We start from the raw sequence: 127,367 nt of genomic DNA, 5'->3' as shown, positions 1-127,367 counted from the left end.
GCGTGAGGCAGCTTGATGGACAGGATGCTTCTACTATCTCCTGTTTCTGTAGCGTGAGGCAGCTTGACGTACATGGACAGGATGCTACTACCGTCTCCTGTTTCTGTAGCGTGAGGCAGCTTGATGGACAGGATGCTACCTACCGTCTCCTGTTTCTGTAGCGTGAGGCAGCTTGATGGACAGGATGCGACCTACTATCTCCTGTTTCTGTAGCGTGAGGCAGCTTGATGGACAGGATGCGACCTACTATCTCCTGTTTCTGTAGCGTGAGGCAGCTTGACGTACATGGACAGGATGCTACTACCGTCTCCTGTTTCTGTAGCGTGAGGCAGCTTGATGGACAGGATGCTACCTACCGTCTCCTGTTTCTGTAGCGTGAGGCAGCTTGATGGACAGGATGCTACCTACCGTCTCCTGTTTCTGTAGCGTGAGGCAGCTTGACGTACATGGACAGGGTGCTACCTACCGTCTCCTGTTTCTGTAGCGTGAGGCAGCTTGACGTACATGGACAGGATGCTACCTACCGTCTCCTGTTTCTGTAGCGTGAGGCAGCTTGACGTACATGGACAGGATGCTACTACCGTCTCCTGTTTCTGTAGCGTGATGCAGCTTGATGGACAGGATGCTACTACCGTCTCCTGTTTCTGTAGCGTGAGGCGGCTTGATGGACAGGATGCTTATACTATCTCCTGTTTCTGTAGCGTGAGGCGGCTTGACGTACATGGACAGGATGCTACCTACCGTCTCCTGTTTCTGTAGCGTGAGGCAGCTTGACGTACATGGACAGGGTGCTACCTACCGTCTCCTGTTTCTGTAGCGTGAGGCAGCTTGACGTACATGGACAGGATGCTACCTACCGTCTCCTGTTTCTGTAGCGTGAGGCAGCTTGACGTACATGGACAGGATGCTACTACCGTCTCCTGTTTCTGTAGCGTGATGCAGCTTGATGGACAGGATGCTACTACCGTCTCCTGTTTCTGTAGCGTGAGGCGGCTTGATGGACAGGATGCTTATACTATCTCCTGTTTCTGTAGCGTGAGGCGGCTTGACGTACATGGACAGGATGCTACCTACTATCTCCTGTCTCTGTAGCGTGAGGCAGCTTGACCTACATGGACAGGATGCTACTCTATTGCAGGGCCTTATCCCCAATCTATCGCCTTAATGCTGAGTGTTACTATTTCTACTACTAGACTACTGAAGAGCTGCTATTACAAACACACACAACAATAGTGCACTATTTAATACTATTTATTTAAACTGCTGACACTATTCACTATATTTCTTGGGAATGACATTAATCCTTGACATAGCACATTTCATAATTTATACTGTTTATACTGCTTTTTATACTGTTATATATTTGATTTTGCTTTGACTGTGACGAATAGGAATAAACATTGATTTGATTTACTATTACGACTACTCTAGGTTGACTCTAAAATCCACATGTCCTGTGTATGTGTGAGTGTTCTGTGTGTGTGAGTGTTCTGTGTGTGTGAGTGTTCTGTGTATGTGTGAGGGTTCTGTGTATGTGTGAGTGTTCTGTGTGTGTGAGTGTTCTGTGTGTGTGAGTGTTCTGTGTATGTGTGAGGGTTCTGTGTATGTGTGAGTGTTTTATGTATGTGTGAGTGTTCTGTGTGTGTGAGTGTTTTATGTATGTGTGAGTGTTTTATGTATGTGTGAGTGTTCTGTGTATGCGTGAGTGTTCTGTGTATCTAAACTCAATCACTGTGTTTATGTAAACAACCTAATGTTGTTGTTGTTTTTACAGAAAAGCAGAAGCTTAAAAAGGCAATATCCGTTCTGAAACAATAATAGCACTGCGATGTTAACCTCATAACAACACTTATAAATCTGTTTAAATGAAGTAAAGGTTGCATGTTGAATCACTTTTCCCTCTTGGTCCCTTGCTTTTGCTGTTTGGGTTTACTACAGTTGGATATATTAGAACTGCATGGCTAAACATTACATAAGAAAGCCATTGAAGGCCCCTGCTTACTGTATGACATGCTGAGTGGTGTCCTCTGTTAACCCAAAGGCCTTTTATCTGACCACTATTCTTACTGATACCGGGGACATCGTTTGATGGTCAAGTCCTAAAAAGATGTACAAAACCTCTCTGTTTACGTTTGATATCCTGTCTCATTATGAGAAAACGCACACACACACATACACACACACACACACACACACACACACACACACACACACACACACACACACACACACACACACACACACACACACACACACACACACACACACACACACACACACACACACACACACACACACACACACACACACACACACACAAATTTTTCTAGCCTCGGGTTACCTAAATGTGTGCGTGTGAGACAGAGACAGTTCAAGTTACTGCAACGACACAGGTGGGGCACGAATCTGGTCCATTCAAATTGAAGTTAGTTAAAATACATTTATTTTCAATAATTTCTCAATAAACTGAAAAGGAGAAGTGATTTTATTTCAAACGTTTTTTTCCATTTTGGAATTTAAAAAATTAAAATCACTTCATGAATTGACTGACTTCACAATTGGAATCGACCCCCAACCGTAATATGAAAATGTCAGTGTTTGCAGCTGTTACACAGAAGCAGTTGGCCCATCGGAAGTTGTGGCTTGCTGCCCACATCTTTACATGGGGGAAGAGAGGTCGTTGATTACGGAAACTCCCTGCATTGCTTCCTGTTGCGTGATAGATCTTACACAGACAGGACTGCCCCCTCTTTATCCCGAACCCTCCTCCACTCCATTAACCCCCTCAATTCAAATCGACTGGCATTCCAACGCTGTGACTCACTCCTCGCTAGAATACAAAGGATTCAAGGCGGTCCAATGGATAGAAACTGGAGAGGAAGAGAGGAGTTACACCCTCCTTCCTGGGGGGGGGGGGGGTGAGAGGCAGCAGGGAGAGGAAGCCGATTAACAGAAAAGTTCCCCAGGAAGGAGGGTGTAAAGTATCTGAGAAGAAGTGTCTCAACTTGCATAAAGGAAGGGTGTGTGCAGTGAGATTAGTGGAGAGATTCCTATGTAATTTTGCACAACATGGGAGGAAATGCAGAGTTCAATGAAAGACTGATAATGACCATATATTCTCATACTGTCATGTATTGTTGAGTGCGAGAGTCATAATCCTAGTGTAAAATGAGTATATATATATATATATATATATATATACTAATTCTCAGAATATTCATTATATGATTTTTCAGATCATTCAAATAGGAAATTAATCATCTTAAAGTTTCAATCAAATTGCCAGATTTTCGGTGGCATAGCTGGATAAGACTCTGTCAAGCGGGGGTGGGGGGGGGCACGTGAGTTTGCAAAACAGAGGTTTGGAGATCCAGTCTTGGTTAAATCTGGTCAGGGAGGAAGTGATACTGGTAAGAAAGCAGTGTGATGTCTGTTACACTATCAGACACAGTAGGGTCTCTCACACAAATGTTGTTTTGTCACCTTTTAAAACATTCAACATTAATGATGCATTTGACCACCATGGGGAGACATGCAGTAACCGTGGCTACTGCAGACAGTAACAGTGGCCCTAGGTAACACGGTATCCTACTGCAGACAGTAACAGTGGCCCTTAGGTAACACGGTATCCTACTGCAGACAGTAACAGTATACTACTGCAGACAGTAACAGTATCCTACTGCAGACAGTAACAGTGGCCCTAGGTAACACGGTATCCTACTGCAGACAGTAACAGTATCCTACTGCAGACAGTAACAGTGGCCCTAGGTAACACGGTATCCTACTGCAGACAGTAACAGTATACTACTGCAGACAGTAACAGTATCCTACTGCAGACAGTAACAGTGGCCCTAGGTAACACGGTATCCTACTGCAGACAGTAACAGTATACTACTGCAGACAGTAACAGTATCCTACTGCAGACAGTAACAGTATCCTACTACAGACAGTAACCGTGGCCCTAGGTAACACGGTATCCTACTGCAGACAGTAACAGTGGCCCTAGGTAACACGGTATCCTACTGCAGACAGTAACCGTGGCCCTAGGTAACACGGTATCCTACTGCAGACAGTAACAGTGGCCCTAGGTAACACGGTATCCTACTGCAGACAGTAACAGTATCCTACTGCAGACAGTAACAGTGGCCCTAGGTAACACGGTATCCTACTACAGACAGTAATCGTGGCCCTAGGTAACACGGTATCCTACTGCAGACAGTAACAGTATACTACTGCAGACAGTAACAGTATCCTACTGCAGACAGTAACAGTGGCCCTAGGTAACACGGTATCCTACTACAGACAGTAACCGTGGCCCTAGGTAACACAGTATCCTACTGCAGACAGTAACAGTATACTACTGCAGACAGTAACAGTATCCTACTGCAGACAGTAACAGTGGCCCTAGGTAACACGGTATCCTACTGCAGACAGTAACAGTATACTACTGCAGACAGTAACAGTATCCTACTGCAGACAGTAACAGTGGCCCTAGGTAACACGGTATCCTACTGCAGACAGTAACAGTATCCTACTGCAGACAGTAACAGTGGCCCTAGGTAACACGGTATCCTACTGCAGACAGTAACAGTATCCTACTGCAGACAGTAACAGTGGCCCTAGGTAACACGGTATCCTACTGCAGACAGTAACAGTATCCTACTGCAGACAGTAACAGTATCCTACTGCAGACAGTAACCGTGGCCCTAGGTAACACGGTATCCTACTGCAGACAGTAACAGTGGCCCTAGGTAACACGGTATCCTGCTGCAGACAGTAACAGTGGCCCTAGGTAACACGGTATCCTACTGCAGACAGTAACAGTATACTACTGCAGACAGTAACAGTATCCTACTGCAGACAGTAACAGTGGCCCTAGGTAACACGGTATCCTGCTGCAGACAGTAACAGTGGCCCTAGGTAACACGGTATCCTACTGCAGACAGTAACAGTGGCCCTAGGTAACACGGTATCCTACTGCAGACAGTAACAGTGGCCCTAGGTAACACGGTATCCTACTGCAGACAGTAACAGTATACTACTGCAGACAGCAACAGTATCCTACTGCAGACAGTAACAGTGGCCCTAGGTAACACGGTATCCTACTACAGACAGTAACCGTGGCCCTAGGTAACACGGTATCCTACTGCAGACAGTAACAGTATCCTACTGCAGACAGTAACAGTGGCCCTTAGGTAACACGGTATCCTACTGCAGACAGTAACAGTATCCTACTGCAGACAGTAACAGTGGCCCTAGGTAACACGGTATCCTACTGCAGACAGTAACAGTGGCCCTTAGGTAACAGGGTATCCTACTGCAGACAGTAACAGTATCCTACTGCAGACAGTAACAGTATACTACTGCAGACAGTAACAGTATCCTACTGCAGACAGTAACAGTGGCCCTAGGTAACACGGTATCCTGCTGCAGACAGTAACAGTATCCTACTGCAGACAGTAACAGTATACTACTGCAGACAGTAACAGTATCCTACTGCAGACAGTAACAGTGGCCCTAGGTAACACGGTATCCTACTGCAGACAGTAACAGTATCCTACTGCAGACAGTAACAGTGGCCCTAGGTAACACGGTATCCTACTGCAGACAGTAACAGTGGCCCTAGGTAACACGGTATCCTACTGCAGACAGTAACAGTATCCTACTGCAGACAGTAACAGTGGCCCTTAGGTAACACGGTATCCTACTGCAGACAGTAACAGTATCCTACTGCAGACAGTAACAGTGGCCCTAGGTAACACGGTATCCTACTGCAGACAGTAACAGTATCCTACTGCAGACAGTAACAGTGGCCCTAGGTAACACGGTATCCTACTGCAGACAGTAACAGTATACTACTGCAGACAGTAACAGTATCCTACTGCAGACAGTAACAGTGGCCCTAGGTAACACGGTATCCTACTGCAGACAGTAACAGTATCCTACTGCAGACAGTAACAGTGGCCCTTAGGTAACACGGTATCCTACTGCAGACAGTAACAGTATCCTACTGCAGACAGTAACAGTGGCCCTAGGTAACACGGTATCCTACTGCAGACAGTAACAGTGGCCCTAGGTAACACGGTATTCTGCTGCATCAAGTTTAGTTCAGCGTGTATGTTTGATTATAGTATCTAACAGAACACCATCCCTGATGTTGGATGTGGACTGTTGTTCATATTGGACAGCAGGGACAGACAGGCCAGATGGTCTGGTCCATCTTTAGTCAATAGGACTTATGTAAAGTTGTGCAAAGTGACTTTAAAAAATATATATATAATAATAATAGGAGTGACAAGGAAAAAGAAATTGTTGAGAAAAAAATGGTCTGGTAAACAATGGGCAATGGGTAAACAATGGGTAAACAATGGGTAAACAATGGGTAAACAATGGGCAATGGGTAAACAATGGGCTTGTATGCTAGAAAATCCCTGTTGGGCTGCTTCCTGCATAGTTCATTATGGTATGAACAAAATGGTTTGTATAATGGTAGTGTGAGAATATTTTTTTCAAGGCAATAAGAATAGTTCATGTTGTGCCAAAGGTGTGTCACTTAATCAGATAATAAAATACAAAAATTGTCAATAATTGCTTCTTGACATTTCTGATGTTCATTCTTGAAATTGTTTGAGACGTGACTAAACCTTTTAGTTTGTAAGTCAGTCAAAGAAATTTGGCCTCCAGTGAGAAGTTCAGTATCGATGCAATACATTCTCATCGCTCTCTATCACTCATGCCATTGTATTATTCTTTCTGAAAACACTCCCTCATGAACACACCCAGCCCAGCCTAATGGGAAAGCTGTGCAGGGGACTATAGTCTGCCTGTGACCAACAGCAACTTTAGAAGTCAGAACACTTCCTCTTTCTTACATTCCATCACATTCCATTATGAAAGGATGTGGTCAACAATGATTGGCATGTGTGTCACGCTCACAAAGTCTTCTCAGTAAAAAGATCTCCAAAAGTTATGGGAACTTAGAATGGCACAGGTTATGGGAACTTAGAATGGCACAGGTTATGTTAACTTAGAATGGCACAGGTTATGTTAATGTAGAATGGCACAGGTTATGTTAACTTAGAATGGCACAGGTTATGTTAACTTAGAATGGCACAGGTTATGGGAACTTAGAATGGCACAGGTTATGTTAACTTAGAATGGCACAGGTTATGTTAACTTAGAATGGCACAGGTTATGTTAACTTAGAATGGCACAGGTTATGTTAACTTAGAATGGCACAGGTTATGGGAACTTAGAATGGCACAGGTTATGGGAACTTAGAATGGCACAGGTTATGTTAATGTAGAATGGCACAGGTTATGGGAACTTAGAATGGCACAGGTTATGTTAATTTAGAATGGCACAGGTTTTGGGAACTTAGAATGGCACAGGTTATGTTAACTTAGAATGGCACAGGTTTTGGGAACTTAGAATGGCACAGGTTATGGGAACTTAGAATGGCACAGGTTATGGGAACTTAGAATGGCACAGGTTATGTTAATGTAGAATGGCACAGGTTATGGGAACTTAGAATGGCACAGGTTACGTTAACTTAGAATGGCACAGGTTATGGGAACTTAGAATGGCACAGGTTATGTTAACTTAGAATGGCACAGGTTACGTTAACTTAGAATGGCACAGGTTATGGGAACTTAGAATGGCACAGGTTATGTTAACTTAGAATGGCACAGGTTATGTTAACTTAGAATGGCACAGGTTTTGGGAACTTAGAATGGCACAGGTTATGGGAACTTAGAATGGCACAGGTTATGGGAACTTAGAATGGCACAGGTTATGGGAATGTATAATGTATCGTGTCTGGTAGTGGCCTAACTCTAACCTAGACTGACTAAACGGTCTAAATGGTGAACTCACAACAATTCAATCATCTGAAACGATCAAATAAATTAAATCAAATAAAATGTATTTATAAAGCCCTTCGTACATCAGCTGATGTCACAAAGTGCTGTACAGAAACCCAGCCTAAAACCCCAAACAGCAAGCAATGCAGGTGTAGAAGCACGGTGGCTAGGAAAAACTCCCTAGAAAGGCCAAAACCTAGGAGGAAACCTAGAGAGGAACCAGGCTATGTGGGGTGGCCAGTCCTCTTCTGGCTGTGCCGGGTGGAGATTATAACAAAACATGGCCAAGATGTTCAAATGTTCATAAATGACCAGCATGGTCAAATAATAGTAATCACAGTGAACAGGTCAGGGTTCCATAGCCGCAGGCAGAACAGTTGAAACTGGAGCAGCAGCACGGCCAGGTGTACTGGGGACAACAAGGAGTCATCATGCCAGGTAATAAATAACATAACACCTCTACATCACGAGAGGTTGTGCTGAAAACCATGTGGTCAACAGTGGCCCGTAGTAGGCCTGTGTTCAACTAGAAGGGCTACAGCTGACGAGGCATTAGACACCACCTTTATCCACCGGTATCCACCATTATCCACCGTTATCCTCCATTATCCACCGTTATCCACCATTATCCACCGTTATACACCATTATCCACCATTATCCACAATTAACCACCATTAATCCACCATCATCCACCGTTATCCGCCATTAACCACCATTATCCACCAGTATCCACCATTAACCACCATTATCCACCATTATCCACCGTTATCCACCATTAACCACCATTAACCACCATTATCCACCATTATCCACCATTATCCACCATTAACCACCATTAACCACCATTATCCACCATTATCCACCATTAACCACCATTAACCACCATTATCCACCATTAACCACCATTAACCACCATTATCCACCGTTATCCACCATTATCCACCATTATCCATCATTATCCAGAAAGTAAATACGACAGCTGAAGGCATCACATTGAGAGAGCTGGGACGCCCAAAAACTGCAAGTGATCAGAAGGGTGCAGGATTTCCCATGATGCTAGATTTCAGCTCTAGATCTATGATCTACTACCACAAATGTGCTGATCATAATGTGATAGGCAGAACGTCTTTCCTTCCCGGACTGTGTTCTGATTTGTCAGTAGATATGATGCAGATGCATACCTCAGATATTGCCCTTTGAATAATTAAGAATGGACTGTAATACTGTATCACGATTAACTAACCTGAAAATACCTATGAAATAAGACTCAACTATATAAGTTCACCGAGTGACTTCTGACCGCTGCTGTGTAGGCCTAATCTGATCTACATTTTACACTGTGACAACAGAAGCCAGTCGGTGATGTAATACTGTGATGTAACTCATAGGAAGTTCCATGTAAATGACTCTAAATCTGACTAGGTTTCTTGCTACAATACAGTAGCACTGAACTTCTGTCCTCATGCAATCTGCATAACGTCAATGTTGTCGTCCTGGAAACGTCATACTTTCTGCGTACCCGATGAAAGGATCATGAGTAATGCTGTTTTGAATTTGGCATGATTAATTATAAACTGTTTATTTTACAGTCTGTTTTAAGATTGTACTTATCTGTCATTTACATATTAGCAGGTTTCACATTTCATGCCCAAATCATCTTTAAGTAGCCATATTGAGCTACACTACAATCAATTTAGGACACTTTTGGATGATTTGGACATGAAAAACAACATATTATTATCGGGGTATTGACTTGCATTGTTTTTTGGCACACAGATGAACATTTTGGAGACAGTGGCCAGGTAAACAACACCTAATCAATTATACTGTCTATCTTAGCCTGCTTACAGGGTACGGAAACCAACATTCTGTCATTTAGGTGAACTACCCATTTAATAACCTGTTACCACCTTGTTACCACCCTGTTACCAGTTTGTTACCACCTTGTTACCACCCTGTTACCACCCTGTTATCACCCTGTTACCACCCTGCTACCACCCTGTTACCACCCTGCTACCACCCTGTTACCACCTTGTTACCACCCTGTTATCACCCTGTTACCACCCTGTTACCACCCTGTTACCACCTTGTTACCACCCTGCTACCACCCTGTTACCACCCTGTTACCACCTTGTTACCACCCTGCTACCACCCTGTTACCACCTTGTTACCACCCTGTTACCACCTTGTTACCACCCTGCTACCACCCTGTTACCGCCTTGTTACCACCCTGTTACCACCCTGCTACCACCCGGTTACCACCTTGTTACCACCCTGTTACCACCCTGTTACCACATTGTTACCACATTGTTACCACCCTGCTACCACCCTGTTACCACCTTGTTACCACCTTGTTACCACCCTGCTACCACCTTGTTACCACCCTGTTAACACCTTGTTACCACCCTGTTACCACTCTGTTACCACCTTATTACCACCCTATTACCACCTTGTTACCACCCTGTTACCACTCTGTTACCACCTTGTTACCACCCTGTTACCACCTTATTACCACCCTATTACCACCTTGTTACCACCCTGTTACCACTCTGTTACCACCTTGTTACCAGTTTGGAGTCCAATCTGTTTGGTACAGGCCAATAAAGATACAGCCAATAATTTCTTTCAATATTGCAATCCTTATTCGTCCTAGAGGCAACATTTATTCAATGTAGGATTCAGATCATAATACATAACTGAAACAGGACATCAAATAGGCATATTCATTCCCCTGAACGGGTCAGTGTGTTCCCCCACCAAGACGACGGACGAAATGTCTATCTTTTGCTCTTGTGGCCTCAATGAATAGAAATAAATACCACTGTTTACTAGAGTGATGTTGTGTACTGTATTCTTCCACTCAGTGCTGGGTGTTTCCATCTTCTAGGCCCTGTGCGTTTTTAGGGGAACCAATCAACAACAAAAAACATGTGGAGATGGTTATTACATCATCCCTGAGGGGAAACCTCATGACACGGCATGTGGAGATGTGGGAGTGGTTGGAGAAAAACACTTCATGGGTTACAGAGTTTGAATCTCCTCTGCTGTTAGGTTATACTGTCCTCTGCTGTTAGGTTATACTGTCCTCTGCTGTTAGGTTATACTGTCCTCTGCTGTTAGGTTATACTGTCCTCTGCTATTAGGTTATACTGTCCTCTGCTGTTAGGTTATACTGTCCTCTGCTGTTAGGTTATACTGTCCTCTGCTGTTAGGTTATACTGTCCTCTGCTGTTAGGTTATACTGTCCTCTGCTGTTAGGTTATACTGTCCTCTGCTGTTAGGTTATACTGTCCTCTGCTGTTAGGTTATACTGTCCTCTGCTGTTAGGTTATACTGTCCTCTGCTGTTAGGTTATACTGTCCTCTGCTGTTAGGTTATACTGTCCTCTGCTGTTAGGTTATACTGTCCTCTGCTGTTAGGTTATACTGTCCTCTGCTGTTAGGTTATACTGTCCTCTGCTGTTAGGTTATACTGTCCTCTGCTGTTAGGTTATACTGTCCTCTGCTGTTAGGTTATACTGTCCTCTGCTGTTAGGTTATACTGTCCTCTGCTGTTAGGTTATACTGTCCTCTACTGTTAGGTTATACTGTCCTCTACTGTTAGGTTATACTGTCCTCTGCTGTTCAAAGTGGACGCAACACTTCTAAATGTCACGTTTCTTCAAAATCGAACCCAGAAGCAGACCAGGACAAGGAGAGTAGGAAGAAGGTGAGTATTTATTTACAAGTGAATGTGAGTGGGTAGATACATCCAGGTGGCGTAGCGGGCAGCGGTGGTGAGTTGATGGGAGTAAATAGGTGGATCCAATGGGGAAGCGGAATCCTCCGATGACCAGGCGGGAATGGGGTAAATGATCCGGGTGAGTAACTGAAGACAGAACAAACGGAGGTAAGTTGAAGGCAAGCAAGACGTACAAAACAACAAAACTAATTCTATCCAACTTGAGGCTGATACTATGGCACAACATACTGTTCATGGCTAACGATCCGGCAGGGAATGGATGTCAGGTCAGAGCTTTTGAAGGGGAGAGGTGATGATCAGGACAGGTGTGCAGATTACTGATGGGATACAGGTGCGGGTGAACATCGATCTCCCAACAAGCTAATCTGCCCGGCAACCAGACAGGGTGCGTTCCAGGACACCGGAAACACACTCCAGGACAGAAACACAGGCAAACACAGACTCAGGAAGCGGGGTTCGTGACACTAAAACGTTTTTTTTTGTTTTGTTTACCAGGGCCTATATACAGTACATAAAGCATCTCAGAGTATGAGTGCTGATCTAGGATCAGTTTCACCTTTTTAGGTCATAATGAATATGATTTACATGAACAGGGGAAACCTGATCATAGATCAGCACTAACCTAAGCAGATTTAAGGGACAACCTCACATCAAAATAATAGCATTTAGTAATGATTTTTTTATCTATTTTTTATTGTGTTCCAGATAACTCATGTTGTCTACTCTAGTCGTATGATTGCATTCTGGTAGGGTGACAATCCAGGAAGGAAGTTTTTTTTAAATGGGGCTGCAAAAACATCTCCCTCACCTATAGGCTCCATCACTAAAGTTCTTGAGACTGTGTTCAACAACCTTCACTCACAATGTAATGTGTATTGTTGGTTGGGGCTATTCATTGTGAAAAGCTATTCAAAATTTCCAGCACTGCTATCTTTGGCTAAACTCTGAATTTAATTTATATGCAATGTTAGAGAGCAATTCCAAATAAACACTGACAAGGTGCACTCTGATGATGACAGGTAGGATTTTATTGGACAGCTGGCCTAGACTGGAAGTGGGGTTTCTGGACACTCAGAGCGGGTCTATATAGTACAGGTGTAGGATCTTAATATGAGCCAGTTTGCTACAGCAGGAAAATAATCCTCCAGCCACAGGAAATTTGAATTATTATGTAGATTATAATTAACAGAAATGTTTGAATGGGGTTCATACAAATGTAACATTTTAAAGTGGAAATTGCAAACTTCAGAAGCTTTTTAAAAACTTAGATACATCACACGTTTGCATTTCCTGCTTAAAATAAATTATTAAATTAAGGTCCTACGTCTGTAGGTTGGTTGCCTTGACAGAGTCATTTTGAAAAAGGCTCTCTGTGTCGTTAATGGAAGATTGGGGATTATGATTGAGGCTATTCTAGATTAGAAGGTTAGTTAGAAACGCTTGAGCCCCCATCCCATAATATGGGATGACATCAGAGGCATCACTGATTTTAGGGAATTTAGGGAAACTGGCCTCAAACTTGATTAGTATAGGTTTAGGTTAGGCCTACATTTATCACGTGAATTTGCCTTAAAATGCGTGCTCCAGTGCCTAACGGAACAGGAGTCATATAGCCTAGACAAATGTCCCAAATCGCGACCGTGCGCATGAGCCCATGTTGCGCCCATGGTCGCACCTCCTTCTCCCTCTATGGGCCGGAAGCGGGATGTGATGTAAAAATTACATTGGAACTTTTTTCCTTGTGTGCTGATCCTCAGATCCATTGTAATACACCGAGAATCATCCACTTTTTTGCGATAATGATCCGGAAATTTTAATCAACAAGCGTGTCCGAAGGCCAGTCGAGTTGGGAAAGTCTATTGTCGGGATCCCGTCAATAACTCAAATCAGGTAAATTGATAATGTTATCGGTACAAAGAAACAAGCTGAATTTGCCTGGAACAGATAAAAGTTATCCCATGGCTGTTTATGTTGGAGTCTTTGTTGCGATTAACAAACGAACTCGGAGAGAGAAATGTTTACGCTCGTCCTAGGACCTCTCAAACGTTAAAACTCACTGTTGTAGACTAACTGTTGATTAAGTTATTGATATTGACAACAGAGTTACAAGGATATCGAACATATATTGTTTTCGTTTAGGCCTATAATGCTTTTTGTCTTTATTTTTATTTTCTTTTGGGGGGGGGGTTAACCGCCCAAACATAATCATTTCAAACCTTGCTTACATATGTATACGATCACATCTATCGCTCTATTATGCAGGGAATACCTTGGGAACACATTTCCAAAATTAAAATCACGTGGAGCTGATTTGCTGGTGTTTCTACTGTGTTTAATGTCAACAACAAAAACACTTGGGGGGAGGCAAACAAAAATCCCCCGTGGGCCAGTTGGTGTACCCTGCTGTAGTTTTATCCGACGTGTTCTTATCCAAATGCAGTTAACTTGTTTAAGTAGGCTGTTTCTTTTGGTTATTTCAAAATTTCACAGACTGCTTCTGAAGAGTAGACTGGTATGTAATTACGGGACCGCAGAGATAAGGCCACTGACAATAAACTAGTTGAAATCATACAAGTCATTTTCTTCTAACCGCGGCGCGTGCGTTATGCTTGGTTATAGCCAACATGTCTCCAAACTGAAGGCCTTGAGATTGCCAAACAAATCATTTTTTTGCCTAGTGGGACTGTCTAACTTGTTTTAGCTTTTTTTGGGCCAATATGTTTTTCCTCAGTTAGTTGTGTTACAACCTGCATTTAACATTAATTAATGGATTAAAATGTTTGTCACTGGACTAGACACAACAACCCATAATGTCAAAGTGGAGTTATGTTTTTAGAAATTTGTACAAATGAATTAAAAATGAAAAGCTGAAATGTCTTGAGTCAATAAGTATGGCAAGCCTAAATAAGTTCAGGAGATTGCATAACAACATAATAAGTTGCATGGATTCACTCTGTGTGCAGTAATAGTGTTTAACATGATTTTTGAATGAATTTCAAACACAAACACAGCATTTTGTAATGCCCGCAGAGAAGGGCACCTATTGGTAGATGAGTAGAAATTATGTACATACAGTTGAAGTCGGAAGTTCACATACACTTAGGTTGGAGTCATTGAAACTAGTTTTTCAACCACTCCACAAATTTCTTGTTAATAAACTATAGTTTTGGCAAGTCGGTTAGGACATCTACTTTGTGCATGACACAAGTAATTTTTCCAACAATTGTTTACAGACATATGATTTCACTTATAATTCACTGTATCACAATTCCAGTGGTTCAGAAGTTTCTGATAGGCTAATTGACATCATTTGAGTCAATTGGAGGTGTACCTGTGGATGTATTTCAAGGCCTACCTTCAAACTCAATGCCTCTATGCTTGACATCATGGGAAAATCAAAAGAAATCAGCAAAGACATCAGAATTTCTTTGTAGACCTCCACAAGTCTGGTTCATCCTTGGGAGCAATTTCCAAATGCCTGAAGGTACCACGTTCATCTGTATAAACAATAGTACGCAACTATAAACACCATGGGACCACGCAGCCGTCATACCACTCAGGAAGGAGACGTGTTCTGTCTCCTAGAGATGAACGTACTTTGGTGTGCAAAAAGTACAAATAAATCCCAGAACAACAGCAAAAGACCTTGTGAAGTAGCTGGAGGAAACAGGTACAAAAGTATCTACATCCAGTGAAATGAGTCGTATATCGACATAACCTGAAAGGCCACTCAGAAAGAAGAAGGCACTGCTCCAAAACCACCATAGAAAAGCCAGACTATGGTTTGGAACTGCACATGGGGACAAAGATTGAACTTCATGGAGAAATGTCCTCTCATCTGATGAAACAAAATTAGAACTGTTTGGCCAAAATGACCATCGTTATGTTTGGAGGAGAAAGGGGGAGGCTTGCAAGCCGAAGAACACCATCCCAACCATGAAGCACCGGGGTGGCAGCATCATTTTGTGGGGGTGCTTTGCTGCAGGAGGGACTGGTGCACTTCACAAAATAGATGACATCATGAGGTAGGAAAATTATGTGGATATATTGAAGCAACATCTCAAGACATCAGTCAGGAATTTAAAGCTTGGTCGCAAATGGGTCTTCCAAATGGACAATGACCCCAAGCATAGTTCCAACATTGTGGCAAAATGGCTTAAGGACAACAAAGTCAAGGTGTTGGAGTGGCCATCACAAAGCCCTGACCTCAATCCTATGTGGGCAGAACTGAAAAAGCGTGTGCGAGCAAGAAGGCCTATAAACCTGACTCAGTTACACCAGGTGTGTCAGGAGGAATGGGCCAAAATTCACCCAACTTATTGTGGGAAGCTTTTGGAAGTCTACCGAAAACGTTTGACCCAAGTTAAACCAATTAAAGGCAATGCTACCAAATACTAATTGAGTGTATGTAAACTTCTGACCAACTGGGAATGTGATGAAAAAAAAAACTGAAATAAATCATTCTCTCTGCTATTCTGACATTTCAAAATTCTTAAAATAAAGTGGTGATCCTAACTGACCTAAGACAGGGAATTTTTACTCTGATTAAATGTCAGGAATTGTGAAAAACTGAGTTTAAATGTACGGTATTTGGCTAAGGCGTATGTAAACTGTATTCAGTACCAGTCAAAGTTTGGACACACCCACTCATCCAACGGTTTATCTTTATTTAGACTATGTTCTATATTGTACAATAATAGTGAAGACATCAACACGATTAAATAACATATGGAATCATGTAGTAACCACAAAAATGTTAAAAAATTCGATATATATTTTAGATTCTTCAAAGTAGCTACCCTTTGCCTTGATGACAGCTTTGCAAGCTCTTGGATTTCTCTCAATGCCAAGAGGGAGACTTGCACTACAGGTGCTGGCACAAGCGCAGATGAAATACACCGCTGGGATACCGATTAAGATATTTTCATGTCCTAATTAGAAAGATTGCTCAGAAAACTATTCATTTTAATCGGCATATGCTTACTTTGATTTTCACCGTACACCTGTTAAAATAAGCAGACTAATGTGTTTATGTGACTAATGCATAATCGGCCTTCTGCCATATTCAGTTTAATTTAGAATTATTTGTGTGCATGTAAACATACTCATTGTTGTTAGGGCTATTATAAAAGTCAAGGATGGCATTCTGTCTTGTTGGAATGTTAACAAGGGGTTCTAATCCTTTCCCATTAAGTCCAGACACATGAACATTGTTTAAATCACCCATGATAATAATCCTAGCATTAACCTATTTTGCTCTGATAGTATCAAGGCTGTCCATTGGATGTTGGATATGTTGATATTCTCAATTGGATTGAGGGAGGGAATAATTGATATAATCGATCCAACTTGTCTTGGTAGATGTAAGCCATCGCCCCAAACACTGCAATTCAGGTGGTACCTCTACGAATGGGAAGTTGTGTGTTTTTCAGCTGGTACCTCTATGAATGGGAGGTTGTGTGCAGGAATTGCCTCTTTTTTATAAAGTGTCACACCCCTTACCCTTTGACCTTGTCTTGGTTTAGGTGTTGAAAACATTAATATCCCAGAGTTCAGGTTTGTACATCTGGATCAAACCATGTCTCTTACACAGCAGCAATTTCACCTCTCTCTGACAGCAGGATTGACAGACCAGTGACTGTGCATTGCACACTATGACCCTAGGAGAACTATTCATTTATTTCCTGTCCAACTTTGGTGAGCGAGTTTGTTTCCTCCTGGCGTTGTGGGAAATAGGGTTTAACTAGCACCACCCTCTCTGTCTGGTTTTTCTGATGTATTCTGTGTTGAATCAAGTGGGGTTTTTTTCAGGCTCTTTACTCAGGGTTGTTATGATCTACTGGAGACTTTGTAGGAATCCTATTGGATACTGGATTAGAATCTTAAACATGAAATTAATCAGACTGATTTATCCTCGTAATGCCACCCGGCCACCCTACAGTGTGCAGGACTCATTGACTTGTACCATTTGTAACACTTCTCTCCCATCTGAATGCTTGAAAAAAAAAATTGCAGAGTAACAATATGATGTCATTTCACATACAAGTTTATGCTTTAGGAAATGCACTTCAACTACAGAGACAGATCAAATCAAATCATATTTTTATTGGTCACATACACGTGATTAGCAGATGTTATTGCGGGTGTAGGGAAACGCTTGTACCTCTAGCTCCGACAGTGCAGTAATATGTATATGATGGCTTGAGATATAAGCTGTTTTTCAGTCTCTCGGTCCCATCTTTGATGTACCTATACTGACCTCGCCTTCTGGATGATAGTGGGATGGACAGGCAGTGGCTCGAGTGGTTGAAGTCCTTGATGATTTTTGGCCTTCCTATGTCATCGGGTGCTGTAGGTGTCCTGGAGGGCAGGTAGTTTGCCCCCGGTGATGCATTTGGCAGACCGCACCACCCCCTGGAGAGCCTTGTGGTTGAGGGTGGTGCAGTTGCTGTACCAGGTGGTGATACAGCCCAACAGGATGCTTTCAATTGTACATCTGTAAATGTTTGTGAGGGTTTTAAGTAACAAGCCAAATGTCTTTAGCCTCCTGAGGTTGAAGAGGCTCTGTTGATGGAAAGGGTCCCATGTACCCCACTTCAATCAAGCAGGGTCTTCAGACAGCCACTTGGCGACAGTCACCCCCAAGACAAATCCAGCTATGGCCTCCTCCTTGTCAGGCCTCTCAAACTGGGCAGACAGGGGTCCTGGGATGGACAACTCAGGTCTCTCTCACTGGGCAGACAGGGATCCTGGGATGGACAGCTCAGGTCTCTCTCACTGGGCAGACAGGGATCCTGGGATGGACAACTCAGGTCTCTCTCACTGGGCAGACAGGGGTCCTGGGATGGACAGCTCAGGTCTCTCTCACTGGGCAGACAGGGATCCTGGGATGGACAACTCAGGTCTCTCTCACTGGGCAGACAGGGGTCCTGGGATGGACAGCTCAGGTCTCTCTCACTGGGAAGACAGGGGTCCTGGGATGGACAACTCAGGTCTCTCTCTCTGGGCAGACAGGGGTCCTGCGATGGACAACTCAGGTCTCTCTCACTGGGAAGACAGGGGTCCTGGGATGGACAACTCAGGTCTCTCTCACTGGGCAGACAGGGATCCTGGGATGGACAACTCAGGTCTCTCTCACTGGGCAGACAGGGGTCCTGGGATGGACAGCTCAGGTCTCTCTCACTGGGAAGACAGGGGTCCTGGGATGGACAGCTCTGGTCTCTCTCACTGGGCAGATAGGGGTCCTGGGATGGACAGCTCAGGTCTCTCTCACTGGGCAGACAGGGGTCCTGGGATGGACAGCTCAGGTCTCTCACTGGGCAGACAGGGGTCCTGGGATGGACAGCTTCCCCACATACAGTGCTGGATCACGGCCCTGGTGAACTCGTTAAAGAGGAGATCCAGGAGCCTGTCTGCGTTGCCTTGAGAACCAGCCTTGCCTTGTACCCGGAGGAGACGCACTGGAGACCAGAACGCTTATTTTGTATCACAGCATTCCTGCTGTGGCGGTTCCCTGGAAGTAGATGCAGCATCTCAGACTTAATGTCAGGGTCTTAGGGATTTTTTAAAATGTATAATTGTTTAACCGTTATTTAACTAGGCAAGTCAGTAAAGAACAAATTCTTATTTTACAATGACGGCGTAGCCCAGCCAAACCACCACAGATGGTGGTTACCAGAATCTTTGGTCGTACGTTCTGCTTAAGCTAGTAGCTAGCTTACAGTTGGTAAACAAAGCCAAAGGAAGGTGTAAGCGCACATGACGGTTTTAAAGCGGTACATATTTAAATGACTAAATATGATGAGACGCTACTATTGGTGTATTACATTTCCCGGCTTTATGTGATGTTGCATAAAGCCCGGAAGTAAATCTTGGTAATGTCTGCCTCCTGAATCCAAGTGTTTGACACGGGGGGCAGGGGACCAGCAACTTTATTTTCAAACTTTATCAATGTACCAGCTACAGTTATTTTTCATACTTGAGTCACCCTACTTTGAACTGGTTTCATCCAAATATCATCCAATTGAATGAAAAACACTGTTCGAGACCTGATGTTTGGGCCTAATGCATTTCCTTTATGCAAATTCACAGTAGTTACACATGCCCTACAATATACCACTAGGGCCTTCAGAGATGTTTTAACTAATTATCTTTCTTGAGTTTCTTGAGTTTGTCAAAATGTTATAGATCAGAATAACACAGAATAAAAATAACATAGAATAGCATAGAATAGAATAACATAGAATAGAATAACATAGAATGGAGTAACATATAATAGCATAACATAGAATAGAATAACATATAATAGATTAGCATAGAAAACAATAACATAGAATAGAATTACATAGAATATAATAACAATAATTTTCCCAGAGGGAACATCAGTGTTTCAAAAGGAGGTGATGAGGCTGTTATCTCAATCCTAATTAGCTTTGTCTCTTTTTCATATACTCCTCTCACCCACAATGCTTTATGGTTATAAACAAATGTTTATAGTTAAAATGATCTGTCATTTGGACATAAATGCAAAAAATACACAGAGACCTGGCCGGGTGGTGCCAGAATAACAACCTATCCCTCCACGTAACCAAGACTAAGGAGTGCTGCGTGCCAATATCAGACCACTGTGCCAATATTAGACCGCTGTGCCAATATCAGACCGCTGTGTGCCAATATCAGACCGCTGCCTGCCAATATCAGACCACTGTGCCAATATCAGACCGCTGTGTGCCAATATCAGACCGCTGCCTGCCAATATCAGACCACTGTGCCAATATCAGACCGCTGTGCCAATATCAGACCACTGTGTGCCAATATCAGACCACTGTGTGCCAATATCAGACCACTGTGCCAATATCAGACCGCTGCCTGCCAATATCAGACCACTGTGCCAATATCAGACCGCTGTGCCAATATCAGACTGCTGTGCCAATATCAGACCACTGTGCCAATATCAGACCACTAGGCCAATATCAGACCACTGTGTGCCAATATCAGACCGCTGCCTGCCAATATCAGACTGCTGTGCCAATATCAGACCACTGTGCCAATATCAGACCGCTGTGCCAATATCAGACCACTGTGCCAATATCAGACCACTGTGTGCCAATATCAGACCGCTGCCTGCCAATATCAGACTGCTGTGCCAATATCAGACCACTGTGCCAATATCAGACCGCTGCGTGCCAATATCAGACCACTGTGCCAATATCAGACCACTGTGTGCCAATATCAGACCGCTGCCTGCCAATATCAGACTGCTGTGCCAATATCAGACCACTGTGCCAATATCAGACCGCTGCGTGCCAATATCAGACCGCTGTGCCAATATCAGACCGATTATGACTGATAATCGACCGATTATGATTTTTCAAGCCGATACCAATTATTGGAGGATCAAAAAAAAGCCGACACCGATTAATCGGACAATTTTTTAAATGTATTTGTAATAATGACAATTACAACAATACTGGATGAACACTTATTTTAACTTAATATAATCCACAAATAAATAATGAAACATGTTCAATTTGGTTTAAATAATGCAAAAACAAAGTGCAATATGTGCCATGTAAGAAAGCTAACGTTTAAGTTCCTTGCTCAGAACATGAGAACATATGAAAGCTGGTGGTTCCTTTTAACATGAGTCTTCAATATTCCCAGTTTTAGGTTGTAGTTATTATAGGAATTATAGGACTATTTCTCTCTATACCATTTGTATTTCATTAACCTTTGACTATTGGATGTTCTTATAGGCACTTTAGTATTGCCGGTGTAACAGTATAGCTTCCATCCCTCTCCTCGCTCCTACCTGGGCTCGAACCAGGAACACAACGACAACAGCCACCCTCGAAGCAGCGTTAACCATCGCTCCACAAAAGCCACGGCCCCTGCAGAGCAAGGGGAACAACCACTCCAAGTCTCAGAGCGAGTGACATTTGAAACGCTATTAGCGCGCACCCCGCTAACTAGCTAGCCATTTCACATCGGTTACACCAGCCTAATCTCGGGAGTTGATAGGCTTGAAGTCATAAACAGCTGCTGGCAAACGCACTAAAGTGCTGTTTGAATGAATGCTTATGAGCCTGCTGCTGCCTACCACCGCTCAGTCAGACTGCTCTATCAAATCCTAGACTTAGTTATAACATGATAACACACAGAAATACGATCCTTAGATCATTCTTATGGTCGAATCCGGAAACTATCAGCTCGAAAACAAGACGTTTATTCTTTCAGTGAAATACAGAACTGTTCCGTATTTCATCTAACAGGTGGCATCCATAAGTATAAATATTTCTGTTACATTGCACAACCTTCAATGTTATGTTATAATTATGTAAAATTCTGGCAAATTAGGAAGCCCAAAACTGTTGCATATACACTGACTCTGCGTGCAATGAAAAGTGACACAACTTCACCTGGTTAATATTGCCTGCTAACCTGGATTTCTTTTAGCAAAATATACAGGTTTAAAAATATATACTTCTGTGTATTGATTGAAAGGCATTGATGTTTATGGTTAGGTACACATTGGAGCAACGATACGCACCGCATTGATTATATGCAACGCAGGACACGCTAGATAAACTAGTAATATCATCAACCATGTGTAGTTAACTGGTGATTATGATTGATTGATTGATTGATTGTTTGTTTTTTTGTAACATAAGTTTAATGCTAGCTAGCAACTTACCTTGGCTTACTGCATTCGCGTAACAGGCAGGCTCCTCGTGGAGTGCAATGTAATCAGGTGGTTAGAGCGTTAGACTAGTTAACTGTAAGGTTGCAAGATTGAATCCCCCGAGCTGAGAAGGTAAAAATCTGTCATTCTGCCGCTGAACAAGGCAGTTAACCCACCGTTCCTAGGCCGTCATTGAAAATAGGAATGTGTTAACTGACTTGCCTAGTTAAATAAATATGAAATAAAGGTGTAAAAAAATATGTTAAAAAATCGTCCAAATCAGTGTCCAAAAGTACAGATTTCCGATTTTTGTGAAAACTTGAAATCGGCCCTAATTAATCGGCCATTCCGATGAATCGGTCGACCTCTACTGTATTTACAGTTGAAGTTGGAAGTTTACATACATCGTAGCCAAATATATTAAAACTCAGTTTTTCACTATTCCTGACATTTAATCCTAGTAAAACCTCCCTGTCTTAGGTCAGTTAGGATCACCACTTTATTTTAAGAATGTGAAATGTCTGAATAATAGTACAGAGAATGATTTTATTTCTTTCATCACATTCCCAGTGGGTCAGAAGTTTGCATATACTTAATTAGTATTTGGTAGCATTGCCTTTAAATTGTTTCACTTGGGTTAAACGTTTCGGGTAGCCTTCCACAAGCTTCCCACATAAGTTGGTTGAATTTTGGCCCATTCCTCTTGAAAGATCTGGTGTAACTGAGTCAGGTTTGTAGGCCTCCTTGCTCACAGTCTTTTTCAGTTCTGCCCACAGAACTATTGAGGTCAGGGCTTTGTGATGACCACTCAAATACCTTGACCTTGTTGTCCTTAAGCCATTTTGACACAACTTTGGAAGTATGCTTGGGGTCATTTTCCATTTGGAAGACCTATTTGCGACCAAGCTTTAACTTCCTGACTGATGTCTTGAGATGTTGCTTCAATATATCCACATAATTTTCCATCCACATAATTTTCCTACCTCATAATGCCATCTATTTTTTGAAGTGCACAAGTCCCTCCTGCAACAAAGCACCCCCACAACATGATGCTGCCACCCCCGTTCTTCATGGTTGGGATGGTGGTCTTCGGATTGCAAGCCTCCCCCTTTTTCCTACAAACATAACGATGGTCATTATCGCCAAACAGTTTTTGAGGACAGAGGTCAGAGGACATTTCTCCAAAAAGTACTATAAGAGAATTATAAGTGAAATCATATGTCTGTAAACAATTGTTGGAAAAATTACTTGTGTCATGCACAAGTCTGTAAACAATTGTCTGTAAACAATTGTTGGGAAAATTACTTGTGTCATGCACAAGTAGATGTCCTAACCGACTTGCCAAAACTATAGTTTATTAACAAGAAATTTGTGGAGTGGTTGAAAAACTAGTTTCAATGACTCCAACCTAAGTGTATGTAAATTTCATGAATATCATGAATAAGTCCAAAAATGGATGTAGCAACAACAAATTGTCCCATGAAGTCTATCAGAAGTTTGAGCCCTATGTGTCTATTAGGCCTATGGATTTAAATAAAAAATCAGGATGAATTAGATGTAGCAATAAAAGCCCCACTTTTATTCCATAGGTGTCACGTTCTGACCTTTATTTCCTTTGTTTTGTCTTTATTTAGTATGGTCACGGCGTGAGTTGGGTGGGCAGTCTATGTTTGTGTTTCTATGTTTTTTAAATTTCTGTGTTTGGCCTGATATGGTTCTCAATCATAGGCAGCTGTTTATCGTTGTCCCTGATTGAGAACCATATTTAGGTAGCCTGGGTTTCACTGTTGGTTTGTGGCTGTTTGTTTCCGTGTGTGTGTTTGTCGCCACACGGTACTGTTTCGGTTATTTCACATATTAGTTTATTGTTTTTGTATTTCATAGTGTTCAGTGCTTTTCTTATTAAAATCGTCATGAACACTTACCACACCGCATCTTGGTCCGATCCTTACTTCTCTTCAGACGAAGAGGCCGTTACAATAGGCTGCCGTTACAATAGGCTGGGATCTGCACTATGCAGCTGTTGTTCCATAGGCTGGGATCTGCACTGTGCAGCTGTTGTTCCATAGGCTGGGATCTGCACTGTGCAGCTGTTGTTCCATAGACTGGGATCCACACTATGCAGCTGTTGTTCCATAGGCTGGGATCTGCACTGTGCAGCTGTTGTTCCATAGGCTGGGATCTGCACTATGCAGCTGTTGCAAGAGTGCATTTTTCATTGGCTGTCCACTGGTTTCAAAAACAACGATTGATAGGCAGCTTAAACTCCTTAAATTCAACCATTATTGGGTTCAAATACACATTTAGATTTGTGAACAGCCATCCACAACAACCACAATCCGTAAGGCGCAAATAGCTGTCAATGTGATGGTGTTTCATGGTAACTCTGTGTCAATGTGATGGTGTTTAATGGTAACTCTGTGTCAATGTGATGGTGTTTAATGGTAACTCTGTGTCAATGTGATGGTGTTTCATGGTAACTCTGTGTCAATGTGATGGTGTTTCATGGTAACTCTGTGTCAATGTGACGGTGTTGCAAATCAAATCAAATCAAATGTATTTATATAGCCCTTCGTACATCAGCTGATATCTCAAAGTGTTGTACAGAAACCCAGCCTAAAACCCCAAACAGCAAGCAATGCAGGTGTAGAAGCACGGTGGCTAGGAAAAACTCCCTAGAAAGGCCAAAACCTAGGAAGAAACCTAGAGAGGAACCAGGCTATGTGGGGTGGCCAGTCCTCTTCTGGCTGTGCCGGGTGGAGATTATAACAGAACATGGCCAAGATGTTCAAATGTTCATAAATGACCAGCATGGTCGAATAATAAGGCAGAACAGTTGAAACTGGAGCAGCAGCATGGCCAGGTGGACTGGGGACAGCAAGGAGTCATCATGTCAGGTAGTCCTGGGGCATGGTCCTAGGGCTCAGGTCCTCCAAGAGAGAGAAAGAAAGAGAGAAGGAGAGAATTAGAGAACGCACACTTAGATTCACACAGGACACCGAATAGGACAGGAGAAGTACTCCAGATATAACAAACTGACCCTAGCCCCCCGACACATCAACTACTGCAGCATAAATACTGGAGGCTGAGACAGGAGGGGTCAGGAGACACTGTGGCCCCATCCGAGGACACCCCCGGACAGGGCCAAACAGGAAGGATATAACCCCACCCACTTTGCCAAAGCACAGCCCCCACACCACTAGAGGGATATCTTCAACCACCAACTTACCATCCTGAGACAAGGCTGAGTATAGCCCACAAAGATCTTCGCCATGGCACAACCCAAGGGGGGGCGTCAACCCAGACAGGATGACCACATCAGTGAATCAACCCACTCAGGTGACGCACCCCTTCCAGGGACGGCATGAGAGAGCCCCAGTAAGCCAGTGACTCAGCCCCTGTAATAGGGTTAGAGGCAGAGAATCCCAGTGGAAAGAGGGGAACCAGCCAGGCAGAGACAGCAAGGGCGGTTCGTTGCTCCAGAGCCTTTCCGTTCACCTTCCCACTCCTGGGCCAGACTACACTCAATCATATGACCCACTGAAGAGATGAGTCTTCAGTAAAGACTTAAAGGTTGAGACCGAGTTTGCGTCTCTGACATGGGTAGGCAGACCGTTCCATAAAAATTGAGCTCTATAGGAGAAAGCCCTGCCTCCAGCTGTTTGCTTAGAAATTTTAGGGACAATTAGGAGGCCTGCGTCTTGTGACCGTAGCGTACGTGTAGGTATGTACGGCAGGACCAAATCAGAGAGATAGGTAGGAGCAAGCCCATGTAATGCTTTGTAGGTTAGCAGTAAAACCTTGAAATCAGCCCTTGCTTTGACAGGAAGCCAGTGTAGAGAGGCTAGCACTGGAGTAATATGATCACATTTTTTGGTTCTAGTCAGGATTCTAGCAGCCGTATTTAGCACCAACTGAAGTTTATTTAGTGCTTTATCCGGGTAGCCGGAAAGTAGAGCATTGCAGTAGTCTAACCTAGAGTGACAAAAGCATGGATTAATTTTTCTGCATCATTTTTGGACAGAAAGTTTCTGATTTTTGCAATGTTACGTAGATGGAAAAAAGCCGTCCTTGAAATGGTCTTGATATGTTCTTCAAAAGAGAGATCAGGGTCCAGAGTAACGCCGAGGTCCTTCACAGTTTTATTTGAGACGACTATACAACCATTAACCTCTTACGTCGACCCGAGACGCAATCGTCTCATCTAGCCATCAGCAAATGCGCTACGCCAAATGCTAATAGCACTCGTTAAAACTCAAACGTTCATTAAAACACACATGCAGGGTAGTGAATTAAAGCTACAACGAAAGCATCTGATAAACAAAAGATTTCGCGTAGCCGGAGCTACACAAATAGCAGAAATCAAATATAAAACTTTCATTGCCTTTGGCGAGCTTCTTTGTTGGCACTCCTATATGTCCCATAAACATCACTATTGGGTCTTTTTTTCGATTAAATCGGTCCATATATACCCAAAATAGCCATCTATGGAAACTGTGTGATTCAGAAAAAAACACTTTGAAAACGCTACGTCATTTTTTTTAATTAAAAAAGTCGACGATAAACTTTCACAAAACACTTTGAAATACTTTTGTAATCCAACTTTAGGTATCAGTAAACGTTAATAATCTATCAAATTGATCACGGGGCGATGTGTATTCAATAGCTCCACGATTTCAAATCATCTTCCAAAATCTCTCTTCCAAAACTTCCTGTCGGAGACCGGATGGAAAGTGATCTCTCTAGTAGGTTTGACCAAGAAACAAAGGCACCGCAAATGACGAGACTGGCGACATCGTGTGGAAGCTGTAGGAATTGCAATCTCAGCCCCATTTAATTTCGTGCCCCTTAAACAATACATGCAAGTGGCGCATGGATATTTTTTCCAGTTTTCAGTGATCAGTTTTTCTTGCGCTTTTCGATGAAACAGACGTTCTGTTATAGTCACAGCTGTGATTTAATCAGTTTTAGAAACGTGAGAGTGTTTTCTATCCACACATACTAATCATATGCATATACTATATTCCTGGCATGAGTAGCAGGACGCCGAAATGTTGTGCGATTTTTAACAGAATGTTCGAAAAAGTAGGGGGTCGACTTAAGAGGTTTTAATTAACCTGTTGCGTCGAGCAATCCCGTATCTGGGAGCGTAATTATAGCCTCAAGCTCATTACCATAACGCAACGTTAACTATTCATGAAAATCGCAAATGAAATGAAATAAATATATTGGCTCTCAAGCTTAGCCTTTTGTTAACAACACTGTCATCTCAGATTTTCAAAATATGCTTTTCAACCATAGCTACACAAGCATTTGTGTAAGAGTATTGATAGCTAGCATAGCATTAAGCCTAGCATTCAGCAGGCAACATTTTCACAAAAACAAGAAAAGCATTCAAATAAAATAATTTACCTTTGAAGAACTTCGGATGTTTTCAATGAGGAGACTCTCAGTTAGATAGCAAATGTTCAGTTTTTCCAAAAAGATTATTTGTGTAGGAGAAATCGCTCCATTTTGTTCATCACGTTTGGCTAAGAAAACCCCCCGAAAATTCAGTCATTACAACGCCAAACTTTTTTCCAAATTAACTCCATAATTTCGACAGAAACATGGCAAACGTTGTTTAGAATCAATCCTTAAGGTGTTTTTCACATATCTATTCGATGATAAGTCATTCGTGGCAGTTGGGTTTCTCCTCTGAAGCAAATGGAAAAATGCACGCAGCTGGAGATTACGCAATAATTGCAACGGAGGACACCAAGCGAGCACCTGGTAAATGTAGTCTCTTATGGTCAATCTTCCAATGATATGCCTACAAATACGTCACAATGCTGCAGACACCTTGGGGAAACGACAGAAAGTGTAGGCTCATTCCTTGCGCATTCACAGCCATATAAGGAGACATTGGAACACAGCGCCTTCAAAATCTGGGGCATTTCCTGTTTGAAATTTCATCTTGGTTTCGCCTGTAGCATCAGTTCTGTGGCACTCACAGATAATATCTTTGCAGTTTTGGAAACGTCAGAGTGTTTTCTTTCCAAATCCGTCAATTATATGCAGAGTCAAGCATCTTTTCGTGACAAAATATCTTGTTTAAAACGGGAACGTTTTTTATCCAAAAATTAAAAGAGCGCCCCCTATATCGAAGAAGTTGAGATGGTGAGGAAGGCACTTTTAAAGAATAGCCAGGCATCATCTACTGACGGGATGAGTTCAATGTCATTCCAGGATACCCCGGCCAGGTCGCAGAGGTGTTTTAGGGAGCGTGTGACAGTGATGAGGGGTGGTCGTTTGGTCGCAGACTCATTACGGATGCAGGCAATGAGGCAGTGATCGCTGAGATCTTGATTGAAAACAGCAGAGGTGTATTTGGAGGGTGAGTTAGTTAGGATGACATCTATGAGGGTGCCCGTGTTTACTGATTTGGGGTTGTACCTGGTAGATTCATTGATAATAGCCGTTGTTCACTGTTTATCATGGGGGTGTTGGTTTCTATCCTGCCCTCCCCAGAGCACATAGCCGTTGTACACTGTTTATCATCGTGGTGTAGCATAATTTGAATCCCAGAGCCAACAAAGCGAAAAATCTGTTGCTGTGCCCTTAAGCAAGGCACTTAACCCCAATTGCTCCAGGGGCCGTGACCCCAGTCCCTGCGGGTATCTTAGGGGGAGTTTGGATATGGTGACCCTGGCTGTGACCCAAGTCCCTGCGGGTATCTTAGGGGGAGTTTAGATATGGTGACCCTGGCTGTGACCCCAGTCCCTGCGGGTATCTCAGGGGGAGTTTTGATATGGTGACCCTGGCTGTGACCCCAATCCCTGCGGGTATCTCAGGGGGTGTTTGGATATGGTGACCCTGGCTGTGACCCCAGTCCCTGCGGGTATCTCAGGGGGAGTTTGGATATGGTGACCCTGGCTGTGACCCCAGTCCCTACGGGTATCTTAGGGGGAGTTTGGATATGGTGACCCTGGTTGTGACCCCAGTCCCTGCGGGTATCTCAGGGGGAGTTTAGATATGGTGACCCTGGTTGTGACCCCAGTCCCTGCGGGTATCTCAGGGGGAGTTTAGCTATGGTGACCCTGGCTGTGACCCCTGTCCCTGCGGGTATCTCAGGGGGAGTTTGGATATGGTGACCCTGGTTGTGACCCCAGTCCCTGCGGGTATCTCAGGGGGAGTTTGGATATGGTGACCCTGGCTGTGACCCCAATCCCTGCGGGTATCTCAGGGGGTGTTTGGATATGGTGACCCTGGCTGTGACCCCAGTCCCTGCGGGTATCTCAGGGGGAGTTTGGATATGGTGACCCTGGTTCTGACCCCAGTCCCTGCGGGTATCTCAGGGGGAGTTTAGATATGGTGACCCTGGTTGTGACCCCAGTCCCTGCGGGTATCTCAGGGGGAGTTTAGCTATGGTGACCCTGGTTGTGACCCCAGTCCCTACGGGTATCTCAGGGGGAGTTTAGATATGGTGACCCTGGTTGTGACCCCAGTCCCTGCGGGTATCTCAGGGGGAGTTTGGATATGGTGACCCTGGCTGTGACCCCAGTCCCTGCGGGTATCTCAGGGTGAGTTTGGATATGGTGACCCTGGCTGTGACCCCAGTCCCTACGGGTATCTCAGGGGGAGTTTAGATATGGTGGAAACACATTGCCATTACTCATACTCATACAACAAACATCTACAAGTGTGTATCAGGACAAATATAATCACTAATTAATGTTGGGCCAACATTTGGAAAAGTGTTCTAATATTAGACAGTCGGTGTTACATAGCATTGTTTAAATATTTCCCACGTCACGTCAATGGGGTTCTAACATGGCTGCCGTAGAATGTTGACGTGTCATTTGAATGCATCATAATGCAGAAACCTCACTGAGCCAACTCTTCAGACATATGACTCTGGAGTAGACACTGTTCTGTTCTGTGCTTTGTTCTCAGTCAACTCCGGTTTCATTCACCTCTGGGAAAAAAAGAGGACATGCTCGGTCCTGTATGGGAGAATGTGATCTCTGGATTGCGTCGTATGTTTGGAATTTGGGGGGGGGGTTTATGACTGTTTGCTGTGCTGATGTAGGGTTAGGGAAGATGAGATGGGAGGCTTGGAAAGGGAGGGGTTGCTGTCTGGCTGTGAAACCCACTCACACTCTCTCACTCTCTCTCACTCTCACTCTCACTCTCTCTCTCTCTGGTGCTCTGCAGCAAGGTCCAGGGTCTGTAACCCTGCTGCTCAGCTCGGCTCCGGGCCTGGTCACGTGAGACCCTTAGAAAGATGAGCAAGGACAGAGGAATCTCTTTGTTGAACAGGCCTCGGCTTGATTCAAGGATTAGATAAACCAGCTGTGACTATCTGCCTCACCCAATCCCCCTCCTCCTTTTCTCTCTATCTCTCTCTCTTTCTTTCCATACATTTCCTGACTTTCCATCCCTCCCCTCACCGTTCATCTGTTTATCTGTCCCCCCCCTCTCTCTCTCTGTCTCTCTCTCTCTCTCTCTCACTCTCTCTCTCTTTCACTCTCTCTCTTTCTTTCTTTCTCTCTCTCTCTCTCTCTCTCTCTCTCTCTCTCTCTCTCTCTCTCTCTCTCTCTCTCTCTCTCTCTCTCTCTCTCTCTCTCTCTCTCACACTCTCTTTCTTTCTTTCTCTCTCTCTCTCTCTGCTAGTCTTTCTCAACAATATGAGTTAGACTGCCCTCAGTGCAGCTGAGGTTTTCCCAGCGTAATGTTGAAAGAGAGCGACCATCTTTACACTTTCACAGCATGGTGACATGGCAGGATGCAAGGATCCTGAACAAAGTGAAAAAAGCAGAAGTTGCTATGTGCTGCAAAGACATGAAGGGGGTGGGAGGGGTCTGAATTCATTTAAAGACATGAAGGGGTGGGAGGGGTCTGAATTCATTTAAAGACATGAAGGGGTGGGAGGGGTCTGAATTCATTTAAAGACATGAAGGGGGTGGGAGGGGTCTGAATTCATTTAAAGACATGAAGGGGGTGGGAGGGGTCTGAATTCATTTAAAGACATGAAGGGGGGTGGGAGGGGTCTGAATTCATTTAAAGACATGAGGGGGGTGGGAGGGGTCTGAATTCATTTAAAGACATGAAGGGGTGGGAGGGGTCTGAATTCATTTAAAGACATGAAGGGGGTGGGGGGGTCTGAAATCATTTAAAGACATGAAGGGGGTGGGAGGGGTCTGAATTCATTTAAAGACATGAAGGGGGTAGGAGGGGTCAGAATTCATTTAAAGACATGAAGGGGGTGGGAGGGGTCTGAATTCATTTTAAGACATGAAGGGGGTGGAGGGGTCTGAATTAATTTAAAGACTTGAAGGGGGTTGGAGGGATCTGAATTCATTTAAAGACATGAAGGGGGTGGGAGGGGTATGAATTCATTTAAAGACATGAAGGGGGTGGGAGGGGTCTGAATTCATTTAAAGACATGAAGGGGGTGGGAGGGGTCTGAATTCATTTAAAGACATGAAGGGGGTGGGAGGGGTCTGAATTCATATAAAGACATGAAGGGGGTGGGAGGGGTCTGAATTCATTTTGGAGCATTGCGTAAGAACTCTTCGTGGGCCTGGGGTTTATGTCCAGGGTTTGTAAACTTGTCAACCCCAAATAACAACATGGATGGATCACACACACACACGCACCATACATTTTACTATCCTTGCGGGGACCTAAAATGGATTTCCATTTCAAATCCCATTTTCCCTCACCCCTAATCCTAAACTTAACCCAAACCCTAACCTTAACCCCTAACCCAAACCCTAACCCAAACCCTAACCTTAACCCCTAACCTTAACCCCTAACCCAAACCCTAACCTTAACCCCTAACCCCTAACCCTAACCTTAACCCCTAACCTTAACCCCTAACCCAAACCCTAACCTTAACCCCTAACCCAAACCCTAACCCCTAACCCTAACCTTAACCCCTAACCCAAACCCTAACCTTAACCCCTAACCCAAACCTTAACCCCTAACCCAAACCCTAACCTTAACCCCTAACCCTAACCTTAACCCCTAACCCAAATTGTAACCCTAATTGTAACCCTAACCCTAAATTTAGAATAGCCTTTGTCCTCGTGGGGATGTGGGACATTTCCCCGTTATAGAGAATTGTCCTTGTTTTACTATCCTTGTGGGGACTGGTGAGGATTTCCAGTTCCCACGGGGATAGTTTTACAAGCTTCTAGTCAACAAGTCAACATGTGGGATTGCCATTGCTGAGTGTTTGCAAGTTTTTGATTATTGTTGACGGTGAGCATGTATCACACTATTCACTCCATGAGGGATTTTACCCTGAAACCATTATTTTTCTTTCAATCTAAGTGGGCAATAAAAGAAGGCCTGTGCCAGTGGCTCAGCCCAGAAAACTGTGGTGTTTCCCAGGCACAGTACTCTGGCAAGGCTCCAGGCTCTACTTGGGCCTATATCCAGAGATCCAGACTCCTGGGAACAGTAAGCAACAAGAGCTTTGAAAACAACCAGAGAGAAAGAGAGAGAGAGAGAGGAAGAGAGAGGAAGAAACGTGTGGGGGAAGGGGTCAACACATTGGGAAAGATTTAGAGAAGACAGGGTTAGTAGACGATAGATAGGAGCCAGGGCAGGAAAACTTAACGGGGAAGTTTATACCACTTTTCAACCTCATATTCATCATCTTCAGCGCCACACCAATGTCTATGTGAAAATGGTGCGTTTCTATTTTCTGAAGTTAAAAAGATAAGAAGAAGAAAGGTCCTATAAAAAGTGCAATCTGATTACATCAGCCAGGGGGGGATGGCATTTTCCTGCTTCCTGTGTGACTGCAGATCTCATGGTCCGCTCTTCTTCCTGTTTTTACTTTCGATGACATCATTAAAGTGCACCTTTTTTTGTGTGCATCTTTTTATCTGCAGATCATAGAAATGCAGATCATAGAAATGCAGATCATAGAAATACAGATCATAGAAATGCAGAGCACAGAAATGCAGATCATAGAAATACAGATCATAGAAATGCAGATCATAGAAATGCAGAGCACAGAAATGCAGATCATAGAAATACAGATCATAGAAATGCAGATCATAGAAATGCAGAGCACAGAAATGCGCTGTTTTCACATACAGTATGTAGACACTGGTATGGGGCTGAGATGGTGAATACGAGGGAGAGAATGTTTCAATGTTGCATTTCTGAAGAAACATGAGGATGTGCAGTATACAGTAAGTAGGGTTTGAGCGACACTTCTAAAACGTTCTCGGGAACTTGACGATGTACGTTATCTTTGTCAATGCGAAGTGACTAGGCTCAGTAGAGGAGGTTGATGCAGTACAGTGACTAGGCTCAGTAGAGGAGGTTGATACAGTACAGTGACTAGGCTCAGTAGAGGAGTTTGATACAGTACAGTGACTAGGCTCAGTGGAGGAGTTTGATACAGTACAGTGACTAGGCTCAGTAGCAGAGGTTGATACAGTACAGTGACTAGGCTCAGTGGAGGAGGTTGATACAGTACAGTGACTAGGCTCAGTAGCAGAGGTTGATACAGTACAGTGACTAGGCTCAGTAGAGGAGGTTGATACAGTACAGTGACTAGGCTCAGTAGAGGAAGTTGATACAGTACAGTGACTAGGCTCAGTAGAGGAGGTTGATACAGTACAGTGACTAGGCTCAGTGGAGGAGGTTGATACAGTACAGTGACTAGGCTCAGTAGAGGAGGTTGATACAGTACAGTGACTAGGCTCAGTGGAGGAGGTTGATACAGTACAGTGACTAGGCTCAGTAGAGGAGGTGGGTACAGTACAGTGACTAGGCTCAGTGGAGGAGGTTGATACAGTACAGTGACTAGGCTCAGTAGCAGAGGTTGATACAGTACAGTGACTAGGCTCAGTAGAGGAGGTTGATACAGTACAGTGACTAGGCTCAGTGGAGGAGGTTGATACAGTACAGTGACTAGGCTCAGTAGAGGAAGTTGATACAGTACAGTGACTAGGCTCAGTGGAGGAGGTTGATACAGTGGGACAGTGAGGTTATTGAATCATTTAGGAACCAAAACGTAAGAAAACAGGACGAAACAGTGCGGTACCTAACTGAATTTGTCCAATAGAATCTCTTGTTTTCGTTGGTAAAAAAAACGTGTTCAGTGACAGTACACTAACGAATACACCCGAGGAGTTGTCTGTGGTTAGTTGTTGTCATTGGTGCACTCTGCCTAACAGTAGCTTCATGGGTGAACATCCTCAGTTAACAGTATGCTCAGTGTCTCATTCTCAAGGCCCGAGGCGATTCACACAGTCCTTCAAAGAAACTGTTAGATGATACAAAATATTAATCATGGCCTACCACAGAATGATACGGTGGCATTTACAGCAGTGTAAATGTTATAACCAGGTCTGTGTTTACTACAATCATCATGGCATAATAGTTACTTGTATTTCTGGTACTGTATGTAAAATAGAATTGAGTAGAATAGAATCAGACTTCATTTGTCTTGTGACGGAAATTCATATTTTGCCCTGCAAACACGTACAAAGAGCAGCCCAGGATCATGTAGGGGTTAAGTGCCCTGTTCAAGGGCACAATGGTAATATGTAATAATATGGTAGCTATGAACCAACGACCTTCCAGAAATTGTGATGGGTCATTTGACTAAAACTCTCTCTCTCTGCATCTCTCTCTCTCTATCTGCCTCTCTCTCTCTCTCTCTCTCTCTCTCTCTCTCTCTCTCTCTCTCTCTCTCTCTCTCTCTCTCTCTCTCTCTGCCTCTCTCTCTCTCGCTCTCTGTCTCTCTCTCTCTCTCTCTCTCCCTCTCTCTCTCTCTCTCTCTGCCTCTCTCTCTCTCGCTCTCTGTCTCTCTCTCTCTCTCTCTCTCTCCCTCTCTCTCTCTCTCTCTCTCTCTCTCTCTCTCTCTCTCTCTCTCTCTGCATCTCTCTCTCTCTATCTGCCTCTCTCTCTCCCTCTCTCTCTCTCTCTCTCTCTCTCTCTCTGCATCTCTCTCTCTCTCCCTCTCTCTCTCTCTCTCTCTCTCTCCCTCTCTCTCTCTCTCTCTCTCTCTCTCTCTCTCTCTCTCTCTGCATCTCTCTCTCTCTATCTGCCTCTCTCTCTCTCTCTCTCTCTCTCTCTCTCTGCATCTCTCTCTCTCTATCTGCCCGTACTCTCTCTGCATCTCTCTCTCTCTCTCTCTCTCTCTCTCTCTCTCTCTCTCTCTCTCTCTCTCTCTCTCTCTCTCTCTCTGCATCTCTCTCTCTCTATCTGCCTCTCTGCATCTCTCTCTCTCTATCTGCCTCTCTCTCTCTGCATCTCTCTCTCTCTCTCTCTCTCTCTCTCTCTCTGCATCTCTCTCTCTCTATCTGCCTCTCTCTCTCTCTGCATCTCTCTCTCTCTCTCTCTCTCTCTCTCTCTGCATCTCTCTCTCTATCTGCCTCTCTCTCTCTCTCTCTCTCTCTCTCTCTCTCTCTCTCTATCTGCCTCTCTCTCTCTCTATCTGCCTCTCTCTCTCTCTCTCTCTCTCTCTCTCTCTCTCTCTCTCTCTCTCTCTCTCTCTGCATCTCTCTCTCTCTCTCTCTCTCTCTCTCTCTCTCTCTCTCTCAGAGATGTAGCCTCTGTCTATATCTGTCCTCAGACATTTAAGGCCCACCATGCTGCTCTATCTGCTACTGGTCTTTCAAGCCAATGCCAATGCCCAGATCGACCCAGGTGAGTCAGCTGCTGTTACTCCACACGCTCTCCCATCCCATTGTTGCCAGTCATACTACACACCTGGTGAACATGCACAATTGCTAACCAATCAGGATTTGTCACCTATTAGACCCTGGACTGGTCCCAATTCTCTCTCCTTCCTCCTGAAATGTGCATTTGTTTACTTCCCTTCACTGATTTGAAAGGTGGTGTAAAAAAAAATTTATGTTGGAAATTCCCACGAGCACATGCCACCGATTATCAAATGCTTTTACATTTGTGGGCAGTATTGAACAAGTGGACACTTCAGGAAAAGGAGATATTAATTGGGACGCACCATATTTAAGTCTCCCCTCTTTAAAACCCAACTGTAATGTCCTTCCATGGGATTTCAGAGGGCTTATTTTTGTTAACCTAACTAACCCTGCCTACGTCAATACCGTCAAACTGTCTGGCACTTCTCCCTCCACGTACACACACGTGTACACACACTGACCATTCAGTCCCTGCAGACTGCATATAGATGCTACATTTCACAGGCCCATTTTAAAAAGTACTAACTAAGTAAGGCAGTGTAGGCTGAAGTTGCCTCTTGACGTTGATCTTGGGTCAGTAGCGTTTTACTCACTAATGGTTGAGGTTATGATTGTACATTTTTGTACATTTTTTGTCATATAGCACACACTCTTCTCCAGAGCAACTTGCAGTTAGTGCATTCATCTTAAGATAGCTAGGTGAGACCACCACATTATCAGCCGGTGTAAGTCCGTTTGTCCTCGATGCCGGAGACGGTATGACTAGTAATGACCTCCAGTTCACTTTCTGCCGGCTCTGACTCCTCTATGGCAGCACACTGCCGCTACCCTCTTGGCATGGAGGATGGCAGGATCAAAGACCATGACATCACCGCCTCCAGCCAATGGTACGAGACCACTGGGCCACAATATGCCAGGTGAGTGTTCATTGATTACATCACAATGCAAAATGTTCTCTCTTCGTTCCAGGAATTATCTCTCTTTTTTCTTCCTCTCCGTTCGCTCTCTTCTATTTATCAGTTTAGTGGTATTTTTATTTATTTTACCTTTATTTCACCTTTATTTAACCAGGTAGGCTAGTTGAGAACACCTTTATTTAACCAGGTAGGCTAGTTGAGAACAAGTTCTCATTTACAATTGCGACCTGGCCAAGATAAAGCAAAGCAGTTCGACACATACAACGACACAGAGTTACACATGGAGTAAAACAAACATACAGTCAATAATGCAGTATAAACAAGTCTATATACAATGTGAGCAAATGAGGTGAGAAGGGAGGTAAAGGCAAAAAAAGGCCATGGTGGCAAAGTAAATACAATATAGCAAGTAAAACACTGGAATGGTAGATTTGCAATGGAAAAATGTGCAAAGTAGAAATAAAAATAATGGGGTGCAAAGGAGCAAAATAAATAAATAAATTAAATACAGTAGGGAAAGAGGTAGTTGTTTGGGCTAAATTATAGGTGGGCTATGTACAGGTGCAGTAATCTGTGAGCTGCTCTGACAGTTGGTGCTTAAAGCTAGTGAGGGAGATAAGTGTTTCCAGTTTCAGAGATTTTTGTAGTTCGTTCCAGTCATTGGCAGCAGAGAACTGGAAGGAGAGGCGGCCAAAGAAAGAATTGGTTTTGGGGGTGACTAGAGAGATATACCTGCTGGAGCGTGTGCTACAGGTGGGAGATGCTATGGTGACCAGCGAGCTGAGATAAGGGGGGACTTTACCTAGCAGGGTCTTGTAGATGACATGGAGCCAGTGGGTTTGGCGACGAGTATGAAGCGAGGGCCAGCCAACGAGAGCGTACAGGTCGCAATGGTGGGTAGTATATGGGGCTTTGGTGACAAAACGGATGGCACTGTGATAGACTGCATCCAATTTGTTGAGTAGGGTATTGGAGTCTATTTTGTAAATGACATCGCCAAAGTCGAGGATTGGTAGGATGGTCAGTTTTACAAGGGTATGTTTGGCAGCATGAGTGAAGGATGCTTTGTTGCGAAATAGGAAGCCAATTCTAGATTTAACTTTGGATTGGAGATGTTTGATATGGGTCTGGAAGGAGAGTTTACAGTCTAACCAGACACCTAAGTATTTGTAGTTGTCCACGTATTCTAAGTCAGAGCCTTCCAGAGTAGTGATGCTGGACTGGCGAGCAGGTGCATGGGTTGTATGGCATTGAAGCTTGCCTGGAGGGTAGTTAACACAGTGTCCAAAGAAGGGCCAGAAGTATACAGAATGGTGTCGTCTGCGTAGAGGTGGATCAGAGACTCACCAGCAGCAAGAGCGACCTCATTGATGTATACATAGAAGAGAGTCGGTCCAAGAATTGAACCCGGTGGCACCCCCATAGAGACTGCCAGAGGTCCGGACAGCAGACCCTCCGATTTGACACACTGAACTCTATCAGAGAAGTAGTTGGTGAACCAGGCGAGGCAATCATTTGAGAAACCAAGGCTGTCGAGTCTGCCGATGAGGATGTGGTGATTGACAGAGTCGAAAGCCTTGGCCAGATCAATGAATACGGCTGCACAGTAATGTTTCTTATCGATGGCGGTTAAGATATCGTTTATGACAGATTGCATAGCAGAGAAGGTATGGTGAGATTCGAAATGGTCGGTAATCTGTTTGTTGACTTGGCATACATTTATTCATCGTTTAGTCATAATTTAGTCATAATTTAGTCATCTATATAGTGTGTAAAAACATAAAAAATTGTATGATATCATATTTTATGTATGTTTATGCATATGTACCGAGATGTTCAAATAAACCTAACCCTATCAGGTTGAACCGGGAGGAGGGTGACGGGGCGTGGTGCCCAGCGGGGCTCCTACAGCCCTCTGACACCCAGTACCTGCAGATCGACCTGGGCCAGCTCACCTTCCTGACAGTGGTGGGAACACAGGGCCGCTATGCCCGGAACTCGGGTAAAGAATTCGCCCGCATGTACCGCCTGAACTACAGCCACGACGGCCAGCTCTGGAGATCCTGGAAGAATCGCCTTGGCAATAAGGTGAGGAAGTGAGGGAAGTGAGGAGTGCAGGAAAAGGGAAGTGGTGTGAAGAATGGGGGGAAGTGAGGTGAAGAATGGGGGAAGGGAGGTGAAGAATGGGGGGGAGGGAGGTGAAGAATGGGGAGAGTGAGGTGAAGAATGGGGGGAAGGGAGGTGAAGAATGGGGAGAGTGAGGTGAAGAATGGGGGGAAGGGAGGTGAAGAATGGGGGGAAGGGAGGTGAAGAATGGGGAGAGTGAGGTGAAGAATGGGGGAGGGAGGTGAAGAATGGGTGGAAGGGAGGTGAAGAATGGGGGGGAAAGGGAGGTGAAGAATGAGGGGGAGGGAAGTGAAGAATGGGGGAAGGGAGTTGAAGAATGGGGGGGAAGGGAGGTGAATAATGGGGGGAAGGGAGGTGAAGAATGGAGGGGAAGGGAGGTGAATAATGGGGGGAGGGAGGTGAAGAATGGGGGAAGGGAGTTGAAGAATGGGGGGAAGGGAGGTGAATAATGGGGGGAAGGGAGGTGAAGAATGGGGGGGAAGGGAGGTGAATAATGGGGGGAGGGAGGTGAAGAATGGGGGAAGGAGTTGAAGAATGGGGGGAAGGGAGGTGAAGAATGGGGGGAAAGGGAGGTGAAGAATGGGGGGAGTGAGGTGAAGAATGGGGGAAGGGAGTTGAAGAATGGGGGGAAGGGAGGTGAAGAATGGGGGGAAGGGAGTTGAAGAATGGGGGGGGAGGAAGGTGAAGAATGGGGGGAAGGGAGGTGAAGAATGGGGGGAAGGGAGGTGAAGAATGGGGGGAAGGAAGGTGAAGAATGGGGGGAAGGGAGCATAAAAATGTTGTGTTAGGTTTCTAACTATTATGAGCCATTCTTGAGGACATCTTTTTATACTGAAATGACCAGAGCACAAAACATTATGAATTTGACTGAGCATACAGAGTATGTTTTGTTTAGTGGTCAAATGCAGTTGTAGAGGAGCAGAGAAAGGGATTTTGTCCAGGCTAGGCCAAAGAAATGTCCTGTAGGTTTTGGAATGATTATAAAACCAGTATGTTTTACATTGTTGTGTTGAACCACGAGATCATGTGTAAGAAGGGATTATTTAGGGTGTCATTTATTATATAATGTATACGGTTTAGCAGACGGTTTCCATCCAGCAGTACATGCGTATATTTTCATAATGGTGACCCCAACAGCAATCAAACCCATAACCTTGACAGCACCAAGCTTTACCCTACGGAACCACATAGGACCGTTCTGTAATTGAACTGGTTCTAATCTCTTGTCAGACGATGGAGGCGAATGACAACGCCTATGTCTCTGTGATCAAAGACCTTCACCCGCCCATCATCAGCCGCTACATCCGTCTCATCCCTGTCACCAAGATGCCCACCACTGTGTGTATGAGACTGGAGCTATACGGCTGCCCCTGGCACGGTGAGAGCAGGCACACACAGACACGTACACACAACCACAGAATGCATTATGCTACACAACATTTCTCACTATTTCTCACAGCATTTCACAACATTTTGTGTGTGTGTGTGTATGTATGTATGTGTGTGTGTGTGTGTGTGTGTGTGTGTGTGTGTGTGTGTGTGTGTGTGTATGTTTGTGTGTGTGTGTTTGTGTGTTTGTGTGTTTGTGTGTGTGTGTGTGTGTGTGTGTGTGTGTGTGTGTGTGTGTGTGTGCCAGAGGAGGCTGGTGGGAGGAGCTATAGGAGGACGGGCTCATTGTAATGGCTGGAATGGATTCAATGGAACGGTATCCAACACATTAAACATATGGAACATTCATTCCATTCCAGCCTATGCAATGAGCCTGTCCTCATAGCTCCTCCCACTAGCCTCCTCTGACTGCATTACACACAGTAACACTGTTAGTGATCATACCCTGAGTGACTACCAACAGCATATAGCCTGGGGGCCAGTCTGTCGTCCTATAGCCTGGGGGCCAGTCTGTCGTCCTATAGCCTGGGGGCTACATGTATCAACCTGGAGCACTGCATTCAGAGGCGGGTGGGAGGAGCTATAGGAGGACGGGCTCATTGTAATGGCTGGAATGGATTAAATGGAACTGAGTCAAACATGTGGTTTCCATATGTATGATGTGTTTGATAACGTTCCATTGATTCCATTCCGGCCATTAGATTGAGACTGTCCTCCTATAGCTCCTCCCACTAGCCTCCTCTGACACACACACATAATGTTGCATAGCATAATGCGTTCTGTCGTTGTCTCTCTGTTCAAGTAAAAGGAAGATATATCAAATCAAATCCAATCGTATTGGTCACATGCACATGGTTAGCAGATGTTATTGTGAGTGTAGCGAAATGCTTGTTTGTGTTATTGGGACACGATTCATCTAGGTGGTATTGGGTCTGTAAACACACCACAGGGGGATTAGGGATTGCTGTGTTTTTGTGTGTGTGTGTGTATGTATGTGTGTGTGTGTGTGTGTGTGCTCGCGCGTGTCCGCGTGTGCGTGCGTGTGTTTGTGAAACTGTTCCGATCAGTTAAAATGATGACTCAGAACGGAGCCTCTGTCTCCACTCCTCCTCCTCCTCTCTACCACTATCCCCCTCCTTCTCCTCTCTACCACTGTCCCCGTCTCCTCCGTACCACTATCCCCCTCCTTCTCCTCTCTACCACTATCCCCCGTCTCCTCCTCCTCTCTACCACTATCCCCCGTCTCCTTCTCCTCTCTACCACTATCTCCCGTCTCCTCCTCCTCTCTACCACTATCCCCCGTCTCCTTCTCCTCTCTACCACTATCCCCCTCCTTCTCCTCTCTACCACTATCCCCCGTCTCCTCCTCTCTACCACTATCCCCCGTCTCCTCCTCCTCTCTACCACTATCCCCCGTCTCCTCCTCCTCTCTACCACTATCCCCCTCCTCCTCCTCTCTACCACTATCCCCCCCTCCTTCTCCTCTCTACCACTATCCCCCTCCTCCTCCTCTCTACCACTATCCCCCGTCTCCTTCTCCTCTCTACCACTATCCCCCGTCTCCTCCTCCTCTCTACCACTGTCCCCCGTCTCCTTCTCCTCTCAACCACTGTCCCCCGTCTCCTCCTCCTCTCTACCACTATCCCCGTCTCCTCCTCCTCTCTACCACTGTCCCCCGTCTCCTTCTCCTCTCTACCACCGTCCCCCGTCTCCTCCTTCTCCTCTCAACCACTGTCCCCCGTCTCCTTCTCCTCTCTACCACTGTCCCCGTCTCCTCCGTACCACTATCCCCCTCCTTCTCCTCTCTACCACTATCCCCCGTCTCCTTCTCCTCTCTACCACTATCCCCCGTCTCCTCCTCCTCTCTACCACTATCCCCCGTCTCCTTCTCTCTACCACTATCCCCCTCCTTCTCCTCTCTACCACTATCCCCCGTCTCCTCCTCCTCTCTACCACTATCCCCCGTCTCCTCCTCCTCTCTACCACTATCCCCCGTCTCCTCCTCCTCTCTACCACTATCCCCCGTCTCCTTCTCCTCTCTACCACTATCCCCCTCCTTCTCCTCTCTACCACTATCCCCGTCTCCTCCTCCTCTCTACCACTATCCCCCTCCTCCTCCTCTCTACCACTATCCCCCCCTCCTTCTCCTCTCTACCACTATCCCCCATCTCCTCCTCCTCTCTACCACTATCCCCCGTTTCCTCCTCCTCTCTACCACTATCCCCCGTCTCCTCCTCCTCTCTACCACTATCCCCCGTCTCCTTCTCCTCTCTACCACTGTCCCCCTCCTCCTTCTCCTCTCTACCACTATCCCCCGTCTCCTCCTCCTCTCTACCACTATCCCCCGTCTCCTCCTCCTCTCTACCACTATCCCCCGTCTCCTCCTCCTCTCTACCACTATCCCCCTCCTCCTCCTCTCTACCACTATCCCCCATCTCCTTCTCCTCTCTACCACTATCCCCCGTCTCCTCCTCCTCTCTACCACTGTCCCCCGTCTCCTTCTCCTCTCAACCACTGTCCCCCGTCTCCTCCTCCTCTCTACCACTATCCCCCGTCTCCTCCTCCTCTCTACCACTGTCCCCCGTCTCCTTCTCCTCTCTACCACCGTCCCCCGTCTCTTCCTTCTCCTCTCTACCACTGTCCCCCGTCTCCTTCTCCTCTCTACCACTGTCCCCCGTCTCCTCCGTACCACTATCCCCCTCCTCCTCTCTACCACTGTCCCCCGTCTCCTTCTCCTCTCTACCACTATCCCCCGTCTCCTCCTCCTCTCTACCACTATCCCCCTCCTCCTCCTCTCTACCACTGTCCCCCGTCTCCTTCTCCTCTCTACCACTATCCCCGTCTCCTCCTCCTCTCTACCACTGTCCCCCGTCTCCTCCTCCTCTCTACCACTGTCCCCCGTCTCCTTCTCCTCTCTACCACTATCCCCGTCTCCTCCTCCTCTCTACCACTGTCCCCCGTCTCCTTCTCCTCTCTACCACTATCCCCCGTCTCCTCCTCCTCTCTACCACTATCCCCCGTCTCCTCCTCCTCTCTACCACTGTCCCCCGTCTCCTCCTCCTCTCTACCACTATCCCCCGTCTCCTCCTCCTCTCTACCACTGTCCCCCGTCTCCTCCTCCTCTCTACCACTATCCCCCTCCTCCTCTCTACCACTATCCCCCGTCTCCTCCTCCTCTCTACCACTATCCCCCGTCTCCTCCTCCTCTCTACCACTGTCCCCCGTCTCCTTCTCCTCTCTACCACTGTCCCCCGTCTCCTTCTCCTCTCTACCACTATCCCCCGTCTCCTCCGTACCACTATCCCCCTCCTCCTCCTCTCTACCACTATCCCCCGTCTCCTTCTCCTCTCTACCACTATCCCCCGTCTCCTTCTCCTCTCTACCACTATCCCCCGTCTCCTCCTCCTCTCTACCACTGTCCCCCGTCTCCTTCTCCTCTCTACCACTGTTCCTCTCCTCCTTCTCCTCTCTACCACTGTCCCCTGTCTCCTCCTCCTCTCTACCACTATCCCCCTCCTCCTCCTCTCTACCACTATCCCCCGTCTCCTTCTCCTCTCTACCACTATCCCCCGTCTCCTCCTCCTCTCTACCACTATCCCCCGTCTCCTCCTCCTCTCTACCACTATCCCCCGTCTCCTTCTCCTCTCTACCACTATCCCCCTCCTTCTCCTCTCTACCACTATCCCCCGTCTCCTCCTCCTCTCTACCACTATCCCCCGTCTCCTTCTCCTCTCTACCACTATCCCCCTCCTCCTTCTCCTCTCAACCACTGTCCCCCGTCTCCTCCGTACTGTAGACGGCCCTGACGTCATACAGCTCTCCTGAAGGTCAGCTGATGATGCCTCCTGGGTATCCCATTGCCAGCCTCAACGACTCCACATACGACGGCGCCCACGAACGAAGGTAGGCCGGGTGCCTGCATACACACCGTCACACACACACACACACACACACACACACACACACACACACACACACACACACACCGTCACACACACACACACATAATGAACCAGGCAACGTCAGATTTCAGAGACTTACATCTCCAGATGAAAGAACAAGCCAACAAATGTTACTAGAATTCGACCTGAAATGCACTAGAACTCTCTATCCTTTACCCTGTTTTGATTTAGTTTCCCCTCCTTAATATATAAAGCGCTTTGAGCACTGGAAAAACACTGTAAATCCAGTCAATTATTGTGCCTTCCTTCTCCCAAGGAAACTGTCTGGGGGGTTGGGTCAGCTGACGGACGGTGTGACTGGTCAAGATGACTTCCTGGTGACGCGGCAGTACCATGTATGGCCTGGATATGACTATGTGGGCTGGAGGAACGGGAGTCTGGGCTCTGGCTATGTGGAGATGGAGTTTGTCTTTGACAAGCAAAGGAACTTCACCTCCATGAAGGTACCAAAGTGCATCCTACGGAGAAGGAATGGGACAGACAAGGTTAAGGACAGAGAAGGAATGGGACAGACAAGGTTAAGGACAGAGAAGGAATGGGACAGACAAGGTTAAGGACAGAGAAGGAATGGGACAGACAAGGTTAAGGACAGAGAAGGAATGGGACAGACAAGGTTAAGGACAGAGAAGGAATGGGACAGACGAGGTTAAGGACAGAGAAGGAATGGGACAGACGAGGTTAAGGACAGAGAAGGAATGGGTCAGACGAGGTTAAGGACAGAGAAGGAATGGGACAGACGAGGTTAAGGACAGAGAAGGAATGGGACAGACAAGGTTAAGGACAGAGAAGGAATGGGACAGACGAGGTTAAGGACAGAGAAGGAATGGGACAGACAAGGTTAAGGACAGAGAAGGAATGGGACAGGCGAGGTTAAGGACAGAGAAGGAATGGGACAGGCGAGGTTAAGGACAGAGAAGGAATGGGACAGGCGAGGTTAAGAAAAGAGACAGAATGGGACAGACGAGGTTAAGGACAGAGAAGGAATGGGACAGACGAGGTTAAGGACAGAGAAGGAATGGGACAGGCGAGGTTAAGGACAGAGAAGGAATGGGACAGACGAGGTTAAGGACAGAAAAGGAATGGGACAGGCGAGGTTAAGGACAGAGAAGGCATGGGACAGGTGTGTGTTTCAGTATGTGTAATCTACTGGCCTGTTCATATGAGGTGGTGTTTCTGTCTGTGTAATCTACTGGCCTGTTCATATGAGGTGGTGTTTCTGTCTGTGTAATCTACTGGCCTGTTCATATGAGGTGGTGTTTCTGTCTGTGTAACCTACTGGCCTGTTTATATGAGGTGGTGTTTCAGTCTGTGTAATCTACTGGCCTGTTTATATGAGGTGTTGTATCTGTCTGTGTAACCTACTGGCCTGTTTATATGAGGTGGTGTTTCAGTCTGTGTAATCTACTGGCCTGTTCATATGAGGTGGTGTTTCTGTCTGTGTAATCTACTGGCCTGTTACATTAGATGCAGAACTTTTTCCAAGTGTGACGATTGCATGTATTTCAATGAAAGCTTGAGGTTTGAGCTGCTCAGTGTAAATGATATTCTGGTTTCATTTTCAACATTTTGACGTGCAGCTCACACCCTGCAACAATAGGATGAAGAGGCTCACGTTCTTCTCATGTTGGTCAAAAGTTACTCTGTGTAAAAAATACTACTAGTAACTGTGGTCTTCCCTGGACAGGTGCACAGTAACAATATGTTCTACCGCGGGGTGAAGATCTTCTCCTCCGTGTCCTGCTCTTTCAAGCCTCGTCTCATTGCTAACTGGGAGACCGAGCCGGTGGAGTTCCGTACGGTGCTGGACGACCGCAACCCCAGCGCTCGCTATGTGACCGTGCCTCTGGGACGCCGTAATGCCAAGGCCCTGCGCTGCCGCTTCCACTTCGCTGATGTGTGGATGATGTTCAGTGAAATCTCCTTCCAGTCAGGTAGGAGGGGAAGCAGAGAAATATCTACCGCTATGGCACGGTTCACTTCCTTCCTTCCTTCCTTCCTTCCTTCCTTACTGACTTACTGACTTACGGACTTACTGACTTACTCCTCTTCATCCCCTAAAGCACGGTTCACTTCCTTCCTTCTTTCCTTCCTTCCTTACTGACTTACTGACTTACTCCTCTTCATCCCCTAAGGCATGGTTCACTTCCTTCCTTCCTTCCTTACTGACTTACTCCTCTTCATCCCCTAAGGCATGGTTCACTTCCTTCCTTCCTTCCTTCCTTCCTTCCTTCCTTACTGACACTCCTCTTCATCCCCTAAGGCATGGTTCACTTCCTTCCTTCCTTCCTTACTTACTGACTTACTCCTCTTATTTTTTATTTTATTTTTTATTTTACCTTTATTTAACCAGGTAGGCAAGTTGAGAACAAGTTCTCATTTACAATTGCGACCTGGCCAAGATAAAGCAAAGCAGTTCGACAGATAAAACGACACAGAGTTACACATGGAGTAAAAACAAACATACAGTCAATAATGCAGTATAAACAAGTCTATATACAATGTGAGCAAATGAGGTGAGAAGGGAGGTAAAGGCAAAAAAGGCCATGATGGCAAAGTAAATACAATATAGCAAGTAAAATACTGGAATGGTAGTTTTGCAATGGAAGAATGTGCAAAGTAGAAATAAAAAATAATGGGGTGCAAAGGAGCAAAATAAATAAATAAATTAAAATTAAATACAGTTGGGAAAGAGGTAGTTGTTTGGGCTAAATTATAGGTGGGCTATGTACAGGTGCAGTAATCTGTGAGCTGCTCTGACAGTTGGTGCTTAAAGCTAGTGAGGGAGATAAGTGTTTCCAGTTTCAGAGATTTTTGTAGTTCGTTCCAGTCATTGGCAGCAGAGAACTGGAAGGAGAGGCGGCCAAAGAAAGAATTGGTTTTGGGGGTGACTAGAGAGATATACCTGCTGGAGCGTGTGCTACAGGTGGGAGATGCTATGGTGACCAGCGAGCTGAGATAAGGGGGGACTTTACCTAGCAGGGTCTTGTAGATGACATGGAGCCAGTGGGTTTGGCGACGAGTATGAAGCGAGGGCCAGCCAACGAGAGCGTACAGGTCGCAATGGTGGGTAGTATATGGGGCTTTGGTGATAAAACGGATTGCACTGTGATAGACTGCATCCAATTTGTTGAGTAGGGTATTGGAGGCTATTTTGTAAATGACATCGCCAAAGTCGAGGATTGGTAGGATGGTCAGTTTTACAAGGGTATGTTTGGCAGCATGAGTGAAGGATGCTTTGTTGCGAAATAGGAAGCCAATTCTAGATTTAACTTTGGATTGGAGATGTTTGATATGGGTCTGGAAGGAGAGTTTACAGTCTAACCAGACACCTAAGTATTTGTAGTTGTCCACGTATTCTAAGTCAGAGCCGTCCAGAGTAGTGATGTTGGACAGGCGGGTAGGTGCAGGTAGCGATCGGTTGAAGAGCATGCATTTAGTTTTACTTGTATTTAAGAGCAATTGGAGGCCACGGAAGGAGAGTTGTATGGCATTGAAGCTTGCCTGGAGGGTTGTTAACACAGTGTCCAAAGAAGGGCCGGAAGTATACAGAATGGTGTCGTCTGCGTAGAGGTGGATCAGGGACTCACCAGCAGCAAGAGCGACCTCATTGATGTATACAGAGAAGAGAGTCGGTCCAAGAATTGAACCCTGTGGCACCCCCATAGAGACTGCCAGAGGTCCGGACAGCAGACCCTCCGATTTGACACACTGAACTCTATCAGAGAAGTAGTTGGTGAACCAGGCGAGGCAATCATTTGAGAAACCAAGGCTGTCGAGTCTGCCGATGAGGATATGGTGATTGACAGAGTCGAAAGCCTTGGCCAGATCAATGAATACGGCTGCACAGTAATGTTTCTTATCGATGGCGGTTAAGATATCGTTTAGGACCTTGAGCGTGGCTGAGGTGCACCCATGACCAGCTCTGAAACCGGATTGCATAGCAGAGAAGGTATGGTGAGATTCGAAATGGTCGGTAATCTGTTTGTTGACTTGGCTTTCGAAGACCTTAGAAAGGCACGGTAGGATAGATATAGGTCTGTAGCAGTTTGGGTCAAGAGTGTCCCCCCCTTTGAAGAGGGGGATGACCGCAGCTGCTTTCCAATCTTTGGGAATCTCAGACGACACGAAAGAGAGGTTGAACAGGCCAGTAATAGGGGTGGCAACAATTTCGGCAGATAATTTTAGAAAGAAAGGGTCCAGATTGTCTAGCCCGGCTGATTTGTAGGGGTCCAGATTTTGCAGCTCTTTCAGAACATCAGCTGAATGGATTTGGGAGAAGGAGAAATGGGGAAGGCTTGGGCGAGTTGCTGTTGGGGGTGCAGTGCTGTTGTCCGGGGTAGGAGTAGCCAGGTGGAAAGCATGGCCAGCCGTAGAAAAATGCTTATTGAAATTCTCAATTATGGTGGATTTATCAGTGGTGACAGTGTTTCCTATCTTCAGTGCAGTGGGCAGCTGGGAGGAGGTGTTCTTATTCTCCATGGACTTTACAGTGTCCCAGAACTTTTTTGAGTTAGTGTTGCAGGAAGCAAATTTCTGCTTGAAAAAGCTAGCCTTGGCTTTTCTAACTGCCTGTGTATAATGATTTCTAGCTTCCCTGAACAGCTGCATATCACGGGGGCTGTTCGATGCTAATGCAGAACGCCATAGGATGTTTTTGTGTTGGTTAAGGGCAGTCAGGTCTGGGGAGAACCAAGGGCTATATCTGTTCCTGGTTCTAAATTTCTTAAATGGGGCATGTTTATTTAAGATGGTTAGGAAGGCATTTAAAAAAAATATCCAGGCATCCTCTACTGACGGGATGAGATCAATATCCTTCCAGGATACCCCGGCCAGGTCGATTAGAAAGGCCTGCTCGCAGAAGTGTTTCAGGGAGCGTTTTACAGTGATGAGTGGAGGTCGTTTGACCGCTGACCCATTACGGATGCAGGCAATGAGGCAGTGATCGCTGAGATCTTGGTTGAAGACAGCAGAGGTGTATTTAGAGGGGAAGTTGGTTAGGATGATATCTATGAGGGTGCCCGTGTTTAAGGTTTTGGGGAGGTACCTGGTAGGTTCATTGATTATTTGTGTGAGATTGAGGGCATCAAGTTTAGATTGTAGGATGGCTGGGGTGTTAAGCATGTTCCAGTTTAGGTCGCCTAGCAGCACGAACTCTGAAGATAGATGGGGGGCAATCAGTTCACATATGGTGTCCAGAGCACAGCTGGGGGCAGAGGGTGGTCTATAGCAGGCGGCAACGGTGAGAGACTTGTTTTTAGAGAGGTGGATTTTTAAAAGTAGAAGTTCAAATTGTTTGGGTACAGACCTGGATAGTAGGACAGAACTCTGCAGGCTATCTTTGCAGTAGATTGCAACACCGCCCCCTTTGGCAGTTCTATCTTGTCTGAAAATGTTGTAGTTTGGAATTAAAATGTCTGAGTTTTTGGTGGTCTTCCTAAGCCAGGATTCAGACACAGCTAGAACATCCGGGTTGGCAGAGTGTGCTAAAGCAGTGAATAGAACAAACTTAGGGAGGAGGCTTCTAATGTTAACATGCATGAAACCAAGGCTATTACGGTTACAGAAGTCGTCAAAAGAGAGCGCCTGGGGAATAGGAGTGGAGCTAGGCACTGCAGGGCCTGGATTCACCTCTACATCGCCAGAGGAACATAGGAGGAGTAGAATAAGGGTACGGCTAAAAGCTATGAGAATTGGTCGTCTAGAACGTCTGGAACATAGAGTAAAAGGAGGTTTCTGGGGGCGATAAAATAGCATCAAGGTATAATGTACAGACAAATGTATGGTAGGATGTGAATACAGTGGAGGTAAACCTAGGTATTGAGTGATGAAGAGAGAGATATTGTCTCTAGAAACATCGTTGAAACCAGGAGATGTCATTGCATGTGTGGGTGGTGGAACTAATAGGTTGGATAAGGTATAGTGAAATAAGCCAATAAACACTAACCAGAACAGAAATGGACAAGACATATTGACATTAAGGAGAGGCATGCTTAGTCGAGTGATCAAAAGGGTCCGGTGAGTGGAGAGGTTGGTTGGTGATTTAGACAGCTAGCCAGGGCATCGGTAGCAAGCTAGCATAGGATGGAGGTCTGTTGTTAGCCACCTCCTGCGCTCCGTCAGTAGATTAGTGGGGTTCCGTGTGGTAGAGGGGATCAATCCAAATCACACAACAACAACAAAAATAAAAACAATAGATATAGTTATAGAGGCCCAAGAAGAAAACATAATAATAATAATAAAAAAAAAAAAAAAAAAAAAATTATGGTCCGATTGTCTATTCAGATAGCAGCCGGTAAGACAGCTAACGGTTAGCAGGCCGCAGATGGGCGTTCAGGTAACGTCGCGACGGAGGAGCCAGCCGAATAACTCCTTCGGGTAGATAACGTCGGCAGTCCAGTTGTGAAGGCCCGGTGGGGCTCCGCGAAGGCAGCAAAACGGGTCCGGATAGGCGACTGCAGCCCAGGTGCGATTGATGGAACTCAGGAGTGATTGACGGAGCTTGCTAGCTCCGGAACAATTGATGTTTGCTCCGGAATCGACGAAGGCCGATAGTCACACGGATAGCAGCTAGCTAGCTGTGAGATCCGGGCATGAATGTCCAGAGAGCAGTCGAAATCCAGGGACATGGAGAGAAAAATTGGTCCGGTATGCTCCGCTCCGAGACGCGCTGCGCCGTACAGAACTGGCGATAGACTTTCGAGCCAAAGGATAGCCGATGACCACAAACCGTGGTTAGCTGAACACCAACGACTTGCCAGTAAAGGAGACAACTAGCTTCTGAACTAGCTTCTGGATTAGCTTCTGGCTAGTTTCAGGCCAGCCTCCTGGAGTTTCTGGCTAGCTTCTTGGAGGATTACAGATCTGAGGTAAATAATACTTTTTTATAAATATACATTGGTGAGGCGGGTTGCAGGAGAGTGTTTTGAAGATGAGTTGATGGAAAATAAAAATAAAATGTATGTGAAAAAGTTGTAAATATATATATATACAGGACACGACAAGACGAGGACAAAAGACGTCTGAACTGCTATGCCACCTTGGAGAAGGTGGCATAGCATTCATCCCCTAAGGCATGGTTCACTTCCTTCCTTCCTTCCTTCCTTCCTTCCTTCCTTCCTTCCTTCCTTCCTTCCTTCCTTCCTTCCTTACTCACTTACTCCTCTTCATCCCCTAAGGCATGGTTCACTTCCTTCCTTCCTTCCTTCCTTCCTTACTTACTCCTCTTCATCCCCTAAGGCATGGTTCACTTCCTTCCTTCCTTCCTTACTTACTCCTCTTCATCCCCTAAGGCATGGTTCACTTCCTTCCTTCCTTCCTTCCTTCCTGACTTCCTCCTCTTCATCCCCTAAGGCTACAATGATCCAGTTCCAGCACTATCTGTCCTTTGACACACGTTGAGCCCCACCAGGCACGGCTCACAGGGAAACAGTTAAAGACCTGTGCAGTATGTAGAAATAACCACGCCATTTCCTGGGTTTCAAAAATTCTTGCCAGATTTTAGGTTGTCATATGACAAGCACAAGCAATGTGCAGAGAATCATCGTACCATCTAAACCCCTGTGAAAATATGTACTCTAATGTTCAGTGTCGTATGTGAACACAGGTGACCATTTGAAGAGTTTGGTTCCAAAACGCTATTTATCTATTTTCTGAAACGTTGGTAAGTTACGCGTTTATTGTTTAAAGAACTTGAGAGAGATCGGTGTATTTTTTTCACTCTCTAATCATGACACGAGGTTGTTCAATGACAGACATGTACTGTACTAGTGCATTGAGAGTTGGGAAGTAGGTTCAGGGAGTTGACTGTTTAATAAATAAACGTAATGTAATACAAAACAAGAAAACACGAACAACGCACAGACATGACACAGAAACAATAACGTCTGGGGAAGGAACCAAAGGGATTGACATATATAGGGAAGGTAATCAGGGAGGTGATGAAGTCCAGGTGAGTCTGATGACGCGCAGGTGCGTGTAACCATGGTGACAGGTGTGCGCCATAACGAGCAGCATGGTGACCTAGAGGCTGGAGAGGGAGCACACGTGACAGTATTTGATTAAAATCTATCACTTGATGGATTCATTTCAGAGAGACAAATAATAGTTTTTTTTTTTGCAAATGCAATATATCTGCCTCCCTCTCAGAGAAATGAGTTAAACTGCTAGGTTTTACACAGTCAAATGTAACTAATAACTACATTTTTTTTTGAAAGAAATTTATAAATTATACATTTGTGGCATCAATATTTAAATGTTTTAAATACATAATTCAATACAGTAATATGAGATCTGTATGTAAAGCATTTACATTTGAGTTGTTTGGCATTTAGTAGATGCTCTAATCCAGAGCGATTTACAGTTAGTGCATTTTAACATAGCTAAGTGGGTCCACCACATATCACAGTCAAAAATACAGGATATAAACATTCTAGCAAAAAAAATTATATATAGTGTTTTGCAAATACATTTTGTTTTCATACACATACTAGGAATACAAATATTTTACACACACACATGAAGGCACCCATAAGCAATCATTTCTGATAAAAAAAACACGAATTTGAAACATTTGTGGAAATAGCGTTTTTTGGGGGGAAATAAACTCTTAATTGGTTCATTTTGTCCCACAGCAGACACCGTGATTCCTACTCAGATAACCCTGGCGGTGACATCCCCTTGGCCCACGGAGGAGAGCTCCATGCCCACCACCCACAAGACTGGTAACCTTTCAACTTCCTGCTTCCCCTCTCCCAATCCTTACCATAACCATTAATGGAGAAAATGCCAAACTGAGCGTTTAGGGGGTAGTCTCTTCGAAAAAAGTCTTCCAAAGGGGTTTTTCTCCATTGGAGAACACTTTTTAGTTCCAGGTAGAACACTTTTTAGTTCCAGGTAGAACACTTTTTAGTTTCAGGTAGAATCATTTTTAGTTCCAGGTAGAACGCTTTTTGGTTCCAGGTAGAACCATTTTTAGTTCCAGGTAGAACCATTTTTAGTTCCAGGTAGAACCATTTTTAGTTCCAGGTAGAACGCTTTTTGGTTCCAGGTAGAACCATTTTTAGTTCCAGGTAGAACACTTTTTAGTTCCAGGTAGAACCATTTTTAGTTCCAGGTAGAACCATTTTTAGTTCCAGGTAGAACCATTTTTAGTTCCAGGTAGAATCATTTTTAGTTCCAGGTAGAACACTTTTTAGTTCCAGGTAGAACCATTTTTAGTTCCAGGTAGAACCATTTTTTGTTCCAGGTAGAACCATTTTTAGTTCCAGGTAGAATCATTTTTAGTTCCAGGTAGAACACTTTTTTAGTTCCAGGTAGAACCATTTTTAGTTCCAGGTAGGCACTTTTTTAGTTCCAGGTAGAACCATTTTTAGTTCCAGGTAGGCACTTTTTGGTTCCAGGTAGAACTCTTTTGGGTTTCATGTAGAACCCTTTGGGGAAAGGGTTTATACATGGAACCAAAAAGGGTTCTACCAGAAACCAAAACAGGTTCTTCAAAGGGTTCTACAATGGGGATAGCCGAAGAACCCTTTCAGGTACTAGAAAGTTGAGGTGTTTTCTAAAAGTATAACCCTACAACCTCCCTTTTCATATGCAGCACCTCTGAATATTTCAACAGTTTGTTTCCTTTCAGTTGTTTAGTTGTAGCTGAAAAAGTCTGGCTGAAAAAGTGTCAAATAAGCTGATGGAATGGATCCATCTAACCTGCTTCTACTGTATACAGTATAGTTTTCACTATGGAAATAACTTGATTATGTTATATCCTTGATCATATTTTAAATATATGTACTACTGGCTATAGACCTATATGTCTTTTTTTTTTTTTCAAATAAATGAAATTAGTCAACTCCTTAACACCTCCCCCTCAGTGACAACCCCATCAACCAAGGACCAACCGGATGATGGGAACACCCCTATTCTGATTGGCTGTCTGGTGACGATCATCCTGCTGCTCGTGGTGATCATCTTCCTGATCTTGTGGTGCCAGTATGTGTGCAAGGTGCTGGAGAAGGTAGGACAGACTATATTCTGGATACCCACATCTGTCATAAGCCTTTTAGCAGGTTGAACTGACAAGGCAGAAGGGGATGTGAAAAATTGTGTTCTCTGAAGTGAAGAGGAAAATTCAGCAACTCTTAAGGGCCTGGAAAGTGTCAATTGTTTTTATTTCTCCTCGGAAATCTAAATAGCATAATGAAGCTGTCTGTTTTTTGCATGAGCTGTGTCTTAATCTACCTCATCCTTCGATATTCGCCTTCCACATCTGCGGTGGAAGGTGGGAGAGCTACAGCGGTATTTGTCAGACCAGGAGAAATCCCCCAAAATCGTTCTTCTCACGAAAACGTCTGTAGAGTCCGAACGGTTTGGCCCACAAACTAATATGACCTTGGGACTCATCTGAAGTCTGTACCGACGATCTGCCAACTTCTGTCTGTAGCGAACAGCTTGGGGTACCACCGTCGAAAGGTGAGACTGTCACGTACCGAAGGTCCCCGGAACCATCATGGAAGTAGTTTAGTGTTTTAAAAAAATGGGTTAAATATGGGTAAAATAAAGTATATAATTTCCTGATCTGTCTTCTATCTCTCAGATGTAGGACAGACACTTCAGAACAGACCATGTATGAATGTTATTCAATGTGTATCTATGTGTATCTATGTGTATCTATGTGTATCTATGTGTATCTCTGTGTATCTATGTGTATCTATGTGTATCTATGTGTATCTATGTGTATCTATGTGTATCTATGTGTATCTCTGTGTATCTATGTGTATCTATGTGTATCTATGTGTATCTATGTGTATCTATGTGTATCTATGTGTATCTCTGTGTATCTATGTGTATCTCTGTGTATCTATGTGTATCTATGTGTATCTATGCGTATCTATGCGTATCTATGTGTATCTATGTGTATCTCTGTGTATCTATGTGTATCTATGCGTATCTATGCGTATCTAAGGCCGAATTCAATGTTGTATTAAATTCTAAATCAAATAGCTAAATGATCCATGGTATGACCATCTTAAAACAAGTCCATATGTTATCTTAGTAGAAACCCAGCCCGGGCCGTTACACCTTAGTGTGTTTTAAGTGTTTTTATAAAACAACTTCAACTGCCCTCCAAGAGATGCTGAGTTTCCCCTTCACTTCAATTCGCTCCTCAATTTATGTGCCTTGGAGAGGGAGGTAGCGATAACGTTTCCTTCGCTAAAGACTGATCCCTGCCTGCTTCCCGCCACAGGCTCCACGCCGTATCCTCGAGGAGGAGGTCACCGTGCGCCTGTCCTCCAGTAGTGACACCATCATTCTGCAGACCCCTCCCGTGCCCCCCCGGGTCTCTCAGATGGACCACCCGTACGAGCGCGTCTTTCTCCTGGACCCTCAGTACCAAGACCCAGCCGGCCTCAGGAACAAGCTGCCTGAACTGTCTCGGAGTGCAGAGACCTCAGGTGAATACCTCTTGCTTTTCTCTCTTCCTCTCCTTTCTCCTCCCACCTTCATCTTTCTTTCAAACAAAGGCATCGTGTTACTTCTTAGTCCTTATAGTTTGCATGTTGCTGTGACTGTTACTCGCTTCTTACAAATCAACCTGTTGATCATGCCGGCTGCTTCTCTGATTCTCAATATTCTCTGGAATGTTGTATGTTATGCATGCTGATCTGTTGTTCAGACTCTCTCTCTTCTTTACCTTCCAGTCCTCCTCCATATCCCTCTAGCCTCTAGCCCTATGCCTTTATGACCTCTTCCTGACCTCTCGTCATGACCGAAGTCCCCTCTCGTGGTAAGAGATGAAAGGTGTGCCAATATGAAGACCCGGAATGGCCGCCCAATGATGAATGGAAATGTTGAAATGCCAGTGTGTCTTTAAATAGTTTGTATTTCCGTTTTACTATCAGACTATAATATCAGAATGATATAGAAGACTATAGTGGTGGGGATGGGGAATGTCCTCCTTGTCTGATTTGAGGCTATAGTTCCTTCCCCTTCTGTGTTCCTGTCTGGGTCTGCCAGGGTCTGTTACTGTCTGGGTCTGCCAGGGTCTGTTACTGTCTGGGACTGCCAGGGTCTGTTACTGTCTGGGACTGCCAGGGTCTGTTACTGTCTGGGACTGCCAGGGTCTGTTACTGTCTGGGACTGCCAGGGACTGTTACTGTCTGGGACTGCCAGGGTATGTTACTGTCTGGGACTGCCAGGGTCTGTTACTGTCTGGGACTGCCAGGGTCTGTTACTGTCTGGGACTGCCAGGGTCTGTGCCTGTCTGGGACTGCCAGGGTTTGTGCCTGTCTGGGACTGTTTTCATTTCATCCTTAGCTTTATGAGTCTGGCACTGTGTTCAAAACGTAGAGTAGGACTGCTGCTCTAGGATCAGTTTAGCCTTTTAGATCATAATGAACAAGATTACTTGAACAAGGGGGACCTGATCCTAGATCCGAACTCCTACTCTCAGGCCCTGGTTATCATAACAGTCAGGAGCTTAGCACAAACTATCAGTCTCTCTTTGTCTCTCCGCCTCCACCTCTCTCCTCCTCTCCCTCTATTTCCTCCTCCTGCTCTTCCTCCTTCTTAACATTCCCTTCCCTCCTCCTCCTGCTCTTCCTCCTCCTCATGCTGGTCTTCCTTCTCATCCTGTTCTTCCTCCTCCTCATCCTGTTCTTCCTCCTCATCTTGTTCTTCCTCCTATTCATCCTGCTCTTCCTCCTCCTCATCCTGTTCTTCCTCCTCATCCTGCTCTTCCTCCTCATCCTGCTCTTCCTCCTCCTCATCCTGTTCTTACTCATCCTGTTCTTCCTCGTCCTCATCCTGTTCTTCCTCCTCATCCTGCTCTTCCTCCTCATCCTGCTCTTCCTCCTCCTCATCCTGTTCTTACTCATCCTGTTCTTCCTCGTCCTCATCCTGTTCTTCCTCCTATTCATCCTGTTCTTCCTCCTATTCATCCTGTTCTTCCTCCTCATCCTGTTCTTCCTCCTCATCTTGTTCTTCCTCCTCCTCATCTTGTTCTTCCTCCTATTCATCCTGCTCTTCCGCGTCATCTTATTCTTCCTCCTCTTCCTGTTCTTCCTCCTCCTCCCTAATATCCCTGCTCCTCCTCAGCGTGTGGTGGGGGCTATGCGGAGCCCGATGTCACCCAGTGCACGCCTCATCAGTGCTTCCAGAGCAGCGTGCCGCACTACGCCGAGACGGACATCGTAAGCCTGCAGGGTGTGACAGGCAGTAACATGTACGCCGTGCCCGCACTCACCGTCGACTCGCTCACCCGCAAGGACATCTCCGTGGCAGAGTTCCCCCGCCACCGGCTACTCTTCAGGGAGAAGTTGGGGGAGGGGCAGTTTGGGGAGGTGAGGACCTTCCTAGTGTTTATCTTCTTGTTGACTGATGTACACACAGACAACAGCAGATGCCCTCATTCGTTCTTCATGAGCATTTAAACATTATATTCTTCAAGAATCAATGAAGGATGTATCAATCCCAGATTGCCCCTTCAACATGTATCCACTGGAGGAAACCACAGAAAAAGCTTGTACTGTGTGTTACCAAAAACGTATTCATCACGCTTGTCTGATTTCAGTCACATAACTGTGTTGTTCACCATGTATTTATCATTACTCCCACATTTATAAACAATTTACTAATCATTAGTAAAGTATTTTTTCAGTCCCTAATCTAAAGTGAGAGCTACCTAAACCTTTTCAATAGTTTATAAATGTTTTGAGTGACCAGTGTAATTTCTCACTAAAAGATGGGCAGACATTGGTAGACATTCCTGCTGTACCTGGTGAAAGAACAAGCACACGACACAGGATGTTTAAGGACCTGTAATAATGTAACAGTATAGCTTCTGTCCCTCTCCTCGCCCCAACCTGGGCTCGAACCAGGGACCCTCTGAACACATCAACAACTGACACCCACGAAGCATCGTTACCTATCGCTCCACAAAAGCCTCAGAGCGAATGACGTCACCGATTTACGTCACCGATTGAAATGCTTTTGGCGCGCACCACTAACTAGCTAGCCATTTCACACCGGTTACATATATACATGTGTGAATAATTAGCAAATGTGGAAGTAATGGTTAATAAATGATAAGCAAACTGTTTGCAAATGATTATAAATTGCAGAGAAGGGGAAACAACTGCTTCAAGGTCTCAGAGCGAGTGACGTCACCGATTGAAACGCTATTAGCGTGCCCCCCGCTAACGAGCTAGCCATTTCACACTGGTTACATACAGTGGAATAAAATGCTAATTAAAAATCATACAATGTGAATTTCTGGATTTTAGTTTTAGATTCCGTCTCTCACAGTTGAAGTGTACCTATGATAAAAAATTACAGACCCCTACATGCTTTGGAAGTAGGAAAACCTGCAAAATTGGCAGTGTATCAAATACTCTGTATATACATGTGTGAATGATTAGCTTACTAACATTTACAAATTTGGGAGTCATGGTTAATAAATGATAAGCAAACTGTTTGCAAACTGTTTGCAAATGATTATAAATGGCCTATTATGGACCCTTAAAATAATGTGCTACTGGGCACACGATGAAAAACATACAAATGTTTCAGTCTGTTTGGGGCCTAATGAACATGACCCTGTTCTCTGTGCAGGTCCACCTGTGTGAGGCTGAGGGTCTGCCTGAGTTTCTGGGGGAGGGCGCCCCCCTTCCCGACCGAGACGGACGGCCTGTACTGGTGGCGGTGAAGCAACTGAGGGCAGACGCCACCAACAACGCCAGGTGTGTGTGTTTGTTTATTAGTGTTCACCAGGTGTGTGTGTATGAATATTTCCTTTAGTACTCTGTGTGTATGAATAGCTACATTCTGACCTATGGTATTCTAACCCCCCCCCCCCCCCCCCCAATGCCACCACACACGCACAGGAACGACTTCCTGAAGGAGATCAAGATCATGTCGAGGCTCAACGACCCCAACATCATCCAGTTGCTGTGTGTGTGTGTGAGCTCAGACCCACTGTGCATGGTGACTGAGTACATGGACAACGGAGACCTCAACATGTTTCTGTCACAGAGAGAGATGGAGAGCACCCTGACCCACGCCAACAACATCCCCGCAGTCAGGTGAAACCCTCCTCCTCTCACCATGCTCCTCCTCTGTCTCCTCCTCCTCTCACCATGCTCCTCCTCTGTCTCCTCCTCCTCTCACCATGCTCCTCCTCTGTCTCCTCCTCCTCTCACCATGCTCCTCCTCTGTCTCCTCCTCCTCTCACCATGCTCCTCTCTCCTCCTCCTCTCACCATGCTCCTCCTCTGTCTCCTCATCCTTTCACCATGCTCCTCCTCTGTCTCCTCCTCCTCTCACCATGCTCCTCCTCTGTCTCCTCCTCCTCTCACCATGCTCCTCTCTCCTCCTCCTCTCACCATGCTCCTCCTCTGTCTCCTCCTCCTCTCACCATGCTCCTCCTCTGTCTCCTCCTCCTCTCACCATGCTCCTCCTCTGTCTCCTCCTCCTCTCACCATGCTCCTCTCTCCTCCTCCTCTCACCATGCTCCTCCTCTGTCTCCTCATCCTTTCACCACGCTCCTCCACTCCTCTCTCCTCCTCTCTCATCATACTTCTCCACTCCTCTCTCCTCCTCTCTCAACACGCTCCTCCACTCCTCTCTCCTCTCACCACGCTCCTCCACTCCTCTCTCCTCCTCTCTCACCATACTTCTCCACTCCTCTCTCCTCCTCTCTCACCACGCTCCTCCACTCCTCTCTCCTCCTCTCTCACCATGCTCCTCCACTCCTCTCTCCTCCTCTCTCACCATGCTCCTCCACTCCTCTCTCCTCCTCTCTCTCCATGCTCCTCCACTCCTCTCTCCTCCCTTCCTCCCTTCTCACCATACTCCACCAGTCTCAGTCATTCCAACTATACCAGGGGTATTCAAATCCAAGCCTAGAGGTCCAGAGTACTACTGCTGGTAATGTTCTACCTGATAATTCATTTTACCCACCTGGTGTCCCAGGTCTAAATCAGTCCCTGATTAGAGGGGAACAATGCAAATCTGCACAGCAGTGGAACTGGCTTGGAGGTCCAGATTTGAATTGACCTGAACTAAACCAATTCTCTCACCCATAGAAATATAGGTCAATGACTAAATATTCTATTACTACTCCCTCATTTCCTCCAACAACATTGTTCTACGTTGTTTTCTTCTTAAGCTAACACATTGGTTCTCTCTCTCTCTCTCTCTCCGCTATCTCTCCTCTTTCTCTTCGCTATATTTCCTCACTCTTCGCTACCTCGCCTCTCTCTCTCTTCGCTATCCATCTTCTCTCTCTCTTCGCTATGTCTCCTCTCTCTCATTTCGCTCTCTCCTCTCTATCTATCTTCTCTCTCTCTTTGCTCTCTCTCCTCTTTTTATTCGCTATATTTCTTCACTCTTCGCAATTTCTCCCCTCTCTATCTTCGCTATCTCTCCTCTCTCTCTCATTTCGCTCTCTCTCTCTCTCTGCTATCTCTCCTCTCTCTCTCTCTCTCTCTCTCTCTCTCTCTCTCTCTCTCTCTCTCTCTCTCTCTCTCCCTTTGCTCTCTCTCTCTCTCTCTCTCTCTCTCTCCCTTTGCTATCTATCTTTTCTCTCTCTCCGCTATCTCTCCTCTCTCACTTTTTTGCTATCTCTCGCTGACTTTTTTGCTATCTCTCTCTCTCTTTTTTGCTATCTCTCTCTCTCTTTTTTTGTAGCTTGTCAGATCTCCTGCACATGTCAGTGCAGATCTCGTCCGGCATGCGCTACCTGGCCTCTCTGAACTTTGTGCACCGAGACCTGGCCACACGCAACTGCCTGCTGGACCGCAGACTCACCATCAAGATAGCAGACTTCGGCATGAGCAGAAACCTGTACAGCAGTGACTACTACCGCATTCAGGGGCGAGCTGTGCTGCCCATCCGTTGGATGGCCTGGGAGAGCATTCTACTGGTGAGAAAGCACAATACCTCAGGGTCATTCCACAAAATGATGGCCTGGGAGAGCATTCTACTGGTGAGAAAGCACAATACCTCAGGGTCATTCCACAAAATGATGGCCTGGGAGAGCATTCTACTGGTGAGAAAGCACAATACCTCAGGGTCATTCCACAAAATGATGGCCTGGGAGAGCATTCTACTGGTGAGAAAGCACAATACCTCAGGGTCATTCCACAAAATTACTCCCGTTTGGGTATTTAACTTAGTAATTTTTTTTAACAATTTTGTCATGACGAGCATGTTCAACCTCTCAAGAAGTTTTTTTTTTTTAAATGACTATAGTAAGGGCTTATTAAGTGTCAAATAAAGTAACAGGGTTGACTGTCACAGAGTTGACCGTAACAGAGTTGACCGTAACAGAGTTGACCGTAACAGAGTTGACCGTAACAGAGTTGACTGTAACAGGGTTGACTGTCACAGAGTTGACCGTAACAGAGTTGACTGTAACAGAGTTGACTGTAACAGGGTTGACTATCACAGAGTTGACCGTAACAGAGTTGACTGTACCAGGGTTGACTGTCACAGAGTTGACCGTAACATGGCCATAAATCCCCTTGTGACAGTGAGAATGGAAGCGTGTTGTGTGCAACAGGAAGGGGCAATTTGAATACAAGCTTCACAAAAAAATGTAAGACCCTGGCGGGCTGCCAGTAAAGCCGTTTCCAGCCTGTCTATCTATGGGCAACAATCTTGACCTGTTATGCTCAACCCCCTCAGTTTTCCACCACAAAAACAACGAAATGGGCCAAAAAGAGTAGAATCAGCTCACCTGATTTGATAGTATGATTTGACTATAATTTTATATTATATTATATATATATATATATATTGTTTTTTTAAGGAATAGTTTCACCATATTGAAAAGATAGTTCAGTTCACGTGACAGGGTTGACTTTAAAATGAGGGGCATGTTGTTTTTTGTATTTTTTTACATTAAAATGAATCACTAATCACATTAAATAAATAATCATCTTTAGAAATGAATCACTAATCACATTAAATAAATAATCATCTTTAGAAATGAATCACTAATCACATTAAATAAATAATCATCTATAGAAATGAATCACTAATCACATTAAATAAATAATCATCTTTAGAAATGAATCACTAATCACATTAAATAAATAATCATCTATAGAAATGAATCACTAATCACATTTAATAAATAATCATCTTTAGAAATGAATCACTAATCACATTAAATAAATAATCATCTATAGAAATGAATCACTAATCACGAGAAAAAAAATCATCTTTAGAAATGAATCACTAATCACATTAAATAAATAATCATCTTTAGAAATGAATCACTAATCACATTAAATAAATAATCATCTATAGAAATGAATCACTAATCACGAAAAAATAATCTTCTTTAGAAATGAATCACTAATCACATTAAAAATAAATAATAATCTTTAGAAATGAATCACTAATCACATTAAATAAATAATCATCTTCAGAAATTATTCATTGTAACAAAATAACAGGGCTTCACTATGATGGTGTTGCTCTGAACCAGAGCATGTGAGCTGAGTTGAGTGGTTGGAAATCCAGCTCATTGCTCTGGCGCATCACATCCTTTCCAACCGCTCGTCTAAAAACCGCTCAACGTTCACAAGTTTAAAAATAAACCACTGCTACATATTCACTCCATTCATTAAAATCCCAGTTTAACCAACATCCATCTATTGTTGTGACTACCTGGATCTACCATTTGGTTTAGAAGTATTGAAACCAAACCATATGATTTGAATTAAAAGTATTTGAATAAACAACATGAAAAGATGAATGTAAGAAGTGCACATCATTTCAAATAGGCTACATTCTTTAAAAAACATTATTTCACCTTTATTTAACCAGGTAGGCAAATTAAGAACACATTCTCATTTACAACTGCGACCTGGCCAAGATAAAGCAAAGCAGTGCGACACAAACAACACAGAGTTACACATGGAATAAACAAACATACAGTCAATAATACAATAGAAAGGTCTATGTACAGTGTGTGAAACTGAGGTAGGATACGGGAGGTAAGGTTAAAAAAAATAGGCCATAGTGGCGAAATAATTACAATATAGCAATTAAACACTGGAGTGATAGATGTGCAGAAGATGAGTGTGCAAGTAGAGATACTGGGGTGTAAAGGAGCAAATAAAATAAAATAAATAACAGTATGGGGATGAGGTAGTTGGATGGGCTATTTACAGATGGGCTATGTACAGGTGCAGTGATCTGTGAGCTGCTCTGACAGCTGGTGCTTAAAGTTAGTGAGGGAGATATGAGTCTCCAGCTTCACTGATTTTTGCAGTTTGTTCCAGTCATTGGCAACAGAGAACTGAAAGGAAAGGCGGCCAAACGAGGAATTGGCTTTGGGGGTGACCAGTGAGATATACCTGCTGGATCGCGTGCTACGAGTGGGTGCTGCTATGTTGACGAGTGAACTGAGATAAGGTGGGGCTTTACCTAGCAGAGACTTATAGATGACCTGGTTGTCAGTGGGTTTGGCGACGAATATGAAGCATCCTTGACATCGCCGAAGTCAAGGATCAGTAGGATGGTCAGTTTTACGAGGGTATGTTTGGCAGCATGAGTGAAGGATGCTTTTGTAATATAGGAAGCCGATTCTAGATTTAATTTTGGATTGGAGATGTTTAATGTGAGTCTGGAAGGAGAGTTTACAGTCTAACCAGACACCTAGGTATTTGTAGTTATCCACATATTCTAAGTCAGAACCATCCAGAGTAGTGATGCTGGACGGCCAGGCAGGTGTGTCATACTAAACATCATATAAACACTGTAAACTGGTCAGGAGCCAGACAGGGAGCCTGAATGATTTAGGCTGTATCATTTCAAGGCTATAACATACTAGACTGGTAGGGACACAAAGCGCTCAGCATTTAAACAACATTTCATTGTATTAATCATTATAATATAGAAATTGCTCATATAGGCTGTGACTTATTTAGAATGAAATACAAATGAAACAAAAAAGGACTTATTAAAGGAGAGAGGAGAGGAGCCTTTTGAATTCATTTTTAGAATTCATTTTTAGAATTCATTTTTAGAATTCATTTTTAGAATTCATTTTTTAATTCATTTTTAGAATTCATTTTTAGAATTCATTTTTTAATTCATTTTTAGAATTCATTTTTTAATTCATTTTTAGAATTCATTTTTAGAATTCATTTTTTAATTCATTTTTAGAATTCATTTTTAGAATTCATGTTTAGAATTCATTTTTAGAATTCATTTTTTAATTCATTTTAAGAATTCATTTTTAGAATTCATGTTTGAATTCATTTTTAGAATTCATTTTTAGAACCACGTCTTGCCAGTCTGTGTCTTCAGGCTCATGTGATGGTGAATATCTTATATTATTATTATTATTATTATGTTATCTTATATTTATTTATTTATTGGTAGGCCTAAAGGTTTTTAGGCAAAATATCCCAATCAAAATGTAAAGTTCCTTGAATATGGGAATATGCCAGGCCTATTGATCCAACATCAATGATTGTCTATTGTATATATAATAGAACAAAAATGAACAAAACATTTAAGAGATCAGATTTTTTGTTTTAGAAATACTTTGCTACAGTGACACACTCCTTCCTTTCTTTTGTATTTTTCTTTTTGGTGGCCACTACATCACCACACTCCCTCTCTTTAGTAGTGGACACTACATCACCACACTCCCTCTCTTGCTCTTGGTCCTCATCTTTGTAAGTCACCTTGATTTAGAACCCGTGTGGTCTATCAGTTTCTTTATGTAAATATTTAGTGAACTCCATGATAGTAGCTAAAGCTAGGGGCTATAGCAGCACACAAGTAGACTACAAATGCATGCTGGCCGGGCATGCCTTGAGCTCATGAAGTGAGCGCTACTGGAGTGAAATTGGAGCGGGCGAGAAGGACAACGCTCCAGCCTTTGAGAATCTTCTCGCTGCGCTCTCCAGTAAAATTGGGCTCCGCTCCAGCCCCACTACTCGCTCCGCTCCAGCTCCACTACTCGCTCCGCTCCAGCCCCATTACTCGCTCCACTCCAGCTCCACTACTCGCTCCATTCCAGCTCCACTACTCGCTCCACTCCAGCCCCACTACTCGCGCCACTCCAGCCCCACTACTCGCTCCACTCCAGCTCCACTACTTGCTCCACTTGTCGCTCCGCTCCAGCCCCACTACTCGCTCCACTCCAGCTCCACTACTTGCTCCACTCCAGCTCCACTACTCTCTCCACTTGTCGCTCCGCTCCAGCCCCAATACTCGCTCCGCTTGTCGATCCACTCCAGCCCCACTACTCGCTCCACTCCAGCCCCACTACTCGCTCCACTCCAGCCCCAGTACTCGCTCCACTCCAGCTCCACTACTCGCTCCACTCCAGCTCCACTACTCGCTCCACTCCAGCCCCACTACTCGCTCCATTCCAGCCCCACTACTCTCTCCACTCCAGCTCCAATCCAGCCCCACTACTCGCGCCACTCCAGCCCCAATACTCGCTCCGCTTGTCGCTCCACTCCAGCCCCACTACTCGCTCCACTCCACTCCAGCCCAGATACTCACTCCACTCCAGCCCCACTACTCGCTCCACTCCAGCTCCACTACTCGCTCCACTTCAGCTCCACTACTCGCTCCACTCCAGCCCCACTACTCTCTCTACTCCAGCCCCACCACTCGCACCACTCCAGCCCCAATACTCGCTCCGCTTGTCGCTCCGCTCCAGCCCCACTACTCGCTCCGCTCCAGCCCCACTACTCGCTCCACTCCAGCCCCACTACTCGCTCCGCTCCAGCCCCACTACTCGCCCCGCTCCAGCTCCACTACTCGCTCCACTTCAGCTCCACTACTCGCTCCACTCCAGCCCCACTACTCTCTCTACTCCAGCCCCACTACTCGCACCACTCCAGCCCCAATACTCGCTCCGCTTGTCGCTCCGCTCCAGCCCCACTACTCGCTCCGCTCCAGCCCCACTACTCGCTCCACTCCAGCCCCACTACTCGCTCCGCTCCAGCCCCACTACTCGCCCCGCTCCAGCCCCACTACTCACTCCACTCCAGCCCCACTACTCGCTCCGCTCCAGCCCCACTACTCGCTCCACTACTTGCTCCGCTCCAGCCCCACTACTCGCTCCACTCCAGCCCCACTACTCGCTCCACTACTAGCTCCACTCCAGCCCCACTACTCGCTCCACTCCAGCCCCACTACTCGCTCCACTCCAGCCCCAGTACTCGCTCCACTCCAGCCCCAGTACTCGCTCCACTCCAGCCCCAGTACTCGCTCCACTCCAGCCCCACTACTCGCTCCACTCCAGCCCCACTACTCGCTCCACTCCAGCCCCACTACTCGCTCCACTCCAGCCCCAGTACTCGCTCCACCCAGCCCCACTACTCGCTCCACTTGTCGCTCCACTCCAGCCCCAGTACTCCCTCCACTCCAGCCCCACTACTCGCACCACTCCAGCCCCAGTACTCACTCCACTCCAGCCCCAGTACTCGCTCCACTCCAGCCCCACTACTCGCTCCACTCCAGCCCCACTACTCGCTCCACTTGTCGCTCCGCTCCAGCCCCACTACTCGCTCCACTTGTCGCTCCACTCCAGCCCCACTACTCGCTCCACTTGTCGCTCCACTCCAGCCCCAGTACTCGCTCCACTTGTCGCTCCACTCCAGCCCCAGTACTCGCTCCACTCCAGCCCCAGTACTCGCTCCACTCCAGCCCCACTACTTGCTCCACTTGTCGCTCCACTCCAGCCCCAGTACTCGCTCCACTTGTCGCTCCACTCCAGCCCCAGTACTCGCTCCACTTGTCGCTCCACTCCAGCCCCACTACTCGCTCCACTTGCCGCTCCACTCCAGCCCCAGTACTCGCTCCACTCCAGCCCCAGTACTCGCTCCACTCCAGCCCCACTACTCGCTCCACTTGTCGCTCCACTCCAGCCCCAGTACTCGCTCCACTTGTCGCTCCACTCCAGCCCCACTACTCGCTCCACTCCAGCCCCACTACTCGCTCCACTCCAGCCCCACTACTCGCTCAGCTCCAGCCCCAGTACTCGCTCAGCTCCAGCCCCACTACTCGCTCCACTCCAGCCCCACTACTCGCTCCACTCCAGCCCCACTACTCGCTCCACTCCAGCCCCACTACTCGCTCCACTCCAGCCCCACTACTCGCTCCACTCCAGCCCCACTACTCACTCCACTCCAGCCCCACTACTCGCTCCACTCCAGCCCCAGTACTCGCTCCACTCCAGCCCCAGTACTCGCTCCACTCCAGCCCCACTACTCGCTCCACTCCAGCCCCACTACTCGCTCCACTCCAGCCCCACTACTCGCTCCACTCCAGCCCCAGTACTCGCTCCACTCCAGCCCCACTACTCGCTCCACTTGTCTCTCCGCTCCAGCCCCACTACTCGCTCCACTTGTCGCTCCACTCCAGCCCCAGTACTCCCTCCACTCCAGCCCCAGTACTCACTCCATTCCAGCCCCAGTACTCGCTCCACTCCAGCCCCAGTACTCGCTCCACTCCAGCCCCACTACTCGCTCCACTTGTCGCTCCGCTCCATCCCCACTACTCGCTCCACTTGTCGCTCCACTCCAGCCCCACTACACGCTCCACTTGTCGCTCCACTCCAGCCCCAGTACTCGCTCCACTTGTCGCTCCACTCCAGCCCCACTACTCGCTCCACTTGTCGCTCCACTACAGCCCCACTACTCGCTCCACTCCAGCCCCAGTACTCGCTCCACTCCAGCCCCACTACTCGCTCCACTCCAGCCCCAGTACTCGCTCCACTTGTCGCTCCACTCCAGCCCCACTTCTCGCTCCACTCCAGCCCCACTACTCGCTCCACTCCAGCCCCACTACTCGCTCAGCTCCAGCCCCAGTACTCGCTCAGCTCCAGCCCCACTACTTGCTCCACTCCAGCCCCACTACTCGCTCCACTCCAGCCCCACTACTCGCTCCACTCCAGCCCCACTACTCGCTCCACTCCAGCCCCACTACTCGCTCAGCATGCCGACCGTATTACCTCCCAAGAGAATTCTCTTTGGTTATAGTCCCAGTTGTGTATATGCCCCCTCAAGCCGATACCACACCGGCCTGCCAAGGAACTTCACTAGACTTTATGCAAACCTGGAAACCACATATCCTGAGGCCGCATTTATTGTAGCTGGGGATTTTAACAAAGCATTTTTTTTTTTAAAGCTTCCCGAAGTTCTGTCAACACACTGACTGTAGTACTCGCTTAGGAAAAACACTAGATCACTGCTACACGCCTTTTCGAGATGCCTAGAAGGCCCTCCCCCACCCTCGTTTGGAACAATGTTGTTCCTCCCTTCCTATAGGTAGAAACTCAAACAGGAAGTGCCCGTGCTAAGGTCTATTCAACGCTGGTCTCACCAATCGGAATCCATGTTTTGATCACGTGGACTGGGATATGTTCCGGGTAGCTTCTGAGAACAACATTGATGCTTACACGGACACGGTGACTGAGTTCATCAGGAAGTGTATAGGGGAAGTTGTTCCCACGGTGACTGAGTTCATCAGGAAGTGTATAGGGGAAGTTGTTCCCATGGTGACTAATAAAACCTACCCAAACCAGAAACCATGGATAGATGGCAGCATTCGCTCAAAAATGATAGCGAGAACCGTCGCATTTAACCATGGCAAGGTGACTGGGAATATGGTTGTATACAACCAGTGTAGTTATTCCCTCCGCAAGGCAATCAAACAGGCAAAACATCAGTACAGAGACAAAGTGGAGTCGCAATTCAATTCCAAGCTGTTTAAAGGCACAGTCAACTTAGTGTATGTTAACTTCTGACCCACTGGAATTGTGATACAGTGAAATAATCTGTCTGTAAACAATTATTGGAAACATTACTTGTGTCATGCACAAAGTAGATGTCCTAACTGACTTGCCAAAACTATAGTTTGGAAACAAGACATTTGTGGAGTGGTTGAAAAAACGAGCCTACCTAAGTGTATGTAAACTTCTGACTTCAACTGTATGTACAGTCCTTTCTAGTGTATATACTGTCTTCTATTCTACTGTATTTTAGTCAATGCCACTCCGACATTGTTGATCCTAATATTTATATATATCTTCATTCCATTCTTTTACTTTTAGATGTGTGTGTATTGTTGTGAACTGTTAGATACTACTGCACTGTTGGAGCTAGGAACACAAGCATTTAGTTAGATACTACTGCACTGTTGGAGCTAGGAACACAAGCATTTAGTTAGATACTACTGCACTGTTGGAGCTAGGAACACAAGCATTTAGTTAGATACTACTGCACTGTTGGAGTGAGGAACACAAGCATTTAGTTAGATATTACTGCACTGTTGGAGCTAGGAACACAAGCATTTAGTTAGATACTACTGCACTGTTGGAGCTAGGAACACAAGCATTTAGTTAGATATTACTGCACTGTTGGAGCTAGGAACACAAGCATTTAGTTAGATATTACTGCACTGTTGGAGCTAGGAACACAAGCATTTAGTTAGATACTACTGCACTGTTGGAGCTAGGAACACAAGCATTTAGTTAGATACTACTGCACTGTTGGAGTGAGGAACACAAGCATTTAGTTAGATACTACTGCACTGTTGGAGCTAGGAACACAAGCATTTAGTTAGATACTACTGCACTGTTGGAGTGAGGAACACAAGCATTTAGTTAGATACTACTGCACTGTTGGAGTGAGGAACACAAGCATTTAGTTAGATACTACTGCACTGTTGGAGTGAGGAACACAAGCATTTAGTTAGATACTACTGCACTGTTGGAGTGAGGAACACAAGCATTTAGTTAGATACTACTGCACTGTTGGAGTGAGGAACACAAGCATTTAGTTAGATACTACTGCACTGTTGGAGTGAGGAACACAAGCATTTAGTTAGATACTACTGCACTGTTGGAGTGAGGAACACAAGCATTTAGTTAGATACTACTGCACTGTTGGAGTGAGGAACACAAGCATTTAGTTAGATACTACTGCACTGTTGGAGTGAGGAACACAAGCATTTAGTTAGATACTACTGCACTGTTGGAGTGAGGAACACAAGCATTTAGTTAGATACTACTGCACTGTTGGAGTGAGGAACACAAGCATTTAGTTAGATATTACTGCACTGTTGGAGTGAGGAACACAAGCATTTAGTTAGATACTACTGCACTGTTGGAGTGAGGAACACAAGCATTTAGTTAGATACTACTGCACTGTTGGAGTGAGGAACACAAGCATTTCACTACACCCGAAATAACATCTGATAAATATGTGCATGTGACCAATAACATTTGATTTGATTTGAAAAGATGTGCAGCATGTAAGATGTGGTCCCATTTACATTGTTTAATTTATTGATGGTCCCTAACTAGCCCCAGAGATAGACTGTCCAATGTCAAACCAATTTTGCCACAACCAGGCTGAAGCTAATTGATGAAAGGAGTTGTCTAGCACTAGCGAGCAAAGGTGACTCCAAGACACAAAACCTGGTTAGAGACGGTTTCAAGTTATCTAGAAGGGTGAGTGACTAACTGTGAACAGTTTTTTTTAAATGTAGAAACAAACACATGTGATTTGCGAACACACACAAGAGACACCCACATTACAACTCTTGTTGGGTTCAGTCATGGCTGCTGAATTTCTTAATGACCAAGTCGAAAAACCAGGACAAATCAGAAAATGTATATATATATATATATATAGATAGATGGCTTAATTTCACATTGAAACAGTGGTGTTGAGTGGATGACAGATAGAGATGATGTAAATGTGTTTCCTGAAACGTTATCATGTATCCATCAAAGCTCATTCAGAACTCTGATGGAAGCTATAGGCAACCATTTTGACCCGTTAAGTCAGCCCTTATTTGGCTACATCTGGGTCCTATGCATTAGTGCACACCATAGGAAAACACTTATGAAACCCTTCCTCGCTTCTCTAGTTTCTTCCGTTTGTTGCCAAATCAATACGACCCAGATAGATCCCGTGGTTGTTGGTGTGAGGTTTAGGGTGAAGTTGGCCCTTGATGCTAATCTTGGGTTAGTTTAGCATTTTCTGCACTAATAGCTACGGTTAGGATTTGGGGAGGGGTATCTGATTCTAGATCTGTACCTAGGGGAAACTTCACTGTCTGTGTGGTTCCTCTCCAGGGTAAATTCACCACGGCCAGCGATGTGTGGGCCTTTGGCGTCACCCTGTGGGAGATCTTCACTCTGTGTAAAGAGCAGCCTTACAGCCTACTGTCAGACGAACAGGTCATCGAAAACACTGGCGAGTTCTTCCGGAACCAGGGCAGACAGGTTAGTGATTTATTTAATTTAATTTATTCATTCATTCATTTATACACGGGTGGCAAAAACATTTAAAAGAGAGAAGAGTGGTATCCGGGTACTGGATTCATCAGTGCATAGGATTAGACATGTCATTAGGTAGAGTAACTTAGCTTTGTCTCGCATTCAACAACGTGTCATTAGGTAGAATAACTTAGCTTTGTCTCACATTCAACAACATGTCATTAGGTAGAGTAACTTAGCTTTGTCTCACATTCAACAACATGTCATTAGGTAGAGTAACTTAGCTTTGTCTCACATTCAACAACATGTCATTAGGTAGAGTAACTTAGCTTTGTCTCACATTCAACAACGTGTCATTAGGTAGAGTAACTTAGCTTTGTCTCACATTCAACAACATGTCATTAGGTAGAGTAACTTAGCGTTGTCTCACATTCAACAACATGTCATTAGGTAGAGTAACTTAGCTTTGTCTCACATTCAACAACGTGTCATTAGGTAGAGTAACTTAGCGTTGTCTCACATTCAACAACATGTCATTAGGTAGAGTAACTTAGCGTTGTCTCACATTCAACAACATGTCATTAGGTAGAGTAACTTAGCGTTGTCTCACATTCAACAACATGTCATTAGGTAGAGTAACTTAGCTTTGTCTCGCATTCAACAACATGTCATTAGGTAGAGTAACTTAGCTTTGTCTCACATTCAACAACATGTCATTAGGTAGAGTAACTTAGCTTTGTCTCGCATTCAACAACATGTCATTAGGTAGAGTAACTTAGCGTTGTCTCACATTCAACAACATGTCATTAGGTAGAGTAACTTAGCGTTGTCTCACATTCAACAACATGTCATTAGGTAGAGTAACTTAGCTTTGTCTCGCATTCAACAACATGTCATTAGGTAGAGTAACTTAGCGTTGTCTCACATTCAACAACATGTCATTAGGTAGAGTAACTTAGCGTTGTCTCACATTCAACAACATGTCATTAGGTAGAGTAACTTAGCGTTGTCTCACATTCAACAACATGTCATTAGGTAGAGTAACTTAGCGTTGTCTCACATTCAACAACATGTCATTAGGTAGAGTAACTTAGCGTTGTCTCACATTCAACAACATGTCATTAGGTAGAGTAACTTAGCGTTGTCTCACATTCAACAACATGTCATTAGGTAGAGTAACTTAGCTTTGTCTCGCATTCAACAACATGTCATTAGGTAGAGTAACTTAGCGTTGTCTCACATTCAACAACATGTCATTCTTTTCCATATGGGTAAAATATTATTTAGTCTAGTGCTCAAATTGTTGTCATCCTACACGCAATGTAAACTCATCCTGCACGCAATGTAAACTCATCCTGCATGCAATGTAAACTCATCCTGCATGCAATGTAAACTCATCCTGCATGCAATGTAAACTCATCCTGCATGCAATGTAAACTCATCCTGCATGCAATGTAAACTCATCTTGCATGCAATGTAAACTCATCTTGCATGCAATGTAAACTCATCCTGCATGCAATGTAAACTCATCCTGCATGCAATGTAAACTCATCCTGCATGCAATGTAAACTCATCCTGCATGCAATGTAAACTCATCCTGCATGCAATGTAAACTCATCCTGCATGCAATGTAAACTCATCCTGCATGCAATGTAAACTCATCCTGCATGCAATGTAAACTCATCCTGCATGCAATGTAAACTCATCCTGCATGCAATGTAAACTCATCCTGCATGCAATGTAAACTCATCCTGCATGCAATGTAAACTCATCCTGCATGCAATGTAAACTCATCCTGCACGCAATGTAAACTCATCCTGCATGCAATGTAAACTCATCCTGCACGCAATGTAAACTCATCCTGCACGCAATGTAAACTCATCCTGCACGCAATGTAAACTCATCCTGCACGCAATGTAAACTCATCCTGCACGCAATGTAAACTCATCCTGCACGCAATGTAAACTCATCCTGCATGCAATGTAAACTCATCCTGCATGCAATGTAAACTCATCCTGCATGCAATGTAAACTCATCCTGCATGCAATGTAAACTCATCCTGCATGCAATGTAAACTCATCCTGCACGCAATGTAAACTCGTCCTGCACGCAATGTAAACTCATCCTGCACGCAATGTAAACTCATCCTGCACGCAATGTAAACTCATCCTGCACGCAATGTAAACTCATCCTGCACGCAATGTAAACTCATCCTGCATGCAATGTAAACTCATCCTGCATGCAATGTAAACTCATCCTGCATGCAATGTAAACTCATCCTGCATGCAATGTAAAGTCCATTATATATCTGTGGCTTTTATATATCTGTGACTATTATATATCTGTGACTTATATATCTGTGACTATTATATATCTGTGGCTATTATATATCTGTGACTTATATATCTGTGACTTATATATATCTGGGCATAACAGTAATGTTTTGGCACCCCATCCCCCGTCCACCCCATTTTTCTTCTAGATCTTTCTATACGCCCCACTGCTCTGTCCTCCCTCTCTATTTGAGCTGATGATGCGTTGTTGGGACCGCGACATCGCCGATCGACCCACCTTCGAGGGGTTGTACCAGGCCTTACGACCACACGTGGTCCAGTGAACTTTGAACCCTGGCACAACCAACGGGCTGTCCTGAGTGTGAGGTCTATTTAGCCTGAATTCTCTTCTCTTAACCCCTCTGACTGACAGACAGATGGACAGACGGACAGACAGACAGACAGAGAGACAGACAGGCAGACAGACAGACAGCGGGGAGGACTGGAAGAGGATGCAGCGATGTTGTCATTTTAAGAGAGCAGGAAGTGGGTTGAGGTTATCACTTCCAGAATGTGGACCATTGCTTTCATATTTCACATTCTTCAGTGATGGACCTGAATCATTTGAAATCCATGAAAAAAAGCTCTCACCCTTTTTGTCTGTTGATGCTTTGTGTAAATTGAATTCTGTTCATCCATCTTTATACAGTATGTTGTGTTTTCATGTTGATTTTGTATGGTAGGCCTACCAAAGAAAACATAATGTCCCTAATACCTGGCCTAGTAAGAAATCGACAACTGGACAAATGCTTTTGTCTTGAGGTTCTGTGTTTTTTGTGTGTAAAGCACTGCTGCCTGGTTGTCTTCCATTTATCCATTGTTCCTTTTATTAACCCCACACTGGACTATGATCATTTTGATTTGTTTGACTCAGATGTTATTGATCTTTTTGAGTATGAATGTTCTATAGGACAGTTTGGATAAGGCCTTTGGCTAAAGCAGAACTACTGTCTACTGCTAGAATAGGACCCTAACCCTCTGACCCTAACCCTCTGACCCTAATCCTCTGACCCTCTGACCCTAACCCTCTGACCCTAACCCTCTGACCCTAATCCTCTGACCCTAACCCTCTGACCCTAATCCTCTGACCCTAACCCTCTGACCCTAACCCTCTGACCCTAACCCTCTGACCCTAACCCTCTGACCCTAACCCTCTCACCCTAAGCCTCTGACCCTAACCCTCTGACCCTAACCCTCTGACCCTAACCCTCTGACCCTAACCCTCTGACCCTAAGCCTCTAACCCTCTGACCCTAACCCTCTGACCCTAACCCTCTGACCCTAAGCCTCTGACCCTAACCCTCTGACCCTAAGCCTCTGACCCTAACCATCTGACCCCAAGCCTCTGACCCTAACCCTCTGATCCTAACCCTCTGACCCTAACTCTAACCCTCTAACCCTAACCCTCTAACCCTAACCCTCTGACACTAACCCTCTGACCCTAACCCTCTGACCCTAACCCTCTGACCCTAACCCTCTGACCCTAAGCCTCTAACCCTCTGACCCTAACCCTCTGACCCTAACCCTCTGACCCTAAGCCTCTGACCCTAACCCTCTGACCCTATGCCTCTGACCCTAACCCTCTGACCCCAAGCCTCTGACCCTAACACTCTGATCCTAACCCTCTGACCCTAACTCTAACCCTCTGACCCTAACCCCTCTGACCCCAAGCCTCTGACCCTAACCCTCTGATCCTAACCCCCTGACCCTAAGCCTCTGACCCTAACCCTAACCCTCTGACACTAACCCTCTGACCCTAACCCTCTGATCCTAACCCTCTGACCCTAACTCTAACCCTCTGACCCTAACCCTCTGACCCTAACCCTGCTTTAGAGAGGGTTGGGGAGCCACAATGGACTGATGATGAGGAATAGAAAGCACTGTCCCCTTGGAGATGTCTAACGCAAGGCACTGTCCCGCTGGAGATACCCACCGCAAACTGTGCAGCCTTATCAGATAGCATTAAAGCTAGTTAGCATTATTAGATGTCATTAGCTATCCCCTACAGAGATTCAGTCTTCTGGATTGAGTAGCTGGAGGCTGGTTAGCGTTGGTCCAGGGGCGTTTGTGTGCGTTCCAGTGGAGGAACACGCACTGACGGTGACGTGGACCAGAGCTAGAAGCTGGACAACGGTGATGTGGACCAGAGCTAGAAGCTGGACAACACACTTTACGAGTATACAGTACCTAGCATGTTGCTGTGGCCAAGCCTCTGACCATACAGTAGCTAGCATGTTGCTGTGACCAAGCCTCTGACCATACAGTAGCTAGCATGTTGCTGTGACCAAGCCTCTGATCACACAGTAGCTAGCATGTTGCTGTGACCAAGCCTCTGACCATACAGTAGCTAGCATGTTGCTGTGACTAAGCCTCTGACCAAACAGCTGTTGTGTTCACAGCTCCGCCTTCAGATGAATTGAGCCATAGCAATAGAATTACTGCTGTACATCACTGTTCTAGGGAACAGGGAAGTTACTGCTGTACTTCCCTTCGCCTGTTCTAGTACACATATTTCTATGATTGTAGCTGGCTTGCATAGAATTCATTCTGAGTTGCAGGGGATTGAAATGAAGGTTAACCTTAATTGTGGTTGTAAATATAACTGAAAAGCGATCTCTGTGTAGATGTCACTTGTCCATTGGGAGATCAATCGATATTGTCATGTTAGTGTAAACGTTTTAAAAAGCAAAGTTTAACTTTTTTTGTTATTTCAAAACATTATGCCCCCCCCCCCTATTTTAAGTACATTTATTTGTATTGCTGCATCCTCTGTTGCCACAATATCTGAGTGAATGAACAGGCATCAAGTGTTTCAAAGTGGCTGACACCAAAGATCTCAACATTGAAATCAGCTTCTGACATTTCTTGTGTTGTCATTGTTAAGGTTATTAACATGAATGTCAATGTGTTGTGTTGTCATTGTTAAGGTTATTAACATCAATGTCAATGTGTTGTGTTGTCATTGTTAAGGTTATTAACATGAATGTCAATGTGGGGAGGGGCTCTGCTGGGAGGAGGGGCTCTGCTGGGAGGAGGGGCTCTGCTGGGAGGAGGGGCTCTGCTGAGAGGAGGGGCTCTGCTGGGAGGAGGGGCTCTGCTGAGAGGAGGGGCTCTGCTGGGAGGAGGGGCTCTGCTGGGAGGAGGGGCTCTGCTGAGAGGAGGGGCTCTGCTGAGAGGAGGGGCTCTGCTGGGAGGAGGGGCTCTGCTGAGAGGAGGGGCTCTGCTGGGAGGTGGGGCTCTGCTGGGAGGTGGGGCTCTGCTGGGAGGTGGGGCTCTGCTGAGAGGAGGGGCTCTGCTGGGAGGAGGGGCTCTGCTGGGAGGTGGGGCTCTGCTGGGAGGTGGGGCTCTGCTGGGAGGAGGGGCTCTGCTGGGAGGAGGGGCTCTGCTGAGAGGAGGGGCTCTGCTGGGAGGAGGGGCTCTGCTGGGAGGAGGGGCTCTGCTGAGAGGAGGGGCTCTGCTGAGAGGAGGGGCTCTGCTGGGAGGAGGGGCTCTGCTGAGAGGAGGGGCTCTGCTGGGAGGTGGGGCTCTGCTGGGAGGTGGGGCTCTGCTGGGAGGTGGGGCTCTGCTGGGAGGTGGGGCTCTGCTGGGAGGTGGGGCTCTGCTGGGAGGTGGGGCTCTGCTGAGAGGTGGGGCTCTGCTGAGAGGAGGGCTCTGCTGAGAGGAGGGGCTCTGCTGGGAGGAGGGGCTCTGCTGGGAGGAGGGGCTCTGCTGAGTGGTGGAGCTCTGCTGGGATGTGGGGCTCTGCTGGGAGGAGGGGCTCTGCTGGGAGGTGGGGCTCTGCTGGGAGGAGGGGCTCTGCTGGGAGGAGGGGCTCTGCTGAGAGGAAGGGCTCTGCTGAGAGGAGGGGCTCTGCTGGGAGGAGGGGCTCTGCTGGGAGGAGGGGCTCTGCTGGGAGGAGGGGCTCTGCTGGGAGGAGGGGCTCTGCTGAGAGGAAGGGCTCTGCTGAGAGGAGGGGCTCTGCTGGGAGGAGGGGCTCTGCTGGGAGGAGGGGCTCTGCTGGGAGGTGGGGCTCTGCTGGGAGGTGGGGCTCTGCTGGGAGGAGGGGCTCTGCTGGGAGGAGGGGCTCTGCTGAGAGGTGGAGCTCTGCTGGGAGGTGGGGCTCTGCTGGGACGAGGGGCTCTGCTGAGAGGTGGAGCTCTGCTGGGATGTGGGGGTCTGCTGGGAGGTGGGGGTCTGCTGGGAGGTGGGGCTCTGCTGGGAGGAGGGGCTCTGCTGGGAGGTGGGGCTCTGCTGAGAGGAGGGGCTCTGCTGAGAGGAGGGGCTCTGCTGGGAGGAGGGGCTCTGCTGGGAGGAGGGGCTCTGCTGGGAGGAGGGGCTCTGCTGGAAGGAGGGGCTCTGCTGGGAGGTGGGGCTCTGCTGGGAGGTGGGGCTCTGCTGGGAGGAGGGGCTCTGCTGGGAGGAGGGGCTTTGCTGGATGTGTTATGTGTATGTTTGACATTCCACGGAGCACTGGGGGAAGTGGTTCAACTTGCAGTGTGTTTACATGCCCCGTTGTTGTGCAGTACAATCTGCAACGCATGGAGAGGGGAGGGAGGGATGTAAGGAAACCACTAAACTCAATATCCCAGAGGTCTTTGCTGAAGTGAGCCTGTGTTAGCTAATGTTCGTTGGTAAAGATGAATCCCTTAATGCTGGTCCAGACAGAGTAAATCATGTTTTTTTTGTTTTCCATTGGTTGGGATTGGATAGAAGAAAGCGGATTATTGACCCGAGCTCTGTAACACTTCCTCTCCGGAGTGGCTTTCTCCACTTTTTTGGTTGCCATGGAAGCACAACTGTGGTAAAGGAGGTTTTGAGGGAAAGGTTGGTTTGAGCGTGTATGCATGTGGCAGTCTGCTAGACTTAAGAGTCTCTGTACAGAGTGTTTGTACGAGTGTGAAAACCCAAAAGGGTTTGGTGTCTGAATCCATAACGGGTGGTAATGACTGGTTGGTTTGGTGTTTAAATGCATAACGGGTGGTAATGACTGGTTGGTTTGGTGTTTGAATCCATAACGGGTGATAATGACTGGTTGGTTGGGTGTTTGAATCCATAACGGGTGATAATGACTGGTTGGTTTGGTGCCAGGTGATAGAGGACACTCTGATTTTTCTCTTTTCTATTCATCGCTTCAGTTTAGAAACTCTTCTCATACATACGTGGCTGACTTGTACATAGTGTAGTCAGAGTAGATTTGTATAGTAATATATTGGGTGCTGAGGAGAAGATTCCAGCCCCATGACAGTTTTCCTCTGATCTTTTCTTTCTCTTTGTTTCTTATATTAAAATCAAACTTGACAAACGGTATCGTGTCTTTTTTTAAATCATAAAAATAAATAAATATATGTTTTCAAAGTGAGAGAAACAAAGGAAATAAATTCACATGAGCAGTGCAACGCCTACTCCACCCATGCTCTACCAAGGGTTTCCGGCACCACAACGCCTACTCCACCCATGCTCTACCAAGGGTTTCCAGCACCACAATGCGTACTCCACCCATGCTCTACCAAGGGTTTCCAGCACCACAATGCGTACTCCACCCATGCTCTACCAAGGGTTTCCAGCACCACACTGCCTACTCCACCCATGCTCTACCAAGGGTTTCCAGCCCCACAACGCCTACTCCACCCATGCTCTACCAAGGGTTTCCAGCACCACACTGCCTACTCCACCCATGCTCTACCAAGGGTTTCCAGCACCACAACGCCTACTCCACCCATGCTCTACCAAGGGTTTCCAGCACCACAATGCGTACTCCACCCATGCTCTACCAAGGGTTTCCAGCACCACAATGCGTACTCCACCCATGCTCTACCAAGGGTTTCCAGCACCACAATGCGTACTCCACCCATGCTCTACCAAGGGTTTCCAGCACCACAATGCGTACTCCACCCATGCTCTACCAAGGGTTTCCAGCACCACAACGCCTACTCCACCCATGCTCTACCAAGGGTTTTCAGCACCACAACGCCTACTCCACCCATGCTCTACCAAGGGTTTCCAGCACCACAATGCGTACTCCACCCATGCTCTACCAAGGGTTTCCGGCACCACAACGCCTACTCCACCCATGCTCTACCAAGGGTTTCCAGCACCACAATGCGTACTCCACCCATGCTCTACCAAGGGTTTCCAGCACCACAACGCGTACTCCACCCATGCTCTACCAAGGGTTTCCAGCACCACAATGCGTACTCCACCCATGCTCTACCAAGGGTTTCCAGCACTGCAACGCCTACTCCACCCATGCTCTACCAAGGGTTTCCAGCACTGCAACGCGTACTCCACCCATGCTCTACCAAGGGTTTCCAGCACCACAACGCCAACTCCACCCATGCTCTACCAAGGGTTTCCAGCACCACAATGCGTACTCCACCCATGCTCTACCAAGGGTTTCCAGCACCACAACGCGTACTCCACCCATGCTCTACCAAGGGTTTCCAGCACCACAATGCGTACTCCACCCATGCTCTACCAAGGGTTTCCAGCACCACAATGCGTACTCCACCCATGCTCTACCAAGGGTTTCCAGCACCACAATGCGTACTCCACCCATGCTCTACCAAGGGTTTCCAGCACACAGCTTTGACCAGAGGATGTGAGCGGAGCTGGGGTGGAGCGAGGAGCGCAGCATGCGTAAATGTGAGCAGATTGAATTTATTTGTTAGTGTCTTTCTCTCCCGCTCAAATTTAGCTCCAATACCACCTAGCCACGAGCTCTGGTCATGCTCTGGCCATGCTCTGGTCATGCTCTGGTCATGCTCTGCCCAGCATTTTTCACTTCCTTCATCACTGTTCTTTTAATTAGACCTATTGTTGTATTTATTCAGCCTACCACCCCACCACCCCACTACCCCACCACCCCACTATCCCACCACCCCACTACCCCACCACACCACCACCCCACTACCCCACTACCCCACCACACCACTACCCCACCCCACCACCACCCCAACACACCACCACCCCACCACCCCACCACTAATGTGCAGAGGTGTTGAATATTAGTCAAACAAGAAATAGGTCACCACCTGTGTTAATTGATGACAAGACAACCAATGAGCCCACGCAGCAGCATCAGAGACGTTTGGGATTCTATATAGGCTGTTGTTTAAAAAAAGAGGAGTGCTAAAGTTGTCAATGAACTGTTAAGATGTGAGAGCAACAGGGTCACAGTTATATTTAAAGCATCTGATCATCAATGGATTAGAGATAAAAGCTGTTTGTTTTATCGCAGCGGCCACATAGCCTTATCACCCAGGTAGGCCACATAGCCTTATCACCCAGGTAGGCCACATAGCCTTATCACCTAGGTAGGCCACATAGCCTTATCACCCAGGTAGGCCACATAGCCTTATCACCTAGGTAGGCCACATAGCCTTATCACCCAGGTAGGCCACATAGCCTTATCACCTAGGTAGGCCACATAGCCTTATCACCCAGGTAGGCCACATAGCCTTATCACCTAGGTAGGCCACATAGCCTTATCACCTAGGTAGGCCACATAGCCTTATCACCTAGGTAGGCCACATAGCCTTATCACCTAGGTAGGCCACATAGCCTTATCACCTAGGTAGGCCACATAGCCTTATCACCTAGGTAGGCCACATAGCCTTATCACCTAGGTAGGCCACATAGCCTTATCACCTAGGTAGGCCACATAGCCTTATCACCTAGGTAGGCCACATAGCCTTATCACCTAGGTAGGCCACATAGCCTTATCACCCAGGTAGGCCACATAGCCTTATCACCTAGGTAGGCCACATAGCCTTATCACCTAGGTAGGCCACATAGCCTTATCACCTAGGTAGGCCACATAGCCTTATCACCTAGGTAGGCCACATAGGTAGGCCACATAGCCTTATCACCCAGGTAGGCCACATAGCCTTATCACCTAGGTAGGCCACATAGCCTTATCACCCAGGTAGGCCACATAGCCTTATCACCTAGGTGGGCCACATAGCCTTATCACCCAGGTAGGCCACATAGCCTTATCACCTAGGTAGGCCACATAGCCTTATCACCTAGGTAGGCCACATAGCCTTATCACCTAGGTAGGCCACATAGCCTTATCACCTAGGTAGGCCACATAGCCTTATCACCTAGGTAGGCCACATAGCCTTATCACCTAGGTAGGCCACATAGCCTTATCACCTAGGTAGGCCACATAGCCTTATCACCTAGGTAGGCCACATAGCCTTATCACCCAGGTAGGCCACATAGCCTTATCACCTAGGTAGGCCACATAGCCTTATCACCTAGGTAGGCCACATAGCCTTATCACCTAGGTAGGCCACATAGGTAGGCCACATAGCCTTATCACCCAGGTAGGCCACATAGCCTTATCACCCAGGTAGGCCACATAGCCTTATCACCTAGGTAGGCCACATAGGTAGGCCACATAGCCTTATCACCTAGGTAGGCCACATAGGTAGGCCACATAGCCTTATCACCTAGGTAGGCCACATAGCCTTATCACCTAGGTAGGCACATAGCCTTATCACCTAGGTAGTCCACATAGCCTTATCACCTAGGTAGGCCACATAGCCTTATCACCTAGGTAGGCCACATAGCCTTATCACCTAGGTAGGCACGTAGCCTTATCACCTAGGTAGGCCACATAGCCTTATCACCTAGGTAGGCACATAGCCTTATCACCTAGGTAGGCCACATAGCCTTATCACCTAGGTAGGCCACATAGCCTTATCACCCAGGTAGGCCACATAGCCTTATCACCTAGGTAGGCCACATAGCCTTATCACCTAGGTAGGCCACATAGCCTTATCACATAGGTAGGCCACATAGCCTTATCACATAGGTAGGCCACATAGCCTTATGACCTAGGTAGGCCACATAGCCTTATCACCTAGGTAGGCCACATAGCCTTATCACCTAGGTAGGCCACATAGCCTTATCACCTAGGTAGGCCACATAGCCTTATCACCCAGGTAGGCCACATAGCCTTATCACCCAGGTAGGCCACATAGCCTTATCACCCAGATAGGCCACATAGCCTTATCACCTAGGTAGGCACATAGCCTTATCACCTAGGTAGGCCACATAGCCTTATCACCTAGGTAGGCCACATAGCCTTATCACCCAGGTAGGCCACATAGCCTTATCACCTAGGTAGGCCACATAGCCTTATCACCTAGGTAGGCCACATAGCCTTATCACATAGGTAGGCCACATAGCCTTATCACATAGGTAGGCCACATAGCCTTATGACCTAGGTAGGCCACATAGCCTTATCACCCAGGTAGGCCACATAGCCTTATCACCTAGGTAGGCCACATAGTCTTATCACCTAGGTAGGCCACATAGCCTTATCACCTAGGTAGGCCACATAGCCTTATCAACTAGGTAGGCCACATAGCCTTATCACCTAGGTAGGCCACATAGCCTTATCACCTAGGTAGGCCACATAGCCTTATCACCTAGGTAGGCCACATAGCCTTATCACCCAGGTAGGCCACATAGCCTTATCACCCAGGTAGGCCACATAGCCTTATCACCCAGATAGGCCACATAGCCTTATCACCTAGGTAGGCCACATAGCCTTATCACCTAGGTAGGCCACATAGCCTTATCACCTAGGTAGGCCACATAGCCTTATCACCTAGGTAGGCCAAATAGCCTTATCACCTAGGTAGGCCACATAGCCTTATCACCTAGGTAGGCCACATAGCCTTATCACCTAGGTAGGCCACATAGCCTTATCACCTAGGTAGGCCCTTGTTTAGTAGCCTAAGACATGTTGTTGAAATGTTGAAGCTTCTTACGATAGCCTACTTCAAAACCAAATGGTACATAGTCACAAGATTAGATGGGGTGTTTGTTAAATGATCCATTTTTTTATATTTTTTATGAATGGAGCAAATTTGGACCTGCAGTGTTTTTTTTTGGTGTTGTGTTCATTTCCCCCATCTATCTTCAGAGCTCGTGCTGCTAGGCAACCTAAACTGGAACATGCTTAACACCCCAGTCATCCTACAATCTAAGCTTGATGCCCTCAATGTCACACAAATTATCAATGAACCTACCAGGTACAACCCCAAAGCCGTAAACACGGGCACGCTCCTAGATATCATCCTAACCAACTTGCCCTCTAAATACACCTCTGCTGTCTTCAACCAAGATCTCAGCGATCACTGCCTCATTGCCTGCATCCGTAATGGGTCAGCGGTCAAACGACCTCCACTCATCACTGTCAAACGCTCCCTGAAACACTTCAGCGAGCAGGCCTTTCTTATCGACCTGGCTGGGGTATCCTGAAAGGATATTGATCTCATCCCGTCAGTAGAGGATGCCTGGTTATTTTTTTAAATGCCTTCCTCACCATCTTAAATAAGCATGCCCATTCAAGAAATTTAGAACCAGGAACAGATATAGCCCTTGGTTCTCTCCAGACCTGACTGCCCTTAACCAACACAAAAACATCCTATGGTGTTCTGCATTAGCATCGAACAGCCCCCGTGATATGCAACTTTTCAGAGAAGTTAGAAACCAATATACACAGACAGTTAGAAAAGCCAGGGCTAGCTTTTTCAAGCAGGAATTTGCTTCCTGCAACACAAACTTTAAAAAGTTCTGGGACAACGTAAAGTCCATGGAGAATAAGAACACCTCCTCCCAGCTGCACACTGCACTGAGGATAGGAAACTCTGTCACCACCAATAAATCCACTATAATTGTGCAACTCGCCCAAGCCTTCCCCATTTCTCCTTCTCCCAAATCCAGTCAGCTGATGTTCTGAAAGAGCTGCAAAATCTGGACCCCTACAAATCAGCCGGGCTAGACAATCTGGACCCTTTCATTCTAAAATGATCTGCCGAAATTGTTGCAACCCCTATTACTAGTCTGTTCAACCTCTCTTTCGTGCCGTCTGAGATTCCCAAAGATTGGAAAGCAGCTGCGGTCATCCCCCTCTTCAAAGGGGGGGACACTCTTAACCCAAACTGCTACAGACCTAGATCTATCCTACCCTTCCTTTCTAAGGTCTTCGAAAGCCAAGTCAACAAACAGATTACCAACCATTTCGAATCCCACCACACCTTCTCCGCTATGCAATCTGGTTTCAGAGCTGTTCGTGGGTGCACCTCAGCCACGCTCAAGGTCCTAAACGATATCTTAACCACCATCGATAAGAAACAATAATGTGCAGCAGTATTCATTGACCTGGCCAAGGCTTTCGACTCTGTCAATCACCACATCCTCATCGGTAGACTCGATAGCCTTGGTTTCTCAAATGATTACCTCGCCTGGTTCACCAACTACTTCTCTGATAGAGTTCAGTGTGTCAAATCGGAGACCTTTTGTCCGGGCCTCTGGCAGTTTCTGTGGGGGTGCCACAGGGTTAAATTCTTGGGCCGACTCTCTTCTCTGTATACATCAATGATGTTGCTCTTGCTGCTGGTGATTCTCTGATTCACCTCTACGCAGACGACACCATTCTGTATACCTCTGGCCCTTTAATAATGGAACAATACTGACTTTACTAATGGAACACTAGTCACTTTAATAATGGAACACTAGTCACTTTAATAATGGAACACTAGTCACTTTAATAATGGAACACTAGTCACTTTAATAATGGAACACTAGTCACTTTAATAATGGAACACTAGTCACTTTAATAATGGAACACTAGTCACTTTAATAATGGAACACTAGTCACTTTAATAATGGAACACTACTGACTTTAATAATGTTTACACGCTGCTTTACTCAACTCATATATACTGTCTTCTATTCTACTGTATTTTAGTCATTGCCACTCTGACATTGCTCGTCCGAATATTTATATATTTCTTAATTCCATTCTTTTACTTTAGATTTGTGTGTGTTGTTGTGAACTGTTAGATACTACTGCACTGTTGGAGCTAGGAACACAAGCATTTCGCTACACCTGCAATAACTTCTGCCTAATACAGTATGTGTGTGACCAATAAAATTTGATTGGATTTTGATTTCGTTTTCATATTTGGATAATGACTGTCGGACCCACCTAAGTGAAGCTAGCCTCAATAAGGATGTATTGTATTTGGTTGAATTTATATAACAACATTCCATGTCTGTTTATATGGCATGATTCAACTATTTTGTATCCATTAGCATCACTTTCAATTAGAGACTTTTATTTTGATGGTAAACCGCAAATTCCAAACGTTATTGTGGCTAGCTTTAATTAGATGTCGCCGTTACAAAAACAGTTTGCAGTTTTGATAATTAGTGCATACTGCAGTTATAATGCTATCTGGCTATCTGAATATTTTTTTCGTAAAGGCGGACCCGGTCTAGTCAAACCACACTAGCCAGATGCAGATTAAGTTAGCTAGCAGTTTATAATCGGAGAGGAAGAACGAGAGAGAGGCCCAACTTGGCAGAAAATCTGTCCCTTCAGCAGATGGCGTTTTTGTTGTCATTGTTTCACGCACCAAGCGAGGAGTTTTTCTATGGCGGTCAAATGAGAGAGTGTTAAATTTGGTCAACAAAGAATAATTGTTTATTTGCTACTTGGAGTTTATTTGAATTTTCACAATGCTTAAATTGTTACGGGTGTACTGATATAAGTGGGACACGTGACAACCTGGCAGCTTTGAGGGAAAAAAACAACATATCGGAGTTGCTGTGCATATTCATGACATGAGGCTTGTAGCATCGAACCTCTCTCCATTGAATGCATGCGGGCGACGTCAACAACCCTCATCGAATATTCAAACAAAGATTACAATAATGAGATGTATCCACCAATCCGAAGAAAGGATAGGCGGGACCTAAGACAGCCCGCAGTACCGCACGACTTCCCTTGTTAGGGCGGAGAGACATGTATATCTTGTCAGTATTGCCGTAACTTTGTTAAAACGTTAGTTTGGCACAACAGGGCTAACTGACTGGCTAGCTTGTTTAGTTCATTATCTAGCTAGTTATTTTTCATAAACTGAAATTAGATTTCAATAAGAGAACAACAAGTGGCTGCCTAGCTAATATTTACTCACATAGATTCCTAAATGATTGATTGCAGTTTCTGCTGGTCATTGTTTTCAGGATAGTTGCATTAGTGCTAGCTAGGGACCAAAATAAAAGGTAGCTAGCTACCCCAGAAGCTTCTAATAACATATGTATCAAAGATATTTGTACGTGACTTTGTCTTACTGTAAACCAAAGTCAACGTAGTAGGGAGACAGCTTTACCTTCAGTTTCCAAACTGTCATCAATGTTGGGGAAATGCTTGATTGTTAATGCATGATTCCACGATTTGTATGAATATTTAGCACTGTTGAAGGTGAACACCAAACAGATTATTTCGTTTTGCTATGTTAATAGGAGAAAAACATTGTTTGTGTCCATCAGCTAGCTAGCTGTTTTTTTAAATGACCAGCACTGTCCCAGAGGTTGGGGAAGTGTGTCTGCTCATGCGGCAGCGGCAGGTGTTAATTTAGGTATTTTTATTGAACCTTTATGTAACTAGACAAGTCAGTTAAGAACAAATTATTATTTACAATGACAGCCTACCAAAAGGCGAAAAGGCCTCCTGCGGGGACGGATTAAAAATAAATAAAGTAATAAAATATAAATGTAGGACAGAACACACATCAAGAGAAGAGAGACAACACACCACTACATAACGAGAGACCTAAAGACAACAACATAGCAAGGCAGCAACACATGACAACACAGTACATTTAACCAGCATCAGTGAAGAGCTGTGACATGTGAAATAGGAGTGATAGCGTAAGCAATATGTTATAACTTCGTTGAAAAAGATTGTATGAACTCGTAAAATTATTATGTGACCTGCAGTCCTATTCAGGTCCTGATTGGTTAACATGGAGTCCTATTCAGGTCCTGATTGGTTAACATGGAGTCCTATTCAGGTCCTGATTGGTTAACATGGAGTCCTATTCAGGTCCTGATTGGTTAACAAGCTTATTTGACACGTCAAATAGTGTTATTTGATATGTATTTGTTTTAAAGACCCAAACGGCGTTTAGATGTGACGGTAGGAAGATTTAAATGTAACATTGAGCTTCAACCCGAGACTACTATACAGCGCAACTATAATTCATAAGATATATATAATGCTTAACTTGTATTATTTTTGTATTCCTTTCATATAGACATCATTATCCACCCATTAGTAAACGTTGATGTTAAGGAGAGGACTAACAACAGGGGGCAGTATTATCTTAACTATGGAGAGTAGCCTATACTGTGTCACACTGATGGAGGGATGACACAACAGCACAATGCATTGTCATATTTTTTTCCAGAGAGTTTAACCAAACATACAGTCACCAAAGGCTCTGTGTTTTGTGCAGTTGTCTGAGGATGGTGCCTGACCATCTGACATTAAAGAAAGAGGGGACAGTTTGGTGAAAAGGCTTTAAATAAAGGTTCAAATCCAGGCATGTCACATGATTTTGCAAAACACGGGGCCCTAAAATATACAACCAATGTGGCTTCACCTAAAAGGTACACAGTGCCTTCAGAAAGTATTCATACCCCCTTTGCTTATTCCAAATGTTGTTGTGTTACAGCCTGAATTCAAAATGGATGATTTGTTTTTGTCATCCATCTACACAATACACCATAATGACAAAGTAAAAAACAATGTTTTTAGACATTTCTTTGCACAGTTATTGAAACAGAAATACAGAAATAGCTCATTTACATTAAAGTACCTTTGGCAGCGATTACAGCTGTGAGTCTTTCTGGGTAAATCTTTTAAGAGCTTTGCACACCTGGATTGTACAATATTTGCACACAATTCTTCAAGCTCCGTCAAGTTGGTTGTTGATCATTGCTAGACAGCTGTTTTCAAGTCTTGCCATCAAGGGTGTAGTGCCGCAGGAGCATGAAGGAGCGTCACTCTCTCACCTTTTTCAATTTGAGAATACACAGTAGAACTATTTCTGGGAAATGTATTCTGATCAATTCTAAATAGATTATATTGAATTACCATGAAAAGAAATGGTAGAATGACAAAACAAATAAATATGTAGCAGCCTAGAGCAGTTAGTTTTTTGGGCCCTAGTACTACACAGCTGATTCAAATAATCAACTAATCATCGACCTTTCATTATTTGAATCAGCTGTCTAGTGTTAGGGCCAAAAACCAAAATGTGCACCCCTTTGGGGTCCCAAAGACCGAGTTTGGAAATTCGAAATATGAATCGTGCCAAGTTGGATGTAATAATGCATTTAGTTGATAGTTTATTGAGATGCATGTGTACATCACAACAAAATATAGATTTTTATGGCTGTTTTGAAACAAATTTCCTGCAATTCATACGTAGTAATGATTTATGTTAAATACTTGGTCAATTGATTTGATGGTATAATCTTTGCAAATACATTTCTGAATCAAATCGAATCCAATTTTATTTGTCACATACACATGGTTAGCAGATGTTAATGCGAGTGTAGCGAAATGCTTGTGCTTCTAGTTCCGACAATGCAGTAATAACCAACAAGTAATCTAGCTAACAATTTCAAAACTACTACCTTATAGACACAAGTGTAAGGGGATAAAGAATATGTACATAAAGATATATGAATGAGTGATGGTACAGAGCGGCATAGGCAAGATACAGTAGATGGTATCGAGTACAGTATATACATATGAGATGAATCGATAGTTCACCTCCTTTTTTTCTTGTATTCTGTAATAGGGTATGTTGTAACCATGTGTGAAAGCTAATCAAATCAAAGTTTATTTATGACACAGCATTTTGTATTGTATTCATTAATTTGTGGCTGTCCATCACCCATTTCGTATGATATGTAAAGAACTACAATTAGTATTACGTGTCACAAATTCACAAAACGTCTAATATGTTACATATTTATGAAACGTGTAATATGTTAGGAATTCTAGCTAGGTGATTAACATTAGCTAGCTGGCTAACATTAGCTAGGATAGGTGTTGGGGTTAGGGTTACGTTTAAGTGTTAGGTTAAAGTGTTAAGGTTAAATGATGACATCAATTATATATTTTGCGTTCCCTCATCTAAAAAAACAGCACTACACAAAGGCTTGCCATAGATTTTCAAGCCGATTTAAGTCAAAACTGTAACTCGGGGCCTCCCGGGTGGCGCAGTTGTTAAGGGTGCTGTACTGCAGCGCCAGCTGTACTACCAGAGACTCTGGGTTCGCGCCCAGGCTCTCTCGTAACCGGACGCAACTGGGAGGTCCGTGGGGCGACGCAAAATTGGCCTTGCGTCGTCTGGGTTAGGGAGGGTTTTGCTGGTAGGTATATCCTTGTCTCATCGCGCACCAGCGACTCCTGTGGCGGGCCGGGCGCAGTGCACGCTAACCAAGGTTGCCAGGTGCACAGTGTTTCCTCTGACACATTGGTGCGGCTGGCTTCCGGGTTGGATGTGCCCTGTGTTAAGAAGCAGTGCGGCTTGGTTGGGTTGTGTATCGGAGGACGCATGACTTTCATCTTTAGTCTCTCCCGAGCCCGTACAGGAGTTGTAGCGATGAGACAAGATAGTAGCTACTAACAATTGGATACCACGAAAAGGGGGTAAAATAAAATGTAAATAAAAAACTGTAACTCAGCCACTCTGGAACATTCAGTGGTGTCTTGGTAAGCAAATCCAGTGTATACAGTGAGGCAAAACAAGTATTTAGTCAGCCTGTAACGGTGTTCTTCGTTTGTTGAAAGAGAGGACCGAAATGCAGCGTGGTGGTTACTCATGTCTTTAATGAGAATATGTGATGATACATGAAATAACTTATGAATACAAAAAACAACAAACGGAACGTGAAACCTAATTACAGCCTATCTGGTGAAACTACACAGAGACAGGAACAATCACCCACGAAATACAAAGTGAAACTCAGGCTACCTAAATACGGTTCCCAATCAGAGGCAACGAGAATCACCTGACTCCAGATTGAGAACCGCCTCAGGCAGCCAAGCCTAACTAGACACACCCCTAAACAAGCAATCCCAAATCCTATAAAACCCCAATACGAAACCAAACACATAAACCCATGTCACACCCTGGCCTGACCAAAATATATAATGAAAACACAAAACACTATGACCAAGGCGTGACACAGCCACCAATTGTGCAAGTTCTCCCACTTAAAAATATGAGAGAGGCCTGTAATTTTCATCATAGGTACAGAAAATACAAAATGACAAAATGAAAAGAAAAAAAAATTCCTGAAAATCACATTGTAGGATTTTTAATGAATTTATTTGCAAATTATGGTGGAAAATAAGTATTTACACAATGGTTGTGTAAAAGCAATTGTGCAGACATCACATAAGTATCAACTATATCACAACCATTGTGTCAAATGGACTGCCTGAGTGCCTGACTGCCTGATGTGGCAACTGAGTGTACAAAACATTATGAACACCTGCTCTTTCCATGACACAGACTGACCAAGTGAATCCAGGTGAAACCTATCATCTCTTATTGATGTCACTTGTTAAATCCTCTTCAATCAGTGTAGATGAAGGAGAGGAGACGGGTTAAAGAAGGATTTTTAAGTCTTGAGACAATTCAAGGCAAAAGATTTAAGTGCCTTTCAACAGAGTATGGTCGTAGGTACCAGGCCGCACCGATTTGAGTGTGTCAAGAACTGTAACGTTGCTGGGTTTTTCACGCTCAACAGTTTCTCGTGTGCATCAAGAATGGTCCACCACCCAAAGGACATCCAGCCAACTTGACACAACTGTGTGAAGCATTGGAGTCAACATGGGCCAGCATCCCTGTAGAACGCTTTCGACACCTTGTAGAGTTTCATGCCCCGATGAACCGAGGTTGTTCTGGAGGTAAAAAGGGTGCAACTCAATATTAGGAAGGCGTTCTTAATGTTTTGTACACTGTTTGTTTCATGTAGCCAGAAAACAACGGCCTCTATAATTCTCTCAAAAAATGTGTTTACGTAACAGATGCTTCCATAAGAGTGTCTCTCTGCCACCAGTAGGTTTCAGAACAATTTGGTCTTCACTCTTCTTAACTCTTCCAAACCTGTAATTGCTGTTGAAACCACTACTCTTATTTCTCATGGTCATTTTTTTTCTTTCTCTCTCTCCATGCCTGGCATTAAAACATGTTATTTTCTCACAACGTGGTTCCTCTCTGCGGCTGCTGCACGTCCACGTTCAACAGTAGTCAATAGCCTTATGTAAGACAGTCCACCTCCTTATGTGACCTGACTAGCTCTACTTCTGTTACTATGACTGGTATCTCATACAGTAACTACTAGCAACTTTATCATTTCACAACCTTTTTTTACTCTTTTTTTTCAGAAAGTACATTTCAAAGCAAGGGTAGCCTAGTGGTTAGAGTGTAGAGGCGGCAGGGTAGCCTAGTGGTTAGAGTGTAGAGGCGGCAGGGTAGCCTAGTGGTTAGAGTGTAGAGACGGCAGGGTAGCCTAGTGGTTAGAGTGTAGAGGAGGCAGGGTAGCCTAGTGGTTAGAGTGTAGAGGAGGCAGGGTAGCCTAGTGGTTAGAGTGTAGAGGAGGCAGGGTAGCCTAGTGGTTAGAGTGTAGAGGCGGCAGGGTAGCCTAGTGGTTAGAGTGTAGAGGAGGCAGGGTAGCCTAGTGGTTAGAGTGTAGAGGAGGCAGGGTAGCCTAGTGGTTAGAGTGTAGAGGAGGCAGGGTAGCCTAGTGGTTAGAGTGTAGAGGCGGCAGGGTAGCCTAGTGGTTAGAGTGTAGAGGTGGCAGGTAGCCTAGTGGTTAGAGTGTAGAGGCGGCAGGGTAGCCTAGTGGTTAGAGTGTAGAGGCGGCAGGGTAGCCTAGTGGTTAGAGTGTAGCGGCGGCAGGGTAGCCTAGTGGTTAGAGTGTAGAGGCGGCAGGCTAGCCTAGTGGTTAGAGTGTAGCGGCGGCAAGGCAGCCTAGTGGTTAGAGTGTAGCGGCGGCAGGGTAGCCTAGTGATTAGTGTAGCGGCGGCAGGGTAGCCTAGTGGTTAGAGTGTAGCGGTGGCAGGGTAGCCTAGTGGTTAGAGTGTAGCGGCGGCAGGGTAGCCTAGTGGTTAGAGTGTAGCGGTGGCAGGGTAGCCTAGTGGTTAGAGTATTGGACTAGTAACCGGAAGGTTGCAAGTTCAAACCCCCGAGCTGACAAGGTACAAAATCTGTCATTCTGCCCCTGAACAGGCAGTTAACCCACTGTTCCTAGGCTGTCATTGAAAATAAGAATTTGTTCTTAACTGACTTGCCTGGTTAAAAAAATTAAATATAAATGTATTCATACATTGTCAAAATCCCAAATGAAACAACTCCTATTTGAGTTATTTTCTTCTTCTTCTCCCATTTAGTAATAGTAGAGAGTTAAATGATGTTATGTAGGCCACTGTACCAAATGCAGCATTGGCATTACGTACAGTAGCCTACAAAACATCAGGGGGCTGTTTGTTTTGCTCCACAGGACTAGGAAACTTCTCCTGCTCTTTTAATTGGACATTAATGCCCTTTTTGATGGTCCATTGGCCAGAAGCCTGCACGTGGTGGGAGCCACGTAAGCTACAAACAAGCAGTTGTGTTCCTCTGGAGCTAGAGGTAATGACTCAATGTATAGGGTAGTCATGTGTTCCTCTGGAGCTAGAGGTAATGACTCAATGTATAGGGTAGTCATGTGTTCCTCTGGAGCTAGAGGTAATGACTCAATGTATAGGGTAGTCATGTGTTCCTCTGGAGCAAGAGGTACTGAATATGGTAGTCATGTGTTCCTCTAGAGCAAGAGGTAATGACTCAATGTATAGGGTAGTCATGTGTTCCTCTGGAGCTAGAGGTAATGACTCAATGTATAGGGTAGTCATGTGTTCCTCTGGAGCAAGAGGTACTGAATATGGTAGTCATGTGTTCCTCTAGAGCAAGAGGTAATGACTCAATGTATAGGGTAGTCATGTGTTCCTCTGGAGCAAGAGGTACTGAATATGGTAGTCATGTGTTCCTCTGGAGCTAGAGGTAATGACTCAATGTATAGGGTAGTCATGTGTTCCTCTGGAGCTAGAGGTAATGACTCAATGTATAGGGTAGTCATGTGTTCCTCTGGAGCTAGAGGTAATGACTCAATGTATAGGGTAGTCATGTGTTCCTCTGGAGCTAGAGGTAATGACTCAATGTATAGGGTAGTCATGTGTTCCTCTGGAGCTAGAGGTAATGACTCAATGTATAGGGTAGTCATGTGTTCCTCTGGAGCTAGAGGTAATGACTCAATGTATAGGGTAGTCATGTGTTCCTCTGGAGCTAGAGGTAATGACTCAATGTATAGGGTAGTCATGTGTTCCTCTGGAGCTAGAGGTAATGACTCAATGTATAGGGTAGTCATGTGTTCCTCTGGAGCAAGAAGTACTGAATATGATAGTCATGTGTTCCTCTAGAGCAAGAGGTACTGAATATGATAGTCATGTGTTCCTCTGGAGCAAGAGGTACTGAATATGATAGTCATGTGTTCCTCTGGAGCAATAGGTAATGAATATGGTAGCCATTATGAAATACACACTTATTGGATCTGGGTTTCACCTCAATACCTATATCCCAATCTGATATATTCATCTAAACTGTATGGCTCCCCATGTTAAAGAAGATTGGTCTGACTCTGAACCAGGACAGCGCAATGAAAGACCAGAATGTTCTCTTGGTTGTCGTTGTATGGTTTGTGTTCTGTTGTGTTTGTGTTCTGGTTTGTGTTTGTGTTCTGGTTTGTGTTTGTGTTCTGGTTTGTGTTCTGGTTTGTGTTTGTGTTCTGGTTTGTGTTCTGTTGTGTTTGTGCTCTGGTTTGTGTTTGTGTTCTGGTTTGTGTTCTGTTGTGTTTGTGCTCTGGTTTGTGTTTGTGTTCTGGTTTGTGTTCTGTTGTGTTTGTGCTCTGGTTTGTGTTTGTGTTCTGGTTTGTGTTCTGTTGTGTTTGTGCTCTGGTTTGTGTTTCCCATCTTGGATATGTTCTTTGTCCTTAGTTCCCCCGTTCTTCTCTTTATTTATTTATTTTTTACAAAAAGACTTAGAGCAAGAAAGCCAAGGGAGTCCATGACCAGGGAATAGTTAAGTATATTCTGATACCGCAGTATGTCAACAGTACACCTCTTACCTTAAAACATGTGTTTGATCTACATTATGGACGCTGGTGGGTTCTGTTTCTCAAAGTCTACAACCATAAGGCACCGAAGTGGATGGGGTTTCACTGGGTTAGCCTGGACATACCTCCCACTGGGCACACACTGGTTGAATCAATGTTGTTTCCACCAGGGGCGCAACTTTCACTGGGTACAGGGGGTGAGATGTCCCCCCTCCACATTCTGAAATAGCATTTTTGCCCCCCCCCCCAGTTTTATCATTAGAATGTGATACAAAAACGTAGTTAGACACAACCACTAGCCTAAAAATGGACCAACCCATCTGTCACACCCTGACCGTAGATAGGCTTTGTATGTTTCTATTTTTTGTTTGGTCAGGGTGGGATGTGGGTGGGTATTCTAGGTGTTGTTTTCTATGTTTAGGCCTGGTATGGGTTCCAATCAGAGGCGGCTGTCAATCGTTGTCTCTGATTGAGAACCATACTTAGGTAGCCTGTTCTCCCACTTTTGTTTGTGGGTCGTTATTTTCTGTTCTGTGTGTTTTGCACCTGGCGGAGCTGTTTCGGTTGTTCTCGTTTGTTACTTTGTTTGACCGCGTTCAGTTTAAATAAATAACATGAACATGTACCACACTGCGCTTTGGTCCTAACCTTATTCAACCCACAACAGCCGTTACACCATCTGGCATTTCGGCAAATCTGCCCCTGGCTGATGTAGTCGCATGGAGACAGGTCGTTAAAAAAAAAAGTGGAAATCAGCCAGTATAAAAATATAAAAACTACATTAATGTCAGACAAATAGCCCTTTGTTTTTACAGTTATGACTTTGGCAGTAGCCTTGAGACAGGACAGGGAAGACAGGTACAATCAACACTCCTCCAGACAGAGATGCTGATCATAGTAAACATCAATACTTCTCCAGACGGTATTATAGTATTATGGCAGTATAGTATTACAGTATTATAGTAGTATAGTGTTATAGTAGTATAGTATTACAGTATTATAGTGTTATAGTAGTATAGTATTACAGTATTATAGTGTTATAGTAGTATAGTGTTATAGTATTATAGTAGTATAGTATTATAGTAGTATAATATTATATTATTATAGTAGTATAATAGTATTGTAGTATTATAATAGTAGTAGAGTATTATAGTAGTATAGTATTGCAGTATTATAGTAGTATAGTGTTATAGTAGTATAGTATTACAGTATTATAGTGTTATAGTAGTATAGTGTTATAGTATTATAGTAGTATAGTAGTATAGTATTATAGTAGTATAGTATTATAGTAGTATTATAGTATTGTAGTATTATAATAGTAGTATAGTATTATAGTAGTATAGTATTGCAGTATTATAGTAGTATAGTGTTATAGTAGTATAGTATTACAGTATTATAGTGTTATAGTAGTATAGTATTATAGTAGTATAATATTATATTATTATAGTAGTATAGTATTATAGTAGTATTATAGTATTGTAGTATTATAATTGTAGTATAGTATTATAGTAGTATAGTATTGCAGTATTATAGTAGTATAATAGTATTATCATAGTATAATATTACACTATTATAGTAGTATTATGGTATTATAGTATTACAGTATTAGAGTAGTATAGTATTATAGTAGTATAGTATTACAGCATTACAGTATTATAGTAGTATAGTATTACAGTATTATAGTAGTATAGTATTATAGTAGTATAGTATCACAGCATTACAGTATTATAGTAGTATAGTATTACAGTATTATAGTAGTATAGTATTACAGCATTACAGTAGTATAGTAGTATAGTATTACAGCATTATAGTAGTATAGTATTACAGCATTACAGTATTATAGTAGTATAGTATTACAGTATTATAGTAGTATAATAGTATTATCGTAGTATAATATTACACTATTATAGTAGTATTATGGTATTATAGTAGTACAGTATTATAGTAGTATAGTATTATAGTAGTATAGTATTACAGCATTACAGTATTATAGTAGTATAGTATTACAGTATTATAGTAGTATAGTATTACAGCATTACAGTATTATAGTAGTATAGTATTACAGCATTATAGTAGTATAGTATTACAGCATTACAGTATTATAGTAGTATAGTATTACAGTATTATAGTAGTATAATAGTATTATCGTAGTATAATATTACACTATTATAGTAGTATTATGGTATTATAGTATTACAGCATTATAGTAGTATAGTATTACAGCATTACAGTATTATAGTAGTATAGTATTACAGTATTATAGTAGTATAATAGTATTATCGTAGTATAATATTACACTATTATAGTAGTATTATGGTATTATAGTATTACAGCATTATAGTAGTATAGTATTACAGCATTACAGTATTATAGTAGTATAGTATTACAGTATTATAGTAGTATAGTATTACAGCATTACAGTATTATAGTAGTATAGTATTACAGTATTATAGTATTACAGCATTATAGCAGTATAGTATTACAGTATTACAGTAGTATAGTATTACAGCATTATAGTAGTATAGTATTACAGTAGTATAGTATTATAGTAGTATAGTATTACAGCATTACAGTATTATAGTAGTATAGTATTATAGTAGTATAGTATTACAGCATTACAGTATTATAGTAGTATAGTATTACAGTATTATAGTAGTACAGTATTATAGTAGTATAGTATTACAGCATTATAGTAGTATAGTATTACAGCATTATAGTAGTATAGTATTACAGTAGTATAGTATTACAGTATTATAGTAGTATAGTATTACAGTATTATAGTAGTATAGTATTACAGTATTATAGTAGTATAGTATTACAGTATTATAGTAGTATAGTATTACAGCATTATAGTAGTATAGTATTACAGTATTATAGTAGTATAGTATTACAGTATTATAGTAGTATAGTATTACAGTATTATAGTATTACAGCATTACAGTATTATAGTAGTATAGTATTACAGTATTATAGTAGTATAGTATTGCAGTATTATAGTAGTGTAGTATTGCAGCATTATAGTAGTATAGTATTACAGTATTATAGTAGTATAGTATTACAGTATTATAGTAGTATAGTATTACAGCATTATAGTAGTATAGTATTACAGCATTATAGTAGTATAGTATTACAGTATTATAGTAGTATAGTATTACAGCATTATAGCAGTGCTGAGCAATTTGTGCTTTTTGAGGTCTGTTCAGTTTTGGTTTGATAATTTTTTTAAATATCAGTTTTCGGTTTCGATCATTTACAAAAAAAAGGATGAAATGCACTATGCATTACGTGGGTTGAATGCTGCAACAACACAGAATAAAACAATGAATACAATTCACATGATGCTAGTAACTGTCCACCACTGCTTATCACCTATTAACCATCATTAATTCACATTATTTTAATAAAATATTTGTTATTTTTACATTCATTTTATTTGAGGACATTAATTTAATTCCAGGTCATCATCTCATCTCTAGAGCTGCTGTCTGACAAAATCACACTTTCAGTAGTTCTTCAAAGTAAATAAGGTATACTTTTGTGGCTGCTGAATACCAACTATCAATCACTTAGATCATGTATTTTCAGGTAGAGATACGCTGCGAAGCAACTTCTGTCTTTCCCCCTATCGCCATTCTTCTGTCTTCCACTGTATCCCTCTCTACCGTCATTCTTCTGTCTCTTACTGTATCCCTCTCTACCGTCATTCTTCTGTCTCTTACTGTATCCCTCTCTATCGCAATTCTTCTGTCTCTTACTGTATCCCTCTCTACCATCATTCTTCTGTCTCTTACTGTATCCCTCTCTATCGCCATTCTTCTGTCTCTTACTGTATCCCTCTCTATCGCCATTCTTCTGTCTCTTACTGTATCCCTCTCTACCATCATTCTTCTGTCTCTTACTGTATCCCTCTCTATCGCCATTCTTCTGTCTCTTACTGTATCCCTCTCTACCGTCATTCTTCTGTCTCTTACTGTATCCCTCTCTACCGTCATTCTTCTGTCTCTTACTGTATCCCTCTCTACTGTCATTCTGTCTCTTACTGTATCCCTCTCTACTGTCATTCTGTCTCTTACTGTATCCCTCTCTACCGTCATTCTTCTGTCTTCCACTGTATCCCTCTCTACCGTCATTCTTCTGTCTCTTACTGTATCCCTCTCTATCGCCATTCTTCTGTCTCTTACTGTATCCCTCTCTACCGTCATTCTTCTGTCTCTTACTGTATCCCTCTCTACCGTCATTCTTCTGTCTCTTACTGTATCCCTCTCTACTGTCATTCTGTCTCTTACTGTATCCCTCTCTACTGTCATTCTGTCTCTTACTGTATCCCTCTCTACCGTCATTCTTCTGTCTTCCACTGTATCCCTCTCTACCGTCATTCTTCTGTCTCTTACTGTATCCCTCTCTACCATCATTCTTCTGTCTCTTACTGTATCCCTCTCTATCGTCATTCTTCTTTCTCTTACTGTATCCCTCCCTGTCGTCATTCTTCTGTCTCTTACTGTATCCCTCTCTATCGCCATTCTTCTGTCTTCCACTGTATCCCTCTCTATCGCCATTCTTCTGTCTCTTACTGTATCCCTCTCTACCATCATTCTTCTGTCTCTTACTGTATCCCGCCCTACCGTCATTCTTCTGTCTTCCACTGTATCCCTCTCTATCGTCATTCTTCTGTCTCTTACTGTATCCCTCTCTACCATCATTCTTCTGTCTCTTACTGTATCCCTCTCTACCATCATTCTTCTGTCTCTTACTGTATCCCTCTCTACCGTCATTCTTCTGTCTCTTACTGTATCCCTCTCTATCGTCATTCTTCTGTCTCTTACTGTATCTCTCTCTACCGTCATTCTTCTGTCTCTTACTGTATCCCTCTCTACCGTCATTCTTCTGTCTTCCACTGTATCTCTCTCTACCGTCATTCTTCTGTCTCTTACTGTATCCCTCTCTACCGTCATTCTTCTGTCTCTTACTGTGTCCCTCTCTATCGTCATTCTTCTGTCTCTTACTGTATCCCTCTCTACTGTCATTCTGTCTCTTACTGTATCCCTCTCTACTGTCATTCTGTCTCTTACTGTATCCCTCTCTACTGTCATTCTGTCTCTTACTGTATCCCTCTCTACTGTCATTCTGTCTCTTACTGTATCCCTCTCTACTGTCATTCTGTCTCTTACTGTATCCCTCTCTACTGTCATTCTGTCTCTTACTGTATCCCTCTCTACCGTCATTCTTCTGTCTCTTACTGTATCCCTCTCTACCATCATTCTTCTGTCTCTTACTGTATCCCTCTCTATCGTCATTCTTCTTTCTCTTACTGTATCCCTCCCTATCGTCATTCTTCTGTCTCTTACTGTATCCCTCTCTATCGCCATTCTTCTGTCTTCCACTGTATCCCTCTCTATCGCCATTCTTCTGTCTCTTACTGTATCCCTCTCTACCATCATTCTTCTGTCTCTTACTGTATCCCGCCCTACCGTCATTCTTCTGTCTTCCACTGTATCCCTCTCTATCGTCATTCTTCTGTCTCTTACTGTATCCCTCTCTACCATCATTCTTCTGTCTCTTACTGTATCCCTCTCTACCGTCATTCTTCTGTCTCTTACTGTATCCCTCTCTATCGTCATTCTTCTGTCTCTTACTGTATCTCTCTCTACCGTCATTCTTCTGTCTCTTACTGTATCCCTCTCTACCGTCATTCTTCTGTCTCTTACTGTATCCCTCTCTACCGTCATTCTTCTGTCTCTTACTGTATCCCTCTCTACCGTCATTCTTCTGTCTCTTCATGTATCCCTCTCTACCGTCATTCTTCTGTCTCTTACTGTATCCCTCTCTATCGCCATTCTTCTGTCTCTTACTGTATCCCTCTCTATCGCCATTCTTCTGTCTCTTACTGTATCCCTCTCTACCATCATTCTTCTGTCTCTTACTGTATCCCTCTCTATCGCCATTCTTCTGTCTCTTACTGTATCCCTCTCTACCGTCATTCTTCTGTCTCTTACTGTATCCCTCTCTACCGTCATTCTTCTGTCTCTTACTGTATCCCTCTCTACTGTCATTCTGTCTCTTACTGTATCCCTCTCTACTGTCATTCTGTCTCTTACTGTATCCCTCTCTACCGTCATTCTTCTGTCTTCCACTGTATCCCTCTCTACCGTCATTCTTCTGTCTCTTACTGTATCCCTCTCTATCGCCATTCTTCTGTCTCTTACTGTATCCCTCTCTACCGTCATTCTTCTGTCTCTTACTGTATCCCTCTCTACCGTCATTCTTCTGTCTCTTACTGTATCCCTCTCTACTGTCATTCTGTCTCTTACTGTATCCCTCTCTACTGTCATTCTGTCTCTTACTGTATCCCTCTCTACCGTCATTCTTCTGTCTTCCACTGTATCCCTCTCTACCGTCATTCTTCTGTCTCTTACTGTATCCCTCTCTACCATCATTCTTCTGTCTCTTACTGTATCCCTCTCTATCGTCATTCTTCTTTCTCTTACTGTATCCCTCCCTGTCGTCATTCTTCTGTCTCTTACTGTATCCCTCTCTATCGCCATTCTTCTGTCTTCCACTGTATCCCTCTCTATCGCCATTCTTCTGTCTCTTACTGTATCCCTCTCTACCATCATTCTTCTGTCTCTTACTGTATCCCGCCCTACCGTCATTCTTCTGTCTTCCACTGTATCCCTCTCTATCGTCATTCTTCTGTCTCTTACTGTATCCCTCTCTACCATCATTCTTCTGTCTCTTACTGTATCCCTCTCTACCATCATTCTTCTGTCTCTTACTGTATCCCTCTCTACCGTCATTCTTCTGTCTCTTACTGTATCCCTCTCTATCGTCATTCTTCTGTCTCTTACTGTATCTCTCTCTACCGTCATTCTTCTGTCTCTTACTGTATCCCTCTCTACCGTCATTCTTCTGTCTTCCACTGTATCTCTCTCTACCGTCATTCTTCTGTCTCTTACTGTATCCCTCTCTACCGTCATTCTTCTGTCTCTTACTGTGTCCCTCTCTATCGTCATTCTTCTGTCTCTTACTGTATCCCTCTCTACTGTCATTCTGTCTCTTACTGTATCCCTCTCTACTGTCATTCTGTCTCTTACTGTATCCCTCTCTACTGTCATTCTGTCTCTTACTGTATCCCTCTCTACTGTCATTCTGTCTCTTACTGTATCCCTCTCTACTGTCATTCTGTCTCTTACTGTATCCCTCTCTACTGTCATTCTGTCTCTTACTGTATCCCTCTCTACCGTCATTCTTCTGTCTCTTACTGTATCCCTCTCTACCATCATTCTTCTGTCTCTTACTGTATCCCTCTCTATCGTCATTCTTCTTTCTCTTACTGTATCCCTCCCTATCGTCATTCTTCTGTCTCTTACTGTATCCCTCTCTATCGCCATTCTTCTGTCTTCCACTGTATCCCTCTCTATCGCCATTCTTCTGTCTCTTACTGTATCCCTCTCTACCATCATTCTTCTGTCTCTTACTGTATCCCGCCCCTACCGTCATTCTTCTGTCTTCCACTGTATCCCTCTCTATCGTCATTCTTCTGTCTCTTACTGTATCCCTCTCTACCATCATTCTTCTGTCTCTTACTGTATCCCTCTCTACCGTCATTCTTCTGTCTCTTACTGTATCCCTCTCTATCGTCATTCTTCTGTCTCTTACTGTATCTCTCTCTACCGTCATTCTTCTGTCTCTTACTGTATCCCTCTCTACCGTCATTCTTCTGTCTCTTACTGTATCCCTCTCTACCGTCATTCTTCTGTCTCTTACTGTATCCCTCTCTACCGTCATTCTTCTGTCTCTTCATGTATCCCTCTCTACCGTCATTCTTCTGTCTCTTACTGTATCCCTCTCTACCATCATTCTTCTGTCTCTTACTGTATCCCTCTCTACCGTCATTCTTCTGTCTCTTACTGTATCCCTCTCTAAAGTCATTCTTCTGTCTCTTACTGTATCCCTCTCTACCGTCATTCTTCTGTCTCTTACTGTATCCCTCTCTATTGCCATTCTTCTGTCTCTTACTGTATCCCTCTCTACCATAATTCTTCTGTCTCTTCATGTATCCCTCTCTATTGTCATTCTTCTGTCTCTTACTGTATCCCTCTCTATCGCCATTCTTCTGTCTCTTACTGTATCCCTCTCTATCGCCATTCTTCTGTCTCTTACTGTATCCCTCTCTATCGCCATTCTTCTGTCTCTTACTGTATCCCTCTCTACCATAATTCTTCTGTCTCTTCATGTATCCCTCTCTATTGTCATTCTTCTGTCTCTTACTGTATCCCTCTCTATTGTCATTCTTCTGTCTCCTACTGTATCCCTCTCTACCATCATTCTTCTGTCTCTTACTGTATCCCTCTCTATCGTCATTCTTCTGTCTCTTTTATGTAGCAGGCGTAAAAGAAACACAGACAGACGAGTAGATGCACAATGGATTATGGTCATTGGAGTTAATTACCACGTTTTCTGAATTATGTAGAATATTGGCCTGTTGGAAACTACAACTCCCTACTACATGGCACAGTTCGGGCTTGGTCTGACTTATCTCTACAGAAACTGTGGAAACTACAACTCCCTACTACATGGCACAGTTCGGGCTTGGTCTGACTTATCTCTACAGAAACTGTGGAAACTACAACTCCCTACTACATGGCACAGTTCGGGCTTGGTCTGACTTATCTCTACAGAAACTGTGCATTGAGCTAAAAAAACAAGAACAACCTGAATGAAATGGAATTCAAATCATTTAATCTACATTGGGTAAATTTAGTAGCCAGAGGGATTGCTGATCATCATACACATGATTTATAGCAGTCTCCTTAAAGCACCACTGACACCTCATAACTTTTATCATTATGTCCCGCGTTTACCTTTTCTTTTCAAAAGGTTTTCAGTTTCGTAAGAGGGAAGTATATGCCGATACTTTTCTGTACCAAGTCCTCACACATTTAGTTTTACAGGCACTGATAATGGTAAGCGCATTCCCATTGTGTCAGTTTTCCATTTAGTTTATGTGTCCTGTAAGATACAGGCTGCCTGTGGGCCCAGGGAGAGCTGCCTCATTATAGAAGGTGATTAAAGTGGGGGCGCTGAATGTGGAACACCTGCAACTCATTGAAATGAGACCGGGCTACCTTGTATATTTGGAAGGAAATGCCAAACATACGATGAAGTGGGTTCACTTTGATCTTTACACAGATGCTATAAAACGAGTCTGGTTCAGTCGTCTCACTTTTTTTTGGTTAAGTGCAGAGGCATGGTAAAAACTCTTAAAACGGGCTACTGCAGGTTCTGATTTGGGGAAGATTTATTCCATGTAGAGGTCTTTCAGAGCGGTCAGTAGGTCCACTTGAACAGGAACGTGGGACACCGTCGTTTAAACTGCATCCTGTCTTATATCAGCAATATACACCGAGTATAGAAATCCAGGTGACAGCTACATATGCTCTTTTATTAAGGTCACTTGTTCAATCCACTTCAATCAGTGTAGATGGAGAGGTGGATATTTAAAGCCTACAGATATGGATTGTCTCTGATTGGATAACAGTCTCTGATTGGATAACAGTCTCTGATTGGATAACAGTCGCTGATTGGATAACAGTCTCAGATTGGATAACAGTCTCTGGTTGGATAACAGTCTCTGGTTGGATAAAAGTCTCTGATTGGATAACAGTCTCTGATTGGATAACAGTCTCAGATTGGATAACAGCCGCTGATTGGATAACAGTCTCAGATTGGATAACAGTCGCTGATTGGATAACAGTCTCAGATTGGATAACAGTCTCTGGTTGGATAACAGTCTCTGGTTGGATAACAGTCTCAGATTGGATAACAGTCGCTGATTGGATAACAGTCGCTGATTGGATAACAGTCTCTGATTGGATAACAGTCTCAGATTGGATAACAGTCGCTGATTGGATAACAGTCTCTGGTTGGATAACATTGTATTGTCTCTGATTGGATAACAGTGTGTTGTCTCTGATTGGATAACAGTGTGTTGTCTCTGATTGGACTCAGAGGTTGAGTGGGTAAGACATAAGATTTAAGTGCCTCTGAACGGGGTATGGTGGTACAACGCGTTGGGAAAGTATTCACCTTTTCCACGTTGGTACGTTACAGCCGTATCATAAAATGGATTAAATTATTTGTTTTCCTCATCAATCTACACACAATAACCCCATAATGACATCACAATACCCCATAATGACATCACAATACCCCATAATGACATCACAATACCCCATAATGACAAAGTGAAAAACAGGATTTTAGAAGTTTTTGCAAATGTATTACAAATAAAAAAACATAAAGACCTTATTGACATCAGTACTCAGACCCTTCGCTATGAGACTCCACATTGAGCTCAGCTGTTATCCTGTTTCCATTGATCATCCTTGAGATGTTTCTACAACTTGATTGGAGTCCAACCTGTGGTAAATTCATGATTTGGAAAGGCACACACCTGTTTATATAAGGTCCCACAGTTGACAGTGCATGTCAGAGCACAAACCAAGAGATGAGGTTGAAGGAATTGTCCGTAGAGCTCTGAGACAGGAATGTGTCGAGGCACAGATCTGGGGAAGGGTACCAAAACATTTCTGCAGCATTGAAGGTCCCCAAGAACACAGTGGCCTCCATCATTCATAAAATGGAAGAAGTTTGGAACCACCAAGACTCTTCCAAGTGCTGGCCAAACTGAGCAATCGGGGGAGAAGGGCCTTGGTCAGGGACGTGACCAAGAACCCGATGGTCACTCTGACAGAGCTCCAGACTTCCTCTGTGGAGATGGGAGAACCTTCCAGAAGGACAACCATCTCTGAAGCACTCCACCAATCAGATTTTTATGGCAGTGGCCAGACAGAAGCCACTCCTCAGTAAAAGGCACATGACAGCCCACTTGGAGTTACCCAAAAGGCACCAAATGGACTCTCAGACCATGAGAAACAAGATTCTCTGGTCTGATGAAACCAAGATTGAACACTTTTGCCTGGAGGAAACCAGGCACCGCTCTTCACCTTGCTAATACCATCTCTACGTTGAAGCACAGTGGTGGCAGCATCATGCTGTGGGGATGTTTTTCAGCAGCAGTGACTGAGAGACTAGTCAGGATCGAGGGAAAGATGAACGGAGCAAAGTACAGAGAGATCCTTGATGAAAACGTGCTGCAGAGCGTTCAGGACCTCAGACTGGGGTGAAGGTTCACCTTCCAACGGGACAATGACCCGAGGCACACAGCCAAGACAACACAGAAGTGACTTCGGGACAAGTCTCTGAATGTCCTTGAGTGGCCCAGCCAGTGCCCGGACATGAACCTGATCCAACATCTCTGGAGAGACCTGGAAATAGCTGCGCAGCAATGCTCCCAATCCAACCTGACAGAGTTTGAGACCATCTGCAGATAAGAAACTTCCGAAATAGAGGTGTGCCAAGCTTGTAGCGTCATACCCAAGAAGACTCAAGGCTGTAATCGCTGCCAAAGGTGCTTCAACAAAGTACTGAATAAAGGGTCTGAACTTATGTAAATGAGATTTCAGTTTTATTTTTATATACATTTGCACTCATTTCTACAAACCTGTTTTTGCTTTGTCATTATGGGGTATTGTGATGTCATTATGGGGTATTGTGATGTCATTACGGGGTATTGTGATGTCATTATGGGGTATTGTGTGTAGATTGATGGGGGGGGGGGGGGGGGGGAACTATTTAATCCATTTAGAATAAGGCTGTAACGTAACAAAATGTGGAAAAAGGGAAGGGGTCTGAATACTTTCCGAATGCACTGTAGGTGCCAGGCTCACCGGTTTGTGTCAAGAACTGCAACGCTTCTGGGTTTTTTCACACTCAACCGTTTCCTGTGTGTATCAGTGTATGTAGATTTGTTGTGTTACCCATTTGAATGAATCAACAAGTAGCACAAATAGAGAGAACACTTCCATTCCGACCTGGTATGCGATAATTCAAGCATTTCGCTACACTTGCAAAAACATCTGCTAACCATGTGTATGTGACCATGAAAATTTGATTTGATGTAAGCTTGTGCAAAGCCAATGGTTGTGCATGCAATTGATATGGATCAATTAGTAGTTAATAGTCTAACAATATCCACCATGTACTGAACCTGGTGGCTGTTACTGTCAGGTAACCTCTGTGGCAGCCAGGTTCACTTGTTATGAGGGGGGGGGGGCTAACCTCTGTGGCAGCCAGGTTCACTTGTTATGTGGGGGGGGGGGGGGGGTAACCTCTGTGGCAGCCAGGTTCACTTGTTATGTGGGGGGGGGGGGGGGGGGGGGGCCTAACCTCTGTGGCAGCCAGGTTCACTTGTTATGTGGGGGAGGGGGGGCTAACCTCTGTGGCAGCCAGGTTCACTTGTTATGTGGGGGGGGGGGGGGGCTAACCTCTGTGGCAGCCAGGTTCACTTGTTATGTGGGGGGGGGGGGGGGTAACCTCTGTGGCAGCCAGGTTCACTTGTTATGAGGGGGGGGGGACCTCTGTGGCAGCCAGGTTCACTTGTTATGAGGGGGGGGGGGGACCTCTGTGGCAGCCAGGTTCACTTGTTATGAGGGGGGGGGGGGGACCTCTGTGGCAGCCAGGTTCACTTGTTATGAGGGGGGGGGGGGGGGGGCTAACCTCTGTGGCAGCCAGGTTCACTTGTTATGAGGGGGGGGGGGGATAACCTCTGTGGCAGCCAGGTTCACTTGTTATGTGGGGGAGGGGGGGGGCTAACCTCTGTGGCAGCCAGGTTCACTTGTTATGTGGGGGAGGGGGGGCTAACCTCTGTGGCAGCCAGGTTCACTTGTTATGTGGGGGGGGGGGGGGGGGCTAACCTCTGTGGCAGCCAGGTTCACTTGTTATGTGGGGGGGGGGGGGGGGGGGGGGGGGTAACCTCTGTGGCAGCCAGGTTCACTTGTTATGAGGGGGGGGGGGGACCTCTGTGGCAGCCAGGTTCACTTGTTATGAGGGGGGGGGGGGGGACCTCTGTGGCAGCCAGGTTCACTTGTTATGAGGGGGGGGGGGGGGGACCTCTGTGGCAGCCAGGTTCACTTGTTATGAGGGGGGGGGGGGGGGATAACCTCTGTGGCAGCCAGGTTCACTTGTTATGTGGGGGAGGGGGGGGGGTAACCTCTGTGGCAGCCAGGTTCACTTGTTATGAGGGGGGGGGGGGTAACCTCTGTGGCAGCCAGGTTCACTTGTTATGAGGGGGGGGGGGTAACCTCTGTGGCAGCCAGGTTCACTTGTTATGAGGGGGGGGGGGGGGGTAACCTCTGTAGCAGCCAGGTTCACTTGTTATGAGGGGGGGTAACCTCTGTGGCAGCCAGGTTCACTTGTTATGAGGGGGGGGGGGGCTAACCTCTGTGGCAGCCAGGTTCACTTGTTATGAGGGGGGGGGGGACCTCTGTGGCAGCCAGGTTCACTTGTTATGAGGGGGGGGGACCTCTGTGGCAGCCAGGTTCACTTGTTATGAGGGGGGGTAACCTCTGTGGCAGCCAGCTTCACTTGTTATGAGGGGGGGGGGGGGGGGGGCTAACCTCTGTAGCAGCCAGGTTCACTTGTTATGAGGGGGGGGGCTAACCTCTGTAGCAGCCAGGTTCACTTGTTATGAGGGGGGGGGCTAACCTCTGTAGCAGCCAGGTTCACTTGTTATGAGGGGGGGGGCTAACCTCTGTGGCAGCCAGGTTCACTTGTTATGAGGGGGGGGGGCTAACCTCTGTAGCAGCCAGGTTCACTTGTTATGAGGGGGGGGGGTAACCTCTGTGGCAGCCAGCTTCACTTGTTATGAGGGGGGGGGGCTAACCTCTGTGGCAGCCAGGTTCACTTGTTATGAGGGGGGGGGGGATAACCTCTGTGGCAGCCAGGTTCACTTGTTATGAGGGGGGGGGGGGCTAACCTCTGTGGCAGCCAGGTTCACTTGTTATGAGGGGGGGGGGGGGGGGCTAACCTCTGTGGCAGCCAGGTTCACTTGTTATGAGGGGGGGGGGGGCTAACCTCTGTGGCAGCCAGGTTCACTTGTTATGAGGGGGGGGGGGGGGGGCTAACCTCTGTGGCAGCCAGGTTCACTTGTTATAGGGGTGGGGGGGATGATACTACTGAATCATCCTAAGAGGAGGTCATTTGTTGCTATAACAGCAAAAGTGTCACAGGCCTACAAGATAAGTAAAGCAAACGAAGACAACGCATAACCATCAAGGTTTGGAAACCAACTCACCATTCCAGGGCAGCCAATAACTACTTGGTGTGTGAGGGAACACCACAAATTATATCTCACTAAAAAGTGTGAAAGGCATTGCGAGAGATAGAACAAAGAGACAAATCTTACACAAGTCAACAATAATTCTCAGAACTCATTTTGATTTTGATCAATCCTTTCACCTACGACTGTTTTTTGTCTTTCAAAATGTAGCTTCTACGAAATCTTATGAAATATTTGAAAAGCAAAACTACTCATTTTATTTTACAAAGTAGAGAAGTTTTGTTCCCTGTGAATACACAGAACAACATTTATAGTAAGGCAATACTTAGTATTATAAAACCGGATGTGTATTGCACCACTGACACCATTATTGTTATATGAATTCATGGGACGTGACGTGCCCGTGCTAGTGCCAACCACTTCCACTTCCTCGGCAGCGCGCATGCGGATGTCACTTGTGTAACTGTTCCAGAAACTTTAAAACTCACACCCCTCCATCACACTCCACTTGCGCGTTCAAGATGCGAGATTGCCTGAGCAATAGTTCCTCTCGCTACAGGCCTACATTTGATTCTGCTCGGTTAGTGAGAGAACATTCTCCAAAATTCTGCTTCCTAACAAATTATATTTAATTTTGTATTTTTCCATGTGCATATATCATTCACTCATTTGATTAGTATAATGAGGGGTCTTGGCTTTGAAGCCTGTTTATTGTCGTTGACACAGCTATGCATCCTCAGTTGCATAATGCAAACAGTTCTTACGCAGGATGCTTCGCCATCAGCAGCTTTAAGGCAAAGAATGCCATGGCAACACAACGGGCAGGTGTTTAGTATACTTAGCCACGGTTCTGAATATCAGCCATCGGGACGAAGAGACCGAAAAACAGGTTCAGCTCAACGGAATCACATAGTTGTCGTTATCAACAATAATGAGACGGCTGAAGAGACGAATGTGCACAGATACCCTGCGCCAAGAGGCTCTCCAAGGCGGCCAGCCCCGGGTGTGCAATTACGCACCGCGCGTCGACGTCCTAATGGGGCGATTAGACATGAAAGACCCCAAGAGAACCGGGAGACTGCTTCAAGATCTTCAACATCAACTCCCACCGACGACAAACCCACATCTACTAACTCTCCACCACTGACTAATTTGAGAAGAGAGGATATGATGGTTGGAGATGACCCGAACAACCCCTATAAATCCATTGGTTATAATCCCTATAACCCTTATTATAATTATTATGATGCTTACTACAGACCTAGAGCCAGAAGCAGAGAGCCGCATGGTTATGGCACAAGTTATCATCAACACGGAGGTAAGTGCAATATTTCCCTTCCAGTAATTCACTTTTTTAAATGCATAATTTTTTCTCTCTCACATTTGTAAGGCATTTTATTCCAATTCATTTTTTTTAACAGCTTGCTTTAGGCTACTTAATAATAATTGCATATGTTACATGATTGACAGGTCTCCCTGACTTGGTGCCTGACCCATACTATATTCAAGTTTCCTCCTATATCCAGAGGTCGCCCATGTACAATCTGAGATGTGCAGCCGAGGAAGGTTGCCTCGCAAGGTATTCTCATACTGCAGTGACCATTCCACTCTACACTGAGTGTACAAAACATTAAGAACACCTGCTCTTTCCATGTCAAACTGACCAGGTGAATCCAGGTGAAAGCTATGGTCCCTTATTGATGTCACTTGTTAAATCCACTTTAATCAGTGTAGATGAAGGGTAGGAGACAGGTTAAAAATGAAGGGGAGGAGACAGGTTAAATAATTATTTGTTTAAAGCCTTCAGACAATTAAGACATGCATTGTATATGTGTGCCATTCAGAGGGTGAATTTAAGTGCCTTTGAACGGGGTATTGGTAGTAGGTGCCAGGCGCACCGGTTTGAGTGTCACGAACTGCAACGCTGCTGGGTTTTACATGCTTCAAGTTTCCCATGTGTTCTAACAATGGTCCACTACCCAAAGGACTTGCAGCCAGCTTCACACCTTGTAGAGTCCATGACCTGATGAACCGAGGCTGTTCTGGAGGTAAAAAGGGTGCAACTCAATATTAGGAAGGTGTTCTTAATGTTTGTTTCATGTCCCAAAGGACTTGCAGCCAGCTTCACACCTTGTAGAGTCCATGCCCTGATTAATTGAGTCTGTTTTGAGGGCAAAGGGTTCTTAAATGTTGTTATTTGTAGTTTTTATTATCCAATTCCGATCTTGTCTCAATGCTGCAACTTCCCAACGGGCTCGGGAGAGGCGAAGGTCAAGTCACGCGTCCCCCCAAAACATGACCCGCCAAACCGCGCCTCTTAACACTCGCTTAACCCGGAAGCCAGGCTCACTAATGTGTCGGAGGAAACACTGTTCAACTGATGACCAAAATCAAACTGCAGGCGCCCGGCCGGCCACAAGGAGTCACTAGAACACAATGAGCCAAGTAAAGCCCCCCCCCAGCCAAACCCTCCCCTAACCCGAACAATGGTGGTCCGCCCTATGGGACTCCCGGTCACAGCCGGTTATGATACAGCCTGGGATTGAACCCAGGTCTGTATTGAAACCTCAAGCACTGTGATGCAATGCCTTTGACCACTGCACCACTCGGGAGGCTTGGGCAAAGGCTTCTTCATGTTTTGTACACCCAGTGTATATAGCTAGGTGTTTTTACCAAGCCCAGACATGAAATGACTCTTTAGATGTGTATCTATGCTGAACTCCAACGTAAAGAATATTTCAATTCTTTATTTAGAAATTACAATAGGGATATAGCTACAGAGAGGAAAGTCGTTAGTGTCTACCAGGGATTGAACCCTGGTGTGTACATGTGTTGAGAGAGCGGGGAGTGTTACCACTCAGTCATGGTTCTGACACGTATTACAGTAGTTAAACCTATAGTAGCTGTATATTAATTAACAGTAATAACCGACAGTGCCAGACTCCAGTTTCCTTTCAGCAGTTCATAAGGACATTTAGGAATCAATTGAGGAATCAATTTAATTAATTCAATTATTTAGTTAATCGTGAAGACTATGGGTCAAGAATGATTGGACTAGAGTTCCTGGAATGTAAAAAGTTGTATAAGAAATGAATTGATACATGAATAAAGTGCATTAACATATGAACTATTTGAAAGTCTAAGAGACCATATGTTTTCCCCTGTGCCGGGACAGTTCTGCTCAGGGCGTGGCCGACTACGACACCCGGGTGCTGCTGCGGTTCCCCCAGCGCGTGAAGAACCAGGGCACTGCTGACTTCCTGCCCAGCAAACCTCGCTATGCCTGGGAATGGCACAGCTGCCATCAGTGAGTTGTGGATAATGATGCATAAACATGTATGAATAGATTCAGATTCATATTCAGAGATTCATATTCAGATATTCAGATAGATATTCAGATTCAGAGATTCAGATTCAGATATTCAGATTCAGAGATTCATATTCAGAGATTCATATTCAGAGATTCATATTCAGATATTCAGATTCAGATTCAGAGATTCATATTCAGATTCAGAGAGTCAGATTCAGATTCAGAGAGTCAGATTCAGATTCACTATCCACCAGGGGGGAAATTCATTTGGACACGTGGTTAAAAAGACGGTACGTAAAACAAACTACAGAAAATAATTCATTCAAATGTCTAATGCTACACATTTAAAAGTGCAATATGGTGTATACTGGAGGAAACAACAGACTATTATACAGCCTAATGGCTGTTGGAATAACAGAGTCCCCATCTCTGCATACTGGAGGAAACAACAGACTATTATACAGCCTAATGGCTGTTGGAATAACAGAGTCCCCATATCTGTCTGTTTTCATTTTCTTTTGAAGAAGTCCCTTTCCCCTTGTCCAGCTGCTGCTGTGACTGAGTTTTGAGTGAAGGGGATGAGTACTGTCCTGTAGAATGCTTTTCAAGTTTTAGGAGGATGACTTTTGTGCACAGGTTGGAGACCCGATTCTTGATCTATAACCAATTATCCTTCCCGCCATCTTGATCAAGCGCTGAAGCTGGACTTGGTCTTGCACACGCATATCAGACCGAAGGACAGCGCACTCTGCAGGACAGATTTATAGAACATTCATAAAGATATGGCGGTCGACGTTATGGTTCAGTTTGCCTAAAAATGTATATCTGTTGTCATTGCGTCAGTACACTACAGATGGTCAGTATCATATGCAAAATGCATCCTCATCAGTTTTTGCTCTTTCTTCAAAAACTTTCCCGCTGACATATTGGGGAATTGTATTAACAGTGGACTAATTAACAAAATACTAAAATATATATTTTGATGTAACTATCCCTTTAAGCAGGTTTCTATAAGCCTGTACAGTTTCACAGGCATGGGGTGTGCTGGAGAGAGCTCTCAACAGATCTACACAGACTAGTGTGTATAGGTTATTACTGCGCTTGTAATATCAACATGGAAAGCAGTGCATTATTAAGAGTCTGTGTGGTCTGGTCATTGATGAGAATACGTCCCATGTATTCCAGTCACTTCCATAGCATGGACGAGTTCAGTCTGTACGAGCTGCTGGAGACCGGCTCAGAGAGGAGCGTTGCCGAGGGACACAAGGCCAGCTTCTGTTTGGAGGACACGTCATGTGACCCGGGATACTACAGACGCTTCGCCTGCACGTCTCACACTCAGGTCTGTTATTACTCTATCGGCACCCTATTTCCCCATATAGTGCACTACTTTCTTATCAGGGTCCATAGGGCTCTGGTCAGAAGTAGTGCACTATATAGTGAATAGGGTGCCATGTGGGATACAATCCTGTGATCATCACCTTATGCTACACTATAATACTAGCCCATTAAACAGCATGCAAAATGTGTTTGTTTTTTTCACACAACCCACTGGGGGGGGGGGGGGGGTGATGGAATCAATGTTGTTTCCACATAAATCGAAACAAAAAAATTAAATCTGTGTGATGATGCTGAATAAACGTAGGAAAACTGATTTGGATTTGCAACAAAAAAAATCATAAATTGAAGGGAATAATTACCCCACTTTTAACTGAAATCCAATGACATGGTGACATTTGTTGAATTTACGTTAGATGACAACTCAACCAAAACTAGGTGTTGAAATGACGTACTTGTATGTGCTCAGTGGGAAGAGAGGCCTGGCTATAAATATTAGTTTGCATCTGAGAGCTTTCACCATTCAGTAGTAGAGACAGAACCGGATCGGCCTCTATTCAGTGTAAAGGGTTGTATCTTTTATTCATTGTGCTGTTGTGCTAGCCTGGTCCCAGATCTGTTTGTGTTGTTGTGCTAGCCTGGTCCCAGATCTGCTTGTGCTGTTGTGCTAGCCTGGTCCCAGATCTGTTTGTGTTGTTGTGCTAGCCTGGTCCCAGATCTGTTTGTGCTGTTGTGCTAGCCTGGTCCCAGATCTGCTTGTGCTGTTGTGCTAGCCTGGTCCCAGATCTGTTTGTCCTGTTGTGCTAGCCTGGTCCCAGATCTGCTTGTGCTGTTGTGCTAGCCTGGTCCCAGATCTGCTTGTGCTGTTGTGCTAGCCTGGTCCCAGATCTGCTTGTGCTGTTGTGCTAGCCTGGTCCCAGATCTGCTTGTGCTGTTGTGCTAGCCTGGTCCCAGATCTGCTTGTGCTATCATGTCAAGCCATGCCAAGTGACAAGGAGTTGACATGATAGCGCAACGAGATCTGGGACCAGGCTATTTTGAACCAGTTGAATGGATGAATCTCTTTGTCTTGGGTTGATTGTTTTAGGGATTGAGTCCTGGATGCTATGACACCTATAATGCCGATATTGACTGTCAGTGGATTGACATTACTGATGTGACACCTGGGAAGTATATCCTTAAGGTTTGTTGCCATATTTTGTTCTATATTATTAAGGAGGTTTCTAATCCTGTTTTTTATATTGTATGCCATTAAATAAACATTTGATATTACTGTCCAAATTCAACTTATTGTAGCAACACGATGTGAATGATTCCTAACCCAACATACTTTATGCCCTCATTTTATTTTATTTTTTTACAGATCACTGTAAACCCAGGTCACCAGGTTCCAGAGTCCAACTTTGACAATAATGTTGTTCGTTGTAGTGTTCAATACAGCGGCACCTCTGTCCAGGTTTCAGGGTGTACTGTTACATCGTGAGTGCTGTCTTTTGTCCATTATGGGGGGGGGGGGGGGGGGGGGGGTGTCCTTTTCTATGTCCTTTTTCCCTCCTTGTGTCCCGACTCATCCTATCCTTCTCAAAGCACATTGTAGCAGAATATCAGGGGAGGAACCTCTGTGCCAAGGAGAGAAAGGACACAAGGAATCAAGATTTGCCTTTGTAAAATACAATACTGAAAATGATTGCTGGCATGATGTGTTTTCTTTCTATCTATCTATATCTATCTATATCTATCTATATCTATCCAGGTACTAAGAACAAAGGAAACAGTACTAAGAACAAAGGAAACAGCACCGAAGAAGCTTAACGATGATTTGCAAAACAAGACAACAACCAACATGGACGGACAATCAAATATGAAGACATTATTGTTTACAGTATTTATTGGTCTGAGTTTCCCGCAAAGCGTAACATTTCTCTCTTTCTTTCTTTTCTTTTGTACTTCATGAATATTCCTGGTTTAAACAATATCATATTACACTATTCACCCTTCTTTTCTTTAAAGCATCATGTGCAAAGTTGATAGAGACAAAAGGTCATGGATGAGAAAGATATACTGTAGTAAGTATTTCACTGTTGACGAAGCATGTGACATAACATTTGATTTTCAATTTCATCTTCACAAGCATCATTTTGTTTGGATTGGTAAAAGGTTTAATAGATTTGTTGTGGTATACATTATACATAAAATGGTTGTTTAGGTGCTAATTTAAGGTTGTTACTGTATGGAAGTTTTAGTATAATGGATATATTTAATCAAATGTTGCCATTTTAAACAATGTTTATAATATACGTGAAATATTGGTTCTACATTTACTTGGGTTATGTAATAAATATTGGTTCTACATTTACTTGGGTTATGTAATAAATATTGGTGTAACATTTTGAGACTGGAGGAAAGTTAAAATATTTGTTTTATTGGGACTATAGAGAATTATTGACTTGTTTGTGTATATACATTTGCATTTGAGTCATTTAGCAGATGTTCTCATCAACAGTGACTTACAGTAGTGAGCGCATTTAGGATATTTTCTATGCAGGGAAACAAAACACACTCTCTTAAGCTAGTTCTACTGAAATTCTAACCATACTGTACATATTGCCGGGCTCATGTGTCCGTGTTCCATTCATGATACAACACAAAGATCTGTAAATGTATTGTGAACGCAATTTAAATAAAGTTTGGATTTGAATTTGAAATTGCATTTTTTTAAAAAATTTTTTTATTTGTCTCAATATTTGGAGAGAGAGAAATAGGCCGTGTAAACACAATAAAATGCTTAAAGTTCTCCCAAATCATGTCACATTTGTATCATTAAGCTATACTTTGAAAACTGTGGCAGTAGCATAATGTAACATATTTTACCAAACCTGTCAAAATCAGTTATTAAAATCTCACAGGAATGTCAATTAGTTGCTTGACTATTTTCCATGTTCAAGATCAACACAACAAAATAGCAAGAGTTCAAGACATGACAAGATTGTATAAAAAAGACCCCCAATAACTTTACAGTATATTATTCTTATTGAGAGGGTTTTGAAATATATTAACTCATTTTAAAGCATAGGGTTTGAGGGTTTTTAGGCACTCACAGGAAAAGCACATGTAGATTGACTGACTGCTGAGCTGACCTGACATTGAACTCAAAGTCAATGAAAAGTCCTTTTTCCTTAATGTTATTAATGGTTTAGGTCTTCTCCTCACACTGTTCCTGACCCTGGCAGTCATTATGAATGCAGGTTCTGGGTGAATACAAATTCCACCTGTTGGATATCCTAACTCAGAATAATGTGAATTGCAGGTAGGGTTAAAAAAGATATATTTGAAATTTGCCAGGTTTTCCAGAGATCCCGTTTGGAAGATTCTTGGATTTAAAAAAAATCCTGTATATTTTGCAACCCTACTCGCAGGCCTGATGTGACCTGTAAACCATGAGTATCAAGCCATTGTATTGAGGGTAAAGCTTAGCCTCAAAATACGGCCTGATGAGATATGTAATGTATTGTCACAATGAGTTGAATTATAATGATAATGTGCCACTTGGTGTAGGCAACAGGACTCAAAATGAACCAATTCAACAACCATGTATGTCTCGGTCACTAACAAATGCAGTCACCGGTGACAACTCTACCATTCACTCAAAAAGGCAAGGCATAGTTTATCACAGCTGATATAACTCAAATCTGGAACCCCTACATGTTCACAGTGACTCTCCGTTTGTGTAACGACTACAACATCACTAAGTAGCTCAGATATTTTAGGTGCGAAGGGTATGTGAAGATCAAAGTCTCCCAGGGATGACTCCATGAGACTGCTCAAGTCAGAGAACAACATTGCATTTACCAATTGAGCTTTGACTTCTAGCACGACATGGCTTTTACTCCTTATGATTAAAAACTTTTGGACACAGTAATACACACTCGGAAACAATCCATTTTACACAGTGTGTGAGTGTGTGCATGACTGTACGTGTGTGTTCAGGGGAGAATGATCTACGCAAACCAAGAGACACCCAGTACCTCCTACTCAACCACACCCTGGAACTGACAGGAAACATCACCATCAACAGATATGGAGGAAAGAGATGAACAAAGAGCTCAACAACCAATCTTATGATGACATTTGGTTGGTATTTCCACATCCACAGTTATTCTCCTTGACCATGACTTACTGGCTCTATAGCCATGGTCTCCTTACTGGCTCTATAGTCATGGTCTCCTTACTGGCTCTATAGCCATGGTCTCCTTACTGGCTCTATAGCCATGGTCTCCTTACTGGCTCTATAGTCATGTTTCCTTACTGGCTCTATAGCCATGGTCTCCTTACTGGCTCTATAGCCATGGTCTCCTTACTGGCTCTATAGCCATGGTCTCCTTACTGGCTCTATAGTCATGGTCTCCTTACTGGCTCTATAGCCATGGTTGCCTTACTGGCTCTATAGCCATGGTCTCCTTACTGGCTCTATAGTCATGTTTCCTTACTGGCTCTATAGCCATGGTCTCCTTACTGGCTCTATAGCCATGGTCTCCTTACTGGCTCTATAGCCATGGTCTCCTATAGCCATGGTCTCCTTACTGGCTCTATAGCCATGGCTTACTTACTGGCTCTATAGCCATGGTCTGCAATGACTTCATTGACATGGAACTGAACTGACCCCAGCTCTGATGGGGTGAGAAATGTGTAGGTGTAGGTAGGTGTGTTTGTGTGTGAAAAAACGCCCTCCTCCTTTCCCCACAAAACTAGAATAGTGCACAGTATCGGCCTACTAGAATAGTGCACAGTATCGGCCTACTAGAATAGTGCACAGTATCAGCCTACAGTGGAAGTGTTTTGCCTGCCCATCCGTTGTACTGTGAAGGAAATGCCGCTCTGTCATTGCTCATCCATATATTTATATGTACAGTGCCTTGCGAAAGTATTCGGCCCCCTTGAACTTTGCGACCTTTTGCCACATTTCAGGCTTCAAACATGAAGATATAAAACTGTATTTTTTTGTGAAGAATCAACAACAAGTGGGACATAATCATGAAGTGGAATGACATTTATTGGATGTTTCAAACTTTTTTAACAAATCAAAAACTGAAAAATTGGGCGTGCAAAATTATTCAGCCCCTTTACTTTCAGTGCAGCAAACTCTCTCCAGAAGTTCAGTGAGGATTTCTGAATGATCCAATGTTGACCTAAATGACTAATGATGATAAATACAATCCACCTGTGTGTAATCAAGTCTCCGTATAAATGCACCTGCACTGTGATAGTCTCAGAGGTCCGTTAAAAGCGCAGAGAGCATCATGAAGAACAAGGAACACACCAGGCAGGTCCGAGATACTGTTGTGAAGAAGTTTAAAGCCGGATTTGGATACAAAAAGATTTCCCAAGCTTTAAACATCCCAAGGAGCACTGTGCAAGCGATAATATTGAAATGGAAGGAGTATCAGGCCACTGCAAATCTACCAAGACCTGGCCGTCCCTCTAAACTTTCAGCTCATACAAGGAGAAGACTGATCAGAGATGCAGCCAAGAGGCCCATGATCACTCTGGATGAACTGCAGAGATCTACAGCTGAGGTGGGAGACTCTGTCCATAGGACAACAATCAGTCGTATATTGCACAAATCTGGCCTTTATGGAAGAGTGGCAAGAAGAAAGCCATTTCTTAAAGATATCCATAAAAAGTGTCGTTTAAAGTTTGCCACAAGCCACCTGGGAGACACACCAAACATGTGGAAGAAGGTGCTCTGGTCAGATGAAACCAAAATTGAACATTTTGGCAACAATGCAAAACGTTATGTTTGGCGTAAAAGCAACACAGCTCATCACCCTGAACACACCATCCCCACTGTCAAACATGGTGGTGGCAGCATCATGGTTTGGGTCTGCTTTTCTTCAGCAGGGACAGGGAAGATGGTTAAAATTGATGGGAAGATGGATGGAGCCAAATAGAGGACCATTCTGGAAGAAAACCTGATGGAGCAAAAGACCCGAGACTGGGACGGAGATTTGTCTTCCAACAAGACAATGATCCAAAACATAAAGCAAAATCTACAATGGAATGGTTCAAAAATAAACATATCCAGGTGTTAGAAGGGCCAAGTCAAAGTCCAGACCTGAATCCAATCGAGAATCTGTGGAAAGAACTGAAAACTGCTGTTCACAAATGCTCTCCATCCAACCTCACTGAGCTCGAGCTGTTTTGCAAGGAGGAATGGGAAAAAATGTCAGTTTCTCAATGTGCAAAACTGATAGAGACATACTCCAAGCGACTTACAGCTGTAATCGCAGCAAAAGGTGGCACTACAAAGTATTAACTTAAGGGGGCTGAATAATTTTGCACGCCCAATTTTTCAGTTTTTGATTTGTTAAAAAAGTTTGAAATATCCAATAAATGTCGTTCCACTTCATGATTGTGTCCCACTTGTTGTTGATTCTTCACAAAAAAATACAGTTTTATATCTTTATGTTTGAAGCCTGAAATGTGGCAAAAGGTCGCAAAGTTCAAGGGGGCCGAATACTTTCGCAAGGCACTGTATATACTCTTATTCCAAGAAACAAACACAGGCCCGTTCTTACATTATCATTTAGCAGAAACAAACACAGATCCAATTATGTAAAGTGATCCATAACAGCGCTTTGATCCCTGCTAGAAACTAGATGGAAAAGACCTGGGAAATACTTGACTCCAATGCATTATGGGGAAATCATTGAGGCTGAGCTACAACCTTCTATAGCAGAGGAGACCAGAAATAGACTTACAGGTTGGAAGTAATCTAAATCTGTCACTATCAATTGATGCCACTATTCACTTTCTGTACAGTAGAAGAGGTTTAAACCCAGTCAGCTTTTGGGGAAACACTTGTGACCTCCTCTCGTTGGGTTAAACCACGGGAAGAAGAGTAGCCAGCAGTTAGTTAATAATGCTTACATAAAGCCTACCCTGCATGGGGTGGAAAGCTATGGCTAACTGTTGAAAGTGTGTGTCAAGGTGTCATTCAAAAAAATACACCCGCCTCCCCAACTTAAAATATATTTTCACATGACCCTCCTCTTGTATTGTAAATGAAATTGAACACCCTCCCCCCTCATAAGATTAACTCTAAATAATGTTTATAAACGTGAATAAGTTCAATTAGTTTGCTCTAGTTCAAGTTGACTCACACTCAGAGTTCCCCTCTCCTTCTTCCAGATATACTGTCTGCAGGTGATGAGGATGAACAGGATGAAGTTCTGAACAGAGCAGCAGAGCATCTGTATAGACCACCGCACCACCAGCCCCGGATCACCACTACACCACCAGCCCCTGATCACCACCACAACACCAGCCCCCCGGATCACCACAAGCCCCTGATCACCACTACACCACCAGCCCCAGATCACCTCACCACAACACCACCAGCCCCGGATCACCACCACACCACCAGCCCCGGATCACCTCACCACTACACCACCAGCCCCGGATCACTACTACACCACCAGCCCCGGACCACCACTACACCACCAGCCCCGGATCACCACCACACCACCAGCCCCGGATCACCTCACCACTACACCACCAGCCCCGGATCACTACTACACCACCAGCCCCGGACCACCACTACACCACCAGCCCCGGACCACCACTACACCACCAGCCCCAGATCACCACTACACCACCAGCCCCTGATCACCTCACCACCAGCCCCTGATCACCACCACACCACCAGCCCCTGATCACCACCACACCACCAGCCCCGGATCACCACCACAACACCAGCCCCCCGGATCACCACCACACCACCAGCTCCGGATCACCACCACACCACCAGCCCCGGATCACCACCACACCACCAGCCCCGGATCACCACCACACCACCAGCCCCGGATCACCACCACACCACCAGCCCACCACCTAAACACTACATCTGAACCTAAACAGGCAAAAACAGACTAGCAACCCATCTATAGGGTTAAACACTAACCCAAGATGTCTGAGAGAGAGAGGGAGGGAGAAAGAGAGAGAGGGAGAAAGAGAGAGAGGGAGAAAGAGAGAGAGAGAAAGAGAGAGAGAGAGAGAAAGAGAGAGAGAGAAAGTGAGAGAAAGAGAGAGAGAAAGAGAGAGAGAAAGAGAGAGAGAGAGAGACAGAGAGAGAGAGAGCAAGTATCGGAAAGACTGTCAGTGTTTTTTAGGGTGGGAGGAACCTGGTTTGCTGTTTTAAAAAATAAATGAAGGACCATTTTAGAATGGTAACTTCCTCTTGATCTCCATGTCATCATCAGTGTTGGACTGATATACACTGTACACAAATATAAAACCTATAGGCCTATAGGGCTCTATAGAGCACTACACTTGACCAGGGCCTATAGGGCTCTATAGAACACTTGACCAGGGCCATATTCACAACAGCTTATTTCTCTCAAATGTATGGCACCAATTTGTTTACATCCCTGTTAAGTGAGCATTTCTCCTTTACCAAGATAATCCATCCACCTGACAGGTGTGGCATATCAAGAAGCTGATTAAACTGCATGATCATTACACCTTGTGATGGGGACAATCAAAGCCACTCTAAAATGTGCAGTTTTGTCACAAAATACAATGCCACAGAGGTCTCAAGTAGAGGGACTGTCAATTGGCATGCTGACTGCAGGAATGTCCACCAGAGCTGGTGCCAGAGAATTTCATGTTCATTTAAAAAAAAAAAAAATTCACAAAAGCTCTGAGGAAGGCCGTTATTAAAGATCAGTGATACTATCAAGAGCAGTGTGTGGTTTCCTTTCTCCTTCATCTTGTTAATTTCAATACCGTAAGCCACCTTCAACATTGATGAAACTGTGAGTCTGCACGACCAAAGAATTTCTGCACCAACTGTCAAGAAACCGTCTCAGGGAAACTCATCTGCGCGCTCGTCGTCCGTCAGCAGGGTCTTGAGCTGACTGCCGTTCAGCATCGTGTCCGACTTCAGTGGGGTAATGCTCACCTTCGATGACCACTGTCACGCTGGCGTGTGCTCTGCATGAATGAATCCCGGTTTCATCAGTAAAGGGAAGATGGCGTTGTGTGGGCGAGCAGTTTGCTGACGTCAACGTTGTGAACAGAGAGCCCCATGGTGGCGGTGGGGTTACGGTATGGTGTCGTTGTGAACAGAGAGCCCCATGGTGGCGATGGGGTTACAGTATGGTGTTTGCTGACGTCAACGTTGTGAACAGAGAGCCCCATGGTGGCGGTGGGGTTACGGTATGGTGTCGTTGTGAACAGAGAGCCCCATGGTGGCAATGGGGTTACGGTATGGGCAGGCATAAGCTACGAACAACGAACACATCTGCATTTTAACGCTGGTAATTTGAATGCACAGAGATACCGTGATGAGATCCTGAGGCCCATTTATCAGGCCATTCATCCACCGCCATCACCTCATGTCGCACCCTGATCAACTTTATGCGAAGGAGATGTTGCTGCGTGAGGTGGTCACACCAGATACTGACTGTTTTTGTGATCAACGCCCCTCCCTTTAAAAAAAAGGTATCAGTGACCAACAGGTGCATATCTGTATTCCCAGTCATGTGAAACCCATAGATTAGGTTGTTGCATGTTGTGTTTATATTTTTTGTTCAGTGTAGGTGCCGGTACTAATTTTGGGTGATGTTACGGCTCATCACATGTACACATTGCTTGACATTTGAATTATTCTGGTCACTGCGTGTCTGTTTTGGAGTGAACTAATAAAGTAGGATCTCTCTTTGTTTCCCTGTGTCATGAGGAAGGATCTCTCTGTGTTTCCCTGTGTCATGAGGCAGGATCTCTCTGCGTTTCCCTGTGTCATGAGGAAGGATCTCTCTGCGTTTCCCTGTGTCATGAGGAAGGATCTCTCTGCGTTTCCCTGTGTCATGAGGAAGGATCTCTCTGCGTTTCCCTGTGTCATGAGGAAGGATCTCTCTGCGTTTCCCTGTGTCATGAGGAAGGATCTCTCTGCGTTTCCCTGTGTCATGAGGAAGGATCTCTCTGCGTTTCCCTGTGTCATGAGGAAGGATCTCTCTGCGTTTCCCTGTGTCATGAGGAAGGATCTCTCTGCGTTTCCCTGTGTCATGAGGAAGGATCTCTCTGCGTTTCCCTGTGTCATGAGGCAGGATCTCTCTGCGTTTCCCTGTGTCATGAGGAAGGATCTCTCTGCGTTTCCCTGTGTCATGAGGAAGGATCTCTCTGCGTTTCCCTGTGTCATGAGGAAGGATCTCTCTGCGTTTCCCTGTGTCATGAGGAAGGATCTCTCTGCGTTTCCCTGTGTCATGAGGAAGGATCTCTCTGCGTTTCCCTGTGTCATGAGGAAGGATCTCTGCGTTTCCCTGTGTCATGAGGAAGGATCTCTCTGCGTTTCCCTGTGTCATGAGGAAGGATCTCTGCGTTTCCCTGTGTCATGAGGAAGGATCTCTCTGCGTTTCCCTGTGTCATGAGGAAGGATCTCTCTGCGTTTCCCTGTGTCATGAGGAAGGATCTCTCTGCGTTTCCCTGTGTCATGAGGAAGGATCTCTCTGCGTTTCCCTGTGTCATGAGGAAGGATCTCTGCGTTTCCCTGTGTCATGAGGCAGGATCTCTCTGCGTTTCCCTGTGTCATGAGGAAGGATCTCTCTGCGTTTCCCTGTGTCATGAGGAAGGATCTCTCTGCGTTTCCCTGTGTCATGAGGAAGGATCTCTCTGCGTTTCCCTGTGTCATGAGGAAGGATCTCTGCATTTCCCTGTGTCATTAGACAGGATCTATGTGTTTCCCTGTGTCATTAGACAGGATCTCTGTGTTTCCCTGTGTCATTAGACAGGATCTCTGTGTTTTCCTGTGTCATTAGGCAGAATCTCTGCATTTCCCTGTGTCATTAGGCAGGATCTATGTGTTTCCCTGTGCCATTAGACATGATCTCTGTGTTTCCCTGTGTCATTAGACAGGATCTCTGTGTTTTCCTGTGTCATTAGGCAGAATCTCTGCATTTCCCTGTGCCATTAGACAGGATCTCTGTGTTTCCCTGTGTCATTAGACAAGTAAAACTGCCCAATTTGTATTTTTACAGCATATTATTCAAACCACTGGGCCATTCTAGTCAAGAACACATTTACTTGAACTTAGCAGACTCACATTATCCTGTCTTTAGACGACCAAAGTAAAGTCTCTTATTGACCAGATGAAGTGTCCTCTCTTTTCAAGTCGGCTAAATATTGAGATATTTGAAGCAGTGATCTGATTGGTGTACAGAATGATGTGTCTATTCGAATGGGGAAGGCGGATGCTCTGGCTGTTTCTCAATACAGCCGGACAGTCCTGTAGGAACACAGCCGGACAGTCCTGTAGGAACACAGCCGGACAGTCCTGATGGAACACAGCCGGACAGTCCTGATGGAACACAGCCGGACAGTCCTGATGGAACACAGCCGGACAGTCCTGATGGAACACAGCCGGACAGTCCTGATGGAACACAGCCGGACAGTCCTGATGGAACACAGCCGGACAGTCCTGTAGGAATACAGCCGGACATGACTGTAGGAACAACTACCATATCTGGCAGTGCTCTGGTCACTTTCAATAGACAGTAAACGTAATACCTTAACCGATGTCCTGTAGTCCACCACTTCAACGGTACACACACACAATCCGTCTCAATTGTCTTAAGCCTTAAAACTACTTCTTAAACCCGTCTCCTGCCCTTCATCTACACTGATTGAAGTGGATTTAACAAGTGACACCAATAAGGGATCATAGCTTTCACCTGGATTCACCTGGTCAGTCTATGTCATGGAAAGAACAGGTGTTCTTAATGTCTTGTCCACTCAGTGTGTGTATGTGTGTAACTCTGGATGGACACTACATTTACTGAACCCACGAGTCTCAGATTTATTTGACAATTCTACATGTGAAACTGTGGTCAGGGTGAGAAGTTGGTTGGACAGCGATAAAAAGCTATTAACACATTCAATACAAACACATGTTAATAACAATAATATCAAAATCAAGACCCAGGTTTTACTCGCCAGTCGCTGAGTTTAATTTAAATACACATACTTTACCCCTCCCTCCCACCTCCCATCCCATCCCACCTCTATTTTTACCCCCCCCCCCCCCCCATCACAGAGAAAGATGGTGTTTCAAATGGCACCCTATTCCCCATATAGAGCACTACATTAGACCAGGGCCTATAGGGCTCTATAGAGCACTACACTAGACCAGGGCCCATAGGGCACTACATTAGACCAGGGCCTATAGGGCTCTATAGAGCACTACATTAGACCAGGGCTCTATAGAGCACTACACTAGACCAGGGCTCTATAGAGCACTACATTAGACCAGGGCCTATAGGGCTCTATAGAGCACTACACTAGACCAGGGCTCTATAGAGCACTACACTAGACCAGGGCTCTATAGAGCACTACATTAGACCAGGGCCTATAGGGCTCTATAGAGCACTACACTAGACCAGGGCTCTATAGAGCACTACACTAGACCAGGGCTCTATAGAGCACTACATTAGACCAGGGCCTATAGGGCTCTATAGAGCACTACACTAGACCAGGGCTCTATAGAGCACTACACTAGACCAGGGCTCTATAGAGCACTACATTAGACCAGGGCCTATAGGGCTCTATAGAGCACTACACTAGACCAGGGCTCTATAGAGCACTACATTAGACCAGGGCCTATAGGGCTCTATAGAGCACTACATTAGACCAGGGCCTATAGAGCACTACACTAGACCAGGGCCTATAGGGCTCTATAGAGCACTACACTAGACCAGGGCTCTATAGAGCACTACACTAGACCAGGGCTCTATAGAGCACTACATTAGACCAGGGCCTATAGGGCTCTATAGAGCACTACACTAGACCAGGGCTCTATAGAGCACTACACTAGACCAGGGCTCTATAGAGCACTACATTAGACCAGGGCCTATAGGGCTCTATAGAGCACTACATTAGACCAGGGCCTATAGAGCACTACACTAGACCAGGGCCTATAGGGCACTACATTAGACCAGGGCCTATAGGGCTCTATAGAGCACTACACTAGACCAGGGCTCTATAGAGCACTACACTAGACCAGGGCTCTATAGAGCACTACATTAGACCAGGGCCTATAGGGCTCTATAGAGCACTACATTAGACCAGGGCCTATAGAGCACTACACTAGACCAGGGCCTATAGGGCACTACATTAGACCAGGGCCTATAGGGCTCTATAGAGCACTACACTAGACCAGGGCTCTATAGAGCACTACACTAGACCAGGGCTCTATAGAGCACTACATTAGACCAGGGCCTATAGGGCTCTATAGAGCACTACATTAGACCAGGGCCTATAGAGCACTACACTAGACCAGGGCCTATAGGGCACTACATTAGACCAGGGCTCTATAGAGCACTACATTAGACCAGGGCCTATAGGGCTCTATAGAGCACTACATTAGACCAGGGCCTATAGGGCTCTATAGAGCACTACACTAGACCAGGGCTCTATAGAGCACTACACTAGACCAGGGCTCTATAGAGCACTACATTAGACCAGGGCCTATAGGGCTCTATAGAGCACTACATTAGACCAGGGCCTATAGGGCTCTATG

General features: G+C 44.8%; 2 protein-coding genes across 2 annotated transcripts; both read left to right on the top strand.

The window, feature by feature from the left end:
* Positions 1-13,268: 13,268 nt before the first annotated feature.
* Positions 13,269-76,902, top strand: ddr2l (discoidin domain receptor family, member 2, like). The gene is given in 18 exon segments (XM_031817026.1): positions 13,269-13,494; positions 35,843-35,947; positions 36,779-36,881; positions 38,741-38,969; positions 40,239-40,386; positions 44,194-44,198; positions 44,200-44,300; positions 44,616-44,802; positions 46,044-46,290; positions 52,990-53,079; positions 54,226-54,368; positions 55,599-55,806; positions 57,449-57,693; positions 58,964-59,091; positions 59,236-59,433; positions 61,039-61,273; positions 71,477-71,626; positions 74,103-76,902. Coding segments are annotated over 17 exon segments (2,610 nt in total). The 5' UTR covers positions 13,269-13,494; positions 35,843-35,889; the 3' UTR covers positions 74,238-76,902.
* A 32,360-nt stretch (positions 76,903-109,262) lies between these two features.
* On the top strand, positions 109,263-116,509 carry LOC109878301 (protein-lysine 6-oxidase). Its single transcript, XM_020470552.2, has 7 exons — positions 109,263-110,467; positions 110,620-110,728; positions 112,325-112,456; positions 113,645-113,801; positions 114,885-114,980; positions 115,161-115,276; positions 115,551-116,509. The coding sequence occupies exons 1-7, from the start codon at positions 109,831-109,833 to the stop codon at positions 115,555-115,557; spliced, it is 1,254 nt and encodes a 417-aa protein (XP_020326141.2). The 5' UTR covers positions 109,263-109,830; the 3' UTR covers positions 115,558-116,509.
* Positions 116,510-127,367: the final 10,858 nt, after the last annotated feature.

Source organism: Oncorhynchus kisutch, linkage group LG3, assembly GCF_002021735.2.
Source record: "Oncorhynchus kisutch isolate 150728-3 linkage group LG3, Okis_V2, whole genome shotgun sequence".
Classification (NCBI taxonomy): Eukaryota; Metazoa; Chordata; class Actinopteri; order Salmoniformes; family Salmonidae; genus Oncorhynchus; species Oncorhynchus kisutch.
This window is presented reverse-complemented; position numbering and strand designations above follow the sequence as displayed.

Coding starts and splice junctions, on each gene's coding strand:
- LOC109878301 (XM_020470552.2), top strand. CDS start 109,831: ATGAGGGGTCTTGGCTTTGAAGCCTGTTTATTGTCGTTGACACAGCTA. Junction 112,457..113,644: donor GAATGGCACAGCTGCCATCA/GTGAGTTGTGGA, acceptor CATGTATTCCAG/TCACTTCCATAGCATGGACG. Junction 114,981..115,160: donor CTGGGAAGTATATCCTTAAG/GTTTGTTGCCAT, acceptor ATTTTTTTACAG/ATCACTGTAAACCCAGGTCA.